Source organism: Zootoca vivipara, chromosome 4, assembly GCF_963506605.1.
Source record: "Zootoca vivipara chromosome 4, rZooViv1.1, whole genome shotgun sequence".
NCBI classification, from domain to species: domain Eukaryota; kingdom Metazoa; phylum Chordata; class Lepidosauria; order Squamata; family Lacertidae; genus Zootoca; species Zootoca vivipara.
Window position 1 is genome coordinate 10,541,577 of NC_083279.1, and position 144,179 is coordinate 10,685,755.

The following is a 144,179-nucleotide window of genomic DNA, read 5'->3' on the forward strand; positions in this document are numbered from 1 at the left end:
GGAGGGTCATGACATTTCATAGGCAAGAGCCTGTTTGATGCATGAAGTGGACACAATTGGTACATACATGTTACATAGATTTCACGCTGTAATACAGTATTATGTTGCACATTACTGGTATCTACTTATCAAAGATGGAGGCAAGCAAGTAGTCAAGCCAGTGGCTTGGTAGAAGTTAGGCAGTGTTACTAGTGGTTTCTGAGCAGCTCTGACTACGTTAGCTTGATCTTTCTCAAAATGAGGAGCCTGGCCAGAGTTTGCACTTATGTAATAAAAGACCAGATGGGATTCTACTGGTTCCTCGTGTTACCAGTTCCAGGTTGGGCTATTTTGTGCCACAGAACTAAAGCTGGAAAACTAGCCAAGCCCTCTATAGGCTTCCTAGTGGCATGGAGCTCTGTGTCCAGACCTCAGTTTGACATTCCCACACAACTTCTCAAAGTATGAGAAAATTCCAGGGTACTAGTTATCAGGGACAGTTTCTGTTGTGGCAAGAGCACAGTGGAGCGAATTCATTCTGTAATAAAGTGTGTTTACACAAATATACAGGTTGAGAAGATTGCAAGCATGTAGTACTAGCCCCATAGTATCTGTCCCTAAAGTAATGCCACACCATTGCAGTTCCTTATGTATTGAAAAATGTGAATAAAATTGAGTTGTTCCTGGTTGCCTACAAAGTGCTGTTGCCCCTCGAACAGATATTCTCAGGCAGTTGCTTACCTAGACAGTATATATGCTGTCCTTTATTTTTTTAACATAATTTATATACTGTTTAATCACCAAAATATTAAAGAGGCAAATATGACAATATGTCATTTTTGATATATTGTTTCTAGGCCTTTTAAGCAAGACACATTTTACTTTGGTTAACCAGCCTCACTTTTTCTACAACTTCGACCAGTTAACCTTCCAGTTAACTGTATGTATCATTCTCCCATGCCCCATCTATTTTATATAGTAACACAGGCCCTCTGAGAAATGATCATGTCATGCTTGTGTTTTGTGCAGTGCTAATTGCTGGTTGTAAATCAGTGTTAGATGGTAGTAAAGGGAGGAATCCAAACCCAATAACTGAAATAGGCAAATCTCTGGCTGCTGAAGTCTCAGCTCATCCAGAGATACAATGCCGTAAGTCCTCCATTCTAGCTCAGTTGCGGCTCAACAGAAGCCAGAGAGAGTCCTGAAAAGGGGATGAGGCAAGGGGAGACTTACCTCTATTCAAACTCAATTTAGCTGGTTTGCATGACCTAGCAACCCAGTGGAAGCTACACTGGCATAAATGATGGTGGAAGCTGAACTTTATTTTAGAGGCTTGTTTTCTCTCTGCCAAGCCCGAGCTGGTCCTGCCAGCAGTACCCCTGCTTCTGAATGGAGTTTGGAATAGGGGTAAATTACAGAGCATAATTTATCCTAGCCGCTTAAAATGGGCATCTTTGGGACTTCCCTCTAGTTTGAATGCATATGTAATACAAGTAAAGCAGCAGGGAAGCTTGCATTGCCAGTGGGGAATTTTTGTTGTTTCAGACAACCTGTCAGAACAAGTTTTTTGGTTTTTTTAAAGGGTTAGACGTCTCTGCTATCTTCAGATAATTTACTAATAGCTTTCTGCTCCCTTAAGCAAAATGACACATATACTGTATAGGGAAACTTTGAGTCAGTTTGACTCTACTCATGGTAGTCAGTGAGTTGTCTAATTTATAATTAAGGAACTGGTTCATGTCTTTAAGCATACTTTATATTGCACAACTGATCTGAAATTACTTTGGTGGAGATTTTGTATTTATTAGAATTCCATCTGAAAATATATGTGGTTTTAATTAACTGAGGCTGAAGCCACACCCAAAGCATCTGTTTCTTGGCATTTCCTCCAACACCACCCTTAGCTGGTCCCTTTGGTATGTGAAGAATTAGATGGCTTGCCCAAATTATGTAACAAATGACAATACTGCAGCTAGAAAAATACTCAGAAGGAAAAAGGTTTCGCATTCAAAATGTTCAAGGCAATAAGAAGGTATATTGTATAGCACTTGGGATGAAATAAGACGGCATGTTACCATACTCAGTTGAAACAACTACATGCACATTTAATTTCTCTAAAATAACTTATTTCAAAATAGTTTATGGGAAAGACTTTTTTTAATCCAGTTTATTCCCTTTATCAGATTATTCTTACCTAGGTATCATGGGATACTTACTTTAGCTGAGATTGGAAAGAGGAAAAACTAAATTCCACTGAAAACAAATTTGTTTATAACTGAAAGTGTCTAATTTTAAAAGCTTATTACAATACTTGGGGCTGCACCCTTGCTTGCTTTTATTACCCAGTGCCTCTGGGCCACCCCCCACAACCTCCCTGCCATGCTAACCTCTTAGACCAGGTAACCTTTTTGGCCACCGTGCAGGCCAACTTTGACAGTTGGGTGGGACAACCCACCTGTCAGTCATATGATTTACTTATAATTACATTGATGTAATTATACATCTTTCCTCCAAAGAGCTCAAGGTGGCCTGCATAGTTCTCCCTCTCCCCATTTTATCTTCACAACAACCCTGTGAGGTAGATTAGACCAAGACACTGTAACTGCCCAAGGTCCCCTAGTCAGCATCATGGGGGAGGGGGAATTTGAACCCTGGTCTCCCAGCTCAAAGGTCAACATTCTAATTCAGTGGTCGCCAACCATTTGGACCTGTGGTGACCACAACCCATTCTGTTGGCTCTGATAGAATGCCTGTTTCAAGCCTTATTTCAGCAGGGGACCCTCTGAGCACAAGAGAAGGCCTGTGTGGGCACATGTGCACCTGAAGCCGCCATATTGGTGACCCATGTTTTAACTACTGAACCACACTGCAGTGAAAGTGCCAGGCCTCTTCATCAAAAGCAGGGGGAGGAAGGTGGTGGCAGCACCTTTTCTCGAGGCTTCAATGTTGCTTTAGGCTTTTAATTCGTTCTCTAGCCCCTTCAATGGCAACTTAATAGATGAGTCGAGAAGCCTTCACCATGAGACAAGGGGGGAAACAGAAGTAAAGAGAAACGATTATTCCTTCAAACAGTATGCCGTTGCTCACCCCAGAGGTCTTCTTGAACCAGAGACATGACACCTCCTTACCCAAATAGCTACTGGTAAATTCTCTCTGGCCTCACAGCCATTCCCAATAATTTCCTCACTCATCAGAGCCAATCTTATCCATATCCAGGGCATTGGGCCAGTAAAAAAAAAAAGGATGCTTATTTTTCCAGTCCAGGGCATCCTCTTTACCCTTTGAACAGCACCGCCAAAAATTGAAATAGGTTGCAGGGTCTTCATCACTGCACTAAACCTGGGACACCTGGGTCCTCCAGGTTTGACAAAAATCTGCCATGAGCAACTTGCAGAAAGTGCGGGAAGGAATTATTAGACCGACTGAGAACATGGCTGTGAAAGGTGTTCATGTTTGACTCAGAAAGAACAGGAGGCAAATAAAAGATTTTGAGGAGTATCACTGAATTGTATGGCTTATGGGAGAAGCAGTGTTAGAAAGTCAGATATATCAGCTAGCTGCCAAATGGCTCTTTAAACCAAGCTTTCAGTCGCCAAAACAGCATGCCTTGGTTCCCTTTTGGGGCCAGAAGGCTCAGAAGTCATATTTTTCAATACAACTCCTTGGTTCCTGAAATTCATTCTGATTGTGCAGATAAAATTTAACAGATAGTATTGTACAGGATGTGCTGCTAGTTTGTGAAAACAGTCAAGATCCATGGATCCCAAGGCAGGCACCACCAGAAGGTGGAGATGCCAGGCACCATCCTGGTGCCAGGGGATCCTCACTTGGTTGATTTGACTGACATCCTATGCCCTTTTAAAATGTTTTGGGTGGGTATTGGGTTGTTGTTTTTATTTTGGTGATGTACTTTGTGGTTTTATATTCTGATTTTATCCTGTGAACCGCCCTGAGACCTGGAGGTTTAGGGTGGTAGATAAATTCAATTATTAATCTATATAAAGATAACCTTGTTACTAATCTATGCTCTCCGAAAGTGCTTGACCGATTGCTTTGAAAATTTGACACAACGTTGCCACCCCGTATACGAGTGTTTTTATATACCTAGATTATATAGATGTATCACCTGTGACCTTCTTTTATAGAAAAACCTTCTTCCAACGTTAGTTGTATTACCATCTGCTGGATGTCAAAGCAGCACAGCTGAGGATGCCTCAGCTGCTGCCATTGGCTACAGAGTATATGTGACATCACAATAACATGGCATTGCCCAGCATTGCCCAGCCAGAGGAACAAGATGCACATGGGGTGTGCGGATGGAAGAGAGAGGGGTCGGGGTGACGAGTGCCATCACACAGGAGGAAGATGACATCACGCAGTGGGGGGGGCGGCAGAGAGAGAGGTGTCATGATGTCTGGGGTGAGGAACGGGGCTGGGGAGAGGAAAGGGGGCGCTGAGTGGAGGAGGGCCGTTCCTTTGGGGAGGATGAATGGGTCGAGGCGGGGTGGGGGGATTTAACAGAATACGTGTTTTTTGGGGGGGAATGATTACCACAGCAACACGTGGCCGGGAGCATCTCACCGCAGGGGGACCATAGAGAGCGGTGTTGTGACGTCTGGAGTAAGGAACGGGGGTGGTGTGAGGAACAGGGGCGGTGTGAGGAACGGGGGCACCGAGTGGGGGAGGGCTGTGCCTTTGGGGAGGATGAATGGGGCGGGGTGGGGGGATTTAACAGAACACACGGTTTGGGGGGGAATGATTGCCACAGCAACGCGTGGCCTGGAACAGCTAGTAATAAGAATAATTCACTTGGTCGCAAGTCATCCAGCAGGGGATTGTGTCACAATGGGGCACATGCCACTGTTACTTAGCAACCTTGCAGAACAATGTGCATTGTTCCCATTAATATTAGGGTTTTGTTTTTGTTTAAAAAATAGCTTTCAATGAATTAAGCTTTTCTTTATTCATATTTATTTGTTAGAATTCTAGACCACCCTTCACCCAGTGGATCCCATTGCAGTGTTCAATCATATATATATATATTATTTAAAAAATGCAATGTAATAATCAAACAAAAAGAAGACTAAGAAGCAACAAAAATACAAAACTATTGAAGCAGAAGAGACGACACACAATCCCAGGGCAAAAAAGCATTTTGTAATCTTATACTGTACACAGATTGTATATCCACCAGAACTGTTAGGTATTCCATATTTGTTTTACTAAATACATGTGTTTCTGCTCCCTGAAGAATTCTGGGAGTTATAGTTTGTCAGAGTGCTGAGGACACTACTGCATGTTTCCATTTTCCCTTCACAGAACTGGATGCTCTGATATGAGGAAATCACTCTTAAATCAGTTAAAATCTGCAGTGATGAGCCCAGGGATCGAAATCTCTGCTCAGATATGTCCTAATAAAAAAGGTGAGAGTAGGCCTACCCCAAATAATTACTTCTTCCCATTCAACATACACATTGTCATTGGGGCCTCCAACCTTCCTTGTTTGTTTTATTTCTTCAAAAGTAGGTTGGCTTTTTATTTTACCAAAAGTAATGTGTGGTGGCTAATATTAGTCATACTCTGAGTGGACTCAGTGTGGGTCTACTCTGAATATGACTACCACTAGGTATCATCTTATTTTCATTTGCTTAGGCCCAGGGGTCAGCAAACTTTTTCAGCAGGGGGCCAATCCACTGTCCCTCAGACCTTGTGGGGGGCCGGACTATATTTTGAAAAAAAATAAGAACTAATTCCTATGCCCCACAAATTAATTCAGAGATGCATTTTAAATGAAAACACACATTCTACTCATGTAAAAACACCAGGCAGGTCCCACAAATAACCCAGAGACGCATTTTAAATAAAAGGACACATTCTACTCATGTAAAAACATGTTGATTCCCGGACTGTCCGCGGGCCGGATTTAGAAGGTGATTGGGCCGCATCCGGACCCCGGGCCTTAGTTTGGGGTCCCCTGGCTTAGGGCAAAGCTCCTAGCTAGGTGATTGTCCTTAGGTATTGCACACTGATAAAAAAGGAAGTCTTATCACCTTGCTTCATTTACTGATTAATGCAAAATATAAAGCAAGCAAGCAGCTATTTTTCCTGTATAAGCTAACTCTCCATTTCACTGCCCTTTCCTAAAATTCTTTTTACCGTGAAAAATGACTGCCAGATTCATGTGTTTTTATACAGGCTGCTGAATGGAATTCTGTGTTTTGTCAGTGACAGAATCAATATAGATTCTATAGGCATTCAAATCAGCACGAGGCAGACTTTTAAGTGGATTTTTCAGGGTCAGAATCAAAGTCTCAACAATGCTATCACAGCAGCAGAATGTGCTCAAATTGACCACATGACGTTCTTAAGTACTGTAGATTTAAGCACTGCTGCTTACTGTATACTTTCAGTATGCTGAGCGTTTAGTAGTAGCTCCTTAGGATGTCGTGAGTCATCTCCCCTGCTCTTCTTTGGAAACACACATCGAGATTTTGCTGCTTGACAACAGCATAATTTAAAACATTTGGACTGAGAAAATCTATTTTTTTAAAAAAAAGGTCTTTAGAAGCATTGCATAACCATTTTTTGAAAACATTTTAGCTCAAAAGAGCTTATAGCTCAGTTGTTGCTTTTTAAAATAGTTTAATGCAAAGACATTGCTTCATAACAGACCCTCAACCATAACTACATCTGGTGGGGAATCCATTTTCATTCTTCCACACAAAGACAATGCTGTGCAATATTTTAAAACATGCACTGTCACTCATTTCCCATTCTCTATCAGTAGATTGACTGTCACTCGCCGTTCTAGACATAGCTCTGCTTTTTTGGTGTCTCTATCAAAATGGGTTTGGATCATTTGGGAGTTGGGGAATCAATTGATTATGGCCTCAGTTGTTTTTTGTCTTGTATTGGAATGTCTGACAGTGGTACACCGAAATGGATCAAATTACAGTACAATATATAGAAATCTTTGGAATATTTTTACTGCTGCTATTATGAATATATTATACGAAGGACTAAGGCCACCACTTTTTCCTTTGCTTACCAACTCTGCTTACCCTCCCCTTGCAAACCACCACAATCTATTTACACCTCACCAGCCCCTTCCCTTTTGCTCCTTGCATTCAAGGAGGATGGTTGCAGTTTCAGACCCTCCAAGCGGCCCTATTTTCCAGGGACTTCCCTGATTTAGAGAAGCCACCCCAGTTTGATTTGATCCCAAAAGTCCCACTTTTCCTTAGGATGTCCCTATTTTCAATGGAGAAATGTTGGAGGGTAGGGAGTTATCCTACCTCCAAGCCATTTGAAGGCAGTCATGTATAAGAAAGATTTTCTTAATATTAAAGTTTTATTATGTTGTATATACTTTGGAAGCTGCTCAGAGTGGCTGGAGCAACCCAATAAGATGTGTGGGGTATAAATAGTAAAATTATCATTATGGAATGGGATGTCCCTATTTTCATCAGAGAAAAGTTGGAAGGTATGCAGTTTGAGGGAGCTGTAAGAGGGGCGTGAGCTGTAAGAGGGTTTGGCAAGGTTAACGGAAGTCTGGGTTTAGCAGCAGGCTCACCTGGGCCATCCACCATCCGCGCTACTCAGCTGTGCTGCCTGCTCACCAGTCCATATTGACTGCTTGCCTGGACTGCCTGCCTGTTTACCTGGGCCACCTGCTTACCCCTTTCTACATCCCCCCACTCCTCTCCATCCAATGCTGCTTGGGACCTAGGTGGCGCTGTGGTTAAACCACTGAGCCTAGGGCTTGCTGATCAGAAGGTCGGCGGTTCGAATCCCTGTGACGGGGTGAGCTCCCGTTGCTTGGTCCCAGCTCCTGCCAACCTAGCAGTTCGAAAGCACGTCAAAATGCAAGTAGATAAATAGGAACCGCTACAGCGGGAAGGTAAACGGCGTTTCCATGTGCTGCTCTGGTTTGCCAGAAGCAGCTTTGTCATGCTGGCCACATGACCTGGAAGCTATACGCCGGCTCCCTCGGCCAATAATGCGAGATGAGCGCGCAACCCCAGAGTCGGTCACGACTGGACCTAATGGTCAGGGGTCCCTTTACCTTTACCTTTACTATAGTTTGTAGCACCACCTGTTGGCAGCCATGCAAACTGCAGCCTGACAACATCCCTACAGTTTCATTAAATATTGCTTTCTATTTTATATGGATTAGAATGGTTTTTAATGCTGTAAGACACTGTGGGAAGATCATTGTGCTGCGAATAGTGGTTCATACATTTATTAACTAAAGAAAACCATCCATTATACTCTTCATTTGATCCATTAAAAGTGGGTGGGTTTTTATTAAAATTTACAGCCTGCCCTCTCACAAGCTCTCAGTAATAAGTTTGTTTTACTTGGAAGGGTCGAGGGAGCAAAATATGTTAAATGAGAATTCTTGGAAATATATCTAAATCAGTATTTTCAACACTGACTGCCGGCAGCTCTCCAGGGTTTCAAGCATGGGTCCTTTTCACAGTTTGAACGTGGGACAGTTTGCATGTAAAACATGTACTGAACTCAAGCACAGAGCTGCTAAAAACATAGCAGCAGGGAAGTGCTGTTGAGATACTAAGCTTGAATAGGAAATATCCAGCTGTGTAAGAGGCACGGTGCTTTGTGCACTGGTGCTGTCCCCAACACCCCCTTATGTTTCAGCCCTACGTTCTCTGTTCTTAGAATCATAGAATTGTAGAGTTGGAAGGGACCCCAAGAGTCATCTAGTCCAACCCCCTGCAATGTAGGAAATTCAGCTAAAGCTTCCATGACAGATGGCCATCCAACCTCTGCTGAAAAACCTCCAAGGAAGGAGAGTCCACAACCTCCTGAGGGAGACCATTCCACTGTTGAACAGCTCTTACTGTCAGAAAGTTCTTCCTAGTGTTTAGTTGGAATATCCTTTCTTGGAGCTTGAAACCATTGGTTTGAGTCCTAATTTGCAGAGCAGGAGAAAACAAGCTTGCTCCATATTTCATGTGGCAGCCCTTGAGATATATTTGAAGATATCTTTCTTCTTTTCCAGGCTAAACATATCCACCTCCTTCAACCGTTCCTCATAAGGCCTTCTTGTCCTTCCCATGTTGAGTAGGACCCACTGTGCAATTGGAGACCTTGATAAAGTAGCATCTCTAGTTGTGCAGAGGTGTTCAAATGAAAATGGACAGAACCCCCCTTCAGACCTTCCTTGATCAGCAAGGCTAAAGACATGCGGGGGGAGGTATGCTCATGGGCTTGGTGTATGCAGCCATAGCCAGCCTACTTATTCGTAAATCTCTGTCCACACACTATGCTTGAAGAAGACTAGAGCTACCCTGACATTCTAATGCTGGTCTTGCCCCATATTGACTGCAAACAATGCCTTCTGCAATATCTAAGTGAAATTCCAATGGCTTGGCTAAAGGATGAGGGGATACAGATTGGCTTCTCTTCTTAGAAGCTTTGCAATGTATGTCTCCCATCTGTTTTGATATAAAAAAAGCTAGTAAAATAAGTTCCATCTTGATGCTTTCTGATCTCTCAATTGTGCATAAAGTAATTGATTTTAGAACTTTGGCTCCCTTGTTTGGTAAAAAAAAATGAGGCCAATTTTCTAAGACGTCTAGGAGGTGTATGGTATTTAGAAGTAACAGATGAATAGCTCTGCCAGGCTCCTTTATTTAAAGAGCTATAATTATATATGAGCAGAAATTTTGATTTGAAAGCAGCTCAAAATGATGATTAACCTCAAAAAGCATAACATAGTTGCTACCTTGGCCAAACCCTGGAGGCTGGTCAAAATGCTATTACTGTTTTCTTCTGTTATTTGGTCTTCTTCCCAGAACTACGTAGGATAATTTTTATGTTGGCACGTTCTGTTTCCGTGTTGTTCCATCATACTTTCCCTCCTATATTTTCTGTGAATTAGTAACTAAATACTATTGCTGGTGGGTTGTTTGGAGGGGTTTTGCTTTTTGCTCCTGGTGAGTTTGCAAATTATTTTGTGTTCCTTAATCATTATTAATCTCCAGTTAATCAGTAATGGAGAGTATGGATCATGCTAGTATACCCCATGAAATCTAACCCATTTTGAACCATAAAGTTAACAACGTCAGCTTTACCATTGGCATCGGAGTGACAAAGAGCCACAGCCGGGAACTGGGAACCTGGGCTGTATCGCCAACTGCGAGGGATCAGAAGAGACTGGCACAAATACCAACATAAAGTACAATATAAGATGTGTCTTATGGACCATAGGATGCATTTTATATTGTACATTTGTGTGTAGATTAATTGTAAGCTGCATATTGGGAGCCAACCTCAGCTGAAGTGTGGGGGTGGCACCGTGGCATAAATATACTGGTAAGCCACATCATTTTGAGGGGAACAGAATACAGGGGGAGGCAGGAAAAACAGGTGAGCTGAAGGCGGCCTTATCCAGGCTGATCAACCCTTCTGACTGGAAAAGGGGTGCAATCAGGGTGGCTCTCTGTGGAGCTCCTCTGCTCACGCTGGGTGCCTTCGGGATCAAGCTGAGGAGCTGTGGTAGCTGCTCCCAATCAGCTCCCTTGAGTCAGGTTTGGCAATGCCACTGCAAGCTCCTCTTCTCAAGCTGCATGCTTCCCAGCTAAGCGAAGGGGTAGCAGAGGCAATGATTGTTTCCTTGTAGCAACCTCTAAAGAATCTCTAAGGGCCCCTTCTGACTCTGTCCTGCAACATGACATTGATGCAATAATAGTGCCTTAGTGATTGATTTACATTGCTTTATTCCCTTTTTTTTAATTACTGCATTTGTATCACACCCTTTTCTCCAAGGAGCTAGCTCAAGCTGGCATACATGAGTTCCCTCTTCCTCATTTAATTCCCACAAAAACCCTGTGAGCTAGATCATACCCCCTCACCTTGGGAGGAAGCGCTACCAAACCCTTTGTTCTCCCACTTTCCACTATTCTTTTTCACCATGTGACCCCTACCAGTAAGGATATCAAAGCTGGATGCTATCCAAGCTTAGACTGTGTCGCTTTAGCAAGCCACCTTTGTGTTTCTATACATATAATTTAGAAGCATTTACCATTTTGAAACTAAGTTGTACCGCCTGTCTTTTCTTCCTGCTGTATGGAAAAGTACATGAATCTACTCTTTGCAGGTTTGTAAGTAAAACATTTTTAACTTGTCAAACGTGGGGAGCTTTGGAAGCAACATAGAAGGGAATATTTTAAAGGTCCAACAGCCTATGTTTCCACACTTTATTTTGCTATTTTAAATATCTGCTGGGGCTCTCTCACCAAAGAATACTTGCCTCAGATTTGGATCTAGGCACCCAGGACATTCTCCTTTTATTGTATCAAATATTTCCCTTTAACCAAAATATTAAAAAACCAACAATTGCCATCTGGAGGGGGGCACTCTTGTGCTATAGTGCAACAAACGTGAGACAAAAACAAACCCTTAACACTTGCAAAATACGGGATTTCAGCAGGAAATTACACAGGACACAAAACTCATTGGAAACGAAGCAGTAGTATATCTACCATGAAACTTTTGCAGGAGCAAAGTGTTGAAAGTGGGATCATGTGTAACTGCATATGACTGCCCCAATATCATCATGAGCACAAATCATCATGAATACACAATAAACAGAATGTATGGAGGGGCCCAGTGTTGATAGGAGCAAATAGAACGGGTAAAAGGGGGGTCCTCTTTAGTTTGACTTCTTTCTGTGCCACCACAATCCTCCTCCCATAGGACCTCAGTACTATTCAAAATGTAAGCACATTTCTTCAGAAAAGAAAGTGGCTGTGATCAGGATACTGCAAACTTCTGCACTGTTCTGAGACCTTGTGAAAACATTTTAGAAGTGTTTCTCTCCTGCCAGCGGCAAAACATGTTTACTGCCTTACATAACCCTTTGACAAAATAGGGTTTTTTTTGCTTGTGTGAACCGGACCATAGAATTTGTGATGATGAAGTTCAGAAAGCTAATGGCTTAATTTTGATGTGGTTATGTAGGGGCTTGTCATCATCTTATGGCTGAGGGGGGCAGGCAGAATCTCTTAATTCCTCCTATCATGTTTTGCATATAGCAAAAGAGTTGGCTGAGTAGTTTAAATTAATATATGAAAATCAACCCACCTTCACTGCTGCTTCTCACTTCTTGACCTCTTAAGCGTTGCCAGGTAACAGAGCTGCAGTGACTGGAAGCCACAGTTAGCAGGCAAGTACAGCAGCCATGCCATGGTCTGGACAAATTCTGCATCGATCCATCCTAGTTTCATGGTTCATACTGTGCCCCTCCTGATGCTTCATTTGTAGCACTATAGTTCTGTATGTTCCAAGTTGGTCACACTTTCCACACCAGTGGGAGCCAGTGTGGTGTAGTGGTTAAGAGCGGTAGACTCATAATCTAGTGAACCGGGTTTGCGTCTCCGCTCTTCCACATGCAGCTGCTGGGTGACTTTGGGCTAGTCACACTTCTCTGAAGTCTCTCAGCCCCACTCACCTCACTGAGTGTTTGTTGTGGGGGAGGAAGGGAAAGGAGAATGTTAGCCGCTTTGACACTCCTTAGGGTAGTGATAAAGCAGGATATCAAATCCAAACTCCTCCTCCTCCTCTTCTTCTTCTTCAGTGATGGAATGCATTCAGATTGCATTGTCTCCTTCCACCAACCAGTAAATGATCATGTTATGAGCATGCACACAGGACACCGATCACCCTTTTGTGTGTGTATATAACTCCTGGTATTCCAAAATTCTGTTCCTGTGGGAGATTAGGTGGCAGGAACTACTCGAGTTCATTGTGTCTGTGTGAGCTGCCCACACATTTGAGAGACTGCAGTGACAGGCTTCTGTCAAGAGACACACAGAAATGCCATGAAACCGAAGTCACTTAACCTTCCCCACCCCACCCCCGCCACACATAAAAGTGGGAAAGTGTGCAAAACTTGACACACCATGAAAATATTGTGGAACTGTATTTCAGAAATGTTGGGATTTGTGTGTTAGAAGAAAAAGTGATTTGAAGGCAATATTGCAGAATAGCAATGGAATGATAAAAGCTTGTATTGATAGAAGATGTGGATGATTGACAGTGGATTCTCCCACAATAGTACTGGTATATTTCATCTGAGGCATCTAGATATTGCAGGTCACTTGCCTCATACAGAATGATACAGAAGACAAAGAATAGAAGGCAAAGAAATTTAGCAACTCAACCCATTTCAGAGTGTTTTTCTGACACTGCAATAATTTTTAAATAAGTAGCCCTCACCATAATTAAAATGCCTCTTGCTACAGCTTTAGATTTAGCCAAATGGATTAGAGCTGTGACATTTGATTCATTTTAATGAATTTTTCTACATGAGCTGTTAGTTCTGGAGGGCGAAATATTTATTCATTGAGCACCATCCACAGGCAGAGATACACACACACACACACACACACACAGACGGAAGACAGGGAAGTGTGCAGTACTTTCCATTGCTTATACTTAACCTTACAGCATCCTATAATCAAGAGTTATCCCCACGGAGTTAAATGGGGCTTACTGTTCAATAAGTGGCAGCTTTAGACTAGGGCATTGGGGCTGGGATTGTGCAAACAGAATATGGGAAAATATATTTTGAGGAGATATCTGAAATGAGAGGGGTGACTTTAGAGGTATTCTGCAAGACAGCTCCAGCAGCATATGACATTAGGAGAGAAAGGATGGAATTGTTTGAGGGTGCAGAAGTCTCTCTGGGTGGCTGAGTGGTGGAACTAGAAGGTCACAGGCAAGCATGTGCTGGGATAGAAGATAAGGGGCCTACCTGGTCCACTATAAGCAGCTGTCAGTGCCCAATCAGATTCCTACCGGAAGCACACAAGCAGGACATGAGCACTATAGCGCCGCTTCTGTTAATGGAGTATATATTACTGGTGCACTTCCCTCCATCTTTTATGGAACTCCCACAGAACATTTGGTTGTTCTCCCCTTTGGCCACATTTAAGCACATTTAAGGCCTTTGGGATGCAAGCAACTTCTTTTTAAGAGTCTATAATTTTTGCTCTCTACTACTGTTGCCTTGTTCTGTTTTCATGTTCAGGTACGTTTTAGTGTGTGGTGCTGCTTACCTGCAATAAGCCTAGTTCTCGGCTAGGCTGTTCTCAAGGCACAGCAAGCTAGATGCTGTAGGTACATTTGCTGGGTTCTAGAGCTCACCTTTACCAACTGACTACAACAGCAGTTGTTTTTTGTCAGATCATCGAGAGGCCTCAGCACTTGCATGAAGTCAATCTAAGGGGAACTCTGGCTTCCCTTAGTTCAGGCTCCCCGGTACAGAGAAAATCATCGCCTGTAGGATGTTTTGAGATAGCTCATTGTCTGTGCCAAACGGAAAAGGGAAGGAAGTTCTGAATTTGTGAAAGAATGATTGTGCCAGCAGTGTCTGTTCTGACTAAAAAGCATCAGCATAGGTGTAAGGGGGAGGGCTTATAGGGAACAGCCCCCCCTCATCAGGTCGAGTTCCTCTCAGAGCAGCAAGTCCAGTAGCGGATCAGATTACAGGAAGCAGGAAGCAGAGAGGCAGGGAAGAGGCTCAGACAGCATGAGAGAGCCTCAACACATAGTAGAGAAGGAAGCAGCCGGGGAGGAAATGACGGGAGAGCAGTCAGAAGGACGCCCCCCTCGACGCCTGAATCAAGGCGCATGGCACCCCGTAGGGTGAGAGGAAGGCGCTTTGGGGTTCCCAAGCTGTTATGTTGGGCGCGAAACAGAAAGAAGCCATTGCGAGGTTCTGACTTGGACTAAGCAGACATGTTTTCCAGACTCTTTGCACTGTAAATAGGATGCACAGTAAAAACACCTTAAAAGACAAGCAGGTGTGGAGCGTCATTACTCAAGAGTAGCCGCAAGAACCTATGATAATAGGGATTGGTATTGCATGTGGATTGAGAATGCCAGGGGTGCCTGGCATAAATTCCTGTCTGATAAAAGCACCCTAAATTCCAGCATTTCTTCATATATTTATTGCCTATAGCTTTTCTAAACGCAAGGCTCATTGATCCACTTTCCTTTGTTGCAATCATTTTCTCAGTATGTCACAACAATGAAATAACACTGAGGTACCAGAATCATTTTAAAATGCTTCTTTTTATTTCCATGGTTGCACATTGGGTAATTAAATAATATTTCAACAAACTCATAAATGAGTATTTAAATCAGGCTCCTAAATAATTACAGTACATGGAATAAGAGAAGGGCTTTATTTAACTGTTAGCAAAGGATGCAGTGTAAATCTCACCATTGATCATTCTGTATGGGCAAATTAAGGTATTTTGGTGAAGTGCTCTTACAGAAAACACAGAGACATCCCAAGACACTTGAAATTATGTCTCGACTTCAGTACTTGTTGACTATATTGGCCCATTTCATGGTTGCTTCAAATGAGTATTAAAAACAACAACAACAACAAACCAATGTAAGGTCGATTTACCATCGTTAGACATTCTTTCCCAAAATATAAATGAAGTTTTGGCAAATAATATTTATACAGAAAAATAGGTTTCGATCTTTCCAGATTCAATGTACTCTACAAAACTACTCTAAAATAAATAAAAAATTATGTTCTTGTATACTTTTTCTTTTAAATCCTAGTTCTTTCTTTACTATGAGTACAGATTAAAAGCAGGAGGCACTGAGACTAAACAAAGTGCAGTTGAGAATGGGCAGAAGGAAACCAGGCTTGGGTATTATGTCACATTAAATCTCAGCTTAAAACAAGCTGTGGTTTAATGCGAGATAGTGGGTGCTCCTCTGCCACTCCTACCACATTGTGGATCAAACAATGCGTCAGCCTTGTTGTGTTGTCCGAACCTGGGCTCGTTGTCATTGCTCTCCAAACCAGCCAAGATCTGTTTTTAGCTTACCACTAGTGGTTTGTTGGGGGAGAAATGAACCACAAACCTGGGTTTGAATGGCAAGGCAAGGCAGATTCTGCCTATTTTGTCCACAGGGTGGCAGCAGCAGAAAAGCAGCACTGAAAACCTCCTTAGCAGCATGTGCTTGCAAATACACCATAATTTGCTTTAAACTATGGTTTATTGTGATGTACAGACTGGGCCAGTGATTTTGCTGTCCTAGAGACAGGTATCTCTGAATGCATTTGCATGACTTCTGCTCTCCTAAGTAGCCCTTGCTGAAAAGGACAGGGTTAGACTTCCTTTGCAGCTGAAAATTACAAGTTTTGTTCCTAGTTCTGCTGATGGGACACATTCTGGTAGAAATGGAAAACAGTAAAATGAGGCAAGCAACAAACAGTGGGGCAAAGTCATGTGTTTAGATGCCAAATGGCTGAAAGCAAGCATTAAAATGTATATCGCTTTAGGGTTAGAACATCAGGTTGAGGCTGGAATGAACACTATGTGAAAAGCCAGATAAATAAAGGAGGAATCGGTTCTGGAGCGCAGGGCTGACATCAGGGCCAGCACAAGACATTTTGGCAGCTGAGGCCAACCACAAAACGGTGCCCTGCCTGCCCATCAGGGAAGAAGGGGGTGTATGAAGTTGTACATCAGGAGTAAGGAGAGGAATAGCTCGGGAGAGCATGAGACTCTTAATCACGGTCGTGGGTTAAAGCCCCACGTTGGGCAAAAGATTCCTGAATTGCTGGGGGTTGGACTAGATGACCCTTGTGGTCCCTTCCAACTCTACAATTCTACATCAGAAGTAAGGGGTGAGGGAGTGAGTATTTATATTAGGAATGGAGGCGGGGGCGAGCGGTGTCAATTCAAACTTACCTGATGGTTATCATGTGGGGGGGGGAGAGGGCATGCTTGGAATCACACGGGGTTGGTTCAGAGCCCAAAACACCCCAGAAATGGCAGACCCCGCCATTTCATCCCTAGGGGTGGGAGACTAGCAGAGCCTTCTACTTGATGAGATTACCTCTACAGTGGCATTGGGGTGGGGAGCTGCTCGAGAGGGGTAGATCCTGCCTCCAAAGCATATGTAGCAGCAGAGGCTGGCGATGAATTCCTTGGAGGCTGGATCTTGCCTTGCCTTGCCTCATGGTTGGGCCAGCCCTGGCTGGCACAGTATGCAAGGAGCAGGATTTTTAAAAGTTGCAAGTGAGAACGTGCCAGGGGCGAGTGGATTAATATATGTTGTTACTAATATAATTTTTTTTTATAAATCACTTCAGAGCCAGAGGCTGTTGAAGCAGTGTAGAACGAAGCAAAATGGGGTGATGCAACATACTCGGGAAAACAATGCAGGTTGAAAGCTTAGTCAGGGCTCCTGGAGGGCAGTGTGGACCTCATTCTAGCTGCCGCTGGTTTCTCTGCCTTTGCAACCTCTGTGACTCATGCTCTTAAAACTGTGATTCTCAAACCACTTAGTCCAGCATAGCTCCATTGAGACAACACAGCTATTTTGGAGCCGATGGATTGTGGTTTGACATAAATATTTTTAGAAATGTAGAAACAGAACAAACTTATATGTCAATACAGTGGAACTCTCTTTTTAAAAAATAGGATCTCTCTTTTTCTCTTTGTTCAGGAGGAAATAAAGATAATGATCATTAATGGATAGAAAATAACATTGCAGTGATTCTAAGAAAATAATTGCTTAAACATAATGTTCAATAAAACATTCTTTCTACAGTTTAAATATTTAAACAACATACATAAATTGCCATTTAGTATTGTCCAATAAACTATCAAATGTTTAAATGCATTTTTTTTAAAAGAACCCAAACTACAGATGTAGGTAAACGGCCATATTATCAACCTAGGTTAAACATCTGAGAAAATTTACAAGTAAAGATAAAAGAAATACATATTCCTCACAAATTAAAACTAATCCAAGATTACAAACACTATGTTTACCACCAGATTTTGGGTTCTTTGTCCCCCCCCTTTCTTTTAGGTGATTGAAGCTATTGTTTGAATATAAACAGATATTAGACATTTGAAAAACAAGATTAACACTGAAAAATAATTTCATTAACAAAAAAATCAATTAGTGCTTCTGGTCTTTCTGAGTTGGCAGTGCCGCTAGAGCTAAGTAGCTTAGAATCAATCTGAAAAGTCTAAGTTAAAATACTGCAATCATTTATAATGTTCACATGGAAAAAAACCAGATGTTTCAAACAATTATACATATTTCCATAGAACAGCTGCTTTTTTGTTTTATAAACAATAATTTAAAATCTATGTACTTGTCTGATATATGTGCAACATATAAAATGTGAAATGTGACATATTTGGTACAACAGTGTAGGAAACAAATCTTAAAAACAAACCTCCTACATTAAGAAAATGTATATAATTACCTTGTAAATCAACACAGTTTTTAAAAAAGTAAACATTAAAATCTGTTTTGTCCATATATATGTATGTGTATATATAATATGTATATAGCTGTATTAAAGATATCTTCATAGTTCTGTGACATAAAATAAGCTTTTAAAGAAAAAAAGGTTAAAAGAACTAGTTTCTTTCTCTGTGCTGTAATCCGGTTACAACTTCTTAAACCTGATTTTAAAAATACGGCAACATTAACAATGGATTAAACTGAAGCTCTCTCTACATACATTTTGTTCAGTATTTTCCTAGTCATCTAGATTAAAGTCACTTATTAGTTTTTTTCAATGACTCAGTTTCAATTATTCTGTTTTGAGTTAAATTAGAATATCTTGCTATCTTTTCACCTTTAGACCCATTTCTTTAATTGGGAAGAAGTTATTTCATAACAAGTTCTTGATTTTTGGTAACCTGATTGTAAATCTGAAAGCTTAATCACTTGGTGTAAATTCAATTATGGACATCAGTGTTACATAGTTTCAAGTCTGATGTGGCAAAATTTAGGCACTTTTGCAAAGGCTTTGTTTTAAAAAATATCCTCTCTTTGTAAAATAACATAGTCAAGACTTTGTTTGGGGTATGGAAACCATACTGTGCAAAGGTTTAATTTAGTTCCAGAATGCCACGATTCCAGTACAGCTTCTCCGCACCTGCCCAAAATCAGCTCGTGTGCATCTCCGCAATTTGTGCTTTGCCTTGGAGCTTTTAACGGGTGATGTTCAGGAATACAGGGCTCTGCTTTCACATCACCTCCTTTGCCTTGGCATCAACTGCCTAGTAGAGAAGTGAGCTTTTTAAGAGAGTACAAAGTGGTCAAAGGGTTAAAAGTTAAGTCTGCAGTTGGTGAAGATTGGCCAAGATCCAAAGGGTGACTGGGGTGTGTGGGCACCCAAGGGCTTGCACGTGATTTCCCCCCACTTCCTTTGAGCAGGAGAACCCCCCTTGTCGCTCACCTACAGCTTTGGGAACCCTCCACAATTTCCGAAGCAGTTTGCCCCGCGAAGTGGCCAGGGCCCTCGCCCACATGGAGCTCGTTAGGTGGTTCTCTGGACCTTGGGCTTAGTGGCCAATGTAAATCATTTATTGCTAACATTGAAAGATTCATAAAGTTGTGAACCCTACAATAATATATGAATAGGAACTACTTACATTAGCTATAATCATGGCGGTAAGACGATATTTCTAAGAAGTAAACGGTGCTGTATAAAACCTTTAAAAGTAAAATGTTACCCTTTTTTTTTAAGTCTTGAACCATCACAGCTGGCATCAGATAGTTAACTAGATTAGTTTGGAATATACTAAGCATACCATATTTAATATTCATTTTATGATATAGCAGCACTAGCTCTTTAGTGTTTTTGTGATTTGTCCAGACGAACAAACTCTTTACTCAGCATGCAGTTTGTGGCAATTCTATTGAAGAGACAGGGTAGTATGTACAGTAACAATGCTTTGCTGTCCTCATCGAGGCCTCTTGACATTCCATCCCATTCCTGTTGACTATTTCAGGATTATCTGTTAGAAGAAAAGAAAAAACAGCAACATTGTTGAGTGTGCTATTCAATTCTGATGAAGCAACTATTCCCCACCCCCTTTTGGTTTTATGTTGCCTCAGTATGAAAGCACACAGATGGTGAATTTCCTGTTCTGATGGATTAAACTTGCATAGTATGCGAGCCTTTAAGAATAACGGTGCTCATTTGTTACAATGGTGTGTGTTCCCAATAATTTCCTGGACATGCAATACAGTCACACCTTCAATCCCAAATGCCGCAAACCCGGAAATGAGCGCTCCGGTTTGTGAACGTTCTTTGGAACCCAAATATCTGACGCAACTTCCGATTGGCTGCAGGAGCTTCCTGAAGCCAATCGGAAGCCACGCCTTGGTTTCCGAACGTTTTGGAAGTTGAACGGACTTCCAGAATGGATTCCGTTTGACTTCTGATGTACCACTGTATTAGGAAACTCATCATTGTGCCCTCAGCTGTGCCCTGTGCCTTTGCCCTCGGTCTTGACAGATGTTGCTGAAAGCTGGGAACACTCAGGCTGCCATCTCTCTGAATGGGGCCAGCCCAGCACCACGCTCCCCTGGGGTCCTCCTGTGCCACATCATTATTTATTCCACAGGCATTTCCCCCTATGCTGTTGCCTTTAGAAGCAGAGACTAACCTGGGAAGGGATATGTATCCATGCATATTTGCCCAAAATGTCACCTAGGACGTAGCTATACAGCTGCAAATAAAACATTGTAAGAGTGTTTTAAGTGCAATATACAATTTGACACTAGATGGTGATGGTGAGCCTTATGGAAAACTCAATGTACAGTGGAACCTCGGTTGTCGAACGTAATCCGTTCCGGAAGACCGTTCGACTTCCGAAACGTTCGACAACCGAGGCGCAATGGGCAATCATCAAAGTGCATGGAGAAAATTGAGAAACGCGCCTTGGAAGCCGTTCGACTTCCGAGGTGCATTCAAAAACGGAAGCATTCACTTCCAGGTTTTCAGCGTTCGGGTTCTGAAACATTCGGCTTCTGAGACGCTCAAAAACCGAGGTTCCACTGTATTTTTTTTTAAGCTTAAAAAAACCCCTCATTTTCAGAATTTTTTTTCAATGTGTGTGTAGATTCCACCCTAACCTGCTTAGTAGTAGTAAGAAACAAGAAATCCACAAATACTGAAAAGTAGTCTCCAATTAGGGAATGTACTTCAAGCTTGCAAACATACGCTCTCAGGCTGAATAAAAGGGAAAACTCCTCCAGATAATTGGGCAAGGAAGAATTGGTGGCTTTTTTCTTTCAGGGTCGCAAATTATTAATTTAAGCACTGTAAGGCTAATGAAATGGGCTAGTAATTTTTGTGGACTTATTTACAAGGCTGATTTATTATTAAAACTAAACTGCTTGAAGCAGGAGCTGCTTGCCTGGTGGGGTGGAGCTGCAGCAATAGCCTTCAGGCAACAGTGTTGCTGCCATTCAGCAACCGCTGAATGGGCACCTCAGCAGGATCGCTGCATTGGCTCTGCCAGTGCACCGATGCAGCCACAACCATGCAGCTGCCCTTCTTGAAAAGTAGCAAAGATGCTGCTGCCGCTGCCAGAAGACTCTTGCCGCAGCTCCGACCCACCAAGTGAGCTGCTTGAAAGTAAATTTCTCTTGGTAGATGCTTGAGGCCTCAACTCCCAAATTCTAGCACAGGCTCCCACTTACACAGAGGTTAGTATCAGTGAAATGCACGTTAAGTGGGGAACACCCTGAAGAGTCCTAGCAGCTTGCAAGGAGACACTTCCCGGAGCCTGAAAAGGATGTCCTCTTTGGGCTCTGGGGAGGGTCTCCTTGCAAGCCAGAGGCGGAGCGGGACTTTGTTGAGGTTGCCCAGTCTCCCCGCCTAACAGCTGACATGTGGGGTAGAGCAGCAGCTGCTTCTCCGCACATCAGATGAGCATCTCAGCAAAGCCCCACTGTCCCTCCAGCTCACGAGGAGACCCTCCCAGGAGACCAAAGAGGACATCTTCTCTCTGGGGAGGATTCTCCAGGGTGCTCCCCACGTCCTGGCACCAGATGTGTGCACGGTTGCGTGCAAGCCTGTACACGGTTTTCCAGTTAAAGTAGAAGATGTAAAATTTATATGCATGTGCACACTATTATTTAGCATGACTTGAACAAGTTGCAGCAAGCTTCGGGCTTGTGCACTACTTCTCCCCGCATGGCCAGATATTCAAAAGCTTCTACTTCCGCTTTTGATTAGCAACAGCTTGCCATGTAGTTTGGACCCACAATTATAGGAAGCATTAACTATGGTTTGTTTGAACAAGCCAGCGTCGGTTAACTATGGTTTGAAGGTAAATATGATCATAGTTAATATTAAACCAGTTTGTCAGTCAGAATGACACAATTATGATTAAGAAAAAGTGACAACTTCCAAATTACTTCTCCCTGATTCAGCAGCACCTGGGGACCCAATGTTGAAGAAAACTGCTATGGGAAATGCAACCATTATGAAGATCTAATTGGGGACACTTTAGGATGTTCCTGGTTGATTTTTAAAGTTCAATGTACAGTCGTACCTTGGAAGTCGAACGGAACCTATTCCAGATGTCCATTTGACTTCCAAAACATTCGAAAACCAAAGCGTGGCTTCTGATTGGCTGCAGGAAGCTCAAAAACCAAGGTACGACTGTATAAGGTTTGAATCCTATATCATCACCTGAGGACCATGAGACACTACACTAGCATGGAGCCTACAGTTCTAAAATATGCAGCTGCTACATTTTTCTACATAACTTTCAGAACATATTTCTGATAAAAGGTGGCAGTCTTCATCAGAATGATGGGTGTATTTCATGTTCTCAGGACAAATGGATATATTCTGTATGATATACATGAACTATTAACTACAGTGAAATATTACCTCTGCCCTACAGTCTAAAATTAAAATTACTAAAAACTAATACAAAAAGCTAAAATACATTAGCCATTAGGACGCTTATTTCAGCCACATAAAGAACCAGCTCCTTTATCAATAAATAGTTCCTGGAGCCAGATATGAGAATATAAAAGACTAGTGAGAGACCAAGCTTAAACCACAGGATGGACGATTCATAAAATAAGCAAGTAATATTTTCAAGCTATTTTATCCAGCTTCCTGCAGATAGCTCTACAGAGTTTCATTTATTTATGGGGTGCTTTTCAGAAACATATTTTTCAATCACAACACTATAATAATAATAATAATAATAATAATAATAATAATAATAATAATAGAGTGAGAGTACAAGAATCTGAGGCCTTACACTAATCCACAGATGTTCCCTGCCATAGCTTCCTCCTTGCTGTAGCTGCTTCTATCATTTACTTATTCAAAGATTTGTTGTTGTTTTTAATTCTGTTTTTAAGACCAAGAAAAAGGCTCACAAATCACTAAAAACTGACAGTCCCTGTCAGCAGCCTTACAATCTAAACAGACATGACGCAAAAGGGAAATGGATTGGGGGAAGGAATAAATGAACTCGGGTTCAAGTTCATAGTTAAAAGTTGTTCTAATGACTAGCTGGAAATGGAGCAGTGCAGGAGAGGGGACAACACCCCCCCCAAACTCTTCCTTTCCTCTGCTGCAACTACCATAGGGGAGCAATCTTAATTATAGGAAGCCAGATCCAAACCCCAGTCAGCAGTGGGGCTGCTGCTGGAAGAGGGAAAACAGGCCTTAAAAATGATGTTCTCTGCTGAGTTGTCCGGTCCTGTGACCAAGCAGAACAGGCATAGGATCTGGCCTAAGTCCCGCCGCCATGCCCCTGGAACTCCCATTTTGTGGGATCTGTAGCAGCCTCGGCTCAGCCCTGACTGAGCCAGGATGACCACATTACACTGGCTGAGCTGGAGTTGGGGACTCTGACTGCATGGGACATCAACCAGCTAAGCCAGAGATCCCCTGCATCCTGAGCTGCTCACCCCAGCAGATCTTGCCATGGGATTGCTTCCTGCCACTGCTGTCATGTTATGACCCATACCATTATTTAGAACAAATACCTTTGGTGTTTGGCCATGGTAGAGCAAGGGTGAGGTGACGCTGTACTCTTCTGTATACTGCAACACAAGCTAATTCTCACAACTGAATGCAACAAAGATGATGACCTGCTTATCTCATTTAAATCAAAGGGCCGAAATAAAAAGGGGGGTGCATTTGGGGTCATTCCAGGACAGAGATGTTCTTTCCAAAGCTATATCTGGCCCAGTGAGATCTATTTTGAGACTGCACACCATATTTGGGAATGACAATCTAGGCACCTCTTTCACAATCAACAGTTCACCTCTACCTGAGGTTACCTGCCCAAGGATCAAAGTGCATTACCTTAAGGGTTCGTTTGCAAGAGATTATGAAACTTCAATCAATCAGTGTCACAAAGTACTTTTCAGTGCTAGAGAATTTTTGCCTCTGGGAGAAGTACCTGAATGCTATACCACAGTACAGGCATGCAAAACCCTTTTGGCTACACAGGCCAGATCCTTAACAGGCCGAATTTGAGAGGGTTTAAATCCTACTCAGGAAGGGGTCTGCATTGGAACCGCAGCTAAAAGGAAGGGGGAAACCCAAAGTTATAGCAAGGGGTTTCATCTGGCTTAGCACTGGGTTTGGCTGCAGCAGCTGCAGGAGACAACCCCCGTGTCTCCTCCATGGCCTCACAGCCAGCAAGCACAGGCAGGCATCAAAACAAGTCGGTCAGATCACTCAGGCTCTGCTTCTATTTTACTAAAACCCCAAGTCCCACCAGTCAGAATTAGGTGCAAAACAGCGACTTCACACCCTAGTTAACTCCTGGTTTCCCCTACACTTTATTCATTTCAGCAGCGTACTTAAGGAAAGAAATAAAGTGCACTTCTGGTGCTATTGTTAAACCTTCAGAAAACTTTATTGATCTACTGCAAATCTTGCAAAGATCCACCACTAGAGCTCCTGATCTATAAAGAAGGTGTCTGTTCCTCCTGCTGCTACAGTGTGTGGGTTTCCATGATTAAAAAAAACACACAACTGAAATATGCTGGCTGGCCGCGACTGGCGCAGTGGCCGCCTCAATCAGCTGAATACAATGAACAAGGCAGCTGCTCTACTAATTTAAATCGACCAGAGGAACAAGATGGTATAACTTAAATCAACTTAAGAAAAGGTATAGTTTGAAATGGTAGCAAATTCTGGTTTGGAAGCATATGCTGACTTATTCATCTGGCTATTATTTTTGATTGAATTAATAGAAAATAGAAGTGACATCTCCCCATTATCATACCGCATAGCCAACTTCAATTTGTGTTTGCAAATGTCGATCTCATGATAAGGAAACTGGCACTGTTTTTTGTTTTTTATTTTGTTAGGTTGCAAAGCAGAGGAAGAGCAGGAGGTCCATTGCTCTGGCTCTTCCAATGCACTTTAGATTCCACCTCTTGTCCAACTGTTTCCATCCCCAAAAGTTCTTATAAGAACTCCGAGACTTTAAGAGTAGGTTCCTGAGTCTGCTTGGGTCCCCTTTCCCCCTTAATTTATTCTTTCATTTGTGCCATGCCTCTTAGATTAAGGTACAGACTGTCCTCCTTTTATTATTGATCAGTAAGCTACTCTGGGAACATTTCTGGCAGAATAGCAGGGCAAAATACATTGCATTAAAAAGTAATAAATATGTATTTATGCATTTACTGTAGTTCTCAAGCCCAGCAAACAAATTTCCTTCTCACTTTCATAATTAGCACAAAAGGAGTGGGAATAGAGAACATTTTCAGGAGGAGCCATAACTCACTAACAGAGCATCCTGTTCTCACAGTGGCCAAGCAGGCGCCTATGGGAAGCCTGTAAACGGGACGTGACACAACAGTACTCTCATTCCTTATACCAAGCAACTGATGTTCAGAGCCAATACTGGAGGCAGGTTGTAGTCATAATGAATAGTAGCCATTGATAGCCTTATCTTCTATGAATCTGTCCAATTCCCTTTTAAAGTTGGTGTCCATTACTGCCTCTTGTTAGAACGTATCCCATAGTTTCCGGCTATGCGCTGTATGAAGTACTGCCTTTTGTCTGTCCCAAATCCTCCAACATTCATCTTCAGCGACTGACCCCAGTTCAAGTCCAATGAAAGAGAAACTCCACCCACGTTCTCCACCCCATGAATAATTCCATGCGCCTCTATGATGTTTCCACTCACATGCTTTTCCCCTAAACTGAAAAGCCCCAAATGCTATAAGCTTTCCTTACAGAGAAGCTGCTCCAGCCCACTGACCCCATTGCTTGCCCCTTTCTGAACTTTCCCCAGCTGAACAGAGTCTTCCAAGTACAAAATATATTTGTATATTGGCAGTTTTACATGCCAAAGGTCCCAGGTTCTATCCTTAGCACAGTCTTTTCCCATGGAGGATGCTGTGCTGGCAAAGGAGAGCTGCTGCTGGTCACAGTGGCCTGAATAAGGCAGGTTCACCTGCTAATATTTCTCCTGCCACCAATGTAAGTGTTTTTAAGAAGTCTTGTGATGACAATCCTGGTACAGTATAGCTCAGAAATCCCTCCATAAATTAGTTTCATTTCCACCATTAGTTTCATTTTCAACATTAACCAGGAGAAAACGTCCAGATTTTTAAAGCAACAAATTGCTCCTCAAACATTTTCTTGATCGTAAAATATGATTTTTATTAAAGGTACTAAAGCAGCTCTCTGTTGAACTGATAGGATACTGTATCCCAAAAAGTTAATGGTTTGAGGAAAGCATTATTTTGACTTCCTGATATACCCATCCATCCCCATGTCCAACCTTCCCACCCTACATTTTGGAGCCATCAACTTTCGGCTTCTTTCTGGCGTAGTGCAATAAATGAACAAATATCACCTGCACAGAAGTGGTGTGAATGGAATGAGCAAAGTGTCACAAGGTGTAGCGGTTGGCAAGAAGCTGTTCAGCTCATTGTTGCTACAGGTGGAATTGCCAAGTGGGACTGAACAGCTGACATGCTCAGATTTCAGGACACTGGCTTGATGACAGCATATGATACAAATAGCACAACTGTGTGTGTGGTTAGGTCTTCTACCTTCCACTTTAGATAATTCATGGCACCGACTACTTAGGCTCACGGGAAGGTGCCTTAAGGCTATTGGTCCATCGGGTCAGTATGGTCACTGGCAGCAGCTCTCCATTCGAGGATCTTGAGCGGGAGTCTTCCAGCAGAAGCTGGAGATGCCAGGGACTGAACTTGGGACCTTCTGCTAAACATGTGCTACATTGTGGAGTTATTGCCGTTTCCCTAATATTTAACATTTGGCATAGCAACCAAAGAGTTCAGAGCCTTCACCTGCATTACCGCACTGTAACCCTTACCACAACCCTGTAAGGTAGGTCAGCAGTATTATCCCCCAAACTGCTGATAGGGGACGGGTGGTCCTGATGAAAAGTGCATGGTATTCATTGAGAGGTTCCAATCGTTGCATGATCTTGCATCAACAAACAACAGAAATAAGAACGAATTTTGGCCACTTGTGAAAGGTTTTTTATTAGTCCTGAGATTTACAACTCACTATTTACTAAAGAAGGCTTATCGCCGAAGAATTGATGCTTTTGAATTATGGTGCTGGAGGAGACTCTTGAGAGTTCCATGGACTGCAAGAAGATCAAACCTATCCATTCTGAAGGAAATCAGCCCTGAGTGCTCACTGGAAGGACAGATCCTGAAGCTGAGGCTCCAATACTTTGGCCACCTCATGAGAAGAGAAGACTCCTGGAAAAGACCCTGATGTTGAGAAAGATTGAGGGCACAAGAGAAGGGGACGACAGAGGACGAGATGGTTGGACAGTGTTCTCGAAGCTACGAACATGAGTTTGACCAAACTGCGGGAGGCGGTGGAAGACAGGAGTGCCTGGCATGCTCTGGTCCATCAGGTCATGAAGAGTAAGACATGACTAAACAACAATTTACTAATTTTCTAGACATTTATCATAACTGTGTATGTGTGTGTGTGTGTTTCTGTTATGGACTGTTGAGGGGGGCAGTCTTTGGGAAACAAGGTGTTTTAAGGAGGATTTATAGTCTTTAGTTTTAATGTACAGCAATTCACATACAGTACTTGCCCAGAGTGGCATACACTGTGAGCCTATACAGACAACAGTTTTGCCACACAGAGTACCACATTGGCTGCTGTTGTGTGGCAGTGTTGATACAGATTGAAAGATACCCTGGGCTGCTCTACATAAACTCAGTGATGTTTAGATGCACGCATCCTGCTTTGCAGAGGGTGGGAATAGATTACGCTCAGGGTCCCTTCCAACTCTACGATTCTATATATAATTGTGATCTATTAAGTCTCTCCTGATTTTTGGGTTTGTTTTTTTTTTACTTTTTTCTTAAGAGACTATGAAGATGCCTTTTCAGAGTTCATATATTAAATGCTGAATACGTTTAGTGGCTGAAAGTGCTGTGAATAGGATGCTAAACACTGATATTTGCAGGCAACAGAGCTTCCTTTTAATGAAATTGCTTTTTAAAGCAATCCTTTGCATGTGAGTGGCATAGCAGGTAAATATGATGATAAAGCACATGCTACAATCTAGATATCTTACAGAAACTCACAAGATTGCACTTACTGGAAGCAATGTTATTTTTTCCCTACAAGTTACATAAAAAATTGAACTGAACAATTCTTATGTGCATGTGGTGCATTCTGGACAGTTTGCTCATAAAAGCCATCACTGTGTTCTTCAGAAGGCATTTTCATGCTCAAAGTTATAATGTTTAACCCTTAACTCTCCACTCCTACTTGCTGAATTTATGTTTACATTTGCAAACTAAAAAAAGGATCCAGAGTAAATTCAGGGAGTGAGACACTCCATCCCAAATTAGGGAAATTAAAAATCAGCCATGCTAGTACTCCCTTATTAAGATAGTTACAGAAATTTTCCTATACATAACTTAAAGCATGAACTGTACCTGAGAAAAAATTAATCAAAATACTGCATCACTAACTTATTCCCAAACCTGAAACTGAAGAATACAAATTCTGGCATTTCATGAAAGTTCGCTTTCAGATAGGCAGTGGTATTTCACACTTCTTAAAGTAGTGCTATCACATATTGGAAGGCAAATATTAACTTTGAAATTGTGGCTGCAGCTGATGCAAAGCACCTCTACCGAAAAACAACCTACTTTTCAAAGCTCTGTCTTGAGACAAGTTTTAAGTGCTGGAAAGCAATGTGGCATGTGGAAAATTAAGAATAAAAAGGGCATGTGAAATACGCATTAATGGGTCTACTGACTGTGTGCTGCAAAACTAATGAACAGCCATGTAAAATGACATCTTTAACAAGAAGGAAATAAAGAAGTCCTAAATTGTTCTGGGCAGCCTAGTAGGTGGATGCTTTTTCTATCGCTGACAAAATCAACATCCTACAGAGAACATAGCTTTTTACCTTTGTGGACAATCTGTAGGATGGGTTCTTCAAACAGGGGTTTATGTTGCATCTGATCAGGAGGTGGGGGGCTCAGAGCTAAGACATGGTGCCTGATTTAGTCTGGCCTGCCTGTTGTGCTGCCTGCTTTCTGGCTCTGAATGCTAGAGTCCTCACCCCCGCCTGCAAAAACACTTCACAGCAGAGCACATTAGATTGGCAGAGTCTTCTGTAGCTTGGACTTGACTTGTGATGCACTGACCACAATGCTTGGCTACTGTTGCGCTGTACGAGATAGTTTTGATTTTAATAATGGTCTGCCAGCTTTTGCGACATGATCCTGTCGGCTGCCGTAGTTCTAAGTGCTTTCCCATTAAGACATTTGTGGCTATGCATGTACTATTTATTTTAAGCTGTGTTTAACGCTGCATTTTAAATGACTGAATCCTGGCCTGGGACCTTATGGCGGGTTGTTGTTTGTTGTTGTTATATTGGTAGCACCTTTCCAAGTATTGGATTTGTGCTCATAATGTGCCATACTATAACCTCCATGCCATTACGTTCCCAAGTATAGCCTAGATCATCAAGGCCTGTGGCAGATATATGAACCAACCCCAGGTATGCAGAAGCAAGCATAAGCGATGTTCAAGATAGGAAAGTGTGTCAGAGGCAGCTTAGATATCAGGGCCAGGGCTTAAAGAAAGAGATAAATGGCTGTGCCTTTGAGATTGGTGCTAGTGGACTGGAGTAGTTTCTGAGTAAAAGGGCTAGTAAATAATACTAAATAATACTGTGTGTATGTGTATGTGTATTATCTATCAGCATTTTAGATTGCTTTTACTCTTGTTTTTATATTTGGTTTACTGTTCGCTTTGTAAGTCACTTCAAGTCACTTTTGTAAAAACAAAGCAACTAATGCAATCCAAATCAGGGTGTTCACTGCAGAAAGATGCCTTAAAAACAAAGAGCTCCAGGTGATATGAACAAATAAATTAAGCTCCAAGGAAAAGATGAGAGTGATCCCTTTGAGAGTACCACTATCTGACCTGGGATGGTGAGGGAGGGTGTATTTCTTCATTCTCTCAAATATGGTGATCAATCAGATTCTGAGTGTAAGCAAAAATCCATATCCATGCATGTATGTGAATCCATATCCATGCATGTGTGAAACGGCTATCATAAATCAAACACTGCAATGGAGCTTTCCTGTCAACGCGCATGCTTTTAAAAGAGAACCACTGTTCGTAGTCAGTTGGTCAAGCCAGCTGTGCATGTCTTTGCTTTGCTAAACAAACAAACAAACCATGCTTGCTTGTTTTGCTATAGGGGGTGGTGAAGTCTACTTTTTTCACTAAATGAAGCGTACAGGCCTATTTTTACCCCTCCACACTCCAAACAAAAAAAAGAGAGAAGCACTAAATACAAAGGATTTAGGATAGTACAGAAAAATAGTGGGACGTTTTTAAAAAAAGAGTAAGTTGCCCAATATAGATTGGGAGACTCGTGTGTTTTAGGATTTTTCTTTCCTGTTTCGAAAACATTTAGGGAAGGCAGGGAGGTGAATATACCATATATACGTAGGTGAGCTCCACACCTCTGTGCTGTATGGAGTCAGTCTTAAACTGTTGCTTTCATCTATTCTCTTACTGCTTCCGCTTTCCCCATCTGCTCTATACACTAGGCAGATTTGAAGGACCGTGTACAAAGATAGCAATAATATGGGGCACACTGTACAGAGCTTTCCAAACTCTGTAGCGACACATTAGTGTGTCGGCTGCAGTGTGTAGGTGTGTCACTCCTTCTGGGGGCTGGAAAGGGGTTAGTTTAACCTTCGGTTTGCTAGTAAAACTGAACTACTGTACCGCAAAAGGATGCATGTCTAAAAAGTGTGCCAATAACATGAGAAGTTTGGAAAGCTCTGACATAGTGCCTGAAGGCTTGAGCAGACTCGCTCACTTAATATTTTGGTTGAAATCTGGCCATTTTACCAAAAGCAAAATAATAATAATATAATGAGTCTGTCTAACATCTGCCACATCTGTTTTGGTTTAGACAAATTGTGCTTAGGCAGCTCTGAAGTTCACTATTAGCACTTAACTGATGTGCACATTTTGCCCGTGAATGTGAATATACAAACATGCATACAGATAAATTAGAGAAGCACAATTAGAACAGTACAATGGTACCTCGGTTTAAGATCAGCCCTGTTTACGAACGATTCGGTTTACAAACTCCGCAAAACCGGAAGTAGTGTCCCGATTTGCGAACTTTACCTCGGTCTAAGAACAGAATCCGAATGGTGGAAGGGCACTGGCAGTGGGAGGCCTCATTAGGGAAAGCGCGCCTCGGTTTAAGAACGGTTTCAATTTAAGAATGGACTTCCAGAACGGATTAAGTTCACAAACTGAGGTACCACTGTAGATGTAAAATTCCGGGGGGGGGGGAGTGAGGCAGCACTCCCTGAGTAAGGTGGCAAGCCAGCTGCAGGTGTACATGCAGGAGGCAGATTATATCGTCCTATTTTGATCAGCCTTCAAGCCTGGTCTTAGCACTGAAATAACCTTAGTTGCCCTGACTGATGAGAGAGACTGCAGTGTGACCCTGTTGGCTCTCTTAGTGGCTTTCAACACGATTGACCATGCTGCCCTTCTGGAATGACTCAAGAGTGGAAGTGAAGAGCACTGCATTACCCCTTCTACTTGCAAGGTTGCAATCAGAAAGCAGCACTAAGTGACTGTGGCTTCTGAGCTGGGGGGCGGGCGGGTCCTGCAAAGGTCTATTCTGTCTCCTTTGCTATTTGACATGCAGCTGCTGAAAGTTGTCATCAGGATTCGGAACACGGTGTCACCAATATCCTGATGACACAGAGCACTCTCTCTCTCCATTCCATCCAAATCAGAAAGTTCTATGTTGAACCAGTGCCCAGAAGCAGTGATGGGCTGCATTAAGGGCCAATAACCTGAGGCAGAAACCTGGTAAGATGGAAATGCAGTGCGTGGCTAGGTGTTGTGTCTAGGAACCTGCTGTAGAAGGAGCTGCTCTACCTTTGAAGGAACAGGTTCGTAGCCTAGGGGTACTCCTGGATTCCTGTCAATGGAGCCCCCAGTTGCTAGGAGAGCTTATGGCCAGCTTAGGCTTTTTGGCAGCTGTGGCCGTTCTTGGACTTGGGATAGCCTGGCCTCAGTAGCTATCCCCAGCTTGGGCCACTGCAATGTGCTTTATGGCGGGTTGCCCTTGAAGGCAGCATCGGAGCTTCAGCTAGTGCAGAAAGTGGCTTTCAGGTTGGTGCGAGTACTGCACCGACTCTCTGTGAATTACCGGGGCCAATTCAAGGTGATGTACTGATGCACACAGCTCTAAATGGCTTGGGATCCAAGGGCCTACACGATACCCCCCCCCCAACACACACACAAATCAACCATCTTGGGCTTTATGGTGGACAAGAGAGGCCCTGTTACTGATGCTGCTACTGTTGTCTGGCTGCTGCTTTGACACAGGGCTTTCTTGGTAGTTGTTCTCCGATGATGGAATACCCTTTCAGACGTATGTTTCCTCCCTTATTAACATTTAGGCAGAACTTAAAATCATTTCTCTACACCCAGCATTTGATGGATACTTGGTTCTCTTTTTTATGTATTCCTTTTTCTGTTTTGTTGTTTGGTACCCTGGGTGACTTTGGGAGGAAGGGCAGGAAAAGATAGATAGTAGATAGATAGATAGATAGATAGATAGATAGATAGATAGATAGATAGATAGATAGATAGATCATCCAACTGTTATTGCAGCTGACTTTGTCCTTTTGGAGTTTGTTTCAGCCTTAAGAAAAAGACTAGTTATTTATACTTACTGTGTGGAGAAAAGGTAGTTAGCATTTGAATACTGATTTAACACATTACACCCCGCCCCACAATTCCAAAAGTTAATTGGATCATTCCAATAGATCACCACTAAAATGAATGTATATGAGTTGGGTTAATTACACAGTGTTAGAAACAAAAAAACAAACAGTGCAACATTAGACATAGCTATACCATTATTTGCAATAAATGTTAACTCTAAATAAGTGCAACCTGTCCACAAATACTTGCTAAAGGACTACTTCAAAATAAAGTTTGATGGGTAAAAAACATGAAGAAAAAAATTCTCCAGGAGAATTTTTTTTTAATAAGTACCAGCACTCATTTAGAGTTTGGGATTTGTGAAAGAAAGCTTTAAAAGGAGCAAACCTGATTGGCTGTGGCTGTTGCGGCGAAGGGGACACTTGTTGCAGGAGTTGTTGCTGCAGAGACAGTGGCGGACGTAGCGCTGTGCATCATGGGTACTTTCAGGAGGGGAGCCATGGAAGCAATGAACAGGAGTGTGTAGCATTATGGCAATGGCAGTGGAATTTTGGCATGGTGAATATCAGAGCAGCAGCAAGCCATCATGGGTTAAACCAGCAGATGGCATGCAATCACAATGCAAAGCAAGGAAGCGTGGCAGAGAAATAAAACAAAAGGGAAAATAGCTTATTACAGGTACAATTTAAAGGAAGTATGTCACAGTTATCAACGATTCCCAGAAAAGAAAAGAATTATTAATTCGTTACTTTTGGTATTTTTTTATTTAATGATGCGTTCATGAAAATGGCCAGTTCGTTTATGGAAAAGCTGGCATCCCCCCTAAAATAACAAAGGTATCCCAGTGATGTCAGCCCCCAGACTTCCCCTTCCTACCCTCTTCTCTTCAGTGCCTGCCCCCCCTCCAGTGCTCCCCAAATCTGCTCTGGAAGGTTATGGATCCTCAAGAGCAGATAGAGGGCACAGGGGTGTGGCAGGGAGTGGGGCCCAGGAGAAGATGGGAAAGTCCCGTCACATTCATTAGGTATCACCCCAAATACGACAGAACTACTGGTATTTGGAATTCATTAAAAAAACCAAACCCAACCAACCTAGTTTTCTAAAAAATCACAATTGCCTGACTCTGAAGGTGCTCCTGCAGAAGGAAGGTTATTCCCCAGTTTCCCCTTCCTGACTAAGGCTGTTCCAGAAGAGTCCCTAACCCTCCAGAGGGACTTTTCTGGAGTACAGGAGGGATGCATGAAGAACGAGGGTGCGGAAAAGCTCCGTTTCCTCACATTTCTCAAACCCTCTGGCTAGCAAACTTTCCTGTCACTGTCCTAGAAATTTCAATCCCAGAAACTTAATTTTGGGCCGATCTGCTCTCACCTTCTGCCTGCCTGCACACATGTGATAATGTTCTGACACCTGCTTCTTGTCATCTTTACCCAAACCTGCTCTTATATTTGAGCAGCTGGTACTAAAATCCTTAGGCAAGCCTGTGATCATATTACTCTTAAACTACTGGATTCACCTCCGTGTCCATTTTTGTCACCTCTTTCCACTTTGGAAAAAGAGAAATCTTCCAAAATAAGTGCTCCTCCCAGGTGTTATGACCACATCATTACTGTTTTAGGCTAAAAAACCCATACACACTTGAGAGGAAGCCCCACAGAATATAGTGGAACATATTACCCCCCAACTCCATATAGGATTGTGGTCCCTGAAATAACCCTCTGTCATTTTCTATTGCCACCTCTGTCCCCCAATATCTGGCTCAGGAGCAATCCTGGTCATGTGGGTCTTGCTCAACTTCTGTTCCCATCCATTTTGTCCTGCAGCCTTTTCTGCTTGCAGCTCTCAGCTGCAATGTTTCTTTAGGGTACTGCAAAAATGCACGCACAATGTGCAAAGCCTTGCTTTCCGGGGCTTCCAAACACCTATTTCTACTTCGGGTCCTGGCAGGATCCTCTAGCTGCCTTATTCTCTCACTCTTCAAACCTTCTTCCCCTCCCCTCTTTTAAGTCCCTCAAAACACCTTACTTGCACTTAACTACAGCCTTCCATCCATCTATCTACGTATATAAAGTCAGGGTTTGGATGATTTAATCTTATTATAGAGACAGACAATTTAGCTACATGAAAGATGCAGCACTGTAATCCACTAGCACCATATGCATGGACAGCTGCTTATGGAGAAAACTGGCAATCACTGGCCATAGATTGAGACTAATATAAAACTTGAGGTTTAGCAAACGGAATGAGTTTATACCAGGCATCCCCAACCTTTGGCCCTCCAGATGCTTTGGACTACAATTCCCATCTTCCCCGACCACTGGTCCTGTTAGCTAGGGATCATGGGAGTTGTAGGCCAAAACATCTGGAGGGCCGCAGTTTGGGGGTGCCTGGTTTATGCTATCACACCGAAATAGGAGCGCAACGTGCTTTATTTCCATCTGAAATGGGAAAGGTACGATTATGAAAATGAAATAAACTTAATTCTGGTTTCTTATGTTCTTATATCAAGCTTACATGTTTTGTCTTTTGATACTGATTCACTCCTTTGGATGTATCATTTTGCTTTTTATGACTCTTGGACGAAATCTGATTTATTTCACTGTCTTGTAACCATTTTCTTAGGGAGCTATCCTACACGAGAAGCTGGCATAAAGAAAGCGGGTGGGAGTTAAGCTGTTCAGCAGCTGAGCCAACCTTACCTGGGCAGAGGGAAAACAGGCCTTTAAAATGGGGTTTGAGATACATCACCTTTTTTGTTAGCTTAATTTATGTTGGGTTGTCCAGTCCCATGAATGAGCTGAGCAGAGCTTAGGATTCAGTCTAATTTCCCCCTCCCTGGTCCTGCCCCCAGAACCCTTCTTGTTCAAAGCTTTCACCAGCTTCAGATCCAGCTGAGACCTGGATGAGTCAAGGATGAGGGAATTAGGCTGGCACAGCTCAGCTGGAGATCCACTGGATCCCAACCCACTCATCCTGGAAGATCCTGCTATAGGCTTTAGTTAGTATACTATTTGATCCTAATTTTATTTTTTTAAAACCAGAAAGTGAAAACTTTTCAAATGTTTCAACTCTTAAGTCAGATTTATTTTCAATCAAAGGAAAATATTCTTCAGGTCTAAATACTTTTCTATACTTTTTATTGCAAGTATTAAAATTAGGATTTCTGGGAAACATTGATAAAAACTTTCTCACAACACAGCAAAAAGAAGAAACAGGCACACCACTATGAAACTTTAGAACACTAATGAAATTAGACTGCTTTTTCAATATCTTATGGTTTAATAATGCTAGCAATATAAAATATAGAAAAGTTTTTTTTTCTTTTGAAAACAGAAAAGCAGCTTGGAATTCATGGTGTTTGTGCTTTTTGCAGTGGGATTGTTATAGCAAGTGATGTTGCATCTAAGCAGCAGGGTTTTTTGTTTCATTTATTTAAACAATTAAGTTGAAAAATTTAACCGTTGAAGCAGAAGTCCAAATGGGTCATCAGATTTGAGTCAATTGTCTAAATTATGTTTCAGTTCCTCAAAACAAAGGAAACTACAGAATACGATAAAAAGAGATCAATAAAGAAGTTTGAAACCTACCAATACTGGTAGCGGGTGTCATGCACAAAACTGACCCTGGGTGTCATGCAATGATAGGTGGGAAAAGTGAATAAAGGGAAGAAACAGGTTAGCTGTTTAGAGTTAACATTCAAAGTGAGATCCAAGCATCCCCAAGATAAGCCAAAGTTAGTTAAATACAATTTCAAAGAGATAATTCATAGCTTCTTTGCTATTTTAAAACAGTTCTTCTTATAGATACTCAACACATTGTGCACATTAATCAAAATCCATGTGGCAAAGCTTTTCTTTAGCATTTCCTTTCAGCAACAGGAACTAACTCTTTAACAAGCAATCACTTTGAATAGTCTAGGTTATCCAACAATGGTCTGTAACACGATCTACAACTCGCAGCTCTGTTTTAAGCCCCCAAAATGTACTAAGATAAACAAGATTACTTCAGAGCCAATATAGTTAATACTGCAGCCATGACAGACAGGAAATCTGTGCAGACAACACTTGGGAGCAAGTCCCATTGGACTCAAAGGGACTTCCTTCCAAATATTTATAGCACTGAGCTGCCCTCCATCATTTAAACAATTTGGTTAAACAATTTGGTGGGTTTTTTTTCTGCGTTTCATGTTCAAAGATAGTTTTTAGCTTGCAATGCCATGCCAACCATGCCTACTCAGAAGGAAGCCCTATTGAATTTAATGGGACTTACTCCCACTTAAATGGGGTTAGGACTGCAGCATAACAGTGCAACTGTATAAATGTCTTCTCAAAACAAGATTGCACTGAGTTCAGCAGGACTTACTCCCGGCTATAGGATTGCAACCTAAAAGCATTAATACTCTACATTAACAAGGCTACTAAGTCTGCTTCAAATTATACTCCTAAATACACTTACTAGAGAGTAAGTCCCACTGAACACAACGGAATACACTTCCAAGTAAACATGCATAGGGCTGTGCTGTTTAGTATGGGTGGGTTTCATTTCTGACCTGATGCAGTGCCTGGCATACCATTATATTTTTTGTATATTCTTTTGCATCTTTGCAATAATGCATTGTTCCCTGGGGCCCTCATAGTTAGGAGAAAATAGGCAGATAGGAAGAAAAAAAGGATCTGTATATGTAAAATATTTTGAACTCCCAGCACGTCCTGCAGTTCCATATACATTACCTACAGCTAGCTATCTATGAAGGGCCTTGTCTTGAAGCAACAACCTCCAGTGAATAATTCAATATTTCTATTATCATGCTCAATTAAAAAAACCCAAAGAAACTAATATTTGAAGAAAAATGCTGCTGTTCCTTTGGAGATCATAAAGCAAACCAGGCACCGAGTTACCAAATGACTATGCTAAAGGCATAATAACTTTGCCTATAGCCCACAATCCATTTACTTTACTTCTTCTTACTGTGGAAGAATCAATGAGATGACTCTAGCATTTGTGGGAAGTGAATGGCAGCAGTAGTGGATCGTGCAATATATATGAAATATTGAAAAATGGAAAAGTGAGCTACTCTGTATTTTTCACATGGCTTGGTTCAAAAAACAACCACAACCACATATGCATTTTCCCATATTCCCCCAATTAGAGGTTTTAGGAATAATAATTCCCATTTTCACATGGGACTGATATACTGTACAAATGTTAACTGGTGTTGTGTTCCTCTAGGTGCCCCTGGAGCCAAGCTCCTTTACATTATCATTTAGATCAGGGCAGTCCATTGTGCAGCCTAAGGGCTGCATGCGGCCCTCCAGGCCTTTTTTGGTGGGTCCTCAGCAATATTTCATGCCTTCCTGCTGTCTTCCCAAAGGCAGGTAAGTGGGGTGCTGGACTTCAGGAAGGATGCGAGAGGGCTCTGGTGGGGTCCTAGAGTCCTCCTGTCTCCTTCCCAAATCCTAGTTAGTGTTTTCCCATTTTTGGGAAGGAGCTGGAAGGCTCTAGGGCCCGACCAGAGCCTCACACCTCCTTCCCAAAGCTTGATGCCTTGCTCAGCCAGCTTTGAGAAAGCTGAGGACTGTCAAATTTGGGCCTCACTCCCACCTCCCCTGCAACAAGGCAGTGAGCAGCCCGCAGATTCATTGTTGAAGTACCCCATTTGGTATGAAACTTTGGACCACCCAGATTTAGATCACTGTAAAGGAGGCATACTTGGCTCAATAAATGAGAGGTATAGAAAGGTAAACCATAGAATTTAAGGAAGCCCCTGTCAGATTCAACAGAAAAGTGGCTGCCTATCGGGGGGGGGGGGGTATTGTTGAGGTGTGTGAGCCCCAATCACACCTTGATGGGCGTGAAGTAGGCCAAGCTGAAGCTGTTCATCGCCTCTTCAGAGAAGAAAACCTCAGGCAACCTCTTCTCCCCTCTCGGCATCAGTGCTCACCTGCTACCTACAACCCACTCCTTGCAGGAGCAGCAATGTTCTACTGATCAGAGTCTTGCTGCTTTCCCCAGGGATGAACAACACATGCACAGATAATGCCAGGATTGCATAAAGTTAACATCCACTTAGTGGGAGCATGTGAATGAGCACTGAAGAAAGCTGACAATGGTTTCTGTGTCTTCTTAAATTTTGTTTGCAAATGCAGAAAGCCACTTCTCTGTACTCCCCTCACTGAAAGGCTGCTCAAATGAGTCTGTGCAAGGGATACATATATTTTATTACGCTCCCATTTTCCTTGTGTTAGTAGCAGCAGACTTGCAGCCTTCTTACACCATGTGAGTATCAACTCCCTCATGGCACCCAACCCCTCTTTTCCCTCTCTTTAGCACATCACAAGATTGGCTCCAGGTTGTACCAGACACAAGCACTTCTCTCAATTGACACTTACACTGACAGGCAATGACTGGTGATTCCCCTTAGCTGGGAACGAAATACGGGCCACATCTATATCTGAATTTCCAAGTCACTACATATTGGAGTTAAGTTGTGCCAAAAGGGGTAAAGTTCAGCAGAGACATATTAAAAGATATTCCAGTCCAATTGTCTTTACGGACATCTTCACTAGTGTTTCAGGTTGCTGTTTTTTGTTAGATGTCACTACATTTTCCTACCTCTTCTCATAATGGAAACAAATGGCAAAATCATTTGTTACTGATCCTTTGTGGAAAGCTGCAGAAAATGGGTGCTTTCAAAGTTCATATAGTTTACTGGGCAAGATACCTCTGCATTGCAAACAAACTCAAATACAAAAAATTGCTGTAATGCAGCTGGATGCTATTCATGCAACTACTCTTTAGATCTGTGCCATTTTGTAAATGCAGCTGTTGGAAACACCAGGTAAAGGAGAACATATTTAGCTCCTTCACAGATTTAATTCTTATTCCTGACTGCCCTCTAAGTAAAATAACATAAGGCAACTAAATAATTTCAAAATGTAGAAAGAAACCTTTTCCAACAAAGAAGAATGAATAATCCTGAAAATGTTTTAGCAATAAATTGGTACTGTAGCTGCCTGGGCTGTAACACTGGGAAGTAACACTGAACCATAGTTTAGTGCTAGATTCAGCAGCAGAAGCAGAAGCAGCAGTAAGCCTCGGGTTCTACACTTTCCCCTTCTCTAGTGAAGCTGTGAGGAGAAGACTGGAAGCGTTGCCTTCTCTTTACAGTCAAAACTGGGAGGGAACGCTGATTGGCTTAACCTGTAGTTTGTTCCAACAAGCCAGGATCAAACTGTGGTTCGTGCTCCTATCTTGCTTGAACAAACCATAGTTTGATCTAACCAAAGTCCCCAAAGCTCGGATGCAATCAAAAGCTCTGGTTTAAAACAGAAAGCAAAAGCTTCCAATCTACTCTCCTCTTTGGGCTTGCAGGAAGAACAAAGGGAAGGGAGGACTCCTTTCTAACCCAAGCTGTTCACCCACATAGTCATACTGTTTGGGGCTCTGACGGACCAAAGGTTCCTCATGCCTCGTTTAGCATTATGTCTGAACTAGGCCAAAGCTGGAGATCTCATAAGCATTGTTTTCTTTATAACAGCTTCTTCTAATGTTAAAAGGTATGTTTCGGAGGCATGCACACGCAAATCATAGCAGTAACAAAATTCATGATATTCAAAAGAGTGATAAGCATACCCAACACAGGTATGTTAAGCTGCATCTGGCATGCTCAGCCTCATTTACTTACACTGAATTACAAAAATACATGGAATATATGTCCTCACTTTACAGTTTTCGTTGTGAGAGTCAAATGCAACAATAATGTAGCTTTAAGCAACATAAAAATTAACAGAGCTTGTATGTGCACAACAGCATCGCACCCAAGCTGACACAGATTTTTCACTTTTTGTTTTTAATTATAGTTTGTAAAATATTGGCCCATTTCAGACTTAACACTAAACCATAGTTTAGCATGCTGTGGTTGAGCAGAGGTGAACTTCACCCTCGCATGCTCCTCCTCCCTTCCTTTGTGAGGAAATGATTGGGAGTTTGCGAGTCCCATTTGAAACTAACTGGAGTTTATCATTACATCAGAACTGGGGTTGTCCAAATTCTGTATTGTTAATAAGGCAGGACCATAAACCTTACTTTTCTATAGTCAAAGCTTGCATTTCTTTTGAACTCTTTAATGTATGTGCATTTATTTAACTGCACAGCAGAAACTTTCCAAAATTATATCCGGTGTCATACTGCTCATGTGAGTAGACCACTCATGTGAGCAGTTAATTACAGTAATCTACCAGCTGCAATAACATGTGCATTGGCTTCAGTCTTCAAAGTGGCAATGAAACTCTTCTCTTACTAGGATTCCATTACCGATTAACATAGCCCTGTTGAAGCTTTCACACCATACCACTAACTATTGTTTAAGGGCGTAGAGCAGAGCTGCACTCATGGGTCCTGCCTTCCCACGAGCACTCCCTGTCGATGTGCTGAGGAGGGAACACCTTGGGAGGATAGCCTGCTGTACATACATAGGCTCCCCCTGCAATCTGGAACCCTAATGGGGCACTATTCCAGATTGCAGAGGGAGCCTAGGAACATACAGCAGGTTGCCCTCTCCAACAGGTGTCCACCAAGCATGGCCAGCAGGGAAAGTAGAAAATTTTCAGGAAGCCCTGTTCTCTGCCACTGCCTGATCCCACCTGTTGCCTTTGGGTAACTGTGCAGAACACATGCTCTCCTTGCCCATGCGAATTAGCTGCACAAAGGTATTGTCACTTTGGTTCTTTATCAATAGCGGAAGGAGTCTGAATATTAGCAAGCAGGTTGATGTTAAGTAGGAATTTCATTCTGCTTGAGAAATGTACAGATAAGCCATGCAAGATATACTTGAAGGACAGAGGAAGTTAATTGCAAGTACTTAACATACTCCTAGTGAAACTGAATGCCTACTTTGTCCCTCAAGGCTCTTCTCATTAGTTCCCAAAACACCTATGCAAAGAGGTGTAATTGCAAAACATACTTCAAGCTGACAGAAAACAATGGAGACAAGAACAGACTGTGTTCCGTCCCAATGGGTTGTTGTGACACATATGAAGAAAGACCAAAAATAAGCAGTCCTGCAGATTGTTCACATTCAATGTATTGGGTCCAGGCCTAGTCACCCTTAGATCAGACCCACTAAAATCTCCATGGGACTTGCTGATTTCAATGGGTCTATTCTAAGAATGAGTGGGTCTGGATCCAACCCAAAGCCTTTTCACCACACTGACATGTTTCCGAAATCCTAATGTTCTTCAGAAGTAAAATATAATCCCATGTAACATTTTTTTTGGTCACAAAAAAGGTTAGAATATGACGGATTTGTCCAAGCACAATGAATGTGATCACACATAGAGTGATCTCTGCTGCGGAGATTTAAAGAAACAAAACTCTCAAAATGACGTACCTGTTGGAATAAATGCTGCATGTTGTTGCAACTGTGCACTAGCAAGAGCCTGTTGGTAGTGCAAGAAACTGGGATTAAAAACAGCACTGGCCCCATTGCTTTTCTCAAGTGCTTGCCTCTTTGGTAAAGTGTGAAGAACACCAGGAGGAAAGGCCTGTAAATGAAATAATAAGAGTAGCAGTAGTAAGGTCGACAGAAGCTGTAATGGGTTGTTCTACTCTTAAAATATTACATTTGGTTGAAGATGCCTTGCCATGCACATTAGTTCAAAACAGGAACAATGTCAAATGGATGGCATTTTTTTGTTATTGATAGTTAATGCACAATTAAACTAAAGTTATAGCACCACAACAATTAAACTGAAACAGAAACAACAACAAAAGCCTTTCAAGACTGAAGGGATTTTTAAAGAAATCCAAAGATCTTTCTTTAAATATGGCTAAAAATAGTAGAAGAAAAACAGCACTTGTCTTTCATAACATTTTTTAAAAGTTAAATATCTTTGTATCGCTAACTATATTAATTAGCATAGAAGAAGCATCTTCAATTACAAAAGCAGGATTTTTAAAAAGCTTTTAAGGGAATATATTTGAAGATGAAACTGTGTTAGGAGAGGCGGAAAGTTGCTTTGCAATCACTACATGTGAAAATGAAATGGCTAAAATACTGAAATTATTTTTGTAAAATTAATAATACAAGAAAATTCAGTTAACATTAAAAATTATTTTGCATCTCGGAAAAGCTACATGCAAAGCAAAAGGTGAAAGGTCAAAGTACCAGGTCTACAGTTGTTTCGAGAGGTCGCTTCATTGCTTTGGCAGTCGACTGAGTCTTTTAATAACAGGCAGCGAGCACATGATGGCAGTGGGCCAATGGGATTCAAGCGAATTAACATACAGGTAAACAGCAAGCAGAGGTGCATCATGGGAACGGCATTGCATTGTGGATAGGTGAGAAGGAAAAAAATATTCTGAATGCAATATACAACATACAAAACACTAGGCATGCACAACAACAAAAATGTTTTGTTTTCTAAAGAAATGAATATTACATCTTGAATTAGTACTGAAGCAAAAAATGCATCTACTGTACCTTAGTTAAAAGCATATAAGAGAGTAAAATATAGATGTTTGAAATTTAGGAAAGTTGATTAAAACAGCAGCTTGCAGACACCCTTAAGCATTTATAAGCACCAGCTACATAGGAAAGCATTATTTTAGGGGGGGAGGTGTTCCTAAAAGAATTTTTGATAAGTTAGTTATGCCATGTTAAAAAGCACAAGTTAATCTCCAAATGCTAACATTCAAATCTAAACAACTGAAAACGTTTTTTAAAACGATTTAATGGAATGAGCACATAAGAGGTTTACCATGTTATTAGGAACAGATCTATTAGCGAAGTATAAAATTTTAAATCTGTTTAATTTTAAAATCTATTTCCTTTTTTTGGTGTATTTAGTAAATGTTATTTAGGATAATTAACTTATCAGCAAATTCAGCACGGGCCTTTTTCTTTTTCTATGCTGGGAACAACAGCTTAAAGTTTTTTCCAATGAACTTATCGCACAAAGCAGAGAAAAACTGCACATTATTTTGAATTAGCACTTTCTATGTTTTTTCCACCTTTAGTCAAATAATCTATATACCAAGTTTTAATAAAACGTAGTAATGGAAAACACAGCTCATTGCGAGTCAGAAGTTTTATTTTATGATCAAAGCAGAAATGGCAACACTGCATTGTATAATATTTTAAATGTGCAAGGACAAAAAACATATGAAACTGCCTTCCACAAAGCCATATCATTTATCCATCTACTCTGCTATTTTTTACCCTGTGTAGCAGTGGCTTTCCAGAGTCTCCTTTACCAACCTTACTAATGCTGAACGGGAGGTTTGATCCTGGGACCTCTTGCATGCAAGTTTGGACCGTCAAAATTTCTAACAAACAAAGAGGGGTGGGCTTGACTACACTTCCAAAAAAAGTCTGTGAAGTTTTTCTTCTAAGCTAAAATTTTAATACATTTGAACTCTCATTTACACTCTCAGCACAATAGGTTTCTCCTCTGGAGACAACGGTATCCGGGGGTCATATTTTCATGTCGTGGTGCCATACTTGGAACAGGAAGAAAGCCTGATCTTTGCAGCATTGCCAGCACATAACCCTCTAAAGAGAATGGAGTCACCCAAAGATCATACTTATATACAAAAAAAAAAAGGAGGAGGCTCTGTAAGTACCAGATTTGAGTCTGTGGATGCTTGGAAAGAGTTGTTGCTGCATTTGTACCACTGCGTGTGTTTATTCTTAGTACTTAAGAATGTTTTGAATGACATTTTAAGCAGCAATCAAAAAAGTTGTGTGTGCATGTTTTGGAAAACTTCCGACCTTGCTTCTTAAGACAGCTGTCCCAGCAAGGGAGATCTATGAGCAGAAACAGGCTAAGATGTAATTAGTCAATGCACATGTTGATGTACACCTGAATTTGTATTCTCGTGCTCATCTGAGTCCCACTGAAATGGATGCGTCTCTTCACAGAGGTGAGAATGCATAGTCATACCACTAGCTGTTGTGTACGATTGGTTGCACATGACAAGATGTGGATCAAGGGCAATGATGGCCACAGAAGCTAAGAAACAAGTCTGGGCCAGTGAGTGGGTTCTAATCAAAGATAGAATTATGTTCTTGACCCTAAGAAGTAAAAGATATAACTGCTAGGCCGATGATTCTGCATTCCTATCGTCATCAATGGAACACACCACCCTCTTCAAATGTTCAGTTTGAACACTGGCTTATGTAAATTTAAAAGGAGGTGTAGTTCCTATGTGCTTCAGAGGCATTTTCGCTCTGAGACACATTCACGCCCAAATCCTAAACTGCTTTTTAAATTAAACAAACATTAGAATAACTCTGATGCTTTAAGATGATTCTGGTGTGCTGGGAACATACACTGAAGTGGGAGACATCCTCCTTTCTCCCTCTAAAACAAGCGTATTCTTTGACCTTGAAATATTTCTGTTCCCTTGGTAAGCATATCAAGTCTTTGCAGAAGGTTGGCTTTCATTAAGTAAATTCTGTAGTGTGTTGTGTTTCTTATATTGCATACAGCAGAAGTCTTAACTATTTGCCCAGTGCCAGGAATGAGGACAATGCCTCTTTGACCTGTGTGTGGAGTCAGCTTATCTTCCAGACAGAAAAATTCTGCTTCTACTGATACTAACTTGCTACCAATATAAAAGTTTTCAGGATGACAGGTACCCACATTCCAGAAGTAGTGAGAAAAATCTGAGGGCAAAACCAGCTCTTTCAACACTTCTTTTGAACCAAAAGAAGCCACTTCTGGAAAGATACTTTCTCTAGCCATTAGTATGACATTCCTGGCAGTCTTAAAAACAGCAGCAGAGAGAGTCATGTGGTTAATTCTGTATGCACCTGAGCACTTTCAGTGTACGGCGGGTACTTTCAGCATTCCTTTTTAAAAATTCAGTACAGTGCAATGAGCTTTAGCAGAAGCCTGGGTGTGCCAGCACAAACCCTTCTATGCACTTAAGAGTTGTTCTTGGAACAGTGCAAAAATGTTGTGCAAGTCAGTGTATTAAGGTATTCATCAACCTCGTGAGATAACAGCGTGTTCTTTTAAATTTTTTACTTTTAAGAAAAATGAGGAGTCAGTTCAAACAATCGTGGTGGTAAGTGATGGGATGCCAAGGGCATTGAAGTCTGCCATGTCCAAGTTCAATCCCCATTTGGAAATTTTCTGTAGGAGATCTCAACGCATAGCAATTCACAAGATGCTACACTAGTTTGTGCATGTTCACCATGTTACCTCCACATCAAACTAGTCAGGTGAATAGACCCTAAATGCACATAAATTTAGGATTCTATTCTCTCCAGTCCTCAACTTAACACCCGCCTATATAAAGCATTTCTCCCTCTTCTTTCTTGCTAGCCTTCAATTATTTAACAGGTTTTATATACTGCTTAATCAAAAAGCAACGCTTCCAGTCACTATGAAAACAGCAATCAACTTATCAGAGACTCCTACATCCAGACTCTGGGTCCCAGAAACCACTATGCAAATGTTAACTGTATGTTGCTGTTAGACCAGCCTATCCAAATTTCTGAACATCCAAATACAGAAGACTCCTCACCCAGCCATTCCTAAAATTGTGGGGTGGGGTGGGGAAGACACCCTGTCCTAAACAATGGCAAATAGGGCATTAAGTACGCTGTTCTCCAAAAAGATGCCTATTGTGCCAAAAGTACAAAGTGAAAAAGGACCTTGGATCACTTGATTATTTTGCTTGATCAGCATTTGTAAATTAACAGAAGGCCATATTCTGGTAAAGGATTTAAGCTAAATTACACTCTTAAAAGCAATGCTGGCTTCACAAAAGCAGTAATTAGGGATCCTGCATTCTTGCACTTACCATCACTGTAGCAGCCGCAGCAGCTGCCTGAGCAGCCACCGCAGCCTGGCTGGCTTGGTGCTGAGCAGCTTTGATTTTGGCCTGCAAGTGAGCAGGAGGGTGAAAATATTTGCATTTCTCCCTCATGCAGCGCCCCTTTATGTAATCCATACAAACAGTTACGGTGTTGTCATTTGTATCAATCATTGTGCTGTCTGCAGGATGTGCAAAGCGGCAGTCAGTTTCGCCCCGTGCACAGTTTCCTCGCTGGAACTCCCTGCAAACCTGGTGCGCAAAACAATACTCATTATGCATACTAGATCAAGAGGGGTGGGGGTGGGGTAGTTGCATATACTGAACAAGAGAAGACATTCAAAAAGGTAACTTCCGAAGGCTCAAGACCAAATGACCTCCAGTGCTTTTCAAACCAAACGTCCACCTTAACCTGCAACCGTTCTGCAACTTATGTATCTTCAGGCACAAAGGTCTGGATCATAAGATAACTTAAGGCAAGGAAGTTCACTGAGGGAATGCTTCCTGTCCCCTTCTTCCCCCTTCAGCCACCTGTTTCCCCTGAAAAGCTGTCCTTCTCTAGAAGCTTGTATAAATAATGTGGCCTGGCGGCTCCTGGAGAAGAGAGGAATGGGCTAAAACTGGATTGAATGCTAGGGTAAGTTATCAGAAGGAAGTTCATAGAAGGAAAATGTCTCATTCCTTGTTTTCACACACACCCCAGCCCCTGCCACAGTAGGCCCCCATGCCCCATCTCACATTATTCAGGAGGAGCACCTGACCTGTCAGAGTAGAAGCCCAGGGGGCTCCAAGAGGGCCAGGTAACTTTCCTTCACTGAACTTTTAAGTTAACTTATCTCAGGATCCAAGCCATGCCCTCTCGCTTCAGATTAGCCCTTTCCCCATTTCCCATCTCTGTTACGTTGCCCTTTCCTCCTCCATTGCAATATAGTTTTCCTGCCATTGGCTCACCCCAACTTAGCGGAACTCACAACCCACAAGATGAAGACCAGCAGCCTAGTTTTTCCTTGTACTTGCCTGCGATCACCTTTGAGGCATTAGGAGAAACAGATATTTTAACCCAGGCATCCCCAAACTCGGCCCTCCAGATGTTTTGGGACTACAACTCCCATCATCCCTAGCTAACAGGACCAATGGTCAGGGATGATGGGAATTGTAGTCCCAAAACATCTGGAGGGCCGAGTTTGGGGGTGCCTGTTTTAACCCTTAATGCTTCCTCACAAATCTATAAAGTCGCCTAAGTGTGGTTCAATTGGTACATGCACCTTCAAAGACACAAGCAAATCTTGCTCTTCTGCCCCTTGTTTATAGTGTCAGCAGAGTTGGTTAGTGGTAGTGGTCACACAGCAGCCATATTGTCTGCCATCAGGAAGAGAGCAAAATGATGGAACCCTCCCTTCCTACTTAGCGTAGAGTACTCCTGCTATTCTTCTGGCCCATTTTGTGCTAGTTTTCACATGTTACAAGGATGGGATAGTAGCTCAGCTTTCCCAAAATACATTGTTTTCTTTCCATTCAAACTGGTAGGTAACTTAGGGAAAGCAAACAATTGTGCATGGTGCTGTGGTCTAAACCACTGAGCCTAGGGCTTGCCAATCAGAAAGTTGGCAGTTAGAATCCCCGTGATGGGGTAGCTCCTGTTGCTCAGTCCCAGCTCCTGCCAACCTAGCAGTTCAAAAGCACGTCAAAGTGCAAGTAGATAAATAGGTACCGCTCCGGCGGGAAGGTAAACGGCGTTTCCGTGCACTGCTCTGATTTGCCAGAAGCGGCTTAGTCATGCTGGCCACACGACTTGGAAGCTGTCTGCAGACAAACGCCGGCTCCCGCAGCCTATAGAGCGAGATGAGTGCTGTAACCCCAGAGTCATCCGCGACTGGACCTAACGGTCAGGGGTACCCTTATCTTTACCTTTACTTGGTAACAGACCTATAAATAGCTGGTGCTCAGAGTCTCTCCCTGGGTTTATTTTCTGGATTTTTTAGGTCCTTTCCATGTAAAACTGCTAACAGCCTCAAACCCAAGCCATATAAAAACACAGCAGCAGTAATATAATGATGTAATTACTTCTGTACTCCTGTTACTCTGAGCTGATCTCTGCTCTAGTAGTTACCTTAGCGGTACCTAAGGTTAGGGAACTGCTTCACTGCACTAACTCCCCCCCCCCATTTTTCCAGAATCCTAACATACCAAGTACGCATCAGCATAATGGTGTTCGCCATACCTCTAGCTTATCAGTCCTGAGGAGTTTCTGTGTCGTGGTTGAACCAGGGACTGAGACAGGGGGGCTTCCAGGAACAATGACAGGCTGTGTGGGGACAATTTCAGTAGGAACTAATCCAACCCCAGGAGTGACGGGTGTTAAATATGGTGCAAAGCTAAGTGCTGTGTTGGATCCTATTGTTGGCCCTACAGGAAATGAGTGCTGAGAAAGCGGGGGGGGGGGGGGAGAGAGAGAGAGAGAGAGAGAGAGAGAGAGAGAGAGAGAGAGAGAGAGAGAGAGAGAGAGAGGAAAAACAAACATGTAAAACCTATAGGCAAACATGGTTCTGTATTCAAAACAATAAGGGTCAAAATTGGCTGCAATTTCCAGCCAGATGCATCACTTTTTAGGAGAACCACAACTACACTGGCCAGCCTCCAGAACGCTGCTCCAGACTTTGCAGGGAACTTTGAAAAAAAGAATTTCTCGTTAAGATATAAACCGAGTCAACGTTCATATGTCCAGAGCCTACAGTGATGGATAACTCACATTCCAGACAAACACTGCAGCAATAAACAGGTTCATATCAGGGAAGCAGCTTGCCTGCAGAGAATTATGACAAAAGTCAATATGGTTCTACCCTGCATGGACTGTTTACAGCCTCCTCAGCACCTGAATCTGGAGTTAGGCAATTTGCAAGGGGTGTGCGAGTGCAGGTGGGTGGATTTTAATTATTTCATTAAAAAGAAATAATAAAATACAAGCAAGCAAGTCCTAGGGGCCAGCTTAGCCTAGCGGTTACTTCGGAACAATCTTTTGCAGATTCTCCAATTGCTTAACGGCAGTTCGATACCCCGTGGGTGCTGTCTGGCTTTAAAACAAAACAAAACACCCCAAGCAAGTCCTAAAAGTCAGTGTTCACTACAGAGTCAAACGCTTGCCAGGGTGAAAAGTCTATGCTGTTGAATTTGGTCAAAACATGGGAGAACAAGGAAGTTTCCAGACATTTGAGCAGTTTCTTGAAGCGGGGGAATGATTTAACCATGTGAGATTGAAATATGTAGTTGTAGTTTGAAATTATGGACTTGAGGCTGCTTCAAAGAAAACACAGGATAGTATGTGTAATGTATGAGATCTCACAATGCGAGTAGATGGGTGTTTCCAAACACATATCATTTCATTGTTTTTAAGTGACTCACCAGTCTGAAAAGCATCTGTGATTGTGTCTAGAATATATTATGTGCTGCTGAGGTAGCTTCCGCTACAGGCTTCAGCCTCAAAGGAAAAACATGGCTTAGCCTCCATAAATTAGACCAAAAGGGATAACCAAAACAGACATTAAGAAGCAGAAAAAAATTGAAGTTCACATTTGATAACTGACTCAATATGAGGAGTTCTTAAGTCATTTTTGTGTGGGAGGATATATGAGTACTGCACATAAACACGTAAGATAAAGATGAAAAAAGGCAGCACAATCAACCGGTCAATGGCTGGGTGATTTTACATCAGTAAAATTAACTAAACTATAAACCTGCAAATCCAATTGAAGGCATACATTTGGCATGATCCTTCTGGAAAACAGTGAGGGGTACGCAATACTGTTTCAGGAAAAGGAAACCTGTGGTTGTCCAAATAATGTTAAACTCAAAACCCAAAAAGTCTCAGCCAGCATGACTTGCTCCCAAGCGTGACTGCAGAGCACAACCCTTCTGAAGTCCAAAAAACAAATCTGAACCACAGTTTGTTATACATTCTGGTATGGCCTACTTCTACTCGGACTAAAGAAGGGTAAGTAGAAACTGTCAGTTACAGATTAGGAAATTCATAGGTATTATCTGATCCTATAAAGGAATAACATGCACCTGAAATTTTGATGACAAAAATGCTAAAGGACAAGAATGTTAAACACAAAGCTACAAGTTCGTAATATGATTTCCACATTATAGGTTAAACTTTCAGAACAAAGCCATTCTAGAATAACACCCCCCCCCCAAATAGCCCAGCCTTTAATGAAGAATGCATACAAAATATGTTACCGGTATATAAAAATAATTTTATAACCTATCCAAAGATAGCTCTACAGCTCAGACTTTCACTTATTGGCCTAATATAGATATAGATACATATGAATTTAATTTACAAAACTGATCTAGGCATTTTATTTCAGAACTTCATAAGGTGGAAATTTTAAAGTGCTTGAAATGCATTTGTCAGTTTATCTGGAAATGGCTTTTTAAAGGTAATACAGACAACTCTTTTGTTAAAGGTACTTACCATTGGCTGAAGAGGCGTTCCTGGAAACATAAATTGCATCTGCTGTGCAAGCATTGCTGCGGCAGTTTTCTGTTGGATCAGGTTGTTCCTGCCATTAATTTCTAGCTGAGTTTTCAAATGTGTTGGTGGATGGAGATATTTGCAGTTCTCCCTTGTGCAACGGCTCTGAAAAATGTGAAAATATTACTCAGTTCTGGAAATTTAACTATAGTCTGGTGTTATCACAAAAGCATCTGCAGTGGTTGGCCTTTCTCCAAGGCATATTACATCCCTATCCTAATCATATCGAGCATTCCATTGAAATCAATGGGAAGTATTTGTATGTAGCACATTTGGTATTATGGTTTGATCATTAACGGCCTTGCAAAACAATACTTCGGCAGTTAGGTGGAGCCTTGGTGCTGCCCTCTATGGAGGGAATGAAGGGAGAAGTTGAAGGTTTAGGAGCAGCATATCCTACGCAAAGAGGCACATAGGCATGCCCTGCTCTACTTCCAAAAACACCCCATGACATATGCCATGAGACTGGAGGTAGTGCTCACAGAACTGCATTTTTCAGTCACAATCCAAGAGCTTCAATGGGGGAGATTCTAGAGTCTAGCTTAGAGATGTGAAATTTCGAAGCTCGGAAGAAAAACCGTTTTTTTCTGGGGTTGTTTTTTTTTTAATGGAAATTTTCTGAAAAATTGAAAAAAATGCTACATTAGCACTTCTTTTTTCTTTTCCAGATTGAAAGTCATCTGTTACTTTAGAAACAAAATATAACTATGGACAATTCTAATGGGTATAAAATTATCACAACTAGCATATTAAAAATATAGTGTATCCAAAAAGGAACTGAATTTTAACTTGTCATTCATCACTGTTTGCTATGCAACATGCTTATTCCACCTCCCATGTTTTGCCCATGAGACCTTATGTATTTCCTCACACTGATGATGTGGGTCTGTTAACCATGCTTATGCTTATATGCTTAAATTAGTTTATTTCACTTTTTAAAGACTGTTTTACAGCATTTAATGTTTAAAATATTTTCATTTCTTTTTTTCTTTCATAACACTTCTCTGATTGCCACGACTACACATATACTTTCAGGCCCTTTTTGTTGCTCTATATTTTCTTCAGTGCTTTGAGGCCTAGTGAAGAGGAACAGAACCAATGCATACCACACGCATGCAAAAACAAAACTGAAACCTTTTTCTTTTTCTGGCGACAACAGCACTTCCTAAAGGAAGAAATGTATCTTGTTCTTGCATTGGAAAGTTCAGTTTGTAACCTAGGACTTGCTTGTCCTCACATAAATTAGAATAATCTGATACCATACCAAAAATTTTAAAAATGATTTATAAAATATCTGAACCCCTTATCTTAAAAGATTTTATTCATCATGTTAAAATAAAACATTCCATAATCTATTTTTTTCAGTTTTCCCAATTTTTCGGAAACAAAAAACAACAAAAAAGGCTCCAGGGAAAAAACGTGGGGGGAAGGGACGGTTCCCCCCCCCCCGAACTTTTCCGGTTTTTCCCTGGGCCTTCACATCTCTAGTCTAGCTCCAGGCTCAATCCCACCCCAGGACACATCTCAGGGTGGGCTAATTACATTTTAAATTGCCAAGAGAGAGAAAAAGGCCAATATAGAAAATGGGGACCACTTTTTATATTAGGCAGTAACTTGGCCATACAGAAGTGAGAAGGATGGGTTGTTAAGGCCTCTTAAAGACCCTTGAGTGCCCTGCAATTGAGAAGGGTCAAGAGTCATACTCTCAGGACCAACCTTTGCTTGACACCATTCTCCTCTTTCCAGCAGATGTGATAGAACTACCATTATTACAGTCTTCCATTCACCCACCTGTTTGGATATTCAATAAAGCTCCCGCCTACTTCATGAGATAAACCATAAATGTCCATACTATCTTAATTGACAGATATTCACAGTTCAAAAAGTAACAACGCACACATGACATAATAGGTTGGATCCAAAGGTACAAAGCAGAACTCTCTCCACTCTTTCAGAAGCCAGTGTGATGTTGTGGTTAGCGAAACGGAGGTTCAAATTCCCACTTAACCCAGAAGCTCCTTAGGTGATCTCGGGCAAATCACACTCTCTCTGTCTATATTATTTTATAGGGTTGTTGTGAGGACGAAATGGAGACTGCCCTGAGCTCATTGGAAGAAAGGTAGGGTAGCAATGTAGTAAATAAAATGAGTAGTAAAAATCTGCAGAGACTGCTGCTAAATTACAGCCCCCTCTGAAAACTTTAGAGCTCCTTCAGTTTACAAAAAGGCCACCTGGGATGTAACTCATTATGCCACATTTGAAATGTTTGATCTCAAAAGGAGAATATTTTTGACAGCCCTTTGTTTTGATTTGTTCAGCAATAAGAAACAGGCTTCATTTTAATGGCTGTGTTCAGTGAATCCTATCTCAGCTTAATAAGCTTAATATAAATGAGATATAAATGAGCTTTTTGTCTGTGCATGCAGACCCTTCACAGCTTGGGGAATCAAACCAGGAAGTCTTTAATGAACCATGTTTTCTGTTTTGTGCAAACAGGGAAGCTATGGTTACCAGCTTTCGGCCAAGACAGGATGTTAAACCAAATTCAAACAGTGAATTAACATCCTGGCTGGTTTTGAAGTCAGGTTTCCCAGTTTGGGCAAAATGAGAAACAATGGTTAATTAGAGACTTAGTGGTTTGAATGCCTGCACTTGAAAGAGAGGAGTGAAGGGACTGTGTGCACAACTAAAAAGGACAAGATACTGTTGTCCGAACTGAGCCATTCTATTTGATAAGAGAGTAAGGGATTCAATTTTTTGTATGTAACTTCCATTTGTTTTGTTACATTAGTCTCCTATTTCAATTTAACAGAGTTATTTTACATTTGATCAAGTTAAATAATAAAAAATAGCATCCCTTCTTACATCCAGAAAGAAAACCTGTTTGTTTTTTTGTAAATAGGGAGATTTTATACTACTGAGTAACGGGGTGACATTTCCCCTAGAGATCACATACATACAAAGTGTCTTGAGTATCCTTTCCCTGTCCCCTCCCCCCGGTCTCTAGAACCGCCCAGTGCAGTTCTAACCTTACAAAATACTTGCTATTTTTACTTAAATCCACATATAATTGTTTATTACATCCTACAAGCCTTAGCATAACACATTATTGACACTAAATAAATGTTTAGAACTGGAGCCCAATTTACTTTGTAAACTGCGAAGAAATCCTATCTTTCAATAGGTACGGTTGTTGAATGTAATCTATTCCGGAAGCCCATTCAGCTTCCGAAATGTTTGACAAGCAAGGCGCGGCTTACAATTGGTTGCAAGAGCTTCTTGCACTCAAGCGGAAGCTGCGTCGGACGTTCGGGTTCTGAAAAACGTTCAAACACCGGAACATTTACTTCCGGGTTTTCGGCATTCGGGAGCTGAAACGTACAGTAACGGAGGCATTCAGGAACCGAGGTTTGACTGTTTTGTGTAACTTAGCGTTTATCTGTATTGTAATGTCTGCTCCATGGTTATTATTTTTTAGAATAAATATTAAAGATTTTCTTGGTTTACAAAAGCACATACATTGTCTTTTTCCAGGTTGTGTTTTCTACAGATCAGTTACATTTGTTGTGAGACCTTAGTGTTGAATAAAGTTGGAAAGAAAGGAGGGGGGAAGAGACACATACACTAAGTAGAAGAATATAAGCTTTCCCACCCCACCCCACCCCACCCCACCCCACCCCACCCCACCCCACCCCACCCCTGTATAATGTTTGTGATGGAGGAAGTATTCTATCTGGTCAGGTGAAAGTCCGTTTATAACAGTCACTGGGGAACGCTAACTGACAGCTGGGGAGGGGCTGGAGACGGAACTCTCAGTATGCAAAATAGAAGGTACGCAAATTCTGGTTGGTGGGTGGCAGGTTTAGAATTCTTAGTTGGACAGTGTGATTGGCTGGAGCTGGACGTGGGGTGGAGTCAGAAGAAATGCATATATGGCTAGGTGTTAGGAAAAATCAATGTAGGTTAGTGCTTGATCCTTGTGGTGGACAGCAAAAGACAACGAAAAACAGATCCTATGCTTAAATACATGACTCAGGGTTCAAACGGGGGCTTTTTACCAAAGTCCTCAGTTACACTGTTAGTAAGGCTTAACTGGAGTGGAGTCAAATACCAAGGCAACTGGACAGAAGAGTTTTAATACGGTAACAGATTACATCCTCGAAGTTGTATTGGTTAGTATTTCAAGTTTCAGCAACAAGTTAGAAAAGTGTATAAGCATTTAAGGAGACAGAACTATATTAAAATAACCGCATAAGCCTGTGAACTACATAATCTTGTAAGAAATAAACATTAGTATCATAGCTAAGTATAGTAACTATACCAGATTGAAGCATGCCTACAGGTGAAACTCGGAAAATTAGAATATCGTCAAAAAGTGCATTTCAGTAATGCAACTTAAAAGGTGAAACCAATATATGAGATAGATGCATGACATGCAAAGCAAGATATGTCAAGCCTTTATTTGTTGTAATTGTAATTATTTGTCGTTAGGCAGGTCACTTATAAATGGAATGTAATTAATGAAATGTAGCAGTGATGTTTATTTTTGTATTATTGTAACTATTTGTTTTATTACTGTGGAATTTCCAAAAGAAAGCATTTGTAAAAATTGAAAGAAAAATAAATAATAATAAGTTGCATTACTGAAATAAATGCACTTTTTGACGATATTCTAATTTTCCAAGTTTCACCTGTATATCCTACTGGGCTATTAAGGGCACAAGTGGAATTAAATGGTGGCAGAAGTATGGATTTAAGAAAACCATTGGAATAGAAGTTGGGTTTTGTTAATAAAATAAGGAAATATCCCCCCTTTCCTCCACACAACACTATAATAAAGCCATCTGCTTACTATAGCAAACATAAATCATAATTAATAAATTATCTGTTTCTGTTACATATGTTAATCCCATCCTTTTGCACTAATTAGGTAAATGGAAACTCAATTACTAAAGGGTAGGTATAGCAGAGGAAATTAAAAGGATCTAACTTCTATTATTCTGACCATCTAACTTATCCATAAAATCTGCCTGCTTGAGACCATGGCCTCTCCTTTGCTGGAGAACAGGTCGAATTCTTCGGGTCTAGGAACTACCGTATTTCTCCGTCTGTAAGACACCACATATTTGGGGGGCCTCAAAATTTAGAAAATAGGGGGATTGAGTTTGTGGGGAGGATTATTTGAGGGGAATGCCAAAAACTGCTCACCTGCCAGAATGCAGCACACAACCCCTCACCATAGCTGCCAAGTTATCCCTTTTTTAAAGGGATTTTCCCTTATGCTGAATAGGCTTCTTCGCGAGAAAAGGGAAAACTTGGCAGCTATGCCCCTCACACCACTTACAATCTCGGGCTTGGGTTTTAAGCGGTGAATGGCAGCTTGATTGTTGGGGGGTGCCCCCCTCAGCACTACTCATGTCTAAGACGAGCCTAAAATTTGAACCCCATTTTTGGGTCAAAAAAGCTCATCTTATACACAGAAAAATACGGTAACTAGATGACACTGCTAATTGGAGAAATAGAAATAGGAGATTATTAAGCAACTGGCCTGCAGAACAAGATGTGTTAAAGTATCAAGAAGGTCACCCAGGGCAGGATCCAGCCAAAGTTAAGTATTATTTTAAGCACTGTTGATTTCAACAGGAATTAAATATGCTAAACTCTGGCTGGAACGTCAATACCAATGGCTTACATATTACAATCTCTCTGAGGCAAGGTCTACATTTTTACTACAGTACATATGCCCCAAGTGCCTGGCACAATGTGAGTCTGATATCACCAACCGTCTCTAAGCTTTACTGTATTATGAACAATATACAGAGGCTTTATTTTATTAGTAGGCTTCATCCTTCATTGTCCAACCAGAAAAGTGGTTTTCCTAGAAAAGGGCAAAAAGCAACAATCTTGCAAGGCATTCAAGTAGATGGATGAAAATTCCACAACTATACAAAGGCACATTCTCTTATCTCTGTGTGAGGCTGGCTGGCTGGGTTTCATTGCTTAATGACACTGCCAGAACTGCAACTGTGCCATTAACAATGCATGTGTTGGGGGGGGGGGCAAGATTTCCCAACGAGAGGACAGTATGATAAAAAAAAACACTTCCAGTTCCTTGGGAAGGTGACAAAAAATTATGGGGAGCAAATTAAAAAAAAACCCAAAGAATTTCATTTGCCAAGTCATTCATTAATCTTGATAAAGCAGAGCTTGAGGGGATTAAAGAAAACAAAAGACAGTCCAGGTTCCATTCACATTTATAGCTGAAATGAAGAACTCACATCCCAAGGCAGCGTTTGCATGCATCCTGTATTATTCTTGCAAAAAACACATTAAAGCAGGGTCTGTCGGTGTAAACATTGCTTATTGGGGATGACCCTAGAGGCTGTGGGGAGGGGGAATTTGTCTTCTTCTGCCAGGATGCAACTTTTCCTCCTTTGAGGCTGCAAGTACTCACCCTGCCATAGGGTAAGCAAGCACAATACTTTCCACCTCTCTCGCCTTTACAAGATCTAACCTGCAGTCTAGCATAACAATGGAGGTTGGTCTGTTTGGTGGATCGGGTGCTGCTGCTCCTCCCAGCCTCAGTCAGCCCTTCCTTGCCTGCCTTCCAACCTCTCTAGGTGATGGGGCTGCCTGCCAGCTTCCTCCTTCTCAGTCTCATTGTTGCTGTTATAGAAATCATTACTGAGGAGGGTGGGGCACGGTGGGGGACTGGAATGAGCTGGCTCTGACTCTCATCAAGTAATTTTCTTGGTTACTTGAGTTCTACAACTTTTGTGCATCCTCCCATTAGGAGAGCCTGCACAACTATAGCCTCATCATCAGATGAGCCGCCCAGAGTGGATGGGGAAACCCAGCCAGAAGAGCGGGGTATAAATAAATTAACAACAACAACAACAACAAGGTGCTATGCAGATCAAACACACCAAGAGTGGTAAGGGAAGCAGGGAAGGTAGTCAAAATATGATTAGCAAAATTAATCTGTCTCTGGCAATATCTGCAAAGCTGCCTAGCAGAAAAGTCTGAGTACAATTAAGGACATAGGTGGCAATTATTCTGAACAGACAACCCAAAGCAAATACGAGCTTAGTTCAGAAATCTGATTTCACTTGAACGAATTCTGGCAGTCAAGATGGATATTTTTACATTCAAGATGACCACAGCATTGTAATACACATCAAATGCATATTTCTAATTATCTCCATGCCACAGTCCCAACCACTTATAACAAAGATGGCTGAGTTACTTGTTTCAAGCTTCTCTTTCTGACATGTACCTCATACCATGATTAAAATCACCATGGCACTTCAGATCTGATTTGATCTGAAAGATATTAAGGTTAAAAATATAACAGAGCTTAAACTGTGCTCTATCATTAGTCCTTTTCAAGTTTAAGATTTTTCCGTAATGCTTTTCAAATGACATGTATTCTAAAAATAACTGATTTACTTCAGTGAAGTCTTTTTCTTTCTCTGTCTTATATCAGTGTGTGACAGTAAAATTATGATGGATAAATAGCATTTTGTCTGAAAAATTCACACAGCCAGATCACTAGGCAACATCTGAGCTGGGGGGCAGAAACAACCCTACTTTGGTAAGGATTTCAAGTTTACTTTATTAAAAGAAATTAATAATTGTACGTGGATGTTCCTTGAGGAAAGGGGATGAACAGCTCTCATCAACATGTCACTGCAAATTATTGCTACAGATTATTCCTATTAACAGAGATGCCAGAAATTAATTTTATACATACATACAGAGATCTACAAATTAGAACTGGACTTGCAAATCTGGTAGCCAGCTATGAAGTCAAATACTGTCAGAATTTTAGTGATCCTCACTTCTAAGCCAGAATGTTAAGGACCACATCTTAAATAGCAGCTAGTTTATTTAGGACTTTATTAAGTAATTGCTGCTTTCAAAATTTAGGTTGCAATCCTACCTCCCTATGTTGACAACAAGAAGGTAGTAACAATGCAGCAGTCATCTCACCACTGGCAGAGGTGAGAACTGATATGAAGCTCTCTTCTGCCAACAGTAGTCAGCATCCCACTGGAAATCTCAAGATATGTGGTATAACAACATATGGAATATACAGTATAGTTCTCAGAACATCTAACTTAACACCATTAAGTTATTCAAGGGGGGACTGAACTTGATTTGTCTGATAAAGAATAGTATCCCTTTTAAAGTGTCTTGAAGAAGGGGGCAGGTTTAGACAGCCTCCAGCAATTATTGACAGGAGAATTTGAAAATTCCATTGATCCCGAAACCAGGTTCGGATGGATTAGATGTGAAAAATTATAGGCCAATATCGTTACTGAATAATGATTACAAGCTTTTTGCAGACATTATGGCGAAGAGACTGAAAGAGATTTTAAAGGAGATAATACATAAAGATCAAGCAGGATTTCTTCCAGGTCGACAATTAAAAGACAATGTCAGACATATGATAAATGTAATAGAATATTTGGAGACCAGGATTGATAAACCTGCGGTGTTAATGTTTATAGATGCAGAAAAAGCTTTTGACAACATCTCTTGGCAGTTTATGAATAAAAATCTGGAAGCGATGGGAGTAGGAGGATCTTTCCTGAATGGAACAGAAGCAATATATTCGGAGCAAAAAGCGAAATTGATAATAAATAATGCGCTGACGGAGTATTTTGAGATTACAAAAGGCACTAGATAAGGGTGTCCATTATCACCATTATTGTTCATCATGGTCCTGGAAGTATTATTGAACTGATTAAGAGAAGTTTCAGCGATTAAATGTGTTAAAGTAGGTGCAAAAGTTTAAATTGAAGGCCTTTGCGGATGATCTAGTTTTAACTTTGGAAAACCCCAGTGACAGTGTTGCAGAAGCTTTAGAGGAAATTGAGAGATTTGGACAGTTGGCAGGCTTTAAATTAAATAGACAGAAAACAAAAATGGTGGTTAAAAACATGAAGATGGAAGATAAGAGGAATTGCAACAGAAACATGGAATCGTAGTGGCAAAAAAGTACAATATCTGGGAATATGGATGACAGCAAAAATATTAATTTATTTAATGACAATTATTTAATGACAATTATGAACCAGTGTGGAAGGAGATAAAGAAAGACTTAGAAACATGGAATAGAATGAAGTTGTCGTTCCTTGGAAGAATAGCAGCAGTTCCTAAGATGTTATTCCTATTTCAAACGATACCAATAATTAAAGGGACAGGAGAATTCAGAGAATGGCAGAAAATTTTGTCGAGATTTGTCTGGCAGGGGGAAAAGCCAAGAATAAAATATAAAATTTTGGTTGATAGAAAAGAAGAGGTGGATTCTCCATGCCAGACTTGAGGATATATTATGAAGCATCCTGCCTCTGTTGGCTAAGAGAAGGGATAACACTGGGAAATTCTGATTTACTAGATTTAGAAGGTTACGACAACAGATTTGGTTGGCATGCATATCTTTGGTATGATAAAAAAAAAGAGTCCATAAAGGATTTACAAATCATGTGATAAGAAGGTCTTTATATGAGGTGTAGGAAATAAATAAATTGCTGTTAGAGACAAAAACCCCATGGTGGATTTCACCAGTGGAGGTGCTGACGGTTAAAAAAATAAATATGGAAGGGAGGAGGGCCACCTACGAGGAGATTTTGACGAAATCAGATAGAGGTTGGAGGTTGAAACCATATGAGGAGATAAAAGAGGTGCTGACTGGATGGCTGCAGTACCACCAAGTTAATGATGTCTTAACAAACGATAAATAAATAGGTTTTGGAGATAAAAGGTCCAAATTTCAAATAGAATTGTTGGAAGGCAGAGTGAAATTGTTATCCAAAATGTATAATTTGTTGTTAGAATGGCATACGAAGGATGAATTGACAAAAGAGGTGATGATAAAATGGGCAAGAGACTTTGGGCACAATACTGAATATGATGCGTGGTTGAAACCGTGGAATCAAACACTGAAATTCACAGCATGTACCACTTTGAAAGAAAATGTAATGAAGATGATGTATAGATGGTATTTAACACCAGTAAAATTAGCTAAGATGTATAGAATGAGTAATAAGATATGCTGGAAATGTAAAGATAAAGAAGGTGAATTTTATTATATGTGCTGGACATGCAAAAAAGTAAAAAGATTTTGGGAAATGATATATAATGAATTGAAAAATATTTTTAGATACACCTTTCCCACTGAGGCGTTTCTATTGGGACTAATAGGAGAGGAGATGGCAAAGGGAGATCAAAAATTATTTATGTATGCTACAACCGCGGCTAGGACTTTATTAGCCCCAAAATGGAAAACACAAGAGTTACCAACGATTGAGGAGTGGCAGACGAAAATGATTGACTACGCAGAGTTAGCAAAATTGACCTGCGGGATCCGAAATCAGGGAGAGACAAGGTTCCAAAAGGAATGGAGTAAATTTGTGGACTATATGGAAAAGAACTGTAGAAGTTTAAAGACACTTGCAGGTTTGAAATAAATCCTACGAACTGACTTTAAGTAGGCGGACTAAATGGAACTGCGAGATAAGAGTGGGAAAGAAAACCGAAGGTTGGGAGGGAGGGAAGTCAAAGCTCGGCAGAGCTAAATTAGAATAGTTGATAAGAGGGTAAATCGAGAAAATTTTGTTTGTTGTTATTTGTTGTTGTGTTTGTTGTTTATGTTTTGTTGTTTTTAATTGATGTTTATTTGGAAAATTTAATAAAAATCAGTTTGGGGGGGGAAGACAGGAGAATTTGAAAATTCAGCAATGTTGCTTGGGCTCTTAGGCGTATCTGTACAGCAGACTTAACATCTTATGTAATTGTGTTGTACTCCATTGCACCTAAGTTGTTCTTGATTTTTGTGTTTTGTTACTGTTAAAGAGATTCATAATAATAATAATCTAAAATAATATTAAAGTTTTTAGCCCACTTGGAAAGTAAGCTATGGAGCAAAATGTGCATATACCTTCTGATTTCTGCAAAATGAGAGTGGTGTGACTACCTCGTATATTTTTCCTGGTACTGATGAACGCTCCCTGTTGTTAATAGACAGCACCAGCATTCATGTTTGTAGGTGTGATCTCCATTATCAGGACCAGCAGGACATAGCAGACTTACCACGGGAAGCATAAAGAAGGGGACGGTTGCCCCTCTCTAATTTTGTATTATGCCCACCACCAACAACACAACACAGCAGCCATTTTGTGACTGGCACCCCATCACTTGCTCAAAATTTGAAATTTCCACACTAGTTCTCGAAAGCTGGCAACTTCTACTATACAGGTTTACTCAAAATACACACTTTCAATGGGGTTTACTGTAAAGGAGGATGCATGGGATGGTTTTTAAATATTTAACCTGCAATGATATGCACTGTCAGCCAAAAACAAAATTTTACTCCTGGGGGTCTTCCCTTTGTAATCATGAATAGATCAGTAGTTCAAAATTAGAAATTCCTGGCTCATAATATTTCTAGCATTCCCAGATAAATCAACAAGTCTCATATCTAATTGTTTATATACGAGGACATCACACATTTTCCCCAGCATTTTTATTCCCCATTTCTACTCTGTTTCCCACTAGTTCAAGGTGGGGGGGGCACTAAATCTTGATCCTTTAAAGATATGATCCTTAACACACTTACTAGAGGGGGAAATCCCCAATAAACACAGTGGTGCTTACTTCCAAGTAAGCATGAACAGGATTGTGCTGTAAATCAATTACTGTCTAATAATTAGGAAACTGCGCTCTATGGATTATATAATTTCTCTTAATGAACATTCAGCTTTTTAAAATGTACAATCCCAAACTTAAAAAGGAGAAGCAAACAAACATATTGTATTCTGTGGTTCTCTTTAAACAACCAAATATATTACAAGTTGTACACACTTAATTGCTCATTTCAATGTAAGATGACAGGCTCTTCTGTTAGTGGAAGGCTACAATTTGAAACAAATCTATAATTACTCAGACAAGCTATTACAAGCCTGTGAATATGTCTTTATATCTTGATGTTTCTACTTCAAGAGATGCTACAGCTGCAAAAAACAAAACAAAACAAAACCCCGAAAACCTGAAATACAAAACCCAGTCCTACTAAATATGTTGGTAAATATCATTGGTTGACCTATTCTTCCACTTATAGGGCTGAGTGGGTTTTGGGGGGGGGCGGGGGCAGAGGCTGATTTAAAAGGAGGTCTGAATACAATACAAGCATGCAGAATTCAAACATCTTAAAGCAAAGTCATTTACAACTGACTCCATGACCCTCATTCAAACATAATGAGGAGATCTCTCTATCTATATATAGAAGTAGTGCATTATTATGGAACTAGAGAAAGAACAGGGACTAGAAAATCATCAAAAGTATTGTGATCCAGCCTCTAGGTCCAAGAAGCCAATCTCTATTCATTCAGAGTAATCCATGAACAGAATCCAGTTTTATACCCTCCAGCTACCTCAGCAGTCAGCTCAGATCTAAAAAAATAAAATAAAATACATTATTCTCTGCAAAGAATGTGAACTCTTCTTCTGGGATTGACATGTGTCTAACAATCAACAAGCATAAGTCCGTGCTTTGACATTAAAAATCAAAACAAATCACAGTGCAATCCTATAGAGGCATACTCAAAAGTAATGTCATTAAGTTCAGTGAGGCTTACTCTCAGAGCATGTACCGTGTTTTCCCAAAATAAGACACGTGTCTTATATTTATTTTTCCTCAAAAAGACACACTATGGCTTATTTTCAGGGTGTGTGTGTGTGTGTCTTATTCCAGTGGGAAGGGCTCCATGCGGTGCGGCATGGCAGCGAGCTGTAGAAATCCTGCTACGGCTTATTTTATGGGTATGTCCTATTTTCGGGGAAACACGGTAAGTATAGAGAACTGTGTGAGTTTGTGGAGGCAGTTAGAGGATGGATTAACAGATTGAGATTGAATCTCGACAAGACAGAAGTACTGGGGACAGCAAGTGGGCAGGTGTGGAGGACTCCCTGGAACTATGCCCCTAGGACCAGGTGTGCAGCCTGGAGTCATTTTGGACTCACAGCTGTCCATGGAGGCGCAGGCCAATTATTTGTCCAGGGCGGTTGTCTAGCAGCTTCATCCGGTACACCAGCTGAGACCCTACTTGTCTGCGTCCTGTCTCACCAGAGCGGTATATGCTTTGGTTATCTCCTGCTTAGACTATTGCAATGCGCTCTCTATATATAACACTGATCCTGAAAGACCTACATTGGCTCCCAGTATGTTTCCGAGCACAATTCAAAGTATTGGTGCTGACCTTTATAGCCCTAAATGGCATTGGCCCTGTATACCTGAAGGAGTTTCTCTACCGCCCCCCATCGTTCAACCTGGCTGGAAACAGAGGTCCAGTTTTCAGAGCCTTCTGGTGGTTTCTTCATTGTAGGAAGTGAAATTACAGGGAACCAGGCAGAGGGTCTTCTTGGTAGTAGGGCCTGCTCTATGGAATGCCCTCCCCATAGTCATCAGGATGTTTTTAATGCCTGTTTCATTATGTTCTATTAGATTTCGTTGGAAACTGCCCAGAGCATAGCTGCCAAGTTCTCCCTTTTTTTAAGGGAAATTCCATTATGCTGAATAGGCTTCCTCGCGAGAAAAGGGAAAACTTGGCAGCTATGGCCCAGAGTGGCTTGGGCAACTCAGTCTGATGGGTGTGGTACAAGTAATAAATGTTGTTGTTGTTGTTGTTGTTGCTGCTGCTGCTGCTCTGATGTACAACCAACTTTAGAAAATATCTGACTAGTAAAAATGAATTCCTTCCAGTACTGTAGTACCTTAGAGACCAACTAAGTTTATCATTGGTATGAGATTTCGTGTGCATGCACACTTCTTCAGATACGACCTACCTACCTGTCCTGTAATTAAAAATGAAGTTTGATTTAAATAATTAAAAGCAGGATTTTTCTCATTTATATAGTTTGAAAGTCTTAAAAAGAGGGGGTTATTAGATTTTAAGAATCTAAGGGAAGCTGCACTTGCTTAAATCCTTTTTATGTGATTATTAAATTCAAAAAATTCTAACTTTATATATACATTAATGGGGCCTGAACTGGCGATGACTGGCCAGGAAAGAGATACTGGGGTTGCGGTCACTGTGTGTCAGCTCCATATTAGGAAGTATTAGGAAAGGAGTTGGGGGGGGGTGCTAATATGGTAATGCCATTATACAAATGTATGATGTAATTGCACTTGGAGTGCTGGTTCAAATCTTACCCCTGCCATGAATCTACTATGTGTCCTTAGGCATGACATTCTCTTTCAGCAACAGTCCACTCATCTGAAATATGGGGATAATAATGCCTGCACACCTTGCAGAGTCAGAAGGATTACAACCACAGAAAGCACGTGAAGCACTCTGAAGAAGTGAAAATGCTTTACATCAATTAAGTATTGTTATACTACGGCCTGATTTAAACGGTACCTTTTAAAATTACAACCAAGGTTTTTGCCATCTCCCTTAGTAAAAATGAATATTGGGGCGGGGGGGGGGGGTTGTTTGATGCAACTGTTCATCATTTACTTAAAGGTATCTGGACAGCCTGCATTAAATTAGCAATCTGTTTCAGCAGCAAAGAGATAATATCAGATCCAGTATCAACTTTAAACATTAATAGGCCATGCACCTCAGATATGCTATTAGAGGGCTGGCAACGTGGTGGTGTTCCTTATTGGAACTGAGATATGTATCTGCTAAGTTTAGTATTAGTACCTTGCTCTCGGGCAGAGAATCATTCCACCATAGGACTAGATATTGGTGCCACTTGCGCTTCTAGGTAACAATTATTAAAGAACATGATGCATTGAAGTCCCAAACTATTAAGTCTCAAACATTCTGGGCCCATTTTACGCGTATGGAATGGAAAAATTAGCATGCATGTTTTCTTCAAATATTTATCTCATTATAATCCATGTGATTACTCCAGTATTGATCTGGATTAAATGGATGAAGAGTGGAGGGCCACAATTTTAGATCTGGGATGTTACTGTTGAACTCCTGTCACCCCTAGGTAAGATATAAACATTATGTATGTATTATTCATATTCTGGCACAGAAAACAGATGTCTTGAAAAAAGACAAGGTGCTTATTTCAGGGATCGGATGCATTCAGATCCTCACAGTTCCCATGTCCCAGGAGCATCAGCCTATAAAATAGGTTGATGACATCTAGTTCTCTTTTTTGCATCTCAGACAAGTGAGGTGCTCAGACTGTTGAATCACTGTCTGGGATGGACAATGGGATGGATGAAAGCTACTAAACAGAAACTCAATCCTGACAAGATGGAAGTTCTACTATTTTAAGGCATTCATGTCCCACTTTTCACCATATGTCCCTTTATTGTTGTTGTTGTTGTTTTATTTGCTCTGCTGCAGCCCCTCTGGGGTTATTTTTCTTGTAAATATGAACTAGAAGTAGAGCAGATCCTGAGCAGCAGGCAAGAAGTTTTCATCCCCTAATCATTTTACAGTTCCCCACCTTGTTCATTCATTCAGCTTGGAGGGTGGTGCCTAATCTTTTATTGAGACTGAGAACAGAGACTGAGAAATTGTGACTTGCCCCAAATCACTAAGTGAGTTAATGACAGAGTGGTTTGGGGCAGCTGCGCTTGCTGTTCCCATATCTGTCCAATCAGACAAAAAGCAACGGATAGGTGGGTCAAATTTTTGACAAAAAAAGAAGGGTGCTGGCGGGGGCTGAACTTTCCACACCATCATTAAGATGTGAGAAGTGACAGGTGTCGTCCTCCCCCCTTCCTTCCTTCCTTCCTTCCTTCCTTCCTAGACCTTCACTGCTCACACTACCTGTGAATAAGGGCAGATCCATGAAGAAACAAATGTCTTTGCTTCCATTATGCTGAGTTTGTCCCTGTGCTGTGACTTACGAACAAGCCTCCCAGCCTCCAGGGTCACCATGCAAACTTGCTTACATAAAAATTTAAGCAAAGATAACTCTGCATGTATCAAAAGCATGGCAATGGTGACCCTCATGCATGTTCAGTCATTTGGACTGCTCTTTCTGCTGCTAAATATTTAATTGCACATAGTGCCAAGTCTTCCTTGGTATTATACAAATTCACAAAAGTGGGAAACAGTTGACAACGGACACACAAGACAGTGAAGGAGGAGAGGTCAGGGATTGACAGTGAATAATGGGGATGAGCAAGTTAACACAGGAGTGGGTTACGGTAGCAAGGCAAGTCGCATTGGACAGAAAATGCAGCTAATATAGACTAAGAGAGCACAGGGTGTGCATGTAACAATAAAACATGCATGCTTCCACTGTCCTAAATGAGCTAGAACATCTCTTAAGAAGCTATTAAAACACAATATGATAATCCACGGATTAGGGACATTAATAGTGCACAAAGACAATTGTTTGTGTGAAGGACTTGCATGATATAAAGCCAACAGATTTTCCTGAAGGGGCCTTTCTTTTTTCTGCAATTACTTCTCCCCCCGCCCCACCTTTAACATATATATCTCTCCAGACCAGACACACACCAGAAATATCCTAAAGGAAGGTTATCGTGTGAATGTGTTTACTGCCAAGATGTAGATTTGTAGACTAACTTCCAGAGTTTTGCTGGACCTTCATCTTGGTGGTGATGCAAATACTTCCGCTTCTTAAAGAGTATGCATACATCCAAATGTCTTAGATTTAAGATGTGCAAAGTTGAAAAAAAATTATAGAAGGGAGCTCTAAGCCAAAGAGAGAATGGGCATGACAGACAAGTACTTACCATTCCGAGAAATGGAGCATAAAAGTCTACACACTAGCCAAGTACCACAACTAAGCCAAAAATAGTCTTAATCATTTAACCACATCAACGTTTTAAAACTAAACAGGTCTTTTGATTCTCAGAACTAAGCACTTGACTCTAATAAGCCTGTACTGTATAAACAACCAAATCAATTACAATAAAAAATGCAATTATTGTTACTCTCATGCTTTATAAAAACAAAAAGTTTCAAGAACCAGGACAGACTTTCTCAGGCTGATCCCACAGCTTGACTGTGAGGAGGAGGGCTGAAAAGCCATGGGGCTCCCAGAAACCCTCCTGCCCTTGGCCTATGAAGGTAGTGGCTAAAGAAAGAAGACGCTCACCTTGTAGCATCAACTGACTATCAAACAGCTTTGGTGAAGCTCTACAGCTTCTGGGATGCTGAGTATGCTAAATGGAAATGTTGGGGTTTATAAGAGTGAACTTAGGGATGCAGGCAAGAGATATTGGGCTCTGACTCTCATACACCTGGCCAGTTGACTTGGGTAGGACAGAATAAGCAAGGGAAGCAGTGCTCAGTACATCATCTAAAGATGTCATTTACAGGAATCTGTGGCTAAAGGGGCTTGGGATGCTTTCAGACATATGACAATATTAAACACTTTTGAATCTCGATTTTTTTAAAAATCGCACCATCAGTTTTAATTGAGTAAAGTTGAGTGCGCATCCAGCCCATCTAGTTTGTACATTCACATTAGAAGTTTTCAAAACATAGCCATTTAAGACTCAAATGAGAAAGTGGCCTTATAGACAAGTTGTTCACAATGTGTAAGAATTACCTCCACATTCTGGAGGCTGACAGGAGGGAGGTAAGGCCAGAGCAATGAAAGCTGCAGGAACAGTGGGCAGCCTCCTCTTTTGGTAGTACTTTGGGAACACAGGAACTTATAATTATGTAAATCAATTTATTACTCATAGCACACCAGGTGACACCACAGACTTTGAGATTCACAGCTACAAGGAAAATATGCAGTCTCCCCCCCTTCCCCCCAAATAAGATAAAACACAGGCTGAATTCAGCCAACACCTCAAATAAAAGGAATGATGATCTAGTTTGGATGTAATGGAAAACCCATGTTTGGCTTTCATTAATAGTTTCAGGCTCATGCGTTCCCCTTCACCTGCTTCAATTCTCCTATTCCCTCCTTGACTTCCTAGTCCAGGCATAGGCAAACTCGCCCCCCCCCATGTTTTGGGACTACAACTCCCATCATCCCTAGCTAACAGGACCAGTGGTCAGGGATGGTGGGAATTGTAATCCCAAAACATCTGGAGGGCCGAGTTTGCCTATGCCTGTCCTAGTCTGTGGAACACCATAATCTGCTGTTCTATCCAGACCAGACTTTTGAAACACAGAGAGCAGTGAATTTAATTAAGCAGGGTATAGAGAGGTTGGGAAACAAAAAGAGGCAAGCAGTTCCAATTCATGGTTTGCCTGCTGTATGTTTGGATGCTCACATTGTAGTCTGTTGTTGATACAAACCATAATTTGTATTTAATTTACACTGCAACTATTAACAGCAGCAGTATTTTTAAAATTACTTAATAAACCATTATTTCTTGCCATAAACAAGACACATAATGTTTAGTTCTTACCTTTAGAGAATCGAAGCAGGCAATAACTCTTCCGTTTTCAACCTGGCAGCTTTTGGGTGGATGTGCAAATTTACATTCCTCATCCGAGCGTGAACAAGTTCCTCTCTGAAACTGCCTGCACACTTCTAATGTCAGCCATTTTGTATCTCTGACAGGAGCAACATTCAAAGCCATGATGTACAATTGATTTAGATTTTGAGAGTTGCTGTTAATGAAATCACCTCGAGTTATGAATTCCAACAACTCAGCGAAACCCTTTCAATGTAGATAGCTCCTAGCAGCAATGATGTAATAAATGCTTCAGAGAGTCCAATGAGCACGAATCTGAATGAGACAACTATTTATCAGCAAGCATGTCAATCATCAATCAATATGTGCCACTTGTAGACTTTTGGCTGGAAAATATTCATGCTCGGTAGCATTTCTGGCTGTAGAAAATGTGAGTCCCTCGATGGTTCTGTTGACACTGTTTTGTTAAAGTTTTATTTTCATGCAATGGCATTCCTCAACAACATTTTAGCCCACTGTGTCCTCTTTGTTGGCATTGATTACACGGAAAGAGCTACACATTCAGCAGTTTTCATGCTCTGTAAATGCAGGAGTCAGTTTTGCATCAAGTGGCTGGCAAACTGCTGCAGATGACACATAAGGTAAGAGCTGGCAGACAAATCGTTTTGAAAAAAAGCAGATGAATTGTTTCTTGTACGAGTGACTTCAGAAAGGCACTTACAATGCATGGACCTGTGAAAATAAAGCAGAAATCTTATTAAAACAACTTTCAAATTACCTGTGTTTCTCCCCCACCCCCAATCTAAGTAGCTTTATGGCATTAGCTGCTTCTTACAATGCGCCACAGATTTTTAAAGCCAGGGATATGTAAAGGAAATAAAGCACAACACAATGAGCTAATCTCTTCACCCTTAAATGACAAACACAGGTTTTGCAGGAAACACTCGTTCTTTTTTATTAACTAGTCATTTTCACTATCAGTATCACTTGTAAGGTTTTTTCACTTCAGACCTGCTAACACAAATGAGCATTTTCCACTGTTACGGTACTTGATATTTATCTGTCTGGGCTGACTTTGAGAGGGAAGGATTAAGTTGGGAGAAGACTAAGTTCTTAATGTTTTAACACATTTGACACCCAGTGTTGGGGGGGTCAAATGTTTTCAAATTAAAAATATAAAACAAATTACTGATCATTCTAGTCCTAGCATAATGCAGACATGCTAGCAACATGCTTACTATTCAGAAGGCTCTATAACTGTTTCCAGTTCATCATTTTGCCACTCACAAGGCAATCCTATGCATGCTCAATGTTTAGGGCTGCAGTCCTAGTTTGCATTATTTAGCAGCTATCTCCAAGCAGTCTGTCCTCATTTCCTCAGGAAGTAAAGGCCTTCTCTGAATGTGCCATCTTCCAGGAAAAAAAAAAGCGTTTCTCATCTCTTAGCAGAGACAAAGTCTGTAACCCTAAATAAATTTCATTGCAAAACATCGTGATTGGCCCCACAGAATTAAATGTAAAAAGGAGCAAAAAAAATGTACTAGAAATCAAATGGATGAAATTATTTTGCAAGGCTGATCAAGCTTTGTTTATCTGTTTTCTTATTTATAATGTTCACCTACAAGTAACAATTTCATTAAAATGAACCACATCTTTCTTGCCAGGATTACTTAATCTGATCCACTGATCCACTAGCCACTATAAGGTAGGCTGGGGTTTTTTTTTAATGTGCCTCATGCTATTTACAGGATAGCAATGAGCTTATTAAGAAAATCTACTGGGTTTACTTCAAAGCTGGCTTTATATTATAATAGCACTGGTGGTGTTTAGGCCATGTGGGAAAGCAGGAGGAAAAATCGACCACCAGCTGCAAAGGAAGCAGGGCCCATGTTGCTAGAATGGCAAAACCTCTCCAGAAAAGAATTCCTTTATGCAAGGCTGGATAATTGTGATATTGGGTCAGCTTAGTTAATGTATTTTGAAATCTGTTGTGACAAGAGCAGGCACCCCTTGTGCCCCAATAATGGCAGTGAGGATTCACCACAGGTGGTTGTTCTCCCAACATCCATCTCCCTTCCCATCATGGTTAAATCCATGAACTGGTCCTTAAGCAACAGGACAGGGCAGCTGTACCTCTCCCTACAACGCTGGGTCTGGTGGGTTATCCTGCTGCAGATCATAGGCTGCAGCAGACCCTTCAAAGGGTCTGAAGGATTCAAGACTCCGCAGACTCTCACATCAGCTGCAATGTTCTACCAGGTGAGCTGGGAAGAGCTAGTCTGAGGGTCTTCGGACTTTGGGGAGTGGCCAGGGCTTAGCAACAGAGCACATCCATTAGTCTGACACAGTATCAGCCAGCTTCCTAAAGCCACTTCCGTGGCTACTCCACCCTCTCAGGGGCAGACAGTACAGCACCATAGTGGTTCTTCTCCCTACCTGGGACAGTCATTTGCAAAACAGTTGTGCTGGGGGCCGGTTGCTCTCCTCTGTGGCAATTATGCCATAGGGATCCTAAAGGCTCCATTTTATCCCCCATGTTTTCAATACAGTACTGTATCCACACAAAACTGCTTGGAGATCCCTGTGGGAGTCCAGCAACAGCTTTTCCTTCTTACCCAATTCTTAGCATCATTACTTAGTCTATTCCTTTTTCTTATGATTTTCTCTGTTTCATTCAAAAATGATCTAAAACTAGTCAACCCCATCAAATGCACATAAAATAAACTTCTGTACGCAGCACTTGTTGGGGCTACACTAGCACTACACCAGTGTCTTCGCTAACACACATTAAGTGTGAACAGCAGATTTACACCAACAGCTCTCTGCACATGCTAAGAGGTCCCCCTTCAGGTGTGCATTCAGCATTACAAATCCACAAATTACGGTATACCTGCTTGATAAATTAGCAGCAAACACAGGTATTGCATGAAGTGTGAGGCTGTTCTAAACAACTCATCAGAAACAAATCACAAAGAATCTGTAGTGTATCTAATGTTAAGAACAGAAGACGCGATCATAGAATCAAAGAGTTGGGAGGGACCGTGAGGATCATGTAGTCCAAACCTCTGCAATGCAGGAATCTTTCGCTCAATGTAGGGCTCGAACCCATGACCCTGAGATGAACAGTCTCATGCTCTACCTAGCTGAGATTCCTGTATTGCAGGGGGTTGGACGAGATTACCTTTGGTGTCCCCTCCAATTCTTTGATTCTAAGATAACTTGCCTAAGAATAGGCCGAAATAAGAATACACACATATTAAGGTAAAACTTAAAGAACTTCAAAGTCACTACAATGTGTATAGGGGCTTGCTTGTACACTGAATTCACTGCAGAGAGAAACCCATTCTTTGTCGGGATGCGCTTTGAAAAGCCAACAGGTTATGGCCAATGACGTTTCGCTTACCATACTGGTTCACATGTCATGCTCACCTAATCGACAAATGATTGGGAATGTTCCACAAGTTTGTGCAGTCCTTGTTCTGCCCCATCTCCCTCATGCGCAGCAGCTTCACCCCTCCCTTCTGTGATTTGCAATATCCAAAGCTTGCCAATGCCATGCAACTTAAGGCTAGCCCTAACCAGGACCGCTTCCAAACCTACATCAAACAAGGATTTCAATTTCAAACAAGGATTTGGAAGCAGTTTGCGAAATCTTTAATAAAATCTGCTGCCTTAGGTCTACTCTGCCTGTGGGTTTGTCGGTCAAGCCCAGGCAAGATGTAATGGATAACAACTCTTGCAAGTGGAAAGTGATCAGGCCAGTCAGGTTAGTTTCAAAGCCATTAGTAACTTGCTGCAAAAAGGCACATTGCTTAAATGAGGGTGTCTTTCCTGATGCCACAAAAGCAAGTTAAAAGAGTAAGTACGTGTATGCTATGTTAGCAAATGCAAACTTGCAACAGCTCTGAGTGAAAAGATTCTATAGGACACCTTTACGCTGAGGTCTGATTTAAAGGTTACCTTTGCTGGGTGGGAGCTGCCTCTCTGGCTGTGTACACACCATGTTTAATGCACATTGAAAGCACATGACCTCCCCCAAAGAAGTCTAGGAACTAAATGCTGGAAATTGTAGCTCTGCAATGGTTAAACTACCGTTTCCAGGATTCAATGAGGTAAGTCATGTGCTTTAAATATACAGCGTGTGTGTGCAGTCTCCAGATCTCAACTCCCCTGAGCCCTGTTTATTCATCCCAATCACGTGGGAGAGTTCAAACTGCTTAGCTACTATCTAGTAAGTCCCCACAGAATCTGGTTTCTGCTGTTTAATGTCAGCAGTACTTCATCCTTCTCATAGGATTTGGACATACGGAGTTTTTTGGTGGTTTGAAATCCCATTGTGATGAATTGGCTCAACCATCAAGAAGGTAATGTTTCAACTGAACCAGAGATAAATAAAAACCGAAGACTACAGTATAAACACACTTCCTAGGAAGTAAGGCCTGCCAAAATTATTGGAATTTATTTTCCGTGTACAGTAATCACAGTTAGGATTAGGATCAGAGTGTAAAGTATCCACAAATTCTCCAAGCCAATAAACCCAAATGAAATCAATGGGATTTGATATACTGGGGTTTTAATATGTATGGCTATTAAATTACAAAATGTATATAATGATCTGCATCCCTTGTCAACTATATAAACATGTTTTGAACTGGTACATATGTAATGTTAATTTGTGCTTCACTCCAGGTAGTAGGAAGGAGTAAAGGGAACACAGGACAGAATTTACCATCAGAAGCTAAAATTAAATTAGCAAAAGAATGGCAATTAAGATCAATACACTCAAGGGAGCAGCAGCAGAGCACACTATATCAAAGAGATGGATATGTGGATATTAATTAATTCATGCAGGAACTCAAATTATAGATATGCTTACAGGTAGGTAGCCGTGTTGGTCTGACGTAGTCGAAACAAAACCAAAAATTTCCTTCCAGTAGCACCTTAGAGACCAACTAAGTTTGTCATTGGTATGAGCTTTTGTGTGCATGCACACTTCTTCAGATAAACTGAAACAGAAGTCACCAGACCATTATATATAGTGAGAGGGTGGGGAGGGGTATTACTCAGAAGGGTGGTGAGAGTGGGTGATTGGCTGATAGGTGTGGTAAACCTGTTGACGACTGCTAACGACTGCAATTGGTCTTACAGGAAAAAGATATGCTGTTATTTACCAATAACCAGATGGAAGTTTGTGGAATTCTAGGACATAAGGCAAATTTCAAATCATATTTTTGCACGAGACTGTCCTCTCTGCTTAATAGTAGTTTTATTATATCAATGTCATTCTTAGGTATCCATACATTGAATTCTAAATTCAAATATAACATCAGTAAATATCACCTAACAACAACTACTACAACTAGTATATTTATATTAAATGTATTTTTGTGTTTTTATACTGTAAACCGCCCAGTGATCCTTGGGCTGAAGGGCTGTTAATTAATTAATTAATTGAATGATTGATTGGATTGATTGATTAAATGTAGGTGCACATAAGCCCCATTAAATTCAGTAGGGCATATACACAAGTTATGTTTGTTAAGCATTACCTCTTCTTTGTTTTCCAAAAAGGCTAATGCAACTATGAGATATAAATCAAAAGGCCAAAGTCTGGCCAGACCAAAGATTCTAAGCATCAATTGATTTTCAGTGCAAGTTATTTAAACACATGGTTAATATTCCCATTAAAATCAATGGAACCGGATCGTGCCCCAAGAGTCAACACGATAACATGCAATAGCAGCCGTACCAATTTCCACATCACTCCCTCTAAGAATCAGTGCATAAATGAAACCTTCATGGTTGCCAACGAATTCTTCTTATACCTGCAGGTGAATACGGCACCTGGCATTTGGAGTACCCTTCCCTATTCCAAACATAATGTATTCTGCTAGCGGCCTCAGGCAACATCCATCACAAGTAAAAGCCAGAAGAAGTGTGCATGCACACGAAAGCTCATACCAATGACAAACTTAGTTGGTCTCTAAGGTGCTACTGGAAGAATTTTTTTTATTTTGTTTCGGGTAAAAGCAAAGAGTGTTAAATACTTCTGGGACAGTTTTTTCAGGCTAGCATGCCTTACCTCAGTGTTCACATCTGTTAGAGATGTATATACTTCACATTTCCCTCACAGTACGTATTACTACGTACTTGAAGTTAAAAATATACTGCCAAGTTCTCTTGAGCTGTGCTTTCTACAAGGAGAGCATTCAGTGCCCACCCAATGAAGGGCACATACCTTCGTAATCAGACTTTTTGCCACACGTATTCTAGCACAATTTCCTGCCTAACAGCAGGACTATCCATTCACATGTCTTGGCAGTCCAGAGCACAATGGGCTACAAGCAGAGAGAGCTGACGCACTGCACAAAACAACTTAGAAAACAAATAGGTGTTGATGTCTCAAGCAAAAGGACAGAGGCGCAAGCTATTCCTGCTCAGTGGTGGCCAGCCTATATGTACAGTACAGACAATTCCTTTCCAAACTAGTCAGATCCCCAGAGGATCATGCAAAAAGGAAATTATGCATAACGCAACTCCATCGCATCCCAAGTACTGTGGCATAGGGCCAATTCACAGAGTACCATCATCCTGATAAAGGTTGTCTCGACCCAAAGCTGTCACTAGAAGAATGAAAAAAAGCTTGCGTTTTAGGTAGCTAGTACTGCAAACGTATGATTCAGGTGCACTGTACAGTGGTGCCTCGCTAGACGAATTTAATTCGTTCCACGGGTCTTTTCTTATAACGAAAAATTCGTCTAGCGAATCCCATAGGAATGCATTGATTTTTTTTTTTGCCCATAGGAACGCATTAATTGAATTTCAATGCATTCCTATGGGAAACCGCGATTCGCTAGATGAATTTTTCGTAAAAACGAATTCGTCTAGCGAGGCAACCTCCGCTCAAAAAATCCTTTCGTTAAGCGGAAATTTCGTTAAGCAGGGCATTCGTTAAGCGAGGCACCACTGTATCTTGCCTTGCCTTGCCCTTTGTCCTTTGCAAGGGGAATGCCCCAGCTACTATTGTTACAATGCATTCCCACGCTTCATGCTCAATTTCCTTCCCATTTGCTATCACAGTGGTTGCTTTCCTCTAAGTCTGCTTTCCGTTATTACTGTTGTTGCTGCTGCTGCTGCTGCTGCTGTTGTTACTCGCATCCGTCTCAAGAGACAATGGAGTGCACCTCTGGGGGTGAACATTAGTAGCACTGGTGACCTACCCAGGGTGCAAACCTGAGCATTGTGTATGGAGGTCCTGGATTGCCCAGACAACAAGATCTCTCTGATGTGGGCCAAAGGAAAGCAGAGCAACACGTTTGGCAACAGCTTGGTTGCAGGATTTTCCGGAAGGAGGCATGTAAGTCCCCATCCAACTGTCTTAGGGACACCACTCTGAATTTGTGTAGGGTTTACTCCTTAGCTTTTTCTTCTCCCAAAGATATCCTGCAAGGCGGTGGAGGTTTAGGACCAGAATTTTCCTTCTCTTATATGGGCTGCCTTCTCAGGTTGATGAGCTCAATCTGCCCCTCACTTCCCTCTACGGCATGTGCCAAAACCTTCTTGATCATTGGACCCACTATTGCTTTTTTCCACTCCATCTGCTGGAGCCTATCTTTGCATGTGGGGGAAATCCCTAACTCACTGAGGGTTTGAGACCCATCAGCTACCCACACCTGGTTTAGCCAGCCAGTTGAAGCCTTTCCTGGTGTGTGGCCGCTGTCACATACTGACAGCTTCTAGGAGTCACAGGTGGGAGCTGAGTGCAAAGTGGGGATCAGAAGTGCTACTCCTCCCCTAACACCCCATACATCATTATTAATCATCATCATCATATCCCTCCCCCAAGGTCCCAGAGCAGGTTACAACATTAAAAAAACAGTATTAAAAACATTTTAAAACAACTTACAATAAAAAAACAAGGTGGGTCCTAAAAATATACACCCCGAGTGTCAAAAGCCAGTTAATGAAGTTCGTCTTCAGAATTGGCCGCAAGCTGTAAAATGAGCATTCCAGACCTACCTCTGTAAGTAGAGAGTTCCACAACTCAGCGACTGTCACAGAGAATGCCCTCTCTTCCAGCCACTACTACACCAAACCTCTGCAGGCAGAGGAACTCCCCTCTGTTGATCTTAGTCCCCAAGAGGGTATGTAGAGAAGGAAGTGTTCTTTCATATATTTGGGGCCTAAGTTGTTTATGGTTTAAAACACTAACATGAGAACCATGAATTGAGCCCAAAACCGAGCTGGCAATCTAGCCCCAAAGTACTAGCGCTACGTGCTTGCTCTTATATCTGCTGAAAGTGGTATTTGCCACGATGCCATGCAAGATGCTGAAACACTCCAAACCAGCCTTCCACAACCTTTAGACCAGGGGTCCCCAGACTTACCGGCGTTTGGGCCGGTTCCCACCGCGCCGATCGCGCAGCGGGCCGGAGGACGTGGGAGCGCGCGCCTGTGCGGGCCGGCGGGCGGGGGAGTGCGCACCTGTGCGCATGGGCACTTACTGGCGTGGCGGCGCGCTTCCAGGGTGGAAAAAGCTCCGAAAATCCATTGTGCGCATGCGTACCAGAAATGACCTCTTCCGGGTTGGGAGAGGCCCATACGCATGCGCACAAAGGATTTTCGGTGGTTTTTTCCCGACCCGGAAGAGCACTGCCGCGCTGCGCGCCATAAGAGCGGGCGGCAGGGGTCGTCGCGGGCCGGATTGGCAGGCCAATTGGGCTGCATCCGGCCCCCGGGCCGTAGTTTGGGGACCCCTGCTTTAGACGTTTTGAACTGCAGTTTCCATCATCCATGACTACTGACCACACTGGCAAAGGTTGGTGGAGGCTATAGAATCCAAAACATCTCGAGGTCACCAGGTTGTGGCTAAGGAAAGTTATTTAAATTATATATTAGATATATGTGAGATATCTTACTTATAGATAATACTAATAAAATTCAAATAAAAACTTAGGTCTTGTTTATTGTTAGGGTGGCACCTTATCTTCATCTTGGACTCGTAGATTTGGTGTTTCAATTTATCTAACAGAGCTTGCATATAACCTCAGCCAGCAAGTTGCACAGTAGTGTCCTCCCTTTACATTCTATCTGAAGTTGGAAGAATTACTGTAAAAAACAATGTCATCCAAGGAGCTACAATTACAGGGGAAATGATAAAGTGATCCACTGGGATGAGTGGGTTAGGATCCAGCAGATCTCTGGCTGAGCAGGGAGATTCTTGGAACAGCTGAGCTACACAGTCTTAACTCCCTCAACCTCGGCTCAGCCAGAGATATGCCAGTGTATCTCCTCCATCCCAGCTTACCTGAGATCCAGTGAATCTTAAACTGGAAAAAGCCCTGAAAATGGGGTGTTCTGGGGTGTGGTGGGACTTTCGTCTGGATTCTAAGCCCTTTCAGCTCAGTCATGTGAACTGGCAACCCGGAATAAATCAAACCAGGAAAAAGGGAAATGTAATTAAAACACTGAAGCTCAACATCAAAAAACCAAGATCACGCCCACTGGTCCCGTCACCTCCTGGCAAACAGAAGGGGAAGAAATGGAGGCAGTGAGAGATTTTACTTTCTTGGGTTCCATGATCACTGCAGATGGTGACAGCAGTCACGAAATTAAAAGACGACTGCTTCTTGGGAGAAAAGCAATGACAAACCTAGACAGCATCTTAAAAAGCAGAGACATCACCTTGCCGACAAAGGTCCGTATGGTTAAAGCTATGGTTTTCCCAGTAGTGATGTATGGAAGTGAGAGCTGGACCATAAAGAAGGCTGATCGCCGAAGGATTGATGCTTTTGAATTATGGTGCTGGAGAAGACTCTTGAGAGTCCCATGGACTGCAAGATCAAACCTATCCATTCTGAAGGAAATCAGCCCTGAGTGCTCACTGGAAGGACACATCTGGAAGCTGAGGCTCCAATACTTTGGCCACCACATGAGAAGACTCCCTGGAAAAGACCCTGATGTTGAGAAAGATTGAGGGCACAAGAGAAGGGGACGACAGAGGACGAGATGGTTGGACAGTGTTCTCGAAGCTACGAACATGAGTTTGACCAAACTGTGGGAGGCAGTGGAAGACAGGAGTACCTGGCGTGCTCTAGTCCATGGGGTAACGAAGAGTCGGACACGACTAAACGACTGAACAACAACAACAACTAAAACACTATTTAAAGGCTTGTTTTTGCTCTACCAGGCTTAGGCCTGGTAGCAACAACCCCACTGCTTAACATAGTTTGGATCTGGTGTAACTCTAAAACTGGCTTATTTTATGGCAAGCTTGCTTTATGCTGGTGTACAATTACTCCTTAAGTATTCCTAAAGGGTTTGTTTTGTTGTTAGTAATTTCAAAAAGGCAGCATTCTAAAATAGAAAAGCAGCCTTTATCAATATCAACCTTCCAGCAGCCTCTCTGAACAAATGAAGGCAATCACAGAGCAACCCTACACATATCTACCCAAAAGTCTCATTGGGTTCAATAACGTTTACTCCCAGAAAACTGGATATATAATTGCAGCTATATTGCACCTAGGAGCCCATTCCGATCAACACTCTGCCATACTAGGAAGTAAATGATAGGACAAATGAGAAGTTAAGCGACTCCTCACTTAACAGATACAAGAAAAATCCCTTGCACGTTTGGAATAACTAAAAATTATGTGCAACGTTGTACAGATGAGCACAACATTTTTCAGTGAAACAAAATTGGAACATTTCTTAAAATTACAGAGATGTTGCACTGCATGGAAGCAACTTGATAAATCTTTAAGTACATGCCCTAAAAACCAGACAAACAGTTACTATTCTGCTTTTGCAATACCGGTTTGTTTGGTAGCCACTAAATACGATATTATAGTTCAACTCTGAAAGCATGCTCAGTCTGAACTCCTTTAATTGAGAAATTAATTTTTTTCTTGAACACAGTGGGTATAGAAGAAAGTGAAATTAACCATAAACTCTGCCTTTCCAAACCCAACTTTCTATTCAGAAGAATCAGAGATTTCCATCCCAACTGCAGCTTTCCCCAATCTCGTAAGTGAGAGTATTCAACATAAATCTTCTCTGTTGCTGCTTGTAGCTAGTTCTTATCAAGTAAACTGACATGTCTCAGCTTTAAAAGCCAGACCTCCTCATTAAATTATTCTGCTGGCTGTGTGTTCTCATTAAAAATGTATATAGATAAGATATCTGCAGTAACTATTACCGTACTAGCCTGGCCATTTCTGTTTTATATAAGGGTTCTACAGTACTGGCAACTTTGAAAATAAAATGACAAGTTTGAAAATAACACTCCAAATCAATCACTGTTATCAAATCATGGAGACGTTCATTTCAATGGGCTACGATTTCCACTGTTCTTTTGTAAAGAAACCGTTGCCTTTTAGAAATTATGGCCATTGCCAAATTTTGGCAGGTAGCTTAATTAAAACAATCACAGGCTTACCTGGGAGTAAGCCCCATTGAACATAGTGGGGCTTATTTCTGATGAAACTGGCACAGGGTTGGGCTGTGAGTTTAAGCTGACATCCGCCCGCCCCCCCCCCTCCCAGGACAGAATGTTTTATTCCATGAACTCCTTTCAAATCTGTCTGTTGCAAAGTTCATTAATCCCCTTCCCAGATACATGGTTCTTGGGATTCATTTAGACATGCAATACTTTTCAGAAACATTGACTGCTTGTTTCCCCACCAAAAAAAATAAAATGTGTCATTTTTCAATATATCTGTCCCATCCCCTATAGAGAGACAGGATCACTTGAATTGCTTCACACTGAATTCTCTTAATAAAACACAAACATCCTACAGAGACTCTTTGTCCAGGGGGGGGGTCCTCTTTTTCTGCCCCTCTAAGCAACACATATGGTATGCAGCATACTGCAGCAAACTATTTAAACATTCAGTAAAAGAAAAGGAGCCTCCTACGTACCTTGTGTTGCTCTGTCTATCTGACACTTAAATCACGCAAACAAAACACTCTAATGCAACAGCGGACCTATCTTTTCGATTGCATCATGACGATGAACAAGTCTCCGGTGAAATAATTACCGCTGCTTATTTTCTCCCGCCTCTCTGGAAGCCGTACGCTTTATCTGGGGATTTTCCTTTTCGATGATGAAGCAAAGGCAGCCCGAACTCTGTTGGTGAACAACTGCAGCCCTTCCTTCCAGCAAAATCCCTCCCAGTCTACTGTAGCCAATCACACAGAAGTTCAGCAGCTCTATTGGTCTTAAACTGGTTGGAATGCATTGACTGACAAGGCAGCGCAGCTTGCTAATGTGCAAAAACAATGCGTCCACGCCAATGAAAAAGGAATCTCCCTGGAAAATGGTGTTTCTTGAGAAGGTAAAATGACACCTCTACAAGAAAACAGAAATGCAAGAAGGCGGTAGGGGAGGAACACCACCAGATGCTAAGGCTGATTTGAGAATGCTTTGAAAGAAAACACATGAGAACATGCACACAAATCCTGAAAGAAATAATTTCATTTTAAAATCAGACTAAAGCGTCAACACCACCAGCTTTTTTTCTCAGAAGCAGTAATGCTGGCATGTACAGGGTTATGGGTAACAGGCTGCCATCTGTTGGTACTGAGATTTGTTCGTGCATATTAATCCAAGTAATGTAACCTTCACTTAAAAAAAGGTTGCCAAAATAAAAGCTGATGAATTTAGACAAGCGGTTTATAATCTCCACATTCAATGTGGAAATTGCATTTTTTCTTAGAATGAGGTTTGCCACAAACAACATACCATAGCATTACCTCATTAATTTAGCTTCTAGATTTGAAAGAGTCCGATGTTATATTTTTTTCAAGTTACATTTTGCGCACTAGAGGCAGGAAAAGACCTGAGAGACTATCTCCATCCCTACAGAATTATTTTTTTGGGGGGCGGGGTGTGTGTTAAGATCAGCAGAGGCCTCCCTCTTGGTGGTTCTGCCACCTTCAAAAGTTCAGGAAGTGGCAGCCCAGCCACAGAGAGGGCACACCTGTGGAACTAGCTCCCCACCGAAGTACAGCTGGCACCTTTGCTGCATAGTTTCCTTTGCATGCTGAGGACGCATCGCTTTACCCTGATGTTTGATAGTTGAGATCCAGAGTTGTATCCAACTAAATTTTACTCAGAGTAGGTCCACTGAAATCAATGGATCTAAGTTAGTCATGCTCATTAATTTCTATTGATGCACTCTGAATTAAAACTACACTGCTGAGCACCTGAATGATGCCTGTGGACATTTTTGTTCCATGGACCAGTTTGTTAACACATGGTCTAGAGCAGGGGTGTCAAACTCAAATTCATCGGGGGCCGCATCAGCAGTTTGGTCACCCTCAAAGGGCCGGTTGTATCTGTAGGATTATGTGTCCACTCTTTATTATCATAAATTATTGTCACTGCATTCAATTATTACTGTTTTTTGTAATAATGTAAGTAATAACTAGCTCTGAAAGCAGAAACCTAGTCAGAATAATGGCAAGTAGATATTCAAATGTACAATTATTGTACAATTTATTGAAAAATGATTTTTGGTAACTGCACTAGGTGGTGGAGGCTCGCTAGGGTTTCATGCAGGAGCTTTGCAGAGCTACTAGTACCTGGAGATGCTGGGGTCCTTCTGCATGCAGGACAGATGTTCTGCCAGTGAGCCACCACCCTTCACCAAAGGGACTGGCTGAGGTTGACTCACTGAAACTGCTCTCCTGGTTCCAGGGTTTAAGTATAAAGCAGAATCCTATGTTTCTGAGGAGAGGGAGAGGGAGAGGGAGAGGGAGAGGGAGAGGGAGAGGGAGAGGGAGAGGGAGAGGGAGAGGGAGAGGAGGGGAGGAAGGAAGGAAGGAAGGAAGGAAGGAAGGAAGGAAGGAAGGAAGGAAGGAGGGAGTGGGAGGGAGAGAGGAAGGAAGGAAAGAGGGGAGAGAAAGAAGAGTAGGAAATAAGGAAGAGAATAAAGAAGGAAAGAAAAAGAAAGAGGGAGAGAAGACGGAAAGGGAGAAAGAAGGAAGGAAGTAGAGGGAAAGAAAGAATAAGAATGAGGGAGAGGAAGAAAGTTGGGAAGGACGGAAGAAAGGAAGGAAGTAAGAAAGAAAGAAAGAAAGAAAGAAAAGAGGGAGCAGGAGGGAGAGAGGAAGGAAAGAGGTGAGAGAAAGAAGAGTAGGAAAGAAGGAATAAAGAAGGAAAGAAAAAGAAAGAGGGAGAGAAGACAGAGATAAAGAAGGAAGGAAGGAGAGGGAAAGAAAGAATAAGAACGAGAGAGAGGAAGAAAGAAAGGGAAGGGGGGGGTCGCCGCCTTGATTCAGCGCCAGAAAAGAGCGCGAAGGGACCCAGGGGCAAAAAGCATTTCCCCGGCCCCAGCTGTTTGTCGGCGCTTTGTTGGCGCGGCGCTTCAGCAGCAAGGTCCCACTGCTGGGTCCCGCTGGCTGGGGCGCTCGGCGGGCCACATGACGAGGTCTGGCGGGCCGGATTTGGCCCCCGGGCCTTGTGTTTGACACCCGTGGTCTAGAGCATCCCTAGTACATTCAGTCACCGAAGTGTAAGCACAAATGTGATTTATTCTAATGGGAACAAAAGGGAAGTCTAACTGAACACATGCAAAGGAGCCATAACTGATGAGGCAAACTTATCTCCTCACTGGGTTCTGTCAAATGGGACTCCCCAGGAGTTGATACTATTGCACATTGCTCAACACACACACACACACACACACAGCCATAAGGCAAGATAGTATGGAGCTGTGCAGTTGGGTATCATCATCGTGGTGATGAAACCCAGTTCTATACTTCATTAACTAAACAGCTAGGTGCTAAAGCAAGTGTTTGGAATTGATGATGAAATGGATGAGGTTGATTAGGCTGAGACTGAATGCAGGCATCATCTGACTGATGCTGATGCTCAAGGGGCATTTTGCTCTATCCCATCAAAGTAGACTTACAGGCCAATGTTGCTTCTGGACCCAATACTGCACCTCGCAGGTGTGCCTTCTGTCACTTACACCCACAATATAGGCTACACACCTTCTTGCTGTCCTCAGATAAGATTCTGCCAACCTACTGAGAACTTAGAGGGAAGCTCTGCTCCACATCCTGTTCAGCTGGTGAAGACGGCCTTCATAGATGAAGCATCCAGACTCTGAAACTCTCTCCTTCAAGAGGCATAGCTAGTGCCTTCTCTCTTAATGTTTAGGAAGATTGTGAAAAGCATCCCATTTTTACGTGTTTTAGTACTACCAGATAGATGATACATTCCCCCAAAGCTAAGTATGATTTGATCTGATTATGACTTGTGTGTTTTGTTTTTAAATTTCAAGTGCAACGCTTTGAGGGTGTTTTGACAAAAAAGGGAGCTTATATATTTTATAAATAAATAAAAAGAGGCACAGCACTCAATCAATCCTTATAATTTATGGTAGGTAGGAGAGTATGAAAGCAGCTCAGTCCATAAAAGGCTTTTAAAGGTTAAAACCAGAACTTTGAATTCAGTCCAGAAGTGAACCAACTGCAAGTGAAACGGTTGCAGAATGGACTGGATATGCTCCCAGCCCCAGTGTTTTGCCCTAGGTTGGGGTTCCCAAACTGTGGCCTGAAAACCTCATTCATTTGGTCCGTGGCATTTCTGTGGATGCATGGTGGAAGATGGAAGGCAACAATCCATCAGTTTAAATATTAAAATTGCATTTTTATTGCTTTTATTTCTTATATTTGATTGCATTAAAATCTGGAACCTATAGAATGCAATATATAAGTAACAAATAAGTAAAAAGACAACAAAATCATACAGCATCTAGCACAGCACATTAAAACGCCTGTGCTCCTGCCAGTGTGTTTGCACTGCACCAACCTCACAGCTGCCTTACCACTCTCTTTCCCATTATGCACCAGCAACTCAGCCAGAGGCAGCCCTGCCATGCTGCCTGCTACAGTCAATATGAATTCCCCAAACACTTATGACATATAGGTCAAGGCCAGGACATAGAATTAGAATTGGGGAGTCCATTCTGATTATAAAGCACAAACAAGCAGGGTCAACGTCAGGTTTAAATCAGTCTTTTCATGCTACTAATGGGCCCCATCCGGTTCTGCCACCTGAGTTCCCATACGGCACATCTCCTTTGTACACTCACTTTGGCTTCCTTATCTCCACAGACATGCCACCTGGCAGCAGGCAGTTATTGCTCAGTGTGTGATCTGAGCCAACAGAAGGCAACCACCAGGTTACATTCCCCAAGAACATCAGGCATTGCCTCTACCATGATGGCCACCTGCTGCATAAGAGAGCCAAGTATCAGCTAAGCTCCCGTAATAAGTACTGCTTCTGGATAAGCATCATGAAAAGAAAGAGGGCACAAAGGCAAGGGAAGTGACTGAAGAATGTAACAGCGGTGGTGGCAGCAGTGTCATGCCACAACTCTGGTGGCATGTGGAATTGGCAATGAGCCCGTCTGAGCTCCCGGTGCTTAGGCAGGTGCCCAACAATGTTGACACTTGACCCATGTCATGTGCTTTGCCAGTGATGACCTAATCCAGCAAGCAGATTGACTCCTGCTGTACTCTGCACCAGCTGAAGCCTCGAAACCAACTTCAAGAGTAATCTTGCATTATGTGCTTTAGTGATACAGCCTTCAGAATCTGACACAAAAGCATTCCAGCCTATCCTGAAGTGCCAAGACCTACAGTAGTTTATGCAAGCCCCCGAGGTTTTAGACCTGAGTGACAAGAGGAGACTGATCCCTATCTGTTATGGGTGTCCCTATCATTTCCACTGAGGTCACAATATCTGTCAATCTTCATTAATTCAATTTAATCTGGACACAGCTTTGGTAAGTAGACATGCATGGAGTCCTTCACTGTGGTCAGCTACACAGTGAGCACTTCACACCACAAGATCTGAAGACTCTTTTAGCCTTTACTGGTTTCAAGGTAAGCCAAAAATGTTTTCTGTGTACAGCCAATAACATCCGGGGGGAGGCACAGCTTCTCCATCCCTGGCTGCAATTTGTTTCTATAATTTTACCTGGCAGATGCCTATGTTGGAGAAGATGGAAGCAGCTCTTCTTTTTTTAAAAAAACAAAAACTTTATTGTAAATTGCAATCAATACAGTTAAAAATAAACTATACATTCATAACTTTGTACAGTTGTCTTTTTTGTTTCCCACATATTTCATCCCTCATATATGCCCCCCACCCCTCCCCTCCCCATGACTTCACAGCCGTGTCTAAACTTATCCCATTCTTCCCTTTTGCTATTCTGCACATCTTAATTCTTATATTTCCAATAGATTCTTAAATACCCGATATTTCCTATTTTCCCTTATTTCATCATTACAATACATGCATTCCCAATGCTATTTTTTTTACAAAATAAAGCCTTTTATATATTGGAGATAACTTGGTTTCTCTATTTTACTTTGTAAATAATTTATAAATGTCTTCCAATTATTTTGCGAATCCTCATTTTTTATATTATTGATTTCGTCATTTTTTTGCCAGGATATAATAATTGAAGAGTTTTTCTTGCCAATCTTCTTTACTCGGGGCGTTTGTGGCCTTCCAATTTTTTGCGATTAAGATCCTCGCGGCAGTTACCGCGTAACTGATGCAGCATCTATCCCTGGGTTTGATATCATCTGGGAGCATACCCAGAAGGAACAGTTTCAGGGATTTCTTAAATGAATATTTCAATATTTTTTTTAATTCTTTATAAATCATGTCCCAATATTCCCTGATTATCTTACAATTCCACCATATGTGTATGTTAGTTCCCACCTCCAACATATATTACTCAGGCCTGAGTACATTTTGGCCAGTTTGACTGGGGTCAAGTGCCATCTATTTTGCATTTTTAGTAGGTTCTCTTTTAAATCATAATTCGGCGTAAAATATTGGTCTCTCTTCCATAAATTTTCCCATTCTTTCATTAATATTGGTTTACCTAATTCTTGGCTCCATTTAATCATATAGTCCTTAGTCATTTCTCCTTCTGTTTTCCATTTTACTATAATTTGATACAGATTTTTTTATAAATTTGTCTTTGTTTATCAATAATATTTCTTCTAATTTAGATCTTTCTCTATTGAATCCTAATTGTTTATCAATTTGTAGCCTTTGATTTACTTGAAAATATTGTAACCAAGTGTTTAAGAGACCCTTTATTTCTGGGTATTCTTTTAATTGCCACTTCCCCTCTTTTTCTATTAATAAATCTTTTCTATGTTGGCCAGAGTGTTTCCATGTTTTTCCTTTTCACCGCAACTAACTCTACCGGTGAGAGCCACCAGGGTGTCTTAGGTTCGAAATATTTCCTGTATTTTTGCCATGTGAAGTACAGGGATTTTCGAATGATGTTATACATAAAAATGTTTCTTTTATCTATTTTTCTTTCATCAAATAATGATGCCATCAAATAATGGAAGCAGCTTTTCTAAGGACAACTCCCAGGGCATAATGAGTGTCACCGTTTGGCAGGTGATGCCCTGACAAATGCCCTGGCCAGAACACCAGGAAGGAAAACAGTCCTCCCCCCTATGAAAAAAAGAGCTCCCAAACAGATCCATTTTTTAAATAACTCTTAAAAGAATGGGAGGATAAGGAGACAGCTGCCTCCTCTCACAAGATGCACATTCTCACCATTTACAGTAATAGGCAAAATGCACAGAAACAGCAAACTCTATGAAAAGAATGTTGTAAACAGGTATATTTGTATGAAAATTAACTACTCTGGATTAACTACTTTCCTGAGGCTAGGCTGATAAGAGAACATCAAGAGGATTCCTTTCAGGAATGCTCAACTATAAATTACCTTCATTTTATTGTTATTTTATTTTGCTTTTTCTTCATTGCCCCATCATCTGCTTTGCGCAATAGTTGCCCGATGAAGAGGAAGTTTGCCACTATTTTGTGACATTTTGGTTGGTCATAATTAGAGGGGTTTTGTCATTATAAGCCACAGAAATTCCATGGCTTATAATGATTGCGCCTTGACATGGAGTTTGGGGGCCACAAGGGATTCTAAATTTGGGCTGTTCCAGAAATATGATCCACTTATTTTTAAGTACCCTAACTTATTTTTTACTCAACCCAATGTGAGCTTGGGTGGGCAGTCAACAATATCTATCTTGCCATTGATAAAATTTCAAAAATGGACAAGCATTTTCCATCAGAGACTGTGCTCAACCCACACCCCAAAATTTAAAAAGTGATCTCTCTCCTTAATGCAGGACTATTTTTGTAGAAGAGCTAGCCTCAGTTCATTTACACTTATGCATGTAGTGCTAGCTAGACCATGGTTCCGCAATATGTACAAGTGCCTTCATTGTAAACAGGCAGAAGCCCATTTTCTTTGAACATCTGGCATTCCGTGTGATTCACTGATAGCCTCTTGAGATACCAGCTTTAAGGATCAGGTTTAGACATGTGGAAAGAAGTAAAAGATGCTGCCTGGCAATGGTTGCATCTTCCTTTGGGTAGGGTGTGTTTGTAGAGTTAAACATTAAATGAGAAAACTATGAGTGTGCAACAAGTTGCAGCTTGGATGAGAATAGGAGAACAAAAGAAAGGAGTTTATGACACATCAGTTCTTCCACAACTTGAAGAATCGCTCTCTTATTTTTCCACATGGCCCTATTAACATATTTAATTAAACAAAGTATTCATTATATCTGAGTTGGGACCTTTCCCCCATGACATACAGCATCTACAACCCCACTACTTTTATGACATATTAAATTAGGAGGCAACCAGGCAGTATAATTATCAGATGCTACAGTGATACTAAATTCACTTATTTCATTTGGAGCTAAGTTAAATTACGATCCACATATTGTTTTCTCCCACTGAATTCAATGGGACTTAGCCTAAGAATATCCAAGGCAAGTCATTTCGGTATGGCTGTTCAGTATTCTCACAACTAGTCAGGAAAAACAACAACAACCCCACATTTCTATAAGAAATGAAGCAATGTGCAGCAGAATCCTTTTCCATGTTTACTCTAAAGTAAGTTCAATTGTGTCCACTTCCTAGTTACTAACTCCCTATGCAGGGACAATATAGCCTTAGTTTTATAGATTTAAGCAACCACTGCAATTCAAAGTTCATTTACTTTGTATGGTCTACCCAAGTCGATGGAACACTGTTAAGTGCCCACCAACATCTCACCACCATATGTTGGTTTTATACATCCTAAAAGTGGCTCCAAGGCACTCATATAGTGCTAATTTTATCCTTTAATATAACATTGCATTTAAGTGTTTATAAAATTATTATAATTAGTTCTGAACTACAAAGGCAAGCTGCAAGTCTAAATGCCACAGCTCAGCAGCTTGAAATACACGGTAATATTTTTCATGGGAATCACAATTCAGTTCAGGTTTTTTAAGGTTCAAAAGTTTTCATATACTTAAAATGTTCTCAAGCTGCCTGTTAAGACAAACGAAACGCATTGAGACAACTGAATCAAAAAAATAATGCTAAAGCAGCAGCTTAAAAGCAACAAGGCAGCACTAGCCAGATACAAAACAAACAAATGTCAGTTTTGCTGCCACTTTTTCCTACATGTTGACAATTGTGCAAAACGTTTAATGCCATTTTTAAAGCATGTTACAATAATTTTAATTTGCAAACTCTCCCTAGGCAACAATCTCCCCTCACTAAATGGGAAGTTTTAATATGAGTTCAGTAGGGGTCAGGCTACACCTTTTTGTTCCAACCCACCAAGATACACCCAGGAAGCAGAGTCCACCATGACCAGTGGTGGATTGGGAGACTGGATAGGGGTGCACATCTTAATAATTGTACAGTACAGCATCTCCTATGACCCCCTTCTACCATGCATGGTTTGAATGGAGTGTGCCACCTTCCCATCCATCTTATAATACACATGAGAATGTAGAATGGCATCCACTGTTTCACATCACTGGTATGTAGCCTTTGGTGCACAATTGTGTCAGGTGTGGGAGCTGCTCCACTAAAACCTACGTGGCTCTCTTCACTGAGTCCAGTGGAGGAGGAGGAGACTGCACCCACAGCACAAATCTAAGCATGTATGCTCAGAAGTAAATCTCAAGTGATTTCAGTGGGATGTAGTCTGAAATTCCATGCAGGCTTTACTGGAAGACTGAAATCCTAAACATAGTTACTTAGGGAGCAAGCACCACTAAACTTACTTCTGAGTAAAAACACACAGGATTGCACTTTAAGTATCAGTGAGCACATGGGACTTGCTTCTGAGTAGGCATAGGACTGCAGCATCTTCACAAATGTAATATTTTCTTGCATTCAAAATACATTATACTGCATAAAATGGGTTTTTTTGAATTGCAAGCCTGCAGAAAAAAGATACAATCCTAATGCAGCCTCAGTGTCTGAAGCCTTGTTTTTATATAAAATTCCTCTGCCTCTGGTGTTGCATTTTCTTTCATCTTTCCCCCTTACAAAGTTGTCCTGGTCACAGATCCTTAACATCCGAGAGAACAACCTATTTTACTGTCTCGGCTTGCGCCAGATCACTTCTGTAAATGCGATGTCCCTACGAATGTTACTTCTTGCACCAATCTCACCAACAGCTACAACTACAGAACCAGGAAACAAAACGTTTAGAAAACACCACCCCACAAAGCACCTTGCAGTCAAGCTCTCTTCCTTGCTTGAAACAACTCAGCCAAACGCAAACATGAACTGCTCGCTGCTGCTGCTACCACCAAAAGCACCAGGGGTTGCCAAATGCTGAGTTAACAAAACTGTGAATCTGCACTGAACCAAAAGTAATAGGGAGTGCGTGGCTTTCTTTCCACACGTTCTCAGTAGCCTGACACTGTTGTACCCTGGACAGATAGGCACGTAACTTTCTTCTTTCCGCAAGAGCAGACGCAGATGCGTCAGATCTTTTAAAAAACTGTTGAAAACCAACGCATTTGTGCCTCATTCAAGCGGATCCCAAGTTACATATGCTACTCATTACTCGGGGAGAGGAGGGGAGGGGAAAGATTTGAAAAAGGCCTGAGTCAGCGGCAGGAGACCTTGGCGTCGTCATTACTGTATTATTATTATTATTATTATTATTATTATTATTATTACTATTATTATTATTATTAGGGGGGAGGGGATTGAAGGAGTAGACCAAGTTGGCACACCCTAAGGGAAAGGGATCTGGCTCCCACCATGGCTTTTAATCTTATCTAAGTCAGAACTACTCCTCCCTCCTCCCTGAGCAGAGAGAGGGAGAGGCGTTCTGCTCCTTTACACGCGCGTCCCCTTGCAAATAACATCTCTCCAACAGCCACGGCGCCTCCTCGGCGCGGGGGAAGCCGGCTAGCCAGGGGTTAAACCCGGCAGCACCTCGGGAGCGAACTGCTTGTGTGAGTGCGCGAGCGTCGGATCCCCGGGAAAAGAGCACGCCAAACGCGTAAAAAAACCCGGGTCTAGAGGGTAAACAGGGCGCCTGGCAACGCCGCGGCTCCTCTTTACGCAGCGAACCTGCGCTCATCTCCATAGCACCCGCTGCGCGCGCGGGCGGTTGGAGAGGCGACGCCGCCGCCTCACTGCGACCCACAGCCCAGCCCTTGTTCCCTACGTGCGTCCCCGCCGCCCCCGAGAGAGAGGCCGGCGTCCTGCCCTCAGCCCGCCGCCCACACCTGGCCACCCACCGCGCGCTCTTGGGAGGAGCCGGCGCGCCTCGCCAAGGTTCCCCTCGCCCTCGCCGCCTCCGCTTCTCCCCTCACCTGCAGCGGAGAGACCGAGCCGCGTCCGCGCGTCTGGGGCTGGGCGCGAAAGGCAGGAACTTGCCAGCTCTGCCGGCGCGGCAGGGGCGGCCGCTGGGGACGGGCTGGCCCGGGCCCACCCCGAAGGGCCGGGCCAAAGCCGGCGCGGCACCGCCTCTTCTCCTCCTCACAGAGCCGCAGCCCCCGCCAGGAGGCAGCGCGCGAGGAGACGCGGGGCGGCGGCGGGAGACGCGGGCGGCTTCCCTGAGCTCGTTGCTCCCCCAGCACCTCTCCGGCCCATGCCCGGGGGTCGCCGCGCGTCCCTGGGAGGCGCACCCGCCTCGGAGCTTTATGGAGCGGCGTCGGGCGGCCTCGGCTTTCAGCTCGCCGGCCCTCCTCTCGCAGCCATGCGCTCCGTCTCAGGGAGGCAGACGCGGGCGAAGCGTGACGTGGGGCGGAAATCGACAGTCCCTCTCGCGGCGCTTCAGGCCTCGCCGCCGCCTCAGTCCTGCGGCTCCGCCAAGGTGAAAGCGGAGGGACTGGGCTGGCTCCCTCTTCGCCTTGCCTTAGGGGGTCCTCGATCCTCGCGAATTGTGGAAAAACTGACGAATCACAACCATAATATTTCTTAGTTATTTTTTCATTCCCCATCCTATTGATAAAGCAAGACAAACGGGCATTATTTGCCCTTGAAATGGGGTTGCTTTCAAAACATGCACACCATGATAGAAACCAGGCGTCATAGGACATGAGAATCAACAGCCGTATAAGCCTGGCTTTCCCCCACTTGCACCGTTTGAGTGAAAGGCACAAAACAAATCTCTGAATTGAGCTCTTGGCTTGGTTGTCGCTAGTCTTGCTTCTCTTCCCCAGTCCATTAGGTAGGATATCATTTGAGGAGTGGGAATTAAAAGTCCTCTGGGCTAGCCTTACCATTAGTATGGCAGCTGATTATGGGTGTCGTGAAAGGACAGTGAATTGTTGGTAATTTGATTTGTTGTTGTATTTTTACTACCAGAGAGGAGGAAAGGCACCTGTGGGATTTTCCACCTGAGCTGCCAAATAACTTTAAAGGCCTTGGCTAAGATGCATTTTTAACTGAGTGGTAGAGGCGAGGCACCATTTGCTGTTCCACTTCAGGCAGTAGAGTATCTTGGGCTGGCATTTGCAGATTGCATATTTCTCCATTACATATCTCACTTTATACTGTACAGTACACAGTTTTCAAAGGAGAAAACTGTTCCTGAAATGTGGGGGGGGGGGGTGAGCTGAGGAGCATCTTAGCAATATGAACACCAGTCCCTCAGCATCACCCAGAGCTAGTTTCTGCTGCAAATGGGCCCCACCGGCACTTGAGATTTAAACTTTTAAAGCAATGTAACACTACTTTAAGCACCCATGTCTCCCCCAAAGAATCCTGGGAACTGTAGTTTGTTAAGTGTGCTAAGAGTTGCTAGGGGTACCCCTGCTCCCCTCACAGAGTGACATTTTCTCAAGTGCATTAACAATGGCTCTTCCTAGGGAACTCTGGGAATTGTAGCTTTGCTAGGAGAAATCTAACAACTCTCAGCACCCTTAACAAACTACATTTCCCAAGATTCTTGGTATGGTGTGGGAAGAGCTGTGATTCAAAGTGGTATGATACTGCTTTCAGTATATTGTGCAGATAGGACATTCATGATAGCCTTAAGTTATCACACCTGCTTTGGTGTCTTGTGCACCATTGCAACTCTTTGCAAACAGAGGGGCAGGATTGTGACACACCTGCAGGGGCGTAGGAAGATAGGGGCGGTGGGGGTGGTGTGCCCTGAGCGACGCGATCCCAGGGGCGCCATCGCCACTGCCCGCCCCGCCCCCAAAATGTGCGACGCACCCAGCCCCAAAACGTACGCCACGTGACTGCGCACGGCGCGCCCCGTCCCACAACGTGCACGTCACTGCGCACAGCGCGCCCTGCCACTGTGCACGGTGCGCCCCGCCCCCAGAACGCGTGCCACATCAGTGGGGGCAGCGCACCTGCTCTCCGCCACCGCACACCTGTTAAGAATTGGAAATACAGTAGTAACAAGCAAAATGGGAGGAGAGATGGGGAGAAGAGGCAAACAATTAATTCTTCTTACTAACCTCTTAAATCTGGGTTCCACTTTCTCATTAACCAAAAGTGAAAAACCGACTAGCATAATTAGACCCAAGACAATATTCCCTATTATTTTGTAATCATTACTTGCACAGCAGAAATCTTTATTGATAATCACTGCCTTGATCAATGCTGTGTACCTCTCTGAAGATATATTTTGCTTTAGATACATCTAGTTACAACGCAGTATATTGCTCCAGCTTGTCAATGATGAATTAATGGGTATATTTCATTAATGAAATACTATCATTGTACAAAGTGTGTGTGTTCTGCCTTTTGTTATGAAGTACTGTCACAGAGCGCACGTTTTGCATAACAAATGCCTCCCTATCTCCAGGTAGGACTAGGGCAATTCTGTGCCTGAAACCCTGGAGACTTGATGCCAGTTCATGATGGATCAAAGGTCTGACCTGGTATAAAGTAGATTCCTGTGTATCTGAGGCGATTGCTCCCTGGCTGCTCGTAAGGCCTGGGACCCAGCGGCCATCCACTATGGCTCCTTTCTCTTCCTTCTTGGGAATATTGCTGTCTTTCAGGCTGGGTTCTCCATGCAGAATTTAAGGAGATATTGCTAAGTTGCTCCTGATCACCAGCTGATATTCAAACAAAGGGCCGGAAAGATGTTCCTTTCACAATCCTCTGCTTCCCTGCTCTTAGTCCCAAGAAATATTTGTTGGAAATGGCCATTTGTCAAGTGGGCGGGAACTGAAGGAGCACCCCCTGGAGCATGAGAAAATGTGTGCCTTAGGCATCCCAGGAGGTGGAAGATGAGTTCCGCAGAGTGGTGGAAATAAAATGCCACATCAATCTTCTAATGTGAATTCCCATCGTGTGCCAAATAATCACGCACCTAGTGGGTGGGTACTGAAAGAGCAATCTCAGGAACGTTACAAACTGCACCTCATTTATTGCCCTTTGCACTGCTACATCAGCTCACTTCTTTCTTTGAAAGAGATGCATATTTCAAGTTGTTCATTTGTTTCAGGTGGCTAAAGAGGCCAGTACTGTTAAAAATGGATAACTCCCATGAAGCAGCAGCCTTCCTTTCATAGCTGCATTACACTTGGGGTTGCCTTTGAAGACAGAAACTGCAGCTGGTAGAGGATTTGGCAGCCAGCTTGGGGCAAGTCGCTGGGGCAAGATGGTCTGAGCACATAATGGCAATCCTGGACCGACTGCACTAGCTACCAGTCATTGGCTGGGCCCAATTCAAAGTGATATTTTTGACCTATACAGTATTATGTGGCTCAGGACCCCAATACACCAAGGACTGTTTCTCCCCATATGAACTAACCCAGACGCTGCAGTCGTCATCTGAGAGCCTTCACCATATTCCCCTTCCAAGGGAGGTCTGCTTGTGGCATGCTCTCCCCATGGATGGCACCCCCTGGTGCCATCATTGCATGTCTTTAAGTGCCAGGCAAAAACATTTCTTTTTCATCAAGCCTTTGGCTTTTAAATAATTTTGGCCTTTTCTGTGGGTAGGATGTTTTGATCCAGTTTTCTAAAAAATAGAATTTTCTTTTAGATTTTTTTAAACACTGGTTTTAATACTTTTTTTTAGCACGTGCGTGCGCACACACACAGTTTGTGCTTGTAAAGGAGCATATATATTCTTTTGATCCCTCAGATTTGCACAAAACCAGAAAATGCAAAGTATGTGTTCAGAATTTACAGTTGTGTGACTGTGTGCTTTTGCACACTTCCTGGACGGGGAAATTTAAAAAACAACAACAAGGTGCACACACAGCTATCTGCACATGTGCCCTGTTGGTAGTTAATCTGTCTGGTTGGTTGTTAATCTGTATAACAGAATTTTAAAAAATTGAAGGTGGGGATAAATACAAAAGGGACAAATATAAAACAGGAAGAAACAAAGCTGCTCCTCATACAAATTCAATATGTGTGGGTGTAGACTACTTTTGTTTAATCCGAATGTGGCGGGGTGTGGTTTAACAGATAATTAATGCTCAAATGTGGACAAACCCAGAACTTCCCTCTGTGACTTTGAAGGCTCAGGAAAGTCCTGAATTATGTGGCATTATTATAATTCTTGTAGCTTTTTAAAGATACGTTTATAGCCTTACTTTCTGCCCCTTGTCTCACTTTTAACAGGGCAAAAAATTCAGAAATATTCTTGTGAGGGACGAGGGATACAGGGAAGTCCCTCCCATCTTAAGTTCCAGCCCATCCCCAAGCGCGGGAGAGAGTAAGGAGAGCTCTGCCTCCAGCGGAGAGTCAGGAAGTGGTGTCCGAGGCTCAGGCAAGGTTGTGGAGCCCAGGCCGCAGGTGGGACAGGAAGTAGGACGCACAGGGGGGAGGCCAATTCCCCCAACTCCCGAATTGCGACGCAAACGTAGGGGGAAGAGGTTGGGTCTGCCAAAGCTGTGGTGCTGGAAGAAAATGCGCCAATCGCCATTCGGGAGTTCAGACACCTCACCTTAAGGATGCATTTTTACTGCTCTGAACACTGTAAATAATCAGCACTTAATAAAAACCTTAAAAGACCATGCTGGAGTCGTTACTCTAGAGTAGCCATACCAGGCCCTCTGACAGCAACTCCCGAATCATTTTTTTGGCTACTTTGGAGTGCAGCGATGAGCGCTCAAGAGGCTGAGCATTGGAGGCTGGAGGCAGAAGCAGCGAAGCAGGAGCTGCAGAACCTCACAGCGCACGCACAGCAGCAATTGCATGCCGCTCAGTAGGAAGCGTACAAGAAGGGGGCAGATCGCCACAGGCGACCGGGAGAGGTCATCAGGGTGGGGGACAAGGTTTGGTTATCCTCGGAAGGTCTTCCCACCAGGGGGCGATGCAAGAAGTTAGCACCCAGGAGGCTGGGCCCCTTCACGGTCACGCAACAGGTCAACCCGGTAGCCTTCAGGCTAGCACTGCCGGAGGACATGAGAGTGCACCCAGTGTTTCATAGATCGCTGCTGTCGCCGTACAGGGAAAGTACCAGGTTCAGGGACAGCGATCAGCCTCCAGAGGGAGGGGGGGAGACGGGAGACGCCCGACAGCTCAATGAGGCAACTGAGATTTTAGACTCAAGGAGAGGGGTGAGAGGACTGGAGTACCTGATAGCATGGGAGGACACTCCGCCGTCCCACAATGAGTGGATACCGGCCACAGAAGTACCTGAGGAATTTTTAGTGGAAGAGTTCCACGCCCTGTTCCCCCACAGGCCCAAGCCCTGGCACATGGAAAGGGAGGGAGAGGGGGAGGGGCAGGAGGAAGGGATAGCAGGCAGTAGCTCTCCATGGAGATGGGAAGCGGAATTTGAGGACACGGAAGAAGAGGTGTGGGTTTCACCGAGGTCAACGACGTCAGAGGCAGGAGAGGACTGGCAGAACATTTTTACTCCCACCAGCTCTGGCGCCACTGACTTCTTGGGATTCCCGTCTTCTCAGGGGGAAGGAGAAAGATCGCAGGATTGGGGGGAAATTTTTACACCCACAGGCTCGGATGCCACAGACTTCTTGGGGTTTCACTCGTCCCCAGCAAGCGGAGAGCCACTAGGAAGGGGGGGAGAGGAGCCTGGGAGGGGGATGGATGTGAGGGACGAGGGATACAGGGAAGTCCCTCCCATCTTAAGTTCCAGCCCATCCCCAAGCGCGGGAGAGAGTAAGGAGAGCTCTGCCTCCAGCGGAGAGTCAGGAAGTGGTGTCCGAGGCTCAGGCAAGGTTGTGGAGCCCAGGCCGCAGGTGGGACAGGAAGTAGGACGCACAGGGGGGAGGCCAATTCCCCCAACTCCCGAATTGCGACGCAAACGTAGGGGGAAGAGGTTGGGTCTGCCAAAGCTGTGGTGCTGGAAGAAAACGCGCCAATCGCCATTCGGGAGTTCAGACACCTCACCTTAAGGATGCATTTTTACTGCTCTGAACACTGTAAATAATCAGCACTTAATAAAAACCTTAAAAGACCATGCTGGAGTCGTTACTCTAGAGTAGCCATACCAGGCCCTCTGACAATTCTCTTGCAGGGGGAGAGTCATTTATGCAGTGTTTGGAATAAATGCATGGAAAAATGCAAATAAAAACAACAACAGTACCAATGAAAATGGAAGCCGATCAGAGGGTCGGCGGTTCGAATCCCCGCAACGGGGTGAGCTCCTATTGCTCGGTCCCTGCTCCTGCCTACCTAGAAGTTCAAAAGCATGAAGTGCTAGTAGATAAATAGGTACTGCTCTGGCGGGAAGGTAAACAGCATTTCTGTGCGCTGCTCTGGTTCGCCAGAAGCAGCTTAGTCATGCTAGCCACATGACCCGGAGGCTGTATGCCAGCTCTCTCGGCCAGTAAAGCGAGATGAGCGCCGCAACTCCAGAGTCGTCCGTGACTGGACCTAATGGTCAGGGGTACCTTTACAGCTACTAAGCAAATTGAGGTAAGAAGCGAGACCAAGGATAATATATAGGTTTGTTTACATAACAGAAATATTATTTATATTAAAATACACCGGGCTAGAGTTTCCCAAGTGATGTATGAGTGTGTATGGAGGATGAAATTGCCTGGAAAACTGCATGCCTTCCTCTTAAGGGCTGTTGAGGGAATTCCTGCATTGCATTGTCAGGAGTTCTCAGATGTTATTAAACCATTGATTTTTCAACTGTAGTTGTGAAGTTTTCTCATTTGACCCTGACTTCATCTAGCTCAAATGTACCTGAATGGATCCTCTGAGGTATCGTAGGCCCATGGCTCTCTGCATAGCTGCTCTGTGCAATGAGCCACCGGGGCTACAGGTTAGAGAACCTTCCCTGCACAGTAAAGGAGTCGCAAATATTAGAATGACTCCACTCAGCCAGACATGCCTCAACAGGACAGGCTGTTCAAAACCAGAATTTGCCAGTCATCCAAGCCTGTTGGTTTATTCCGACATTTCAGCTTGCTCCCTGGCTCTGACCTGATGGCTTAACAGCTATTGCTCTGCCCTGACAGCTGCCTGAAGCTCAACTTTGACAATGCATCTTAACCCTGGTGTTTGCTGCTCAAAAAATTAGGGGAGTTAGAAATGAATAACTGTGAGGGGCGGGCAAGCGTTGCAAAGCTACAGTTGCACTGGATTTTCTCCTGTACATTCCTTGCGTTCTCTTTGCTCCCAGCTAAGTCACCGCCTCCAAGACTTCAGATAGCAATGTAGTTCTGAAGTGGGAACCGTCAGCCTCACAGGCTGAACGTGTCCCTCCAGGCTTCTCCATCTGACCCACATAATCCTCACTAGGCACACAACTCACCCTGCTTCTCACCTGAGTTCCCTTGCATCCCTGGATGGAAGATAAAAGAGACTGTGCACGTCTTATCAGTTGCTCCACCCACTCTTGTTTCGGCTCTATCCTCCCCCGACATGTGGTCCTTGGATGGTTGCCCAGAAGGAAATGCGCATCTTGGCACAGAAAGTTTCTCCACCTTTGACGTAGATGAACAGGTATGGATTTGGTCCGAGGAGAAGATGGATGAATGATGGCTGGTCTCTGCTACTCTCTAAGATGTTGAAATAAGCCAGCTAGAGAGTAACTTTACCCGATTATTCCTTGTAAACACTCAGCAGCATTTTTTATTGTGATTGCACAGCCCCAGTCATTTCAGGCGCAGACTCGGTTTCTCCTGGTGGAACCCCCACCCCCACCCCACCCGGTGCATTAAATAATTAATAAACCTCTTATCTGCTTGTTTGTTCCCCCCATTCATGTGTTTTAAGTGCATTTAAGTGCTCAGACAATGGCCATGTGGATAGGTTGTCAAGAATAGAATGTTCCCGTTCTCAATTCCATCTCTTTCATTCAGCAAAGGAAAGAGGCAGAAGGCAGCAAAGAAAAGACCGGGGCGGGGGGGGGGAGTGTTTGTGTGTTTCACTTGATGGAAAAGCATCAACATGTCTGCCACATCCAGCAATCTTGGTTTAAAACAAAACACAAAAAAGCCAGCGCTCTGGCGGTTTTCAAATGTTTCATTTGTGCTTCTGTTTCAGCAATAACATAATTTGCATCTGCGTACCTCATGCTACATTCTAAATAACCCATTGGAGGCAGAAAAAACACCCCTCGTTTCATCGTGAAAGCTGCCTTCAACAGTCTCTTAGCAAGGGAGGAAAAATACATTGCCTGTTACTAAAACGAATTCTGTTGGATCTTGCTGCCCTAGAATAATTAGAAAACAAGCTAATGAATTGGTAATTTATTTGCTTGCGCATAACTAATATATGCATAACTTTGGCCAGGTCGTGCTCTGCGCTTCCACCTTGCTATTCTATTACTATTACAGAGGGTTTTTTTGGGGGGGTTAACAGGCATGGCCAAATTTGGCCCTCCAGCCGTTTTGGGTCTACAACTCCCATCATCCCTAGCTAACGACCAGTGGTCAGGGATGATGGGAGTTGTAGTCCCAAAACAGCTGGAGGGCCAAGTTTGGCCGTGCCTGGGTTACTATATTGGTATAATATACAGCGGTGTAGCAACCCCACCAGCGCCTGGGGTGGAGCTTTTTTTGCCCCTCCCACCCCTGCCTTTCTACACTACTGATAATACACCTATATTGTGAAATAAACAACATACAGGATCAAAAGCAAAATTCATATTCATTCATTCAAGGTTTGTTCTCTCTCTCTCTCTCTCTCTCTCTCTCTCTCTCTCTCTCTCTCTCTCTCTTCAAAGGGTAGCCACGTTAGCCTGTTGCAGAAAAAAGAACTGTAAAATCTTCTGTCTCCTTAAAGACTCACAAAGTGGATTCTAGTCTATGCATGCTATACCCATGGCAAACATTTGTTAATCTTTAAGGTTCCACAAGCCTCTTTGCTGTTCTATTTTGTTCTATTTGCCTTTCTCTTCAGCAGAACTGTGCTTGGGGGTAGAGGGTTGATTATGAGTAACAAATTTCATGAAACATTCCTGATCACCGTGTGACAAAACAGATATTCTGTACCTTCTAACATCTACCTATAGTTACCATATGTAAATGACTGCTTAATACTCCTGCACGATGGATGTAATATCCCTATACGATGGTTTGGAGAAACGCTTGATACTATAATGCTGGATCCAGTTTACCTGCCAAAATGACCCAGCTTCTCCATTTCAGAGTAGCTGTTTGGTCAAGTTTCAAGCATCTTCCACATGGGTAGGCAAACTAAGGCCCAGGGGCCGGATCCAGCCCAATTGCCTTCTAAATCCGGCCCACGGACGGTCCAGGAATCAGCATGTTTTTACATTAGTAGAATGTGTCCTTTGATTTAAAATGCATCTCTGGGGTATTTGTGGGGCATAGGAATTCATTCATATACATTTTTTTCAAAATATAGTCCGGACCCCAACAAGGTCTGAGGGACAGTGGACCAGCCCCCTGCTGACCCCTGATATTCCAGGTAGAAAGGCTGGAATTTCATTCCTGTTCCGTCCCCTCCCATTCCACCCCCCTCCTCATAATATTGTTCATCAGGTGTATGTAGGAGATTTCTCCCCTTCCACACATTCCCTTTCCCTTTCCCTGGGTTGGAGAAGCATTCATGACCCATCTTCTGAAATGTTCCTTGCTTATACAGTATATTGCATACATCAAACCAACCTTCCTGCCCCAAGCAATCAGACTCCATGATAAAAACAGTCAGGCTGTATGTAGGTGATGTTTCCTCTCTAGCATGGGCACAAACTGCAAGGGACCTGTTCCTTTTTCCTCTGTCATGCAACAAACCAAAGACAGAGGAGACTTGCCAGAATGACTGATCTGCAATTCCAGAGACCTGTGTCTGCCCTTCAGGAAGCACCCCAATAAAACACCGTTATCTTGCCCAGATTCCCAGTGGAAAGGGTTGTTGGTTTTTCAAATCATCAGAACTATGGCTAATGCCAACTGCGGTTCTTCAACTCATTTTACCAGACTTTCCCCCTCTAGACTATTCTATTTTCTAAATAGTTCTTAGTAACAGTTTCTGAATTTTGATAATGGCCTTTAATAATGGGGCTGTGGGAATAAGAGGTGTGTTAAGAAAGATAAAACTCATTTTATCGGTGCATTCTGCTGTAGCTCTTTATGTTGTTTCAGCTGCACATATCTATAGGATCAAGGTGATAAGCTCCTTTGAGGGGGGAAGGGAGAACATTCAGGTTTATATTTAGAAACTGGAACAGGATGTCTACATTTCATCTTCACTTTTCCCCCCCTTTGGCCATGAACTTTGATTGCACAATGTGAGGAGCACAACCCCGTTTACTTAAATCTGCCCCACTGAACTTGAGGTGTAAAATATTTAATTTTATCCAGACAGAGCCCATGGCTTGGTGACTCCCTCTTCTGCCTGACTGTATCCTAGTGTTGCCTCTTGGTATTTGGAAGTACAGGGAAATGGAAATAAGAAATCCGTGACTGAGAAGAGTAAATGTATGAGGGGGAAAGTCTTATTTTGCATTATCACAGCTCTTGACTCACTAAAAACCTTTCTAAATGCATGAGCTATTTCCTAATGGGTGGAACAGATGTTGCTGATAACATTTTAATGGCTATTATGTCAAGTCACTCAAACTGCACTTCTACTCCCCTTAGCAGAGCAACTAAGGAGGCCTTTTACCAAAAGACAAAATGGCAGCATTGCCAGGCCAGCCTATAATGATGAGCTACTGCCTGCCAGTCAGTGTAGTAGACAATACTGTATCAGGCACCTTCCTATGTTCAAAGGAGGTAACCCTAAAGGGAGTTTCAGCACATTAAACAAATCCACATTCTAGTGAGGCCAATGGAAAACCTTCCCTATTTATTTTAATGAATCTGGATTACATACCCTCCAACATTTCTCCAACAAAAATCAGGACGTCCTATTCAATTGTCATCGTCATCATCATCATCATATTATTATTAATATTAATACCCCACCCATCTGATTGGGTTGCCCCAGCCACTCTGGTTGGCTTCCTATATAAAAGCATAGTAAAACATTTAACATTTTTTTAAAAAAAGGAAACTTCCCTATTCAGGGCTGCCTTCAGATGTCTTCTAAAGGTTGTATTGTTACTTATCTCCTTGGCTTTGGGGTGTGTGTGTCGCAGAACTCTATATGCTCCAACATTTCTCCAATGAAAATAGGGATACCCTAAGGAAAACCGGGATATTCCAGGATCAAATCGGAAACCAGGACTGTCCCTGGAAAATAGGGACACTTGGAGGGTCTGGGATTACACTGGGATGGGGCCTGAAATTCCTCCTCAGAGGACAAAAGACAGCCATCCTTGGGACCCAGTCCCAACTATGGGAGGAAGGAGGTCCAGACTACAATTTTATGCTTCCACAACCCAGGCCTCACATACCCTGCAACATTTCTCCAGTGAAAATGTCCCATTCCATAATGATTATTTTACTATTTATAACCCTCATATCTTACTGGGTTGCCCCAGCCACTCTGGGCAGCTTCCAACATATATAAAACCATGATAAAACATTAAACATTAAAAAAAATTATCTATACAAGATTGCCTTCAGATGGCTTGGGGGTTGGATAACTCCATATCCTCCAACATTTCTCTGATGAAAATAGGGACATTCTAAGGAAAAGTGGGACATTCCAGGATCAAATCAGAAACCGGGATGGCTTTTCTAAATCAGGGAAGTCCCTGGAAACTAGGGACACTTGGAGGGTATGGACCTCAGTGAAGCACGGTGCATAAATCAGTGTTTCCCATTCTCTGGATAACTTTCTTTCTGCCTAAAAATCGTAGGCCCACTTGGTTCATTGCTGCAGGTGTGAGAGGAAGAACTGCTCCCGGCAGAGGTGTTTCTGTGCACAAGTTGTTGGAAGGAGGGCAGAGCCCCGGCCAAGGGCTCACACAGAGATGCAACAGGCAGCCTCCTTCCGAGGGCAAGTAATCTTGCTGCGTCTCTGCCTACCAGAAGAGATTGAATCTTCCAGTCACATCCGATGCACAAATCACAGCAGTGCCATCCCCCCGCCCCCCAGGCAACAGAGGCTGCAAAGAAAGGAACAAGGCCAGAGCACTAGGCCTCTTTTGTGAACAGCCTTCTTTGTGGGTGGGCACAGGGGCTCACAAAACCCTGTAGCTATTAATGAGTTTCTCAAAGCACATTAGCAGTTCTCTTGGGGCACAGCAGCGTGCCTGAGCACAAGGCTTGGGAATAGCGTGCATGATGCAGAAACCCTCAGTATTGCAAGAGCCATTGCCAACTCCCAGCAAATCCTGGTCCTACTGTTGTTGCTCCTCCTGCTTGCAGTCGCTGCCTGTTCAGCAGTCCTCTCTGAGCATGCAAGCAAGCAGAGACCCTCCAACTGTCCCTATTTTCCAGGGACAGTCCCGGATTTACAGAAACCGGTTTCTGATTTGATCCCGGAATTTCCCACTTTTCCTTATTTTATTTTATTTTAAAAGGTGCTGGTACTGTTACCCTTAAGTACCCTCAGAAAAAAGCACTGGTTTAATGTTTTATTATGTTTTTATATATATTGCAAGCCGTCCAGAGTAGCTGGGGCAACCCAGTCAGATGGACAAGGTATAAAGTAAAATCATCATCGTCATCATGGAATAGGACGCCTCTATTTTCATCAGATAAATGTTTTAGGGTATGCAAGCAGAGACCACTGTGAGGAGCCAGAGCAGGATCCTGTAGTTGGAAAGTGGGAAATTGAATGGGCAGCAGTGCGAGAAACAAGGAAGGGGGGGGGTGGACACAAGGCATCTTGGCCAAGGATACCTATATATATATGTAAAGGTAAAGGGACCCCTGACCATTAGGTCCAGTCGTGACCGACTCTGGGGTCTTGCATTATTGGCCGAGGGAGCCGGTGTATAGCTTCCAGGTCATGTGGCCAGCATGACAAAGCCACTTCTGGCAAACCAGAGCAGCACATGGAAACACCGTTTACCTTCCCGCTATAGCAGTTCCTATTTATCTACTTGCACTTTGACATGCTTTCGAACTGCTAGGTTAGCAGGAGCTGGGACCAAGCAATGGGAGCTCACCCCGTCACAGGGATTCGAACCGCCGACCTTCTGATCAGCAAGCCCTAGGCTCAGTGGTTTAGCCCACAGCGCCACCTGGCAAACCTGGAATCAACACTGCTTGGTCCAGTCACTCCCTGTTTTCCAGGTCTCTGTGTTGCTTGCATCTTATCTAGTTACTTCTCACTTGCCTTTCATCATGATGTCCTAGGGTGGGTGACATAACCATATAATTGTACAATTAAAATCACGTAAAACAAGTATACATTATAAAAACAAGTACAGTAAAGCCTTTCCCAGACAGAAGGAGTGGAGGTTAAACAAAGCAAGAAAGGTGTACCCCACAATGATATCTGTCAAAGGCCAGGGTAATGAGGCGCATATTTGGCAGAAGGAAGAAGCTATATCATGTTTTATTGTGTTTTTAATATTCTCTTGGGAGCCGCCCAGAGTGGCTGGAGAAACCCATCCAGATGAGCAGGGTATAAATAATAAAAAATTATCATCATCATCATCATGAACGTCGTCGTCGTCGTCATCATAGTTCAGTTGGTTGGAGCATGGTGCTGATAACACCAAGGTTGTAGGTTCGATCCCCATATGAGACAGCTGCATATTCCCTGGATGATCTTCAGGGTCCCTTCCAACTCTATGATTCTATGAAGACACCAGGCATAGGAGATGTCCCACAATTTATGGGTTGCCTCAGAGGAAGTCCCCACCACCACCACATTTCCCTGCACTTCTGAGATGCTGGAACTAAAAGCATAAGAACAGCCTACCGGACCTAGCCCAGCATCCTGGCCTCACAGGAGCCATCTGGATGCCCAGAGAAGGCCATAAAAAGGACCTGAACGCAGCAGCATTTTTGCCGCCTGCGATTCTCAGCAGCTGGTATTGGTATTCAAAAGCATACAGCCTCTGAGAGCAGAGGCAGAACACAGCCATCATAGCTGGTAGTCCTGGATAGCCTGATCATCCACGAATTTTAAAACTGTCCAAGTTTGTAGCCACCACCGCTTACTAGCAAGAGGGCCTCTCTCTGCCAATTTTAACACCTGAAAGGGTTGGAAGCGGTCTTTTAGATATTCGCTACCTACGTCGCTTAGGGCTTTAAACACCAGCGTGAGCCAGTTTTGTCGCCCTTTATCTTGGCAACAACAACAACAAAGCAAGCAGAAATAAAGATATAAAGATGATTGCTTGTAATTTTCCATGGCACAAATTCATGTCGGTGACGATGAAGCGTTCGGAAATGAGTCATTCCAAGCCCCTAGAAAGTTTGCCCTCTTCTTCAGCTTAATCGTGTCTCTCTGACATAAAGATTTAAATGAGCCCAGCAAGAAGTGTTCTGGGGGAGAAAAAAATAATGTTCTCCCTGATGTTATAAAGAGCAAACTGTATTGTGGCACACGGTGCTCTTAACAAAAACATTTGTCAAGCTGCTGCCTTTGTAGGTAGGAGGAAAGAGCAATCGCACCTTTCCAACTCATGTGGTAAACATGTGTGTCTCTTTCTCTCTCTGTGCGTAGTGTATGGCACACAGCTAGAGAATGAATCAAATGCAGGAGCTCAGCTCTGAATAAACACACTCCGCCCTGGATTATAGTGAGCTGCTAGAACTTGGATCTGTGTTACTTCACAATCAATCAAACTTCACAAATACAACTGCAGCTCAGTCCTTAAATTGCTCTGCCCACATCTACTTCTTATTAAATGTCTCTGGAGAAAGTCTGGCGGGCTTGCCAACTTCCTCTCCTTTAAGCTCCCACTCTTGACTCTCAACTCTGCCCCTTTCTTTTCTAATCAGCTTACTGGCTATCTCCTGTCAACTTCCCCTACATTCAGTTTCTTCCTTAAGCTCCTCTCCCCAGTCTTCCTCTTTGTCCTTTCTCGAGGAGATTATCCAAAAAGAAAAAGAAAAGTAACATCACCTCCTAAACAGCCATCTTTTCCTTCATCTGTACAAGAAAACTGTCTTGTGGGCTTCCTTTCTCATGCAGCAGCTCAGTCCCATTTGAATTGTTCATTTGGAAGAAAGTCCTACTGAGTCCAGTGGAGTTTACCCCAAAGGAAGTGCCTACAGGGCTGCTGACTTAGGATGTGCACACACTGCCTAATAACGCACATTCAGTGCTGGATGCAGGCATTTTTATTGGGGGGGGGAGCGCTGTACACATGACATCATCCATGTGTACAGCGGGTGGCGCTGTGGTCTAAACCACTGAGCCGCTTGCCAATCGGAAAGTCAGCGGTTCAAATCCCCGAGACGGAGTGAGCTCCCATTGCTCTGTCCCAGCTCCTGCCAACCTAGCAGTTCGAAAGCACATCAAAGTGCAAGTAGATAAACAGGTAGCGCTGCAGCAGGAAGGTAAACACCTTTTCTGGGCACTCTAGCACTCGTCGCGGTATTCCATTGCACCAGAAGCAGTTCAGTCGTGCTGGCCTGGAAAGCTGTCTGCAGACAAACGCCGGCTCACCTTGACCAGAAGCAAGATAACCATCCGGGGTCCTTTACCTTTTAGCATCCCCATGCCCTCCCTGCCCTACACTATTTGTAAATCTAAAGTGCATTCTGCTGGAACAATTATAATCCACTTTGTGCCAGGAATGCGTTTCTCAAGCACAGTGCTGTGATTTCCAGATTAAGCAGGGGTATATAAATTTAATTAAGAAAACTAGTAATAAATAACGAAGCAGAGATGGCAACCACCACGGGGACATGTGAACAGTAGCATGAAATGCCAAATAAGCCACCAAGGCTTACACATGTGTTCTGAAGTAAGATCTAGGCATGCAACACAATCAAACAGCCGAACTGTGACGGGGAATCTGCAACGAAATGCAGTGAAACTGCAAAAATGTCACCCCTTAGTTACAGACCTTGCAGGAGATCTTAGCTGGGATTCCTGCATTGCAGGGTGTTGGAATAGATTGCCCTCTGGGTCTTTTCCAACTCTACGGTTCTATGATTCTAACATTATAAAGAATCAGTCAGATTGAGAGCTATTTTAATTTTCATCTTCTGTGATCTTTTCAAAATGAGGGATATGCTGTAACTTTTAAAGTAGCAGATTTAAGCACAGAGCACTGTAGCACAACCGGGAAATGTCCATGGGGAGAGGCAGGTACCATTTGTCCTTGGGAGTCTGCCACGTTAATAGTTGGATGCCTCCTCCTATGCCAATTCTACAGCCTGGCATGTATAGATTAAAACCTCACATACAGTCAGATGCTCTACCGTTGCATGTTCAGTCCATGCATAAATGTAACTGTGTGCAGATGTGCCCCCTAAGGGCAAGCTGACCAGTCAGTTGTGACTCAAGGATCCTATTTGATTATTTTCATTTCATAAAATGTATACACCACTTGATTATTAAAAACAACAACCTAAAAGCAAATTACAAAAAGATAAAACCATAAAACAGGGGGGGGGATCACAACACATACAAGAAGTTAACATACTGAACTTTTACCAGTGAAAAAGAAGACATCTCCTTGATGGACTATGTGGAGATGGCCAAACTGACCTGGAGGATCCGAGATCAGGACAATCAGAAATTCCAAAGAGACTGGAGTAAATTCATTGCATATTTAAAAGGCAATTGCAAAAAATTTGAAGACACTAGCAGGATTGAAATAAATCCTACAATGTGGACTACTGATAAAGATTTAAATTGCGCAATTGGAGGCAAAATCAAAAGCTCGGCGGAATGGAAAGGTTTGATTGTTTGTTATTGTATGGTTGTAAGTTGTGAAAGTAAGAAAGTAATAAAAAATATTATAAAAAAGAAAAAGAAAACATGTCCTTGGAAAAAGGACACATGGCAACCCTACGCCTATACCAATAGTAGTAAACAGAATGAAAGAACAATATCTCCATCTCCCCGCCCCCGCCCCCGCCCCGTTTCCTTTCCGCCAACTGCAAGATGTCTATGATGAAAGTGTCTCTCACCAAACATAAACAAACTGTGAAAAAGACCATGAATTTAAAGTGGAGACAATAGATGTACCCTTTTCTGCATATCTGTTTGCTTTGTAACACAAAAAACACAAAACACAAAAAACCCTTAATAAAAACTTTTTAAAAAACAACAACAAGAAGTTAAAATACTGAAACAGACTAAAATTCGCATCAGCATTTCTCAGCATCTGGATAGGCTGACCCAACCAAGAAAGTTGTCAGCAGCTGCCAAACATAATACAGCGAAGGCACGTGCTTGACCTCAATAGGCAAGGATGTCTCTGAAGTTCCACTTTTAACAGGAAGTGAGAGAAGACCATGAACAGTGAGAACTGTTAAGTATTCCATACCCTTCCTTCACTTTGAGACCAGCATTTAAGCAATCAGAACATAAATTCATTTAAAAAAGAAAGAAAGGTGACATGGCTGTAATTTGAATTTTGCACACATGGACATTATTCATTTATTAAAGAGTAAAAAGGTAATCGAATCCCCACAATGGGGTGAGCTCCCGTTGTTTGGTCCCAGCTCCTGCCAACCTAGCCGTTCGAAAGTACTCCAAAAGCGCAAGTAGATAAATAGGTACCGCTCCGGCGGGAAGATAAACGGCGTTTCCGTGCGCTGCTCTGGTTTGCCAGAAGTGGCTTAGTCATGCCGGCCACATGACCTGGAAGCTGTCTGCGGACAAACGCCGGCTCCCTCGGCCAGAGTACCAGGGCTTTTTTAAAAAAGTGGGGGGAGGGACAGGTGCAATCTGGAAACCAACAAAAACAGTGGCAGACTTGGGGGTCTCAAATTTCAGCAGCGTCCTGTGCGATGCTAAAATTTGCCCCCACGCACACCTCAATAGCATGGTTGGGGCGCCCCCTGTGACATGGTACCTTGTGTGGCCGAACCGGTTGTGCTATCCTAAAACCATCTCTGACAAAAATCTGGAGCCAGATTATTACCCTCCAAAGTGTTGTGACCTGTAAATCTAAAATTATTTAACTGTAACACTAACACAGGGATTCAAAGTATAGTGGTATATCGGGTCAAGAACTTAATTCATTCTGGAGGTCCGTTCTTAACCTGAAACTGTTCTTAACCTGAAGCACTACTTTAGCTAATGGGGCCTCCTGCTGCCACCGTGCCACCGTCGTGCAATTTCTGTTCTCACCCTGAAGCAAAGTTCTTAACCCGAGGTACTATTTCTGGGTTAGTGGAGTCTGTAACCTGAAGCATCTGTAACCTGAAGTGTCTGTAACGCGAGGTACCACTGTATTAAACAAGTGCAATTAAACCAAGGGGATGCCAACAGGATGCCTTTGGGATGTTGCCGGACTCCCATTAGCCTCTGCCAGCATGGGATTATGGTAGTTGTAGTCCACAGCTTCTGGAGGGCACCATCTTGGGGTCCCCTGATTTAAACTCTCTGATCTGAGCTTGCTTTTTCTCAGCAAGTCTCTCGTATGTGTGGGTTTGGAACTGAGCCATACATCTACCCAAGTACCACGCTGCTCTTAGATCTTAGACACCAAAATGTCCTCATCACTGATAACAATTGTTGACGTTTTTGAATGATCCAGCCTTTGCTGAAAGAAATGAAATGTTTCCTATTGACCTCAGTACCACTGGACTAAGCTCTCAGTTTGGAAACAAAATGCTAGATCATCCTGCATTTTGCACAACTGCAGTTTGTGTGCTAGCTAAGCCTCAGCACTTCCTGTACACAAAGAAAGTCATACGGTAAAAACTGCGCAGGCAGAGAAAATATAAATTAACTCATAATTAAACTCAGTTTGAATTACAGAAATGTGAAAGGATGTTGGAATGAAGCCAGGGCTCGCTATGCATTCAGGGATTGTGAACCTAACAGATTTGATATATGAATCGAGCAATTCTGAGGTGAGGTAGCAGCATGAAATGAGACAGAATGGTAGGGTGCCTTGGATGGGGAGTGGGGGGCAATTTGCCATGGCAGCTTGGAAAATAAGTCTAAGACAGGAGGCTCTTACACAATCCTTGGACTGCAGAGGGGAAGAATTTCCAGTAGCAAAGATAATGTATAATATGTGTTTGGAACATTTGTGGGTCAAGTCCACAATGTCCTCTAGGAACCCACATGGAGTTTTAGGTACATATCTAGGGACATACCTATAATGGTAGAATTGCAAGTTGTTTTCTGTGGTCAGCAGAAGCTTTTTTTTTTCAAATGGATGTTCTGTTCTACCCAAGAATTCCCCAAAGGTCTTGAAGATCCATGCTAATTCCATTAAATGGATTAATGGCAATTTCAGGCAATTCACTCTCAGCCTTTGGCACTAAAACACAGAATGCAAATATACAAGCTGAGAGGGACTTAAACAAAGAAGAAAACAATCTGAGATGAAATAAAGGGATGTATCGCTTAAACATCAACACTTTTCATTTCCTTTTCCGTACCTTCTTTTTCTGTTTTGATCTGCACTGCTGAGGACATAGGTAGATATCTCAGTAATCTTAAAAGCATCAAAGAGAGGGATCTGGATGCTGAATGTTATTGACTGGGGCAAACAGAATATAGAAGCCTTGCCCTCTGTGCCCTTATCTTCTGGCATGCTTCAAGCCAAGTGAAAAATCAGACTCACAGTCAACTTGGGGGAATACATCTTTGGAGTTTGTGTCAAGAATTTAGGGCAGCATTTCCCAAAATTAAAATTGGAGTCACACTTTGCTCTTAGGTTTTTTAAAAAAAGGAAAGATACCTGTGTGTCAACTTGTTTTTAAACATTGGATTTTACTGATATTTTAAAGGAATATAAAAACCGCTTAGAGTTTTTTTGTGTGTGTGATTAAGGGGTTTATGCTATCAACTGCCCTGTGATACTCGGAAGGGGGATGGTATATACTTTTAAATATGTATTTAATTATCCAGTTAAATTAAAGGAAGGATGGAAGCTGGTAACTCTTAAATAAAAGGATGGCTCAGTTACCCAGTTATTATTAGTTGTTTTCTTTATTTCATAAAATTTATAAAACAACAACAACAACAACCTCATTGTGGGGTGGGTGGGTGTGTACATGTAAATTCCACCTTTCCTCCAGGGAGCTCACCTGTTGCATATTATTCTCCCTTTCTCTCATTTTATCTTCACAACAAACCTGTGAGGTGGAATGAGGTAGGAGACAGTGACTGGCTCAAGGTCACCCTGTGAGCTTCATGGCCCAGTGAGAATTTGAACCCTTACCTTCCAGGCTGTAGTCCCAAACTCCCCTTTGCTCAGGACTGAGGAATGGAAATGAACTTCCTCAGAGACTGTAATAATACTTCTAGGACCATCACTTCTCCTCTAGATGATCTCCCTGTCTTTATACCAGTAGAGGAGGAGACCTACATGGGTTTCCTGGTCATAGAGTGATGGTGTCATTCAACCTCATGGCTTAATTTTTCGAGGTATACTTCAGCCCTTCTTATAACCAGAGAAGCGCTGACATAGAATGTAATGCCAGCTTCTCAGGCTGGCCCAAGACATTTTGCTGCCTGAGATGAGGGAAAAACAGGTGCCCTTCCCATATTCCATGTAAAGAAGCTGACTGGATGGGCAGTCAAATACTACTTCAACACTGGCAAAGGAGAGCTATCCTCCACTGTACCTGAGGACAGCAGTCTACTTTAGCTGGCGCACAACAGGCTGTGAAGTACAGCACAATGGTCTGTCCTCCAGTACCTTGTTGTTGCTCCCTGAGCTCCCCAGCATTTGCTGCCTGAGAAAACCTCCTCACTCTGTCTAACAGTAGGACTGGCCCTGAAACCGTTCTTCTCTGTATGAGGATGTAAAAAGAAGAAGAAAAGAAAGCTGAGATTTTCAAAAATTTTGAATGATCTCCCCTTTTCAGTCATTCACCGCCAATTTCAGTGTTTCTGCATTATAACGATTACAGTCACAGCTAGCATGTTTTTTTTGTAGCTACATGAAAGCATCTATTACCACATTAGTTGCTATATATATGCTCCAATTATCCCCATTTGTTCTTGTGGTTTTGAGAATGCTATTATTTCTCTCCCCAGGAAATGCATCACAAAACAAAGTTACAAAAGCAAGTTTTCTTCCATGCGGATATATATATGCACTATTTTGAAACTATATTAACATATAGACACTTATTTAGATGGGTGGATCACAGGGATATAGATCAGTGCAGTTTCATTTCTAGAGACAGCACAATCAACTGTAAAGCAGGAAAATGCAGATAAACAAAACGAGCCTTGCATCTCTGTGGGACAGATGGATCAACAAGTGATATCAAATAGCATCTCCATATGGCAACGGAAACTGCTTATGAATAGAGTGAAGGGAGTATGACGCAATGAGTTCAAAATGCACTTGTAATGCACAGCTAGGAAAGGACCTTAATAGGCTCATGCTTTGCCAACTGCAGGGGCCTGCTCTCAGTCCATTTCCAGGCTCAGTTGAAAATGCTGATTTTGAAGTCCTTCACATCTTGAAACCAGGGAGCCCAAAGGACTGCTTATCTCTACATATTCCTGTCCAAACACTAAGGCAATAGTTCTCAAACTTTCTATTAGGGGAAAAGCCCCTAGTCACTGCTTTATCTGTTCCTTAAGTATTGCTGCTTTTAGGCCACAACATATTTATTGATCATTCATCCTGATTGGCTTGCATAAAGGTTTTTTACTGAGCATTCATTCTGGTTTGTTCACAGGGTGGCTATATAGCAATGAGCATTCATCTGGAATATTTATGTGTCTCCTTTAGTAATTTGCCACACTTTTAATTGCATTTCCATGTCACTTTCCAAACCAATTTGTAACAAGTGGATTGATAGCAAGGGTATGGTATCCACAATATACAAAATACTGCTCAAAAATCCCACAAACCCCCTCTACGTAATAAAAAAACCCAATGTGAGTACAACATAGGCTATGAATTAAACCCTACCCAATGGACTAGAGTGTGGTCTAAACTCTAAACCTCCCTTTAAATCCATCTCAGCCTAAAGAAAAGAACTAACTCTGAAACTCACTTACAAGTGGTACCTAACTGGCGCTGATACACCCGAAACCTCACCAAAATGCTGGAGAGGCTGCAGCTCTGCAGGTACATATCTCCACATGAGGTGGGAATGCCTCAAAATCCAACCCTTTTGGACAGCCGTCCTAATATGCAAAATAACTAAACAGGTATTAGAAGTCACCCCAGAACTGGTCCTACTGCACATTTTCCAAGATAATAATGCCCTCTCACAGTATAAAGAGCTCATAACCGGCCTACTCTCAGCAGCCAGAAGCATCATAGCCAGACACTGGAGAGACCTGCCAGCTGTAAGGTAAAAGGTAAGGACCCCTGGACAGTGAGGTCCAGTCAAAGGCAACTATGGGGTGCAGTGCTCATCTTGCTTTCAGGCCGAGGGAGCTGGCATTTATCCACAGAAAGCTTTCCGGGTCATGGGCCAGCATGACTAAACCGCTTCTGGCACAACGGGACACCGTGACGGAAACCAGAGCACACAGAAATGCCGTTTACCTTCCCGCTGCAGTGGTAGCTATTTATCTACTTGCACTGGCGTGCTTTTGAACTGCTAGGTTGGCAGGAGCTGGGACAGAGCAACGGGAGCTCACCCCGTCGCGGGGATTTGAACCGCTGTCCTTCTGATCAGCAAGCCCAAGAGGCTCAGTGGTTTAGGCTGTAGCGCCACCCATGTCCCGCCTTGTCAGGAGTGAACACGGACCACTGGCACCAAATCGTATGGGAAACAGCCTTACCAGAAAAGCTAACCAACAGACTGAAACTGACATGGGGACAAATAGAATAGGACGCCTTCACTCCAGTATGGCTCTGCTTTATCATATACACAGCCCAACAAGACAAGAAGAACCCACTGACAGCATAAAAAGTCAATATGGCTTATTTAACCCAACAATCCCTCCCCCCCCCTCTCTTCTTCCCTGACCTTATACTGAATGCAACATTGATGTCTCGTATCAAATGTAACTGATCTGCAGAAAAGACTTCACAACCTGAAAAAAGAGACAACACACGTACGTTTGGGCCTCTATTAGGATCAAACTAGACTTGGACTGTGTATGCATTTAAAGCACGCACCCCACCCCAAGAAATCTCGGAACCTTCGTTTGCCCCTCACAGAATATTGTCAGCATTCATAACTAACTACAGTTCCAGGATTCTTGCAGGGGAGTGAATGTTGCGCTGGTGTAAAGTTACACCAGATCCAGTCTTCATTCATTCAGGAGTGGGGCACTTGTTGAACCATCCTAAGCCTGAGCAGAGAGAAAATATGCCTTTAAAATAGCATTTGAGTCATACCACCCTTTCTGCTGGCTAAATTTACACTGTCAGGTCATGTGATCGAGTTGAATGAGTTCCCCTCTCTGCCCCTACCTTGCTCCCATAATGCCCCTCTTTCAATGCTTATGCAGGTTTAAGATCCACCAAGCTCTACCCAGCCAGCAGGGCAGATATGCTGGTTCAGCCGGAGGCCCACTGGATCCTACCCCACTCATCCCTGCTCCCCTTGCTATAGCATTATTCCCTAAAGCTGGGAAATGTTGCCTCTTAAATAGTGTCATCTGCATAGCTGAAGCTGGTCAAAAAAATATTGCCTGCTAAGGAAGGGTTCCAGATAGATTTGATCCAAAGGAAACAGACTATATCTTGGGCATATGGGACTCATGGACTCTAGACATGCCTATTCTTACACTGGGAAGGCAAAGGCAGCACTTATCAAGGACAAAAGGGAAAGAAAGCAGAGGCTAGCCAAGAGACGCAAGACTCAGGGTAATGCTTAGTAAATTGGCCAGCAGCCCAGACCTTAGGTACTCCTTCAAATAGGCTGATGTTCAGAGATTGATTAAAGGGCAAATGAGGACACCGGGCAAAAATCCACCAAGCATGCAGCCGGTCAACCTTCATTCACTTAAGAAAACTGATATCAAATTGTGTAGCAGAGCCTGATGAAACATAAACCTAGAAAACAGGGTGGTAGTCTGTGTTGGTCCCTCCTCTCTCGAGCGTCAATGAAATCTATGCTGGACAATAAGCAGCCATGCTTGGTGAAGTATTACTGCACCTAAAAGCGTCAGACTGTATATTTTAAAATGGCAGCGTGGCTCCCCCCCCCCGACAATGCCTCATTTCTAGAATTGTTGAAGTGCCTCCAGCAATCCTGCTGAGGTCCCAGGAGGCAGCCTCCAGAATGGACAGGTGCTTTCTTCAGCTCACAGGAAAATTCCACCGCAAGTCTTGTTTGCAAATGGTCGAGAGTTAAAGGTGAGCAATGAGGTGGCCCAATTTGCTGGTGCTATTGAGCTGTTCAGGGTCACTGAAACAAAACAATCACCTCGGGGCAGTTGTGGCTGGTGCTCTATGGGATTGGTAGGGAGGAAGCAGGGCTGCAGAGGCGTCATTCCCATAGGGGCTAGGGGCCTGTTGTGCCAGGGCTCTGGCCTCTCAGGGGCACCCCAGCATTGGCGGGGCGCAACAAGCCACTAAGCCCTATGGCTCCGCTGCCACCACCTATCCAATGGCTGCAGGAATCCCCTCAGCCTCTGGAGCCACTGTCATCTGAGGGAGCAGTGGGAGCGGCGGTGGCGGGAGCCGTTCCCAAGGGGCCTCCTCCGCGTCACCGGTGCCCGCCGTCCCACCACCACCCCGCCTCCTGCTCCTTGGGCCGCTGGGCAGCAGCAAGAGTGCCGGCAGTGGGCTGTCGTCAGGCAGCGGAGGAGAAGGAGGCGCCCCGGAGTCTCGCAAGTGAGCACGGGGTTCCGGTGGTCTGGCCAGCCGTGCCGCGGCCACCACATCTGTGGCGTCTTCTGTGGGCAGCGGCTCCCAGGGCTGCGAGGTGGTCTGCAAGTTGGGCCCCAAGCTCTAAATTTTGGGAAAGGGAGGGGGGTGCCGGAGGGATCTGCGCCATGGTGCTGGATGTGCTAAAGACGGCCCTGCAGGGCAGGCCCACCCATGAGGCAAGGTGAGGCAACTGCCTCAGGTGGCAAGATCCCTTGCTGCTGCTGTGGTGCATTCCTCGGAGGTCAGATCTGCCTCCTCCTCAGCAGCCACCCAAATCCCACTTCTACAGCAGCCTCTTAGAGAATAGGAGGCACTGCTGGTCTCCTCTCACCCTTGTTCCCAGTGTAGATAATTATTTTCCCCTTGTTCCCGATGTAGATCTTCACTCACCCCTTCTTCCCTGTCAAGGAGCAGCACCCATTTGTGGTTTGCCTCATGGGCCAAAATGTTTTGGGCCACCACCAACAGTAGGTGGTGTCAAAGTCAGGAAGAGACAACTGATTCTAGTTTTGTCCTCCAGGACAACATTGGAGGAGGAGGAAGTAGGAAGGTTCAGGGCCGGCTCTAGGTAGACCCCCGGTGGTGCGGTGTGTTAGGGCGCCGGGCCGGTAAGCAGGGCGCCGCGCGGCAAAGCCGCACGAAAACCATGCTGCGCCCTGCAAGGGCGGGGGTGCCGGAACGATCTCTGTCCCTCAGCACCAGGGCGCGCGACCTGCTCGAGACTGCCCTGGGAAGGTTGTGGTTGAGGGGTGGCTAGCTGGCTGAGAGTAGATTGAGGATGGTGAAGCAGTGACCCACTCCTTTTAATGGACCTGTCTCTCAGCTGCTTCTTCCTCATCCCTCCACACTTACCTCAGGTTCCTCTCAACCCAGTCTCTTTGCAGCTGCCTAGCCACTGGGTTCTCTTGTCTCACAAAGTCCCAATAACTCTTTCTACTCCTGTCCTCTCTCTCAAAACTTCTCCCTAGGACCTCTGTCGGGTTTTAATCCCAGCCAGAATGATAGCTTTCCCTGCAGAGACTTTTGATAGCTCTATTTCCCAAGTTTATCCTATCATACCAGCTTATCAACATCAAACGCTTCGTCATATCAAGCATGATACATACAGATTGGATGGGAGTGGACTTATTTTAACAACAACAAAAAACCCCTCGAGATGCGCTTTAGGTTGTTAAAGGCTTCTAGAAAGCAAAGCAGAGGTTTTTTGATATTGGTTTGCTTATTTATTTATTTGTGAAAGGGATATCCCAGCTTTCCATCAAAAGATGCCCACAGCAGCTAACAATGATAAAAACTGGACACAGAATATAATAATAATAATAATAATAATAATAATAATAATAATAATAATAAAGTATAAAATGCAGCTAACACATTTTAAAAATCAATAAAATAACAAAAACATTCCTATTATAATTGTTAATAAACATTTTTTTAGGATACACAGTGGCTATTTATATTTATGATTATCTTTCCAAATTAACAGCACAATCCTATTCATGTCTACAGGGAAGTAAGTTCCTGGGGAAGTCTATTGAGAGGACGCTGTGGTTTGCAAGGAGCTGGTAGGGCTAATAGGCTGCATCACACTTTGCATCAAACCCCTAGGCTGCATCACACTTTGATGCAGATTTTTCTTCTCACTAAGCCAATTGGCAAGAGCTTCCTTGTCTTTAATACTTCTTTTATTTTTTCTTTAAACAAGCCCACCGGAGGATCTGAAGACCTAATGTTTCTCTGTCACAGGCTCATTGTATTGTCTTGGGTACTCTGGTAGCCTTTCTATCCAAGGGGTAGCCATCTTAGTCATGACTTACAACTGAAACGAAGCAATAGACAAGTAGCACTTCAAACATGGGCAAATGTCTTATTGAACAAGCTTGAACAAGCAAGAATGATGCATCTGATGAAGTCGACTTTAGCCCAAAAAGGGGGGGGGAGCTTAAGCATAATACATTTGTTTGTCCTTAAGGGACCCAGGTGGCGCTGTGGTTAAACCACTGAGCCTAGGGCTTGCTGATCAGAAGGTCGGCGGTTCGAATCCCTGTGACGGGGTGAGCTCCCGTTGCTTGGTCCCAGCTCCTGCCAACCTAGCAGTTCGAAAGCACGTCAAAGTGCAAGTAGATAAATAGGAACCGCTACAGTGGGAAGGTAAACGGCGTTTCCATGTGCTGCTCTGGTTTGCCAGAAGCGGCTTTGTCATGCTGGCCACTGACCTGGAAGCTATACGCTGGCTCCCTCGGCCAATAATGCGAGATGAGCGCGCAACCCCAGAGTCGGTCACGACTGGACCTAATGGTCAGGGGTCCCTTTACCTTTACCTTTAAGGTGCTAGTAGTGTTCCTTTTGTCATTGTGCTCCAACATTAAACAACGTGTGGTAGATAGATAATGACAGGTAGACCTAGCCAGGTCCTCCAAATTTTTAATTAGTGAAACTAGAAGATACTTGACTTCCCAAATGCCATACATAGCTAATCTTGAAATACCAAAACAACAAAGGGCTTTCACTTTAACCAGTTGTCAGGCCCTCCCTTCAGCAACTCAGGAAGGTCGTTATCGGGAGATACCTTACGAGGAGAGGAAATGCCCACGTGGCTCTGGGCAGCAGGAAACAACGGAGGATGCCCTTCTTCATTGCCAGTATTATATAGACATTCAAACTAGGTTTTTCCAACCCATCTTATATAAGTTTCCTGGGCGTTCAGAACAACTCAACATCTCCCTATTACTACAGGATGAGAGCCCAGAAGTCACATTTTCCGTCGCCAGATTTTGCGCTGCCATGATAGATATTCGCCAAAGAATGGTCTAAACTCTATGCTATAATTCAGTCCTAAACTGAAGGCCCATATTGTTAAATCTGCACTTCTGAAGCCCACCCCACATAGCTGTGTTAACCGATCGTTTATTTTTTCTTATACATTTTTACTCACCCATTTTCTATGCTTAATTAAGTATTCTATGTATATGTTTAAATCTACGTTTGGTTCTTGCTCCTAATTATTTAATAATTATTCAGTTAGATTCATACTGTTATGCTATTTATTTAGATGTTTTGCTTATGCTGGTCTATGACCGTAATAAAGTACTTGACTGTCATTATGCTCACATTGCATGGTGGTCCATTTTACAGGGCTGTTGAGAGGATGAAAATACCATAAAACACTTTGGCAAATTCAAAATACTGTTACAAAAAGCAGGGTGGTGCAGAGAAAGGTTCAGATGAAACTCAGTGAGCAGCACCTATGTGTCGTATGGGAGCACGGATTGCACCCAGCCTGCACATCCCATCACAACCTCTTTGGCCACGCCTCCTTGACCTCTTTGGTTACCAAGCAACCCCATCAGGTTGAATGTCCACCAGTGTGCAAATTCAGTGGGTCTTCTTGTTGTTGTTGTTGTTGTTGTTTAGTCGTTTAGTCGTGTCCGACTCTTCGTGACCCCATGAACCAAAGCACGCCAGGCACTCCTGTCTTCCACTGCCTCCCGCAGTTTGGTCAAACGCATGTTCGTAGCTTCAAGAACACTGTCCAACCATCTCGTCCTCTGTCGTCCCCTTCTCTTGTGCCCTCAATCTTTCCCAACATCAGGGTCTTTTCCAAGGATTCTTCTTTTCTCATGAGGTGGCCAAAGTATTGGAGCCTCAGCTTCACGATCTGTCCTTCCAGTGAGCACTCAGGGCTGATTTCCTTCAGAATGGATAGGTTTGATCTTCTTGCATTCCATGGGACTCTCAAGAGTCTCCTCCAGCACCATAATTCAAAAGCATCAATTCTTCGGCGATCAGCCTTCTTTATGGTCCAGCTCTCACTTCCATACATCACTACTGGGAAAACCATAGCTTTAACTATACGGACCTTTGTAGGCAAGGTGATGTCTCTGCTTTTTAAGATGCTGTCTAGGTTTGTCATTGCTTTTCTCCCAAGAAGCAGGCGTCTTTTAATTTCGTGACTGCTGTCACCATCTGCAGGAGCCCAAGAAAGTAAAATCTCTCACTGCCTCCATTTCTTCCCCTTCTGTTTGCCAGGAGGTGATGGGACCAGTGGCCATGATCTTGGTTTTTTTTGATGTTGAGCTTCAGACCATATTTTGCGCTCTCCTCTTTCACCCTCATTAAAAGGTTCTTTAATTCCTCCTCACTTTCTGCCATCAAGGTTGTGTCATCTGCATATCTGAGGTTGTTGACCCACAACCTCAGTGGGTCTCACTTCTGGGTAAATGTGCATGGGATGTCTAAGATTATCGGTTGGGGTGCAATCTTAGGACTGTAGTGTTGCACATTCTTTTAGGAGAGTATTGGTGCAATCCTACACAGATCTACTCACAAGTAAGTCCCACTGACTTGAGTAGTGCTCGCTCACAAGGAATGCAGTCTTGGGGGTCACACTAAACTCATCACAACTTACTTCTGAGAAAACATGCTTAGGATCCAGTTGCAATCTGAACGACTGGGAGAAACGTCCAATGAACTCACTGGGATGTAACGTCTAAGTAAACCTGTTTAAGATCAGGCTGAATAAAGGTGTAACATAATGACACATAGTGGGTTAATTTTTTGAAAAATGGGAGAAAATTACTGCGCTACTGAGAGGCAGAACGGAACAGTACACCACGTAGCCCACATTATTCTAGCTGAAGGCAAAAGGAGGCAAATGAAAATGCTTCGAAATGTTTATTTGCCTCTCTAGCTCTAATTTTTAATGAGTAATGCCCACTCTTTGTAATTTGATAGTTCTGGCAGACAGCACTATGGCAACCAGGCTGGGGGGGCGGAATGGGTGGAGGAGAGAGGTCGCTTAGCAACACAGAAGCTTTAGCCAGGCAAATGCTGGCTTAAATCACATCCTCCGCCTTTTCTTCCCCCACCCCCACCTGTTTTAATCTGTCACTTTCCAACATCTGAAAACGATTATGTGTTTTATTTTTTTAAGTGACGTTTATTTAAAAAAAATCACTGGTCTTTTGGGAAAGGATGGAGAAAAGGAAACAGAGAAGAGCACTAGGTAAATTTGCATGGCTTTTTAGACGGTTTTTCCTGCATATGCACCTTCAGGATCAAGAGCAAGAACTAAATTTATTTTATTTTTTAACCAACTGATAGAAACTGAGATGTCGCTGTGCAATACTTCTATCTGTGATACCTTATAATCACTTTTGGCAGCCCTCCAGATGCTGTTAAATCTATCAATGGCCAGCGATGAGAAAGAGTGCTGCTGGTCCAGCAATATCTAGTTGCCCGCAGGATTCCTACCCCTGGTCTAAGGTTTGGGCTGCGATGAAAACAGTGCTGTGACCCTGCAGCCAAAGATTATGCAATGTACACAATTAATACGTTTACCAAATGGTCTTTGCCATAAGCTTCTGGTAACATCAGTCCCCTGGGAGGTGCTTGCATTTAATCTCCCCCCACCAACAGATCGTTAGAGCTTTTAAAACAGCTCGTGATGAGTATCTGCTGGAAACATACAGACACAGAGACTCCTGGGTGCTGGATAAGATTACTCCGCCCTACCTTTTCGCATAGAGTCATGTGTGCGTTGCATCTGGAGTGTGATCCCACCCAAGGAAGCCTGTGCAGATCAGGGCCCCAAGGAAGGAGCTTTCTCAAGAGAGGGGCAGGGAAGGACAACCCTGTTGCTTCTGCTCAATCTCTCCATGATGTTTGACCACGGCATCCAGCCCTCTGGGAGCTGGGAAAACTGGGCCAAAGTGCTCCTGCTTATGGGAGTGTTTCCAGAGAGTAGCATTAGGTGACTGCTTTTCAGCCCCTTGGCAAGCATGCTATGGGGTGTCACAGGACACCGTATTGTCCCCAGTGTTGCTTTGGATCTGCTGGGAATGGACTGGAGGATTGGAGGCTCAATGACATCAGTGCATTGAGTATACATAGCTCTGTTTCTCTGTAACAGCTGAGAGATCTAGGTGTATTCAAGTCCTTAGTCAAGCAGAGAGGCACTTTTAAATTCCTGTTTCAGAGGCCCAATGAGAACGTGCCTATCCCCATTGTTGGTTTTGCCCAGTGCTTTTTTTTCTTAAAAAAATATTTAGGGGTATTCTTATTTTCCTATTCATATTGAAATACTGCCCCCCAATGAGGCCAAACTTAGATTCACAAAATGTTTAGGGGTATGCGTACCCCTGCATACCCCCAGAAAAAAAGCACTCGTTTTGCCTCTGGCAGGCCCTGTTACATGGAGGTATTTTTGATTTTTTTTTAAAAAATGTGCTTGTTATGTATTTGCATCTGGAGAGCCAAGGTTGCCTATGCCTGGTTTAGAACATTAAAGGCCACTACCAACACCTCAAACAGGTAGTCAATACAACTGGCACAATACAGGTGTTATATAATCCAGTGCCCAGCCACCCCATCACCCATGGCTGTGTTCTGTACCAGCTGAAGTTTCCAAAACCATCTTTCAAGGCAGTCCCACTTACAGCACGTTACAACAGTCTGGTCTGGTTGTAGCTAGGGAATGTGTAACTAAGGCTAATAAAACTAATAGGGACGCGGGTGGCACTGTGGGTTAAACCACAGAGCCTAGGGCTTGCCGATCAAAAGGTCGGCGGTATGAACCCCCGCCACGGGGTGAGCTCCCGTTGCTCGGTCCCAGCTCCTGCCAACCTAGCAGTTCGAAAGCACGTCAAAGTGCAAGTAGATTAATAGGTACCGCTACAGCGGGAAGGTAAACGGCATTTCCGTGTGCTGCTCTGGTTCGCCAGAAGCGGCTTTGTCATGCTGGCCACATGATCTGGAAGCTGTATGCCGACTCCCTTGGCCAATAACGTGAGTTGAGCGCCGCAACCCCAGAGTCGGTCACGACTGGACCTAATGGTCAGGGGTCCCTTTCCCTTTTTAACTAAGGCAATGCACACTTTCTCTAGATAGGGTCACATCTGGCAAGCAAGTCTAAGCTGGTAAAAGGTGCTCATAACCACTGATCAATCCATACACAGATAGCATCTGTGAGGACTTCCAAGCAGCAGACTTGGGAGCATGCAACCCCATACTGAAATGACTGCAAACCTCTGGCCTGATCAGCAGCTTTGCCAACACTGTCTTATCTGGAATAAAATTATTGCAAGCCAGGAATCACCAGCAGCCAATGAAAAGCTGCAGGTGGACCCAGGAATATTACATGTGTGTGAGAAAACATCACCAAATGTACGGAAGCAGAAGAGAAGCTGGAACAAATGCTGGAGGAAGACCCTTCTTTTGAAATAATGAAAACACCTGGTTCCTAAGCGTATGCCCATTTTGTGGAAGGGTATCTCTTCCAAGACTGTTGTTGCAGGGATAGTGAGACAGCAGCAGCTGGAAGACAATAGGGAGGAGACACCATAAAATCCATGGTAATCACAAAACCAAACATAGCCTGCCTTGTCATAGCAGGCTCTTATTTAGGCAACCTCTTGCCACAATTATTATTATTATTATTATTATTATTATTAATACCCCGCCCATCTGGCTGGGTTTCCCCCGCCACTCTGGGCAGTTTCCAACAAATACCAAAATACATTAAAATATCACAGATTAAAAACTTCCCTAAACAGGGCTGCCTTTAGGTGTTTTCTAAATGTCAGGTAGTTGTTTATCTCCTTGACCTCCGATGGGAGGGTGTTCCACTGGGCGGGCGCCACTACCGAGAAGGCCCTCTGCCTGGTTCCCTGTAGCTTTGCTTCTCGCAGTGAGGGAACCACCAGAAGGCCCTCGGCGCTGGATCTCAGTGTCCGGGCTGAAAAATGGGGGTGGAGACGCTCCTTCAGGTATATAGGACCGATGCCGTTTAGGGCTTTAAAGGTCAGCACCAACACTTTGAATTGTGCTCGGAAACGTACTAGGAGCCAATGTAGATCTTTCAAGACCGGTGTTATGTGGTCTTGGTGGCCGCTCCCAGTCACCAGTCTAGCTGCCGCATCCTGGATTAATTGCAGTTTCCGGGTCACCTTCAAAGGTAGCCCCACGTAGAGTGCATTGCAGTAGTCCAAGCGGGAGATAACTAGAGCATGCACCACTCTGGAGAGACAATAACATGCCACAATAATATTTTTGAAGTGACATAGGAGCAGTGGCCTAGCGGGGGTTGCCCATGCCCAGGCTGCACAGAGGGGTGGCTTGGAGAGAGAGAAACATTGAGTACGCATATGCATTCAACTGCCTAATGGCATCTGCGTCACCCAGGAGCTCATAGCCACAGAGATAAGAAACGTAGAGTCGTTCTGTTGTCTGGAGATGTCACTTCCTGGTTCGCATGAAGAATCCGTTTTCAATGGAGCCCAGCAATGGAAGTGTATTGAGGCAGCACCAGGTGTTGGAATTTTGTGCCCCTAACAATATTGAACCCGGGGAAACCACATCTGTGGTCTGCCCACGCTATGTCACTGCATAGGCGCTCTGTTCCTCCTGCGTAGGGAATGAGGATGTGCCTGCTGGTCCATACCTGCCAAGTTCCTCTTTGAAATATAAGGGACCGGACCGGAAGTAGCATACCGGAAGTAGCGCTGCCGCCATTTTGGAACTGGGCGGAGCATGCTCAGAAGTGACTTTTGATGCTGCTGTGCCCAGTTTCAAAATGGCTGCCGCACCAGAAGTCACGCGGCAGCCATTTTGGAACTGGGCACAGCAGCATCAAAAGTCACTTCTGAGCATGCTCCGCCCAGTTCCAAAATGGCCGGGGGAAAACAAAAAAATCTGTTTTTTCGGCTGGGGACAGCTGGAAAAACGGGGGTTTCCCGGGGAATACGGGAGACTTGGCAGCTATGTGCTGGTCTTGAGCCTGACTGCCAAGCATTCATCGGAGCCTGCATGTCTTGACCCAACCATGCATCAGCTCCCATAGTCACAATCCACAACCTTGGTTTTAATCCAGCATTAATAGGTAACTGAACAAGACCCTTTCTGCTGTCAGTGTAAACGGTATGCATTAGAAAGATGACAAGCGAAATATCTGTGAATTGTTAGTCATCTGGGACAGTAATGACAAGGTTTTCCTTTTCCAGCATTCTGTGATAGCTCCAGCTCAGATTTTTCTGCAGTAATGAGGAATGCAGAGGACATCACCTCATGGTGCTCTCAAGGGAAGAAGAAGAAACTAGCAGCCATCAGTGAGCGAATGATGCCACCTGCTGATTTTTTCATTTGGGGGCCGGTATAATGAGAACAAGCAATCTCGCTCCTCTACAACCAAGAATTAAATAGTCCAAAATAGTCCAGTCTACGTTACAGCTCAGGATTTCAGTAGGTCTGTCCTGAGCATGACTAGCAGTGGATAAAACTCAGTGAGTTTCATGCTGAAAGAAAGCCAGGGCATATAGGTAATAAGGAAATAGCTGCTTCAGAAAGAGGCTCATATAGAGAAGATCTCATCCTCATAGGCATCTGGTTGGCCTCTGTGAAAACAAGATGCACTTGTGGTTTGACCTGACCGTATGCAAGTGGTAACCAGGACACTTGTATTAGAATGAAACATCAGAATTGCCCCTTATATGCTTCCAGGAAACATTGTTAAGACCTGTTTTCACTATATTTGCTAAATGTACATTACAGTATTGAATGGATTGCATTGTGCCAAGTGTTGTTAGCTGTCTTCATTTTTAATAAACAACCAAGAAAAGGCAATAAAATGTATTATCAATCTGATTTTTTAAAATAATAAATGTTATTAACTTTTCAATTATAATCCAATGATAGCCTCATTATAACAATGACAATTTAAAATACAATGACTAATACAGTGGTACCTCGGGTTACAAACACTTTGGGTTACAAACTCCACTAACCCGGAAGTAGTACCTCAGGTTGAGAACTTTGCCCCAGGATGAGAACAGAAATTGCATGGCGGTGCTGTGGTGGTGGCGCGGCGGCAGCAGGAGGCCCCATTAATGAAAGTGCGCCTCAGGTTAAGAACGAGTTAAGAACGGACCTCCGGAACGAATTAAGTTCGTAACCCGAGGTACCATTGTATTCGACTGGGAGCCACCCAGAGTGGGGAGACTCAGCCAGATGGGTGGGGTATAAATAATAAATTATTATTATATTATTATTTTTATTAATCATTCAAATACCAAATTATATAATTTAGATAAGGTGCCCCCCACATGCTATAATTATTTTGATGATTTTCTTTTTTTTCTGCGTCCCAAAATCTGATTGATTTCAATTACACTCTAGTCATCATCATAATCCCTTATACAAAAGCTGCAATATTTATAACTTCTAATCCTGTTGACACATTAAATGATTTATAAGCCTACAAGTGAAGATCTCATATATCAATCTGATTTTTAAAACGCTACCTTTAACTATGTCAGACCCTCCAAGCGCCCCTACTTTCCAGGGACAGTCCCAGATTACAGAAGCTGCCCCAGTTTCTGATTTGATCCTGGAATGCCCTGCTTTTCCTTAAGATGCCCCTATTTTACTCTGAGAAATGTCGAAGGGTATGGTAGGACATCCCTATTTTCATCAAAGAAATGTTGGAGGCTACGGAGTTATCCGACCCTCAAGCCATCTGAAGGCAGCCCTGTATAAGGAAGTTAAAAAAAAAGTTTAATGTTTTATTGTGTTTTTATATACCATGTTTGAACTCGCCAAGAGTGGCTGGGGCAACCCAGTCAGATGGGTGGGATATAAATTTATGAAACAGAACGTCCCTATTTTCATCGGAGAAATGTTGGGGTGTGTGTGTGCTGTGTGCATATTTAAACTACTGTATCAGCATAAAATGGACACACTTTGGAATGTTCTAAGGCACTAGATAAATAGCAACATCTGTTTCGTAAAGGGAAACTAATACAGGGTTGTTGTTGTTTTTTGTTTGGGGAATTTCTTTGCTTTTTTAATTAGCAGCAAAGTGTAAAGGGGAATGGCTATCAACAGCAAAGGGCACCCTTATCTATGGGACCGAGCAACCTTTAAAGGGTCACTTCCCTCTCCTTTCCGGATTGAAAAAGGCTTCTCTTAATTCATCTCTTTCTGCTGCAAGGGCTCCCATTAAGGAGCACTTTACTGGCCATTTTGTTATTGCTTCAACTTGGGCTTTATGCAAAGGCATCCTGCTGGGCACTGTAAGCTGACAGAAAAGAGGTGCACTGCTGTGCAGGAAGCTCTCCCTGTAAATAATGTTCCAATTAATAAGATAATTATACAGCCAGGGAAGACTTTATTGATGGTCTCCGCAAGTGAAGTGCTATTCTTAACCCACTTGTGAAGGTTGCATTGACCTTCTCTCCTTGTCTTCAGAAGAGAGGGTTTAGAAATACATTACAGGCTGAAAGCAGGCTTCATGGTGAGCTATGAAACAAACGTTCGCTGCAAATGTGAGGGGCAAGGAATGTCTTTCATTGGACCCACTTGCTGCCAGGCACCGGTGGAGGGGGGGGGACGGGACACAGCTTTTAAATGCACATACTTTATTGGACTAGATTGGAATGACTGTTGCAAGCAAGCAAACAAAAAGGGAGGCAATGCAGTTTTAGGCTAAACAGCAAGCGGCTTCTTTTGCATCATAGAATATTGAGTTCTGTCATTTTAAGATCAGTCACGCAGGGCTGGTAAATGGTATACTGTACTTCCTCAAGCTGAAGGGAAAGTTCTCAGGGAAGAGAGGCGGTAGACATGACCGGTTTGCCTAGGCCCATGGTTCCCAACGTGGGGCACATGCCCCACAGGGGGGCAATTTGATCTTTAAGGGGGGGAATTTGAGAAAATTGGGTTTTGAATTTGTTAAGTACCTTTATTTTATTGTATAGTAATTAAAATGAGCAAAGTATTACAGAAAAAGCTTCCATTAAAATATTTTATATTTATGCATTTCAGTTCTCTATTAGAAAAATGGCTGCCGGCAGGAGCGGATTTACGGGAGATTTACGGGAGAGGAGCTCAAACGGGAGACCGCCGGGAAATGGTAAGGAAAAACGGGGGTTTCCTGGGGAATACAGGGTACTTGGCAGCTATGCGCAGAAGCACTAAATCGTGCTTTGCGCAGACGCAGAAGTGCCGAAACGCAACCCACCATAGCTGCCAATTACCCCCTTTTCCCCGGGAAAACCCCGTTTTTACTTACCTTTTCCCGGTGGTCCCCCGTATCACTTCGTCTCCCATTTTTCTACGTTATTTTCTCCTGCCGGTGGCCATTTTTTTTCTTTCCGATTTGCCCTTCTATGGGCACCAAAAATGGCCGCCGCCGGCTTCAAAAGGCGCATCTACGCATGTCCGGAAGTGCATAGACGCGACTTCCGGTGTCGGCGGCGGCCATTTTTGGTCCCCATAGATGGGCGGAGCGACACCGGAAGTTGCGCTGACGCACTTCCGGACATGCGTACAAGCCACTTGCGAAGCCGGCAGCGGCCATTTTGGGTGCCCATAGAAGGGCAAAGCGACACCGGAAGTTACGTCGACGAAACTTCCGGTGTCACACGGCTGCCGGTCCTGGATCCTGCAGTCCAGGACTTGGAAGGTAAACAACCCACGTGTGTGCAGATGCGGTGCTGTGGGTTGCGAATGTGCCTCCCGCATGGATCACATTTGCCACCCAAGTGTCCACTGTACTTGTTTATTTCCTTGACATCTAATAGGAGGGCATTTCACAGGGCGGGCACCACTACCGAGAAGGCCGTCTGCCTGGTTCCCTGCAATCTCACTTCCTGCAATGAGGAACCACCAGAATTCCTTCAGAGATGGACCTCAGTGTCCCGGCGAATAATGGGGGTGGAGATGCTCTTTCAGGTATACTGGGCCAAGGCCGTTTAGGGCTTTAAAGGTCAGCACAAACACTTTGAATTGTGCTGGGAAATGTACTGGGAGCCAGTGAAGATCCTTTAGGATATGTATTACAAAGAGGCAGTGAAACGGGTATAAAACAAATCGAAGTGTCTTGTGTAGTGCTGGATTTACATACTGTATAAGCTAAACAAGCTAGAGCTTAGGGTCCCACTCTCTTGGGGGCCCCCCAAAAAATCACAGGGGAAAAAACCATGGATGTACATTTCCAATACAGCAATCGAGAAATTTCATTGTTCCCACAAGGGGACAATGACAACAAAGATCTATTCTATTCTAAAATATAAGATAAAAAACAAATAAAATAAAACCTGCATACAGCAATAGTGTTTTGTGTTGTGTAGGCTCCTATTTGTTATGTGCAAGTGGCTTTAGATATCTATTAGGTATATAAATTACCATATAGCATATATTCAACACAAAAAAACAGTGACAATTTGTTGTTGACAAAGGACAGCTGGACATATAAAGGGCCCCATTACCTTCAGTAGCTTTGTTGTTGTTTGGTCGTTTAGTCGTGTCCGACTCTTCGTGACCCCATGGACCAGAGCACGCCAGGCACTCCTGTCTTCCACTGCCTCCCGCAGTTTGGTCAAACTCATGTTCATAGCTTCGAGAACACTGTCCAGCCATCTCGTCCTCTGTCGTCCCCTTCTCCTAGTGCCCTCCATCTTTCCCAACATCAGGATCTTTTCCAGGAGTCTTCTCTTCTCATGAGGTGGCCAAAGTATTGGAGCCTCAGCTACACGATCTGTCCTTCCAGTGAGCACTCAGTAGCTTAGGGCCTCATCAAACCTAAATCCAGCCCTAGTCTTGTGTCATTATGCTCAGTCATGGGCAGGGCCTAGGCTGTGTGCCCACATGCTGAATGCATACCTTCCAACATTTCTCCAATGAAAATAGGGACGTCCTAAGGAAAAGTGGGACATTCCAGGATCAAATCAGAAACTGGGGCAGCTTCACTAAATCAGGGATGTCCCTGGAAAATAGGGACACTTGGAGGGTCTGTGAATGCAAGTAGCAGGCAGAGGGCTTGAAGCCTGAAAAAGCAACTCTGCTCTACTCCCTACCCTTCTTTTGCTGCCATTGCCCCCCTCATAATGTATGTTCGGGGGCAGGGGACAGCAAAACCAGTTTAAGTCTGTGGTGTGGCTAGGCCCATTGTGTCAACATCTTCCTTCCCATAATAGCAACTTCTCTCTCTGCCCCTCAGATCAGCCTGTCCACCACAAGGTTCCCAGAGCAGTATCCTCCGCCTCAGATACCCTTGACACAACCTTGCTTAATTTTCATTTGTGAAATAAAGGAGGGAAAGGCAGAGACATACAGCTTCTTAAATGAGGGCCGACACTACCACCTAGTGTCAAAGTTTAATAGTCACAGATTAGCCTGCTGTCCCAGTGCTCATAAATTAATACCATAGGTGATATCGAATGTCATCCGCGCTTATACTATATCTGCTCCTCACGGGAACTATTTTGGAAGATGGTTCTGGCAAGTCATGTCGAAAGAAAGAAAGAAAGAAAGAAAGAAAGAAAGAAAGAAAGAAAGAAAGAAAGAAAATGCTCATTCTCTATCTTCCGGCTATCTTCATGTTATCATATATTTTTACTGTTTTTCCTTGTTATAGGTTAAGAACATTATTAGGAATAAACAGATCTCATTCATCCTCTTCACTAAAATCAAGTTTAGCTCCACATTTTCCTTGAGCTGGCAAGGTGAAAGTCTGCTTAAAAAGAGATTTGCAAGGGTCTAAATTGGGAATTGTGACTCCATGCGGAGTGAACTTCAATGCCCATAATTCTTTGCAGGGAGGAATCTGCTTTGAATACTGTATGTCCAAGGAGAAGGAGCCATGCTAGTCTAGTTTTCTGCATAGAAATAAATGAACCCAAAGCACAGCCTGAAGTGGCACAGAGCCCACACACCTTGGTGAAAATTAGGCCTCTGTTGGCCACAGAGATCCTCAAGAAACAAAGCCAAAGTTTGTGGCCATCTATAGAGAATCATAAATATAAATATATTTATCGTTGGATCCAATAAATACTGGGTGGTGTGGGCACAGGAGAGGCTAAACACATTTAAAGTGTCCCAGAGCCAGGTATGTGAACGATACACACCTAGGAAAGAATGTTAAAGAAGGAAGATAAGAAAACATCTAGGAAGTGTGCAATATAAACAAGGTTTTCATACCACCAAGGGCACGTTTAAAGAAGGTCAGAACAGTCAAAGCAAGGGAAAATTGTAGGGTAAAGATGTACTTGCTTGGTGCCAATGCTGAGGTCATCTGTACATATCAATCTAAACTCCCCACAAATCAGTCCCCGCTTTACCAAGTTGTACAGGGTTGCTTGCAAAGTTTGCACTATGCGTGTCTGCCTCCCCAACTGGAAACTGTTGTGCTTTCCAATGCCTGAAGTACACAGCAACAACCTACCACTGATATCACCGATGGAAGTAGAAAGGGAGAGTAAACCTATGCACAAGAAGCTGGCGTAAAGCAAGCCAGTGTATGGCTGGATCCAAGATGCGTTTCAGTTTAAAGCATAAATTTAAACAGGGAAAACAGGTAGAGGAAAATGAGACTCTATGTCACCATCTGCTGGCACAACGTTATATTGCACATACAAACACATACACAGTAAATCGCTTTTTATTTACAGGTCTAGCTGAGTCCTAAGTTAAGTCAGTGTAAAGTTACACTAGGTCCAAATGCTGCTGCTGCTGTACTGTTGAAGCCTGGCAGAGGAAAAGCAAGCCTTTAAAACAGTAACAGTCAAGTCATTTAAAAACAAATAAATAAATAAATAAATAAAACAGTCAAGTCATGTGACTGAGCTGAATGGGCTTAGGATCCAGCCTAGGTCCCTCTGCTCTGGCCCCGCTTCTGCCATGCCTCTGCCAAGTCACTTTCTGGGGACCTTGCACCAGCCTTGGCTAAGCCATGGCCTAGCTGAGCCAAGCCAGTAACACTGGTGTATCTTTGGCTAAGCCAGGGTTGGGGGCTTAATGCCATCTGAGGCAGGAGGAATCAGCTGGCTGTGCTGAAGAGCCAGTACAGTAGTACCTCTACTTACAAATAACTCTATTTACAAATTTTTCTACTTACAAATGGAGCTCCGTCCGCCATCTTGGATGCGGTTTAGATAGGATTGTTTCTACTTACGAATTTTTAGATAGGGTTGCTTCGACTTACGAATTTTTTCTCCCAATGCATTCCTATGGGATTCGACTTACATTTTTTTTTCGACTTACAAATGTGTGTTTGGAACGCATTAAATTCGTAAGTAGAGGTACCACTGTACGTTCTAAGCTGCTCACCCCCTTGGATCTTGCCATAGAATTGCCCCCAAATTGCCCCACAAAAATCTAGGCTGGCTAGATATATGTGGCAAGGCATGCAACTTTGTACACAGCAGAGTCAACAGCTAAGCCTGCTAGAAGAAACTATAAGAATAGATTGGATGCAGCCAGAATACAGGATGGGGAAGCTGTGGATGTTGTTGGACTCCAAATGAATCAGTCACAGCCAGCATGAGCAATAGTCCGGACTGATGAGAGTTGGGAGTCCGATAACTTTAATTTAGGCATGATGTATGTCAGATGTTATTTATGTTAAACCAGGAATATTCTGTCTGTTGAGTGGCCATATTCTTGGGTGGAGAATAGTGTGTTTAATTAATTCAACATTTTCTAAAACCATTCTTTTTTCTTTAAAATGAAACTCCAGATAGTATTTTATATACAATAATTTCGTTTTCTTTTATGCTGAATTGCAGGCATTGGAGAATGTTACAAGCCTGGAATTTGTGTTTCTACACTTGCAAAAATAAGTGGATAAATAAATATGCCAAGCAAGTTATAAAATTTGTCTTTGCATGTGAGCAGGAGAAGGAAATGCTTAGAATTGGCCTTGGAAGAAATCTGAAGTATGTGGCAACTCATCTTGCCCTCAGCTTGTGTAAACTGAAGGGGAGTGTGTACAGGCACCATGATGGAGGATATATGAAACTGTTTTGGAAACATCAGCCGAGCTGACCTTTCGAGAGGGGAAAACAGATTAATCTGAGATACAGTGAGATCTTGGTGCATCAAAAATTGCCAGTGGATTATTGGGAAGCCTGCACTATTAAGAAATTCGGTACCATTCACAATGTGTCATCCATTTTATGGTTTAATTCAGAGATCTTTGTGAGAGTACAGTGTTGTTGCTTCCCCACAATGTTAAATGCGTTTTATGGGTGCAATTAACATGCATGCTTTAAAGAAATGCAAATAGCAGCTACTGGGGGACCCACAAGGAATGGAACTGCAAGAGATGGGAATTAACCCTTTTCTCCCATGCTACAATGCTGATGACACCCCTCATTCCCAACACTGCTATTCGCAATGGGGAGGAAGCTTCCATTGACATTAATGGGAACTTTCCCACTAATACAAAGAGCAGATTTGGAAGATCAGTTTTCATTATGAGCACAGCTAAAGCAGTTATTGTCAATTCGTTGAGATAATGCAATTGCCGCTGCAACACATTCTTCATGGCTTTAAGGCTATTTAGTTACTACAGTTGGGGCAGAATACAGTGGCTGGACTGATGGGCAGGGGTCTCCGGAAATAAAGTGCACCAGGTCAGGTATCTGTTGCCTTCTTCCTAACTCCCTGCTACAATTTCTGAAAGCAATGAAATATGGATTTTTTTTATTAGGTATATCAGCCATCTCAGCTAATATATTGCAGGAGTGGATTCTTTTATAAATTATTTTAAGACATGCTGATCCTGTGGGGTAGGTCAAAAATTCATTTTAAGGCACAACTAAGGTGGAATCTAGACATATACAATAAACACTGTGAAAATGCTTTAAAAACATTTTGAAAAATATATTGAATGTTATAATAATAATAATAATAATAATAATAATAATAATAATATATTATTTATACCCCACCCATCTGGCTGGGTTTCCCCAGCCACTCTGGGCGGCTTCCAACAGAAGTATTAAACTACAATAATTTATTAAACATTAAAAGCTTCCCTAAACAGGGCTGCCTTCAGATGTCCTCTAAAAGTCTGGTAGTTGTTTTTCTCTTTGACATCTGGTGGGAGGGCATTCCACAGGGCGGGTGCCACTGCCGAGAAGGCCCTTTGCCTGGTTCCCTGTAACTTGGCTTCTCACAGCAAGGGAACCGCCAGAAGGCCCTCGGCACTGGACCTCAGGGTCTGGGCAGAATGATGGACCGAGGCTGTTTGGGGCTTTAAAGGTCAGCACCAACACTTTGAATTGTGCTCAGAAATGTACTGGCAGCCAATATAATGCACTTAAAATGTTATATTTGCAGGTGTATAGCTGGGTCCAAGTTAGAAGACAAATTGATTCATAAAAGGGTATAGCATGACGTCTACATTTACACATTACCATAAAATAGCATTAATTATTTTCATAAATGTTTCCCTACATTGTCCTTATTCTGAAACCTCTCTTTTCTGATGTCCTCATGTAGCTTCCAAGTCTATCAACGTGGAAATGTCATTGTGATAAAAATGTTTATAATTAGTTGAGCACAACTCTCCCAAATGGGTCAGTCTCCACTGCATGGGCAAGACTGAGATGTCTGCTCATCCTTTCGGCACAAGGTTTATGATCAACACTGTAAACCTCTTAGACTTTTAAAAAATGTTTAATGGCATGTAAACTGATGAAATAATAAAATAAAACTGAGAGGAGGGAGAAACCGAGCAGAATTACCGGTATGTGGAGGGGAGAGCCAAGAGAAGGGAGGATATCGCAAAACAGAAGCAGATCGTGACACAGAAGAGAAGCAAGCAGGCATAAAATGGGTAGGCAGAGAAACAAGAGGCATTTAGAGTGAAAAAGTAAAGCTTGGGAGGAGCACATAGTTGACTTGTCAAGCAAACAACTATATGGAGACAAAGAGTCTTGTTCCAATTGCCCAAAATCGGATAACCTCATGGTTCAATTACTCCAGTTTTATGCCTGGGGCTGGCTTTGCAAACTGTCTGGAAACCTCCATTGGTCTAAAGCAGATTTTTGTTAGGTGGGTGCTATTTTGTATTATTTATAATTAGATTTTTTTTACTATTTAAACTTTGGGTTGTCTTTGTTTTTTTAATAGGGTATGTAAGTCACCCTGGGAACACAGTCACGAGGGCAGAATACAAACGCAGTATCTCTCTCCATCCATCCAATAATTTGGACTCAAGTGACAATTTCACCCCATTTAACTTAAAGAAAGAATCCAACACACCTAAAAATGCAGTTTTGGACATGCAGATTAAAGCCACCTTTGTCAAAAACAGTGCACAAAGTTACTGAAATATTCAAAAGTGTCAAACCCAAATATATTAATTTCAAGCTTTCGATGCCATCGCTAAAGTTTCACACGCCTGACTTTAGGTATGGCACCAAGTAAAAACTCAAAGTTCTATAAATGGATAGTGTACATAACTGAATGCATTTTGTTTAATGCACTACTGTAGTTTACCCAGTTCTGGCCCGTGTCATTAATCAAACAGATCCTGCAGAGCACATGCATGAATCAAAAGGAAGGAGGAAGGATGCCGGCTGCCAACCTGTTTCTGAAATCAATGAGTCTTTTTCTCCTGTCACAGGTTGTGAGGCTTTTCTAGATCTTGATATATTACTCCTGCCCACACCAAGGACTCAGCTATACAGCTGCAAATAAAATGTTTTAAGTGTGTTTTGAGTGCAATATCCAATGTGACACTCGATGGCGTTGGTGAGCCTTATGGAAAATTCAATGTATTTTTTTTTAAAAAAATTATGCGTGTGTGGATTCCACCCAACATTTCTGCAGCAGTTATTTGACATGGTTATAGGAACAAAGTTACAGTACGATCTTATTTTAGGACCAAGAAATACTTCTGTGGAATTAGAAATTAAGGTTGGTTCCAGATAACCTGCTTTTTGAGCATTCATCCTGATTTGTTTGCACAAAGTTACAAAGTTTGGGAGAGGGTTTGTGGGAAGTAGGAAATTTCTGAAAAAGACAGTTAAGAATGAAAATGGTGGCCTTCTTAGATCACTAGGTAGGGCTTGAACAATGTTCAATATGTTAATTGTCTTCCTGCCTCTACATAGTTCCTTAATTATTATTTTGATTGTTACAGTTGGTCTATGATGACAGAGTGGCATTCCATCATTAGAAGCAGTGGGCAAATCAAATGAATGTATTTCTCCATTTCTGCTCCTCTCGGCTATCAAGCATCTTATTTCTTGGTGCAGAAGGAATTCGTTGCACAGGAAGCATAAACAGACACTCAGAGGAAACTAGGATTAAAGTATTTCCCACACATCAATGAGCTCCACAGAAGAATGATGGCTTGCTTACATTCTTGTGGGAGAAATCTTCCCAGATGGATGGTTAGAGCTATATGACTGTTTCATCACCTTTCCTCCATGAAACATTGCCTGGCAAACATTAGACACCCATAACAGCGAAACTGGACAGGCTGTGAGCAGTTTCTGCTGCAAAGGGTGGGACGGGAGACAACTAGACACAAACATATAGAGCTGTACTATGTTGCACAGAAGTCAACGCACAGCAGAGTTCCTCCCTTTTCAGACCATATTGCAAGCATTTGTTTCTATCTCTTCCTGCAAATATGGAAATGGATCTCCGTGGATCTTCAAAGTTGCTCCAGTAGTTGAGGAGTGTCGTCTTTTGCATCGAGCTCCCATTGTGACCAACTAGTTTGCTGCCTTCTCATTTCCAAGTATGAAGAGGATCAGAGGAGATACAGATCACTGACAGGTACACAAACCTTCTGATGTCAAAAACATTATGTGATTGTGAGGCTGCAGAAAATGCACAAACTCAGCTGAGGTGGAGAAGGAGCCATAAGTAGTATTCCCTCGTGTGAGAGAGTTAAAGAGGGACCTCTTGTTCCAAGTCTGTGCTTGCTACCTGCAGTTACTTTAAATGCTTATTTTTTAAAAAAACAAACTTCTTTTTTAAAAAATAATAATGGGTTGGTTAGTCAGAGTGCACCTTTTTAATCATGTATTATTATTATTTTTTAAAAAAACACCAGCGTCAATGAACTCTGAATACCGAACCCAGGCCTGTAGCCAGAGGGAAGCTGGGGGGGGGGCTGCCCTCCCCATAATCTTTTCTGCTCCCCCCTTTTTTCAAATAATTTTAACATTAGGAAATCCCCTCCCCCTGCCTTTTAAAGGTCCTGGTGGAAAGATAAAAGGAAGGGAAGGGCAGAGAATGGGCAGAACAAGGAAATGAAAGGAGTTAAAGGAAGCTGAGGAAGAGAAAGGGGGGGGGAGGAAGGTAGGAAAGCAACCAGGGGGCAGGTGGGTGGAAGGAGGAGATCAAAGAAGTGAAGAATGGAAGGAAAGGCAGGAGGAGGAGGCTGTACTCTGGCAACCCCAGAAATATTTGCCCTCTTACCTGCAACAAGGCCTGCACAGGTAACAGTAATACAGTCATACCTCGGTTTACAGACGCTTCAGGTTGCGCGTTTTCGGGTTGCGCACCGCCGCAAACCCAGAAGTACCGGAACTAGTTACTTCCAGGTTTCGGCGCTCGCGCATGCACAGAAGCACTAAATTGTGTTTTGCGCATGCGCAGAAGCGCCGGTTCGTGACCTGCACATGCGCAGACGCAGCACTGCAGGTTGCGAATGCTGCAGATTGCAAATGTGCCTCCCGCACGGATCACATTCGCAACCCAAGCGTCCACTGTAATGATAATCATTAACATCATTAATATAGCCTTAATGAATCTTAAGTAATACATTAATGTGTAAACTGCCTCTCTACTGTTTTGGTGTCCACTCTCCCCCATTCCTCAAACTTGGAGGCTGGCTAAAGGCCTGCATAGATCCTATTTATGCAGATGCTCCTATAGTGCACGGGACCCTAAATTTGGAGGTTCATTAAAGATTATGGGTCAACACATACACCCAAACCTCCTTGCTCTTGGGGTTAAGATGTGTGAAGTTCTCTTGAGCAGGGACGGAGGGATCTGCCCGTTTGGGGTTCTTTTTGGTTCTCATTTTTCCAATCTTAAATTCAGTTCTCCATATTTGTGATTAGGGATGGGTGGGGTCCTCATGAAAATTATTTCTCCCAATGTGAATTTCTCCTAATGTTTTTTGTGTGCAGATTTGACAAATATGCACATTCTTACAAGCAGCACAATGGATTTTATACGTTATTTTCACTCTTATATAAACTTACATGCACACTCTAATACAGTGGTGCCTTGGGTTACAAACACCTCAGGTTACAAACACCTCGGGTTACAGACTCCGCTAACCTGGAAGTAGTACCTCGGGTTAAGAACTTTGCCCCAGGATGAAAACAGAAATTGTGCTCAGGTGGCGCAGCAGCAGTGGGAGGTCCCATTAGCTAAAGTGGTACCTCAGGTTAAGAACGGTTTCAGGTTAATAATGGACCTTTGGAATGAATTAAGTTCGTAACCAGAGGTACCATTGTACATGGATTTTACTGCATATTGCTCAGCTGTGTATTGCTTGCATATTGCTTGCACTGCAAAATTCAGAAAGATGCAAATTTCAAAGGTTGGTCATGTTTCAGCTCTTGTATTGTTTTAAAAAAGTGCAAATTTTGCGAGTTCGCTTTTAAGTGAAATATGAATTTAATTTTCCTCCATTACAACTCTTGAGGGAATGGAAGGAAGGAGGAGAATTGAGGAAAAGACAGCCCACCCTCTTCATCCATGTCTGAGCATTTAGGCAGCAGTGGGTGTCCTCTGTCTTTCTCTCTGGATGCATCACATCCTTGGGGAACAAAACCATGAGAACATTTCACAGAGCTCACCACTCTGATTATATTGCACTTAACCGCATCCCCAGAAGTTTTCTTCCTATAGCAAAATAACTTGAGCATGTTGTTTTTCTGAAACTTGTCTAAGCCAAACTGACCCTCTTTTCTCTCTCCCGCCCTCATGAAGTCTCACAATGGTTGCTATGGATGCAACTGCCTTTGAAAATGCAACCAATCAGACCAGTGCGCTGCCAAGCTACGTTGCAGTTGCTGTTGAGAACTGCACTGACAACGTGCACGGACTCAGGAAATCCTACCTGCCCCCCTTGTATGGCATGATCTTCTCAGTGGGATTCCCAGGCAACATCATGGCGATTTGCGTGTACACGTTCAAGATGAGGCCCTGGAAAAGCAGCACCATTATCATGTTCAACTTGGCCTGCACAGACCTCCTGTACTTATCCAGCCTTCCTTTCTTGATTCACTACTACGCCAATGGAGAGGATTGGGTCTTTGGAGACTTTATGTGCAAGTTCATCCGCTTTGGTTTCCACTTCAACTTGTACAGCAGCATCCTCTTCCTGACCTGCTTCAGCATCTTCCGATACATTGCAATTGTCCACCCAATACAGTCTTTTTCCGTTCGGAAAAAGGCATGGGCTGTTGCGGCCTGCGTTGCATCTTGGGTGATTTCACTGCTGGCCATGGGTCCTCTCAACTTTTTGTTTACTTCGACGATAGAGGAGAACAAATCTCTTTGCCTCAACCTTACTAGTTCTGAAAACGTGGATGTTATTCGGTGGTACAACTGGTTTTTAACTGGCCTGGCCTTCTACTTGCCATTAATAACGGTGACTCTTTGCTACACTGTGATCATCTATACCTTGGCTACAGGGCCCCACACTCAAAACCCTTATAAGCAGAAGGCTCGTAGACTTGCATTTTTCCTCCTGGTGGTCTTTTATGTGTGCTTTCTACCTTTCCATATTTTTCGGGTTGTTCGGATTGAACTAAGGCTGTACCGAGTCAGCTGCGATATTGAAAACCATATCCATGCTGCTTACATTCTATCCAGGCCACTGGCTGCCCTGAACACATGTGGAAACTTGTTACTTTACGCCATAATCAGCGATAATTTCCAGCAAGCCGTTCAGTCTCTTTTGAGATGCAAGTTGAGCAACTTAATGCAACAGACAGGGGGCAGCAGTGACTTCAATAGATCTGGAATATTAAAATTGTGAACGGATGCATTTCTCTTCAGAACCTCTGGTACTGGTTGTCTCCTAAAACAAGTTAGAAAAAGGCTGCACACAGCTGCCAAGTCTTAACAGTGGTTTTTATCAGGGGTGTAGAACCTCCAGATGTTGTTGAACTACAACTCCCATCTTCTCCAACCACTGCTCATGCTGGCTGGGGTTGATGAGAATTGGAGTCGAGCAACATCTAGAGGATCACAGGTTCTCCATCTCTGGCTCATGTGAACCCGATGAGTAAAGCAGCCTCATAGGACATAGGTTCTTCCATGTGTCTTTGGAAAGGCCTGGCAAACACAGAGCACTTAATTCAGTTGTATAGAATGGTTGCTTGGGTGGCCCAAGGTTGTCTCTGGGCACATTAAAATTTTGATGTGTGTCTCTTATCACTTGGTAAGCAGCCTAACAGTAGCACATTAAATCAGCAAGAGCTAACTGGGATACTTTTTTCATTTGGGTCTGCTGCTTCTTTTCTTTTTGCAAAAGTACCTTGGGCATCCAGTGGAGATCAGAAACTCTGGATCATATCCCTACTAAGCTGCCCCTGTGTGCTTCCTTCAGCATTGCAGGCAGCATTACTTTTTTTTTTTTTGCAAGGCATTTATATAGCTAAGACACGTGGTCCAAGAATGTGTGCAGCCCAGGTAGTTCCATAGTTTGCACATACGGATCGGGCAGGCACTGCTCAGACCTTAGAACAAAAAGTGCAGTGACCAAAAGCAATGTAAAAATGCAAAATCAATTAGTGCTGCCAATAGATTGTAATGTACAAGCCCGGGCAGCATGTAGTGACCTGAAGGCACACACTTAAGCAGAGTTGTCTGGGTATCACAGGGTTGCCATATTTCAAAAAGTGAAAATCCGGACCAAAAAAAATGAAGTCCTTTACCTACTTTTTTAGGGAAATTGCCAAAAAAAACCAACACTTCCAATATGGGCTGCCATATGCCTGGGTTTCCCCATACATTTTAGCCACTTTCTGAAATTTCCACCCAGATGCCATTTTGAACGGGCGAATCCTGGCTATGCCCGGGAAATTCCGGACGTATGGCAGCCCTAGGATATCACTCACCAAAGAGCTTGAGGGAGAAAAATTAATAAATGTGTGAAGACAGACCCAGACAGCATGCAGGCATGATATCTCTAGCGTCTCTTAGAAAAGATTTATGGAATTAGTGTACAAAGAATGCAGTTGGGAATATTAGTGTGGGAAAGAAGCGCCTGGTCATGCCATGAAAAACGATGGAGATGACTTGGGATACAGGTAGGCATCATTTTCCATTCCTGCCCTGTTTTTGTCCCATTGTTTCTGTTCTGCTCTTGTTTGTCTTGCGGCCCCCATGATGCCAAAATTACATAACTTGCATAATTGATTGCATAATTTACCAAAGTTGTGTTGTCTTTGCCTCAAAATGAATGAGGTGGAAACATGATGCAAATGGTGTGGAAATATAATCAATTACATATCGATTGTGGCCTGAAAGCAGCAACAGCAGCAAATATTATTTTCTGGACTGATTTCCATTTCTGATGCAAAATAAGCAGGCTTCTGCAATTTTCACTCCTGTTTCTGTTTTCACCAGAATTCTCTGACATAACTAGCAGATAAGTGTGGGTTGTTACCATGCTATCTCAGGACACACATCTCCATACTTGTCTGCAAACTCATTCTCCAAATCCAGGCAAAACTCCCTTCTGGACCATGAGCGACCGGGGATGCAATTTAGTTCAACTATCATGACCATGGCTCTGTTCTGACAGGGGACAGGCTGCTGTTGGATTGGTAGAGCTGGGCAGCAAAAGGTGAGTGAGCCAAAAAGGCAAGGCAAGACTACTTCACACAAAAGGTGGTTGCCTGAACATTGCTAGGAATGCGAAAGTTACATTAAACCCGAAATCTCTCCACTGAGCTGAAAACATTGCCTTTTAATTCAGTGAACAGGAAGTTTACAGTGATTATCACATACAGTGGTGCCTCGACTTATGAAATTAATCCATTCTGAAGGCACCTTCGTAAGTTGAAAAATTTGTAAGTTGAAAAACGCCATTGGAAACGTGATTTCCCATAGGAATGCATTGAAAATGGAAAAATTCGTAAGTAGAAGCAACCCTATCTAAAAATTCGCAAGTCGAAAAATCCCTATCTAAAACCGCTGGTTTTTTTTCGGATGTTGAGACATTTGTAAGCCATTACCCCCATTCGTAAGTCGGAAAATTCGGTTGTCGAGTTGTTCGTAAGTCGAGGTACCACTGTACTGTAAATTCTAGTGTGCACCACTTACTAGGAGGTTAGAATTGGCGCTGTGGTCTAAACCACTGAGCCCCTTGGGCTTGCCGATCAGAAGCTGGCAGTTCGAATACCTGTGATGGGGTGAGCTCCCATTGCTCTGCCTCAGCTCCTGCCAACCTAGCAGTTCCAAAGCACACCAGTGCAGGTAGATAAATAGGTACTGCTGCAGCAGAAAGGTAAACGGTGTTTCCGTGCTCTCTTGTTTCTGTCACGGGGTCCCGTTGCGCCAGAAGCGGTTTAGTCATGCTGGCCACATGACCCGGAAAGCTGTCTGTGGACAAACGCCAGCTCTCTTGGCCTGAAAGTGAGATGAGCACCGCAGCCCCATAGTCACCTTTGACTGGACTTAACCGTCCAGGGGTCCTTTACCTTTACAGTACCTTGTTTTTTACCACTTACTGTACTAAATGTTCCCCACATGCTAGACAAATCAGAGGCACTCCACAAAAAATATGTCATTTCCTTGAGGGTATCTTCCCTCACATTATTTCACCTTCACTCCTTACCTGGCTGCACTAGACACGGCCTGGTCATGGTTACACTGTTCAGAGCTTGCTCACACTTTGCAGTGGAATTTGCTGCCAATGTCTCACCTTATATACAGGTACAGTCCTAATGCAGTGTTCAAATCCCTCATGCATGTGAGAGAGAGTTGCTGTAAGCTGTCAAGAGTGGCTGGAGAAACCTAGCCAGATGGGCGGGATATAAATAACATTATTATTATTATTATTATTATTATTATTATTATTATTATTATTATTAGCACATTGGCTCACCAGCCCCATTGCCCTCTGCAAGG

The 144,179-nt window shown here is 42.9% G+C and overlaps 2 protein-coding genes across 12 annotated transcripts; one reads left to right on the forward strand and one right to left on the reverse strand.

Moving 5' to 3' along the window:
* Positions 1-15,065: 15,065 nt before the first annotated feature.
* On the reverse strand, positions 15,066-92,641 carry MBNL2 (muscleblind like splicing regulator 2). 11 transcript variants are annotated; one of them, XM_035114348.2, is made up of 10 exons: positions 92,485-92,641; positions 69,781-70,521; positions 51,342-51,506; positions 49,089-49,289; positions 46,856-47,119; positions 43,209-43,262; positions 42,432-42,585; positions 36,631-36,666; positions 33,434-33,528; positions 15,066-19,811 (listed from the first exon to the last, which is right to left on the reverse strand). In XM_035114348.2, exons 2-10 carry the CDS (start codon positions 69,952-69,954, stop codon positions 19,797-19,799), a joined length of 1,158 nt encoding a protein of 385 aa, XP_034970239.1. In that variant the 5' UTR covers positions 69,955-70,521; positions 92,485-92,641; the 3' UTR covers positions 15,066-19,796. The 11 variants fall into 11 exon arrangements, with proteins under 11 accessions (XP_034970239.1, XP_034970242.1, XP_034970241.1 ...); XM_035114351.2 differs by lacking the exon at positions 92,485-92,641 and adding an exon at positions 92,410-92,431; XM_035114350.2 differs by lacking the exon at positions 92,485-92,641 and adding an exon at positions 81,828-83,118.
* Positions 92,642-140,031: 47,390 nt separating this feature from the next.
* Positions 140,032-141,078, forward strand: LOC118085759 (2-oxoglutarate receptor 1-like). Its single transcript, XM_035116718.2, has one exon. The coding sequence runs from the start codon at positions 140,032-140,034 to the stop codon at positions 141,076-141,078; it is 1,047 nt and encodes a 348-aa protein (XP_034972609.2).
* Positions 141,079-144,179: the final 3,101 nt, after the last annotated feature.

Excerpts from the sequence above, each read along its gene's own strand:
- MBNL2 (XM_035114348.2), bottom strand. The coding sequence starts at position 69,954 with ATGGCTTTGAATGTTGCTCCTGTCAGAGATACAAAATGGCTGACATTA. Across the intron at positions 51,507-69,780 it reads CCTGCTTCGATTCTCTAAAG|AGCCGTTGCACAAGGGAGAA; the intron begins GTAAGAACTAAA and ends CACATTTTTCAG. Across the intron at positions 47,120-49,088 it reads TCAGGACTGATAAGCTAGAG|GTTTGCAGGGAGTTCCAGCG; the intron begins GTATGGCGAACA and ends TTTGCGCACCAG.
- LOC118085759 (XM_035116718.2), top strand. The coding sequence starts at position 140,032 with ATGGTTGCTATGGATGCAACTGCCTTTGAAAATGCAACCAATCAGACC.